General features: G+C 44.0%; 5 protein-coding genes and 1 non-coding gene across 8 annotated transcripts; 2 read left to right on the top strand and 4 right to left on the bottom strand.

The window, feature by feature from the left end:
- The first annotated feature begins 3,558 nt into the window (after nt 1–3,558).
- On the top strand, nt 3,559–8,983 carry Creb3l4 (cAMP responsive element binding protein 3 like 4). 2 transcript variants are annotated; one of them, XM_051199193.1, is made up of 9 exons: nt 3,559–3,745; nt 4,052–4,286; nt 4,435–4,556; nt 7,490–7,582; nt 7,713–7,819; nt 7,938–8,006; nt 8,095–8,179; nt 8,352–8,448; nt 8,586–8,983. In XM_051199193.1, the coding sequence occupies exons 1-9, from the start codon at nt 3,650–3,652 to the stop codon at nt 8,774–8,776; spliced, it is 1,095 nt and encodes a 364-aa protein (XP_051055150.1). In that variant the 5' UTR covers nt 3,559–3,649; the 3' UTR covers nt 8,777–8,983. The 2 variants fall into 2 exon arrangements, with proteins under 2 accessions (XP_051055150.1, XP_051055149.1); XM_051199192.1 differs by lacking the exon at nt 7,713–7,819 and having other exon boundaries at nt 3,561–3,745; nt 7,882–8,006.
- A 1,510-nt stretch (nt 8,984–10,493) lies between these two features.
- Jtb (jumping translocation breakpoint) lies at nt 10,494–13,863 on the bottom strand. Its single transcript, XM_051198941.1, has 5 exons — nt 13,442–13,863; nt 13,245–13,282; nt 12,974–13,056; nt 11,922–12,001; nt 10,494–10,923 (listed from the first exon to the last, which is right to left on the bottom strand). Exons 1-5 carry the CDS (start codon nt 13,522–13,524, stop codon nt 10,767–10,769), a joined length of 441 nt encoding a protein of 146 aa, XP_051054898.1. The 5' UTR covers nt 13,525–13,863; the 3' UTR covers nt 10,494–10,766.
- Nucleotides 13,864–18,312: 4,449 nt separating this feature from the next.
- Nucleotides 18,313–26,114, bottom strand: Rab13 (RAB13, member RAS oncogene family). Of its 2 annotated transcripts, XM_051198912.1 has the most exons (8): nt 25,847–26,112; nt 24,675–24,735; nt 23,298–23,358; nt 23,001–23,078; nt 22,421–22,510; nt 22,234–22,299; nt 22,099–22,152; nt 18,313–18,790 (listed from the first exon to the last, which is right to left on the bottom strand). In XM_051198912.1, the coding sequence occupies exons 1-8, from the start codon at nt 25,968–25,970 to the stop codon at nt 18,713–18,715; spliced, it is 612 nt and encodes a 203-aa protein (XP_051054869.1). In that variant the 5' UTR covers nt 25,971–26,112; the 3' UTR covers nt 18,313–18,712. The 2 variants fall into 2 exon arrangements, with proteins under 2 accessions (XP_051054869.1, XP_051054870.1); XM_051198913.1 differs by lacking the exon at nt 22,421–22,510 and having other exon boundaries at nt 25,847–26,114.
- A 7,842-nt stretch (nt 26,115–33,956) lies between these two features.
- On the top strand, nt 33,957–35,262 carry Rps27 (ribosomal protein S27). The gene is made up of 4 exons (XM_051198924.1): nt 33,957–34,097; nt 34,409–34,517; nt 34,743–34,853; nt 35,180–35,262. The coding sequence occupies exons 1-4, from the start codon at nt 34,092–34,094 to the stop codon at nt 35,206–35,208; spliced, it is 255 nt and encodes an 84-aa protein (XP_051054881.1). The 5' UTR covers nt 33,957–34,091; the 3' UTR covers nt 35,209–35,262.
- A 673-nt stretch (nt 35,263–35,935) lies between these two features.
- On the bottom strand, nt 35,936–125,281 carry Nup210l (nucleoporin 210 like). Its single transcript, XM_051198925.1, has 40 exons — nt 125,052–125,281; nt 123,598–123,734; nt 115,788–115,919; nt 114,840–114,933; nt 113,541–113,691; nt 108,769–108,901; nt 106,899–107,057; nt 104,380–104,448; nt 102,142–102,248; nt 100,078–100,218; nt 98,016–98,153; nt 97,274–97,429; nt 93,491–93,689; nt 88,796–88,941; nt 86,175–86,396; nt 83,919–84,092; nt 81,661–81,853; nt 77,923–78,011; nt 77,264–77,368; nt 76,778–76,879; nt 74,695–74,823; nt 73,512–73,639; nt 71,978–72,110; nt 68,180–68,242; nt 67,103–67,282; nt 66,689–66,769; nt 65,752–65,883; nt 61,514–61,672; nt 59,952–60,043; nt 56,316–56,490; nt 54,851–55,026; nt 51,562–51,779; nt 48,883–49,019; nt 46,291–46,417; nt 44,528–44,677; nt 42,828–43,075; nt 39,147–39,345; nt 37,195–37,299; nt 36,132–36,206; nt 35,936–36,033 (listed from the first exon to the last, which is right to left on the bottom strand). Exons 1-40 carry the CDS (start codon nt 125,240–125,242, stop codon nt 35,936–35,938), a joined length of 5,643 nt encoding a protein of 1,880 aa, XP_051054882.1. The 5' UTR covers nt 125,243–125,281.
- Nucleotides 48,143–48,249, bottom strand: LOC127233153 (U6 spliceosomal RNA). The gene has a single exon (XR_007835456.1). It is a non-coding gene; the product is annotated as a U6 spliceosomal RNA (small nuclear RNA).
- Nucleotides 125,282–126,308: the final 1,027 nt, after the last annotated feature.

Below are 126,308 nucleotides of genomic sequence, written 5' to 3'. Positions count from 1 at the left end.
CTGACTTTTACATTCACACACAATTAAAACAATAAATCTTGGATTAGGGTATAGAGACACATGCCTTCAGTCCCAGTATTCTGGATTCAGAGGCAGATGGATTTCTGCACATTCAAGGCCAGCCTAGTCTACAATGTACATGCCAGGCCAGTCAGGACCCCACAGTGTGATCCTCTCAAAAACTACCTTTTTTTTTTTTTTTTTTTTTTTTAAGAATGCCAAGCCAGGGCCTGTCAGTAATGGTGCAGTCCTTTAACCCCAGCACTTGGGAGGCAGAGGAGCGTGGATCTCTGTGAGTTATGTGAGTTAGAGGCCATATTGGTCTACAGAGCAAGTTCCAGGACAGGCTTCAAAGCTACATAAAAACCATGTCTTAGAAACAAACAAAGAAACAAACAAAAAGAATGGCAAGCCTGTCATGGTGGCACATGCCTTTAATCCCAGCATTAGGAAATCAGACACAGGCAGACTTCTGCATGTTCAAGGCCAACTTGGCCTACAAAGTGAATCCCAGAACAGCCAAGCCTATTACATAGAGAAACTCTGTCTCAAAAAAAAAAAAAAAATGCCAATTTTGGTTAAAACATCAATATCTTCTTTCTTTTCTTTCTTTCTTTGCCTGAGACAAGATCTCTCTGCATAGCCCTTACTGTCCTAGAACTCCATATGTAGCTCAGGCTAGCCTGAAACTCACAGAAATACATCTGCCTCTGCTTCCTGAGTGCTAGCATTAAAGTACACCAGGTTGGAGTACTGAGTAATGTTAAAGAAGCTAACTTGTCTTCTCTGGGTTGCTATGAGACCAATATGAGAGATGTGGAAATGCTTATATATAATAGTTGTTCTAGCTGCTGATTTCTTCCAGCTCCTTTCCAGTTTGTAGCAATGGCTTAGTCAAATATCCATACGGAAAACTAGGACATTCTGGATGTACCTCCCAGATTTTTGTGCACTAAGAGGAAGGTTCACAAGATTCATAGTTCTGTTAGCATAGTTTCACAGGATTCACCTGTGTTAGCATAGTTTCGCTATTTTACTTGATGTGCACTCCTGGACCATCAGACACTAGATCAAGGCCAAACAAATCCTGAAATTTTGAAATTACTATTTTTTAGCCATGAGCATATGACTCCTTATCAGTCAAACTGGCAAAATATCATCTGCTCTGTGAGCCTGAAAGCTGTTGCCCATCACATGAAGAATACTGATGAAAATAAATTCTTCAGACAGGTGTCGAGACTCATTCCTTACATTCCATCACTTGGGAGTTTGAAGCAGGACCATTTCCAAAGTGAGGCTACCTTTGGTCATAGGTTAAGACCTTATCTCAAAGGAACCAAATAAACAGTAGAAAAAGATAGATAAATGTCAGGATAGTTAAGTGGGTAAAACCACCTAAACTGCCAGCCCCAAGACCCCCACGATCAGAAGTGAGAACTGCCTCCTGGTTGTTGTCCTCCTCCAGCCTCCACAGCTGGGCAGGGCATGTGAGCCATCTTCCTTCTAACCCTGTGATTGCCTGCCCTCACAGGAAGAGAAAGAAGGAAAGAAAATCACAAATATCTCACAAGTTCAGTGAGACCCTGCCTCAACAAGCCAGGGAGAAACAGAGAGACCCTTTCTCAAACAAACAAAATACAAACAAGATCTCACAATTTGTCAGGAGATGAACCATGTAACAAAGTCAACAAAGTTGAGTCAAAACCTCATACTTGAAGACTGGAGAGCAGGGACACATCCAATCGTTTCTGTAGCAAACTATGTGTACTGTACACACACTAGTGGTTCCCAGTAAATAATTTAATGTGTAACAAATATTTTTAAATTAAAGCCCACGCCTCACACCAGATCCCTCAATTCTCCTTTTATATTGTTCTACCATCTCATAGTTCCTGTTTCTAGGAAGTCAGCTTGAAGTGTGATTTGAAGACAAATAGAATTTATTGGACATGTCATTAGATACACTGTTTGTGCGTTTTGTTACAGTTTTTGTTGTATTGTTTTTTGTTGTTGTTGGCTTTGTTTTTGTTTTTTGAGCCAGGGTTTCTCTGTTTTGCTTTGGAGCTGTTTTGCTTTGGAGCCTGCCCTGGAACTAGCTCTGTAGACCAGGCTGAACTTGAACTTACAGAGACCCACCTGCCTCTGCCTCCCAAGTGCTGGGATTAAAGGCGTATGCCACCAACTCCTGTTTTTGTTTTTGAGACAGGATCTTATGTAGCCCAGGTTGGCCTTAACCTCAGGGACACTCCTGCATCAGCCTCTTAAGCACTGAGATTACAGGCATGAACTCCCACTCTCAAACAGCTTTCAAACTACACCCATACAGTATCTTTTCAAAACGCAAAAGTACTAATAACTGATAGTTATATGGAAATAATAAGACCTCAAACCAACAGCAAACGTTTAGCTAAAGCATGGCAGTTTTCCTGACCTGCGTCCCTGCGTGGGTTAGCAGGGCCCCTAGAGTGCCCCAAATGGTGTGGTTCTCAGATCCGCATAGCTGCGATTGTGCAACTGGCTGCCAGGAGGTGGAGGCTACAGGTTATTCACTGTCTGCGAAAGTAATAACTTGGAACCTCAGAATCACAAGATAAACAAACTGAAACCCAGTGGCTCCTACCCTCAGCTCGGAAGTTTTCACTCAACTTTCCTACAGTGGCTTCTCAATGGAACCCAGAGCCTCAGCCAAATTACTTCTGCGACCCCTCTCTGTCTATTGTTGCCAATCACGAGGGCGTGGGCCTCGATGTAGTCCACCATTGGCTGGAAGCCCTGCCCTAAGTCTTCAACGTCCAATTAGGATTCACGGGTGGAAGAATGCCACGCGGCTAGCGGGGTGGACCGGGCGGGGGCGCCTCCAAACCTTGGCTTGGTTGGTTTTTTTACCCTGAGATGGTTTCCCTCTTGTAAAGACTGTGGCTTCTAAATGGAACGCTCAGGTTTGTGCTGGTCACTGCCATCTCAGCTCTTTGCTGAGGAAACATCAAGCCCTCAGCAATATCTACTAGCACTGGGGAAACTGACGGAAAGGGGGCAGGAGGGGTACCTATAGTTTTATTTCAGTTTACATATGGGCAGCGCCTTAATCCTACTCCCAGAAGCAGGCCCAGACAGTGGCTCCTGGCCAGGTGCCCCATCCCCCCAAACTCCGTGGACGGCATAGGCGGGGCTTGGCTGGGCAGGACCAGGATACAAGATCCTGGAGGAAAGAAAAGGTATAGTGTTTTGGCCTCCAGCGAGCTAGGTTGCTTTGGCAAGGCAAAGCTCTCCGAAGAAAAGAACAGGTAATACCCAAGGGGGCTATTTGTGTGAACCCAAAAGACAAGGCCTGAAGTGAATTTTCTTGCAAGGGGCTGCTGCATGTAAGCAGAGGGAAGGAATAACCTATCAGGGAATGCAGGAAGCCAGAAGCTGTGAGGCCTGGGGCAGCTGCCTCCTACCTTCTTTCTGTTGTTGTTTCTTGTTTTGTTTTGTTTTGTTTGTTTGCTTTTAGAGTGAGGAGGGTAATACTGGATGCCCAAGTTTATCCGTCAACGTTCTTAAGTACCCCAACCAAAAGGGGAGCATGGCAAAAAGACTTCTTTATCATGTATAAGGAACAAATGGCCTCCTACCTTCTCTGACTACCCCACTACCTTCCTGCAGAAGCATGGAACCCGGGTGCCCTGAGTTGCTGGAGCCCCCAGAAGATATCTTCTCAACAGGATCCTTCCTGGAGCTGGGACTCAACTGTCCTCCATCAAAGGTTCTGATGGCTAGACGTCAAGAACAGGACTGTGAGACTGGGAGATGAGTGGGGGCTGAGGCTGAGTGAGTTTGTTGAGTGGAAGTGGGAATGAGGGTCAGACAACTCTGACTAGAAGCCTAAGAGACTTCAGTTCCCTCAAGGAAAGAGGTCCGGTAACAGAGCCCACAAAAGAGACATGAACTGTAACAATTTCCAGGTCCAAGAAGGAAAGGCATCAAAATTGAAGCATAAAGGATGTATGAGTAGCCTCAGGTAGGACTTCCAAAGTTCTCCAGACACTCATTCATACCTCTCCTTATATAGGGCCTTCAGAAGAGTGAACCTGATGACTTCCTGAACCTCTTTATTGATCCCAATATGATATACTGCTCAGAAACATCTCCTGGTAGCAACAGTGGTGTCTTTGAAGACCCTAGCTCCCCTGCCCAACAGGAACCCAGTTCCCCTGCCCTCTATGAGGTTGTTTATGAGGCAGGGGCCTTGCAGCGCACGCAGCGGGAAACAGGGCCAACCTTTGGACTCATCTCCATCCAGATAGGTCGGTGTACTTTTTGGAAAGACGACAAAGCCTTTTCAGTCCTTGCCCTGGACATGTGGCTTAGGGGAGAAAGTTCTACTGTATCACTTCACAGTCCCTGCTGCCATCACTGTCTTCTGGTTCCTTCACCCCAGTCTATCTTCTTCAGATCAGTGGAGTCCTGCATTTATGGTGCCTGGTACCTGCACAGTCAGTGGGCTGCCCTCAGATGCTCATAGACACATTCTGCCAAGAACCAGCACCACAGCCCCAGCACCTCCTGCTGCCCTGGTAAGTCTTGAGACCAGCTAGAACTGCTGTCCCCCCCCCCCAAACATATCCTTATGTAAATGGGAGTGCAGGGGAAAGGGGAGGGGAAACTAATGAGGAACTAGCTTGCCCCAGTTTTTGGTGGTGGTTTGAAGGTCCAGGAGAAGCAAGCTATTCTAAAAGCAGGAAAGCATGGGGGGAGAGAGCTCTTGGGGGCTAGGGTAGTAAGGACTTACTTAAGTAGCAGGTGGGATGAGGGAACCTGCAGTCGAAGCCCTAGAGAAACCCAGACCTAGTGTGCATTTACATTCAGTTAGAGCTACTCTCTCAGCCTTGGGTCAGGAAAGGGAATTGGGACAGGACACCTGGGAATCCACCTGGCTAATGAGGACAGGGTGATAGAGAAACAGTAGCAAGTGTTTGCACTAGAACAATTGCCCCGTGGCTGATGCTGCAGTGGAGTGCCCTACTGTGTACCTTCCAGAGGTGGGCTAGACCCTCCTACTCTGCAGACCAATACAGGTCAAGCTTAGACCATCTTCCTCTCTATCCTAGGATGTATGCCTTGGCTTGAGTTCAAAGGCAGAAAACAGGTCCTAGCTGTTCTCTAAAACTGTGCTTGATGGTGAGACCAGAAGCCATGCTAGGGGTTTGCATATCAGCACAGAATTTGTGCTTGTTTTGCTTTTAGATAAAGCCCTCTGTGTTCCATTCTCAGAGATGTTGGTTAGAGAGATCGGGAGAAACGCCAACTAAAAAAGGAGACATCAGGAAGGAGATAGGAAATAATTTGGCCAAGAGCCAGAGGCCATCAAAAAGCAAAAGCCAGAGGCTTCGAGATGGGTCAGTAAGAAGCACTTGCTATGTGAGCACGAGGACCTGAGCTGGGATCCCCAGCACCCACATAAACAGCTATGTCTTCCCTCAAGGCCCATGCTCTGAGGGCTTAAAACAAAGGCTCACTGGGGCTTGCTGATCATCAGTCTCGCTCCAGAAACTCAATCTCAGAGGAATAAGGTGGAGAGTGATGGAGCAGAGCCCCTGTATTACCCCTTTGGTCTCTAGTCACATGCACTATACCGGGACACACATGTGCAATTACATCTCTTTCTCACACATACACAGACACAAGCACACACAATAAAACACCAAATTAAGTTATTCTCTTCAAAGTTATTTATTATTGTGTATAAATGTGAGGGAGAAGGTCAGTGCATGTATACCATGGCATATATATAGAAGTCAGAAGCCAACTTTGTGGCGTCAGGTCTCTCTTCCACCTTTACATGTGTTCCAGAGATTAAGCTCAGACTGTCAGTCTTGTGTGGCCACTGCTTTAACTGTTAAACCATCTTATCAGTTACAAACTTACTCTTTGTCTGCATATCTGCCTGCAGGCCAGAAGAGGGCATCAGACCTCATGATAGATGGTTGTGAGCCACCATGTGGTTGCTGGGAATTGAACTCAGGACCTCTGGAAGAGTAGACAGTGCTCTTAACCTCTGAGCCATCTCTCCAGCCAAAATAAGTTATTCTTAAATTACAAAGTGAAGCGTAAGCTGAGTATGGTGGCACACACTTAAAATCTCTGCACATAGGAGGCAGAGGCAGAAAGAGTTTACCATAAATTCAAGGCCAGCCTGGCCTACATAGTATTATATCATCTCAAAAATACAATCCAGGGCCTGGAGAGATGGCTCAGTGTTAGTTAAGAGTACTGGCTGCCTTGACATGAGACCCAAATTCAAGTCCCAGCTCACACTTGTGTGTAACTCCAGTTCCAAGGTAACCAACATGTTCTTCTGGCCTCTGTGGGCACCAAGCATGCAAGCAAACACACACACATTTAAAAAAAAAAAAAAATAACGGCAAAACACTAAAACACTTTTTTAAAATGCCATGTATGGAGACACATCTCTTACTTGGGAGGCAGAGGCAGCCTGGTCTACAGAGCAAGTTCCAGGACAGTAAAGACTACACAGAAGGAACCTGTCTTCAAAACCAACCCCTCAAAAAAAATTCAAAGTGTAAATCTCTCAAAAAGAAATACTAGGACCAACAAGATGACTTATTAGATAAAGGCACCAGCTGCCGCCTCAGTCTAACCCCCACTTTCATGGTGGAAGAAAACTCAGTCCTGAAAATTATCTTCTGACCTCCACACATGCACTGTGACACAAGCATGCCTACACAGACCCACACAATAAATAAATGGAATGCCAGTGAGAAGGAAGGGTTCTTAGCTGATGGGCTCAGCTTAACCAGACACCATCTACCCTTACCACACATTTCACCTGAGAAGACAGCCTAGATGTTCTTAGAAACTCCTTGTCTAGTCAGGCAGTGGTGGCGCACACCTTGCCTTTGATCCCAGCTCTTGGGAGGCAGAGGTAGGTGGATCTCTGTGAGTCTGAGGCCAGCCTGATCTATAGAGCGAGTTCCAGGACAGGCTTCAAAGCTGCAGAGAAAGCCTGTCTCAAAACAAACAAACAAATAAATGAAATTCCTTGTCTCAGAGTGGGCTTGATCTGACAGGTGGAGCTTAGAACCTGGGGATGATGAATCAAATGTCCCTGTGATTGATAGACAACTAATATTTTACCAAATGGAAGTTAATGGCCAAATTGTTTACCTGACAAGGAAATTCAACAAAGCCCACCATAGTGATCATACAAGTTCTCTTCTGAGTTCCCTGAGAGCTAAGAGAAAGACCAGAGCAGGCCCTTTCTAATTTAGTCATAATGCCAAGGTTTTATGTGTAGACAATACACCTTACTCTCCCTCCTCAGGTTCAGGAAGGCCATTTGGCTTGCCACAGAGCCTGTCTCAATGAACTTTCTGCCCCTGACCTCACCTCACCACTCAGTGCAAGCACACGGGTGGGTGGGTGGGGATGGGCAGCTTAAGTGCTGGAAGCAGGTGATGATCCTGCTTACCTTCTGCCACTCCTCCAGCTGTCCTGCCAACGCCTGTTCCTGACAGATGAAGAGAAGCATCTGCTGGGGCAAGAAGGGGTTTGTCTGCCCTCTCACCTACCCCTCACTAAGGTAACAATTGCCCCCAAAGGGTGTTCCATCACAGGAACTCCATTCAACTTCTAAAGGGCCTGGGTTGCAGGGGACAGTTGGGGAGTTGTGGGAGGCTAAGGGCCCAGTACTGAAGCCCCTGGGCCTCCAGGCAGAAGAGCGAGTACTCAAGAAGATCAGGAGGAAAATCCGCAACAAGCAGTCAGCTCAGGACAGCCGGCGGCGGAAGAAGGAATACATAGACGGGCTGGAGAGCAGGCATGTTTGGGCTCACCTTTCTGCATCCTTCTGACCCTGTCTGGGCCCCCTTCCTCACATAGGCAAGCATGTTAAGGGACCACCTGCTAAGCCTGCTCTGTTTCTCCACACTCCCTAGAGTGGCAGCTTGTTCTTCACAGAATCAAGAACTACAGAGAAAAGTACAGGAGCTCGAGAGGCAGAACACGTGAGTGGACGCAGTGTCCGGAGGGAGGAGAGGGAGGGTGCAGCCACAGGCAAATTCTTCTTGAGCTGACTCCTTATTCTTCTCCTAGCTCCTTGATTGCACAGGTTCTCCAGTTACAGAAGCTCACTGCTCAGACCTCCAGCAGAGCTGCCCAGACCAGTACCTGTATTCTGGTACCAGCTATGCTTCCCGTCTCCCCCTACCTCTGCCATCCTCCACACTTCCACTTAATACCCGCACTACCCAGCTCTGTTTTCCAAAGCCTGAAACAGTAAAGACTCTCTGTTGATGCTGCCTTCCTCCTCTGCTGTCCCCAAAGCCCAAGTGTCTTCTTGCTCCTTTCAGATTCTCCTTTTTTCACTGACTCTCATCATCCTGCCCAGCTTCAGCCCCTTTCAGAATCAACCAGAAGCTAGGCCTAAGGGTTATCAGCCTCATGGAGGTAAGAGGCAAGGGCACAGAAGACATCCCCTACCCCCATGAACCAGAAAACTATTCTCTAAAACAATCAAACAGTAAGAATGTTCTTGGCCAGTCTCCTACCCAAGCAAATGCTATACCACTACACTTTCTTCTCAGTGATTTCCAGAAATATCCTGACTCATACGGACATGACAGAAAGGTCAGAGATCCCAGCGGTAAAGTCCAAACTGGAGGTGCTACCTGAAGTCCCGACTGCAAATGGCTCAACAAAGACACAGTTAAAGCTGGGAACAAAGGCTAGACCCACTGGGCAGAGCAGGGGAACTTTGCATGCAGATGAAATGTAAGCTGACCATTTTCCAGTCACACAAGAATACACACAAGCTTCCGTCACTGTTTCATCTGAATTCCCATTAGGTGTCCACACCCCTGGAGTTCTAACTCCAAATACTCAAATACTTCAGTCCTGAATTTGTGATTTTACTTGTTCTTTGGGGATAGGATCAAAGGGAAGCAAGTTTTAACTCAGAAATAAACTTTCTAGCTAAAATTCTTCCCAGAAAATTTTGTTGCTTCAGACAAATTCTTACTATGGAGCCTAAGCTGGCCTCAAACTCCTGATTCCTCTACCAAGTGCTAGGATTACAAGTATGCCATACCACATTTAGCTTTGAAATTGTGTGCCATTGTGTGTATAACTCACATGGAGGTCACGAGCAACTATTAGCTTCTCTCCTTTCACTATGCATTCCAGGGATCAAACTCAGGTGGTAATGCCTATGAAACAAACACTTCTTAAACTTGTTTCGAGACAGGGTTTCTCTGTGTAGCCCTGTCTGTTTTGGAACTTGCTCTGTAGACTATGCTGGCCTCAAACTCACAGAGATCCGACTGCCTCTATTTCCCGAGTGCTGGAACTAAAGGCATGGGCCACCATCGTTTATGTGTGTGCCTGGGCCCATAGAGGGCAATGGATTCTGGGAGCTGGCAGTTGTGAGCTCTGCCAAGCACAGGTACTAGAATCCAACACAAATCCTCTGGAAAAGCAGCAAGCTCTCTTAACTGCAGAGCCATCTCTCCAGCCACTTCACCAAGCACTTTAATACCTGAGCTACTCTGCCAGCCCAGAAATTTTAAATAAGAATAAAAGTTGGGGGACTGGAGGAATGGCTCAGTGGTTAAGGACATTTGTTGCTCATGCAGAAGACCGGAGTTTGATCCCTAGCACTTTCATGGCAACTCACAACCATCTCAAACTCCAATTCTAGGGGATCTGACACTCTCTGCTGACCTGAGAGTACCAGGCATGCACGTGATGCTTGTACACACAGGTAAACCACTCACACACATAAAAGATAAATAACTCTAAAAAGAAACATTTTAAGAGTAAAAGAAGGGATAATTGTTACTTGTTAAATCACCATTCCCTTTCCCTCATTGCCCCCATGACTTCTATTTTATATCAAATTACTTTAAAAAAAAAAAAGGCTTGTTCATCATTTGGGGGCTGAAGAAGGGTTCAGTGGGTAAGAGCACTTGTTGGACCAGTATTCAGGTCCCGCACCAAGTGACAGCACAGTACCTGGCACCCTTTCTGGCCTCCAGGGACACACATGGCACACAGACACACATGCAGGCTTATGTTCACTTATACACAAGGGGAAATTTTTAAAAAGAAATATTTTTATTCATTTTCCTGTGTTTATATTTCTTTACACGAGTTTATGCGCACCACTTGCAGGCACGTGTCAGAGGCCAGAAGGCAACAGAGCTCCTGATACTAGAATCACCACCTCATGTGGGTGCTGGGAATCAAACCCAGACCCTCTAGTAGGAGCAAGCAAGTGCTCTTAATTAATGAACCAACTCGCCGGTCTCTTATAATTTAATCGATTTTCTTGAGATGGAGTTTCACTATGTATCCATGGCTGACCTGGAGCTCGATATATGGAAACAATGGCTTTGAGCTCACAGATCGGTCTCTCTGTCATCCATGTTTGGGATTCAAGACATGTGCAACCTCACCCAGTCCTCCCCAAAGCCAATTTATTATAGAAAAGGAAATTGTTTTACTCCTTTATTACTTTTTTCTTTTTAAAGACAGTCTTGCCTATAAATTTACCAAGGAGCCTCCTACCTCACTCTCACAAGTGCTGGGATTATAAGTGTGTGCCACCATGCCCAGCTCTATTTCACGTTTTATTGTGCTCATTAATGGTCTGGAAGAGTAAGTCAGGAAAAGGTGCTACTACCAGACTTAGAGTGCAAATTAGCTCACTGAACCTTCTCCACCTGAGATACAGTCTGCAAGACCCAGCATAATACAGTGGGATTCAGCTATATGGACTCAATTTGCTTCCGGACTTTTTCAAGAGCCTTTCTATCCAGTTGTCGCTGACGAATGATGACAAGGCAAGCGAAGACTAAAGCCACACCCACCATGGTGCCTTCAAACTTCCAGAATAAGTGTTGTTCCATCAGAGCTGAACGGCAGCTGAGGGCAGAAAAGGAGAGTCATTCATAGGAAAGGTCAGTCTCTCTTAACTAGTGTTCTGTATTTCAGTCTGTCCAAAATACTACCCCAAAACAAGAGAAACTGGAGTTAATCATGTCTTCAGTCCCTGGTGAGATAAACAGAGTAGCATTAACCAATTTGAATTTTTTTTTTAAGACCTTATGTAGTTCAAGTTGGCCTCGAACTCCTGACTCTCCTGCCTCTGCTTAAGTGCTAGGGTTATAAGCATGTACTACTAAGCTCAACTCTTTTCCTTAAAAAAAGTGGTGCATGCCTATAATCCCAGAAGTCAGGAAGCAGAGGCAGATGGATCTCTGAGTTGAGACCAGCCTGGTCTACAAGAGCTAGTTCCAGAACAGCCTCCAAAGCCAGAGAAACCCTGTCTTGAAAAATAAATAAATAAAAAGCTGGGTGTGGTGGTACATGCCTTTAATCCCAGCACTGCAGATCTCTGAGTTCAAGGTCAACCTGGCCTAAAGAGTGAGTTCCAGGACAGCCAAACCAGCAACTTCTTTTTTCATTTTTTAAAGATTTATTTATTATGTACACACTGTTCTACCTGCATGTCAGAAGAGGGCATCAGGTCTCATTATAAATGGCTATGAGCCATCACATGGTTGCTGGGAATTGAACTTAGGTTATCCGGAAGATCAGTCAGTGATCTTAACCTCTGAGCCATCTGTCCAGCTCCCTAAACTGGCAACTTATTTTCTTTCTAAACAATGCTGGGGATTAGAATCCTGGCCTCCTACACAATAGGCAAGTACTTCAATGAGTTACATTCCACACTTCTAACCAATGTATTTTATCAGAAAACATTGCTAATAACATAGCACTGATGATTAGGATTAGGAATTAAGGGTTATTTGGCTCAAATCCCCTCCTTTTTCCAGTATGCCAAACTATATTAAGACCAGGAGATAGCTACACAGCAACCGATCAGAGAGGGCACTTCAAAGTAGAGAAGCCGCCCTTACCTTTTGAATTCATTCCTTTTAGATGAGCTGCATGTGATTTTCTCCACATACCCTGTAGAACCACACTCAGGCGTTGTTTTCTACCAAAAGAAAGGTTCAAACGAGTATGTTAGGAAGGAGGAGCAGAAGAAACAGAGACCTGCTGTTCAGAAAGGACCAGGGCTGGTGGGCAATGGGCAGCTAATGAAGAGTCCCAACGTGGAAGGTGAGGGTGAGGAAGGCAACAATCTAGGAGGTGAGGGAAAATTCCAGAGCCTGATGTATTAAAGTATGAACAGGGCATGATTATGAGCTGGATACTATCATTAATGTGGAAAGGACATATTTTCAAAGGGAATTTAAGTTCAAATTTGAGGGCTGTTAAGATGCCTCTGTGGGTAAAGACGTATGTAGCCAAGCTTAATACATTGCATCTATGTGGTGGAAAAAAGAGAAACAATTTCCTCAAGTTGTCCTCTGACTTCTTTGGTACTTGATCCACACACACACACAAAAAAAACATAATGTTCAAGACCAGGCTGGTTACATGGTGAGTTCTAGGCCAGACAGAGTCACTAATGAGATACTGTCTCAAAAACAAACTAACTAAATAAATAAATAAATACATAAATAAATAAATACAGCCTGGTGGTTAAGCCCGCTGGTTGCTCTTCCAGAGTACAGGGTTCCATTCCCAGCACCCTCATAGTGGCTCATAAGACAGATCTGATGACCTCTTCTGGATTCTTAGGGCACTACACACAAAAGGTACACATACATGCATACAAAACACTCATACATAAAATAAAACAAAATAAATAAAATATAATGTAATTAAGTTCAGATCTGAACATATCCTAAGACTCCGAGAAGAAGCAATGGCACGCTTTAAAAAAACCCCAAATACTTGGGAACTGGAGAGATGGCCCAGTGGCTAAGAGCACTGGCTGCACTTCTGGAGGACCAGGGTTCAATTCCCAGCACCCACTGGCTGTAACACCAGTTCCAGGGGATCTGACACCGTCATACTGACATACATGCAGGCAAAAACCAATGCACATAAACAAACTCACAATCTGGAAGTTAGAACATGGAGTACACTCTTCGGTCACTACGAACTCTTCCACCAGCCAACATGGCGAAGTTGAAGTGCTCACTAAAAGGAGAGAGAAAAATGGCCAGCCGAAGACTATTCAAAAACATTTCTCACAAAGGCTCTACCCATATAGCAACCCTTTCACATGTGGCACCTCCTTTTTCTATCTGTGTGCTTGGTACACTAAGAAGAGACATTAATAACAAAAACAAACTATAGAGGTACGGGATTCCCGGGCAATCACACACCTGACAACTTCTCCTCGAGCACCGGAGCCTCTGCTTCGCTGCAAATCGGGGAAAAAAAGGGTAAGAACAACGGTGAGAACGCAGAAAGCAGGGCACACCCACTTCGGACGTCAGTGGGTGCGAAGTCCGGGTTCCTGGGGGCGAGGAGCATCGGGTCCGCCTGCGCGCCCCTTTTTCCTCCCTCAGTACCCACTTACCAGAGGTTTAAGGTGAAAGCACACAGCAACCAACAGAGGTGGCCGCCCCGGGGGAGGCCAAGCCTCCCCGCGCCCGCGAGCATGGAGCAGTCAGTGTCGCACCTGTTGCAGCAGACCTCCCAGAGGTTCCAGCTCAGAGCAGCGAAATGCCCGAGTTCTCTCCCTGGGCCAATTAAGGCTCTACGGGAACGGCCTCGCGACCACAGCGAGAATAATCCATGTGGATTTGTTGGCTAGAAGCGCGAGGCTTTGTGGGGGCGCAAGCGGCTGGAGGAAGGGCGCGCGGTCCGGACTTAGTGCCCTCGCCCCTTGGCCTCCGTCTCGGGAGCGGCCATCTTGCTCGCGGAGGCTCCTGGTCCCGGCACTAGCGACGCCGACTCATCCGTCCCGGGTGCTCTCGTCTGTCTCCTGCTGGGGCTTGTAGTCGTTCCGGACTCTGGCCACAGGATCTCACTGCGTTTGCGCAGAAACGCGCGACTGCCGCTGGCGCCGCGCGGCAGTGTGGTCCTTGTAGTGTTTGCAAGCCGGCTGGAATGGCGATAGAAGAGGTTTTGTTTGTTCTGGGTTCGCTTCTCCCTGGAGTCGCCTGTTTGTCCATTGTAACTAGGTGAGCAGGAAGACATAAAAAGGGCAATACGCCGCTCTGTCTGGACTTTTGGTATTCATCAAAACTGTGGGCTCATCGTTTGATATCCTCTCCATCCCTTGCTAACCACCCTGGACGGCCTTGAGAAGTTGGGTCTCGGCAATCTACTGATGGAGGCGGGACTGCATCGAAGTTGAAACTCGCTCTTGTCCCTGGACTCGCATCGTGTCTACACAGATGAACCGTGTCCGTTTTTCCTCATGTTAGTGTGAAACTGCTTGATAGAGCAGTTCCTTTGAACAAACTTAACGTGTTCTAGTCTCTCCCCTGCTCCTACAAATAAGGAAATGATCTCAAGAGCTCGAAGATTTTTATTTGTCTGTTCGGTTTTTGTTGTTTCTTTGTTTGTTTTTTGTCTGTTCGTTTTTGAGACTGGGTTGTGTGTGTGTGTGTGTGTGTACCCCTGGCTGTACTGGAACTCATTGTCTAGAACAGGCCGGTGTGTGTGTGTGTGTGTGTGTACCCCTGGCTGTACTGGAACTCATTGTCTAGAACAGGCCGGTGTGTGTGTGTGTGTGTGTGTGCGCGCGCGCACGCGCGCGTGCCCCTGGCTGTACTGGAACTCATTGTCTAGAACAGGCCGGTCTCGGACTCATATCTACCTGTCTCTGCCAAGGGCTGGGGTCAAAAGGCAGGTGTCATCACACCCGTCTAGAGCACGGAAGAGATCTTTAATTGAAAGCAATGTTGGAACTAGATCCATGTGCTTTTTAGCGGCACGACTTTAGAACAATAACTGGCCCAACACGGTGGCTCAAGCCTTTAGTTCCAGCAGAGGGGGCGGGGGGGGGGGGGGGATGTGAGTTTGAAAGCAGCCTGTACATAGCGAGTTCCAGGCCAGCCAGAATAACACGATGAGAGACTCTGCCTCAAAAATAAGAGAAAGAAAGAAAATATCTTCCCTGCTGGAGAGACAGTTCAGTAGTTAAAACCACTGCTGTTCTTCCAGAGGACAAAGGTTGATTCTCAGCACCCACAATCGACTTAGAACTGTGTTTAACTCTCTCTCACACACTCTTTTGGCCATCACAGGCACTGGGCATGCAAAGTATGCACAGTGACACACACAGACACATAAAATACATTTTAATAAGAAAATCTTGTACAGAATGTGATTAAGATATTAGTTTTCTTGGGAAGTCATTGTCTTTGTGTTAGGGTCTTGGTACATAGCTCTGGCTGCCGTTCAGTTTGCCTCTGCCTCCTGAATGCCATTTCCAGAGTACATGACACCCTATCTCAAAAACTAATAAATAAATGAAAAGAAACAAAGAATTCCAGATTTGGTATAGACCAAAGTGTGCCATTAAAAATTTAGAGCCGGGCAGCAGTGGTGAATGCCTTGGTCCCAGCCCTTGGGAAGCAGAGGCAGATGGATTTCTGAGTTCAAAGACAGCCTGATCTACATGAGTTTCAAGACAGCCAGAATTGTTACACAGAGAAATTCTGTCTCTGAAAAAAGAACTAAAGAAACTTTATCCAGGCAGTAACTTACAGAGCCACAACTAGAAAAGTGTAACTATGCCTTTTCTTCTATCTTCGTTCTAAGCAGGAATTTCCTAACACTTTGGGCTTCTTACTTTTCCCTAAAGTTCCTCTGCTCACTATGTGGCAGCTTGTCATATTACTACACCTAATTGTTGATCCCCAGCCCCAAGGAGAAAGAGATTTGTGAGTTTTTGAAGTTTCTTTTCTTTTTTAAGAATTTATGTAATTTTAGAGCTGGGTATGGTGGGGCATATCTTTAAGGCAGTGGCAGACAGATATACATAGTGAGACCCTTGTCTCCAAAATATACGTACATTTTTATGTTGTATGGATTCACACCACATAAGTGTGTATGTGAGTGCTTTTGTGCCATGGTGTGTTTGTGGAGGGTTCAAGGATAATTTTCTAGAAGGTCCTTTTTAATTTTTTTTGTTTTGTTTTTGAGACAGGTATACCCCTGGCTGTCTTGAAACTCATTCTGTAGACCAGGCTGGCTGCAAACTCTGAGATCCTCATGCCTCTGCCTCCCCAGTGCTGGGATTAAAGGCATGTGCCACTACTGGCCAGCTAGGCAGGATCTTTTGCTACTGCTGTGATCTGTACTCCAGGTTAGCTGGCCCCTGGGCTTCCTGACAATTCTCCTATCTCCACCTCTCATCTCATTTAGGAGTGCTGTGATTAGAGATGTGACACCACATCTGGCATTTTATAGAGGTTCTGGAGATTGAACTTACTGTGTCATGCTTCATAGCTGATACCCTGTCTAAAAAAAAAAAGATTGCATCCAACTATATGGTCCAGGTTAAGATCCATAGCTGAGACAGGGGATTCCCATGAATATGAGACAGACTAGGGTATGCCAGGAGACTGTGTGAAATATAGATAGGAACAGTGTATCTAGCCTGAATTTTGTGATTATATTTTTGGTGTCAATAGTTTTAACTCCTTTATTTTTCAGGAGTTAAGTGTTGTTTATGTCACAGTATTGGAGAGGTATGAGAACCACCACAAGTTCAAAGCCAGACTGCCTAGTTAGTCTACATTGTGAGACCCAGTGTGTGGTCTGAACGAGAATGGCCCCCATATATCCATATATTTGGAGCTGTTGGAACTGTTCAGTAAGGATGAGGAAGTGTGGCCTTGATGGAGGAGGTGTGTCACTAGGGTTGGCTTTGAGGTTTCAAAAGCCCACAGCATTTCCAGCTAGCTCTCTCTGCCTTGTGCTTCTGGATCATCACATAAACTCTCAGCTACTGCTCTAGAGCCATGCCTGCCTGCTTCCATGATGGTTATAGACTCTAGCCTTCTGGAACTGCAAGCAAGCCTCTCATAAACTCCTCTTTAATTTGCTTTGGTCATGGTGTCCCTTCACAGCAATGGAAAAGTAGCAAAGACACCAAGGTACATGAAATGAAAAGATGACAGGTTAGCCTGCTCATCCAGTAAGTCTTGGCCATGCAAGTCTGATGAGTCCAGTTCTTGGGACCTATGGCGGGAGGACCAAGCTGACCCCCGAGAGTAGTCCTCCACATGTATGCATACAGCCATACATGTAACACAATAATAAAAATAAGATGTTTATTTTTAGACAGGTCTCACTATTGTAATCCTGGCTGGTGTGGAACTCACAGAGATCCACCTGCCTACTGAGTGTTGGGATTAAAAGCAGAGACTATTATGCCAGGCAAAACACAAACAAACAAACAAAATTTAAAAACGAAACCCAAAGTGTTTTTCTTTTCAAACTTTGTCTATTCCTCTGCTTACACACCACCGAAAAGCTGTTTAGTGATTATTGTCTGTCACAGATCAGATGCTCAGAAAATACTAATAAGTGAATCTCTCCTGTGTCTCTTCCTCCAAATTGTGAGAAAAGTTGTTTTTTGTCTTTCTATCAAAAGATGGCTAGCCTACAAATATTTTATATCCCCCTACACATACATACCCTATAAAACTACTATAGCAAAGGAATCATATCTCTTTATTCACCTTGTAAAACTTGGTTTATAAAAAGCCTGCTGTGGTCAGGCAGTGGGGGCTCACACCTTTATCCCACCACTAGGGAAACAGAGGCAGATGAATCTCTGTGAGATCAAAACCAGCCTGGTCTACAGAGGGAGTTCCAGGATGTCTAGGACTGTTTCACAGAGAAACCCTGTCTTGAAAAACAAAAACAAACAATAACAAAACCTTGCTGCATTCACAGCATTTGATGGCCTGCAGTAGCTGCTGACTGCTTCCCCTTTTCCCTCATTTCATTTTGGAGGAATCTTTTAAAACTAACCGATCTCAAAAAGTGTGAAGCTGAGCTCCCACCAGTAGGGTAAGGCAGAGTCCATCACTACTTGCATTAGAACAAAAACTAGCGAACCTCCAGTTTGGGACGTGGCACATCCTTTTTTAATAAGAAATTGACTTGCCAGGTTACTTTTTTGGTTTTGTTTTCAAGACAGGGTCTCTCTGTGTAACCCTGGCTTTCCTGGAACTCACTTTGTAGACCAGGTTGGCCTTGAACTCACAGAGATCTACCTACCCCTACCTCGAAAGTGCTGGGATTAAAGCTGGGCCACCACTGCCAAGATTCTCCTTGCTGTTTTTAATCACCAATCACGGGTTGGGATAGAGCGCAAGGACAGAGAATACAACCAGGTTCAGGTGAACCAGCATCTTGGAGTGACAAAAATTGGATCTGAGGTGAGAGCAGTCCGACAGTAATAAAAGTAATGCACATGAAACATTCATGCAAAAGAGTGGCCTTTAATACTAACAAAGACCGTGTAGTGAGCAACCTTCAGGGTAGTGCTAAGCCAGCCTCTCAGGACCCTAACCTGAACCAGACGGAGAAATCAGCAAATTCCCATAATGTCTGACCTTAATTAAACCCAAGATCAGTCCAAGACCTGACACCATTATTCTTCCTTTCATCTTCTCAAACCCTTTTCAACTTTCACATCCTTGATTCCTTCCCCCCTCCTTGCCCCTGTTCCTTCTTCCTTCCTTCCTTCCTCCTCATTCTCCTTATCAGCCATTCATCTACCTTTCTAGGTCCCACCAGTTTCTCCCCTGTGCAATCCTCAGCCTAACTCCCTCAGGTCTAGCCTCCAGGTTCAGGGTGAGGAGAAGGCCAGGAATGTCCATCAGCCCAAGGAGCACTTGTTGGTATTCTTCTTGTCAGATGGTTTCAGCTCAGTGCTGGAGGGCTTGCTGTGATTCCCCTAGAGCCAGGAAGGTAAAAGGATCAAGTATGTGAAGGGTTGGCTGGAGTATGAGCCTATAAACTCAAGAAAACCCCAGCCCCCTTAATGAGGAATGTTGGCATAGTTTCTCTTCCTCAATTGGCTTTGTTTTTTGTTTGTTTGTTTTTGGTTTTGAGACAGGGTTTCTCTGTGTAGTACTGACTATCTACTGGAACTCCCTCTTGTAGACCAGGTTAGTCTCAAACGCAAAAGATCCACCTGCTTTTGCCTCCTGAGTGATGGGATTAAAGGTGGCTGCCACCCTCATCCCCTGCTGTGGGATAATCCTTCTGTACACTGTGAATAAGTATTACTTTCATTGGCTAATAAAAAAAGCTGATTGGCCTATAGCAAGGCAGAATAAGTCTAGGTGGGAAAGCCAAACTAAAAATGCCAGGAGAAAGAAGGGCAGGATGAGACGGAGATGCTAGCCAGCTCTTGGGGAAGCAAGATGCTAGAGGATAGCTAAAGCCATGAGCCACATGGTAATAAATAGATTAATAGATATGGATTAATTTAAATGTAAGAGCTAGTTAATGATAAGCCCGAACTATAGGCTGAACATTTGTAATTAATAAAAGCCTCTGAATAGTTATTTAGGAACTGGCAAGCAGGAGAGAAACATCTGTTACATATAGTGCCCAACAAGGGGCAAGTACATCCACTTAAAGCCTGAGAAAGCTTTAAAAAATAAATGGTTTCTAGACATACAAAAACAGACATGGCTTCTTGCCAGCTTCATTTTCTTAGGTGGGATCTGTTTTCAGGTGGTGAACTGAGGCATGGCTCCTTTAAGAGACAGCTCAGTACTAGAGACAAAATAAGGGGAGGAGCCAGCTGCTGGCAAATTAGCCATGATTTAAGTTACATAGCAGTTTTTTTACTCAAGCAGACCAAAGAGGTTACAGATGCACAATGAGGACAGATTCAGATGAAAAAAGCTTCTAAATGGATCACAATGTATTGAAAAATGTACATAGGACTTGGGAGAGAGAAGAGAAAAAAAATATAGTCTTGGATTAAAAAAAATACAGTTTTCAAATAAAGTAAAATCCTTAAAAATGAGAGTAATAAAAAATATAAGTCACATAAGAATGAAAAATACACAGAGGGTCTGGATTCTGTATATTATTGGATTCTTTTTAAGTGTCTTGGCTGCTAAGAGACACTGGATTATGGAAACTGCTATATTAAACCAACCCATATATTTTAAAAGCATCTTGACTTCAAATTTAAGTCAAACGATATGTTACTTTGGGGGAGAAGTTATGTTTTTATTTCCACAGGAAATGAGAGGCTGTGGATTCATTCTAGGTTAATTGAGGAAGACCCCCCCTGAAACCCTGACTACAGAAATAGAAAAATAGGCCTAAAGGAACTATAAGATACATGCTCAAACACATAACAAAATATCCTCTTTGGCTAACTTGTGTACAATGAACAATCTATACTTACATTAATACAGATATGTATGTTACCTTTAAAAGTATATGTATTTCAAAGCAAGGGGACCAGACACCAATAAAAATGGCCCAGATGATCCAGTATCCAAAACAGCACAAGGCTGTTGACTGAAATAATCCAGCTTCAGAGAATACTCCAGCCAAGACTTCACAATTATCCTGATTTTCTCAGGGTCCCCCAAAGATTACCAGTGCCCCCCAATCAACGGGAAGTAGTTTAGAAAACTATGCCCACATTCCAAAAATACTGGTTATAAATGTTACTTTTCATTTCAGGAGGGTTGGTTACAAATTGTTATTGGTCACTGTCAAAAAAGACCAAACAAAAAATTAAACTCAGAGATCTCTTTGTAAAAGAAGGGGGATATAATATAGAAATGGAGGGGGGAGAGAGTGTAGCTTACTGAATCTACTTTAATCCAAAAAACAACAGTTAACCTCAAAATATGTTACATTGTTATAAACTTTAGTTTATTGATACAAATTTAAAGTTAATTTTGTTATACTGTATATTTCTATTCCTGTTTAAGGTATTGTGTTTATACAACTCAATTTAAAATGTAATATAATTATGAAATATAGTTTAATAGTTAACCATCTATAATAGTCAAATTTTAGTCATATTAGTTAGGTTTTCTAGGTATACAAAGATATATTTCAGATAGGTAATCTTCAAACCCACAGAATATGGCATTTAAAATGTTTTAATAACCTAGATTTTCATGAGAGTGAGACATGTCTGCTCCTGGCAACACCAATGCAATTCAGAAAAGATGATGGACATCAAAGAAACTCCATATGGAGTTTGTTTTCTTTATGGCAAAAGCTAGCCCTGTGCCCTTGCCTCAGCTGCAACAGTTACTGTCCAAACTGGACCAGCAGGACACAAAAAAGGCAACTGCCAAACTTTGCCAAGACAAGGTAGGAAAATCCTTCAGATTTCTCTGCTTTACAGGAAAGTCTGTCAGATATGCTAGGCCCATAGGCCAGAATTGGATGCCCCAATGTTATAGAAGAACTAAGGTGATTGTCCAGGTAGTGATTTGTCCCTGTCATTAGGTAACATTTCATCCTTCTGGGGTCTTTGATGGAGTTGAAGACTAGATAGTCACAGTTATAGTTTTTTTTCTTAGTTATTGTAAAAGATAAATTAGATATAAAACTTTAGACTCACCAAGGTAAAATAGATAATAGAGTCTTTTCTCTAATTCTGCTTCCCAAATGCTGGGACTAAAGGCGAGTGCTACCAATGCCCAGCTGTAACTATAATTCTTAATAACTATTTTTGTTGTATATAATCTTACTATGTTAAAGTTTAAACCTTCTTTTTTAATTATACAAAAGGGAGAACTGCTGTGGGATAATCCTTCTGTATGCTATGAATAAGTATTACTCTCATTGGCTAATAAAAAAGCTGTTTGGTCTAGGTGAGAAAGCCAAACTCAAAATGCTGGGGGAAAAGGGCAGACTGAGAGGGAGATGCCAGCCAGCCCCTGGGGAAGCAAGATGCTAAAGGACTGGTAAAGCCATGAGCCGTGTGGTAATACATAGAGTTAGCCTGAGCTATCAGCTGAACATTTGTAATTAATAAAAATCAGTGAATGGTGATTTGGGAACTGGCAGGCAGGAGACAATGTCTGCTTATACCCTCCCACACACAGTGTTTTTTTTTTATTTAGCTAGAATAGCTGAGGAAGACCTTGAACTCCCGATGCTCTTGCCACCACCTCCCAGTGCTGGGATCCAGGTTCTGCATCACCACTCTACTCCAGTGCTTGCAGACACACCCAGTGGTACCTAGCCAACCAAGTAGAACCAACTCACCGATCTCCGGCCTCCTGATTTGAGCAAGATGTCACGGGCCAGGGAATTGAAAGCCTAAAGGGGAAACTGGTTAGAACAGATTGGAGGAGAAGACAAATCTATCTGAATTTTCATCTCTTGGAGGGTGGATCTCACCTCATCCACATTCATACTGGATTTGGCACTTGTCTCAAAAAATCGGATTCCATGCTCTCGAGCCAACTGTAGGGGTTGAGGAGGGAAAGAGAGAACTGGATAAGGGGCAGAAGCAAAGCATTCAGCAATCCCTCCTCATGCTGGTTCTCCCAGCCCTGAGACAAGCAGCCCAGCCCCCATCCCTCACCTTATCAGCCTGCTCTTTCTGCACCTTCCTCTTGGCCTCCATGTCACACTTGTTCCCCAGCAGAAGGCGCTCCACCCCAGCAGAGGCATTCTGAAGACAAAAGTAAAACCCGGGTCTTTTGTGTGGCTCACCCCTGTAATTTCTGCACTTGAAAAGTTGAGGCAGGAGGATTGCTGTGAGTTCAAAACATAGCAAGTTTGAGATATACAGTGAGGTTCACAACAGCTGGGGCTACAGAGAAAGACCTTGTCTCAAGAAGAGGGGGGGGAAGAGGAGGGGTTGGGGCTGGAGAGACAAACAGCTCAGCAATTAAGAGCACTGACTTTTCTTCCAGAGGACCTGAGTTCAATTCCCAGTACCCACTTGGTAGCTTACAACCACGCATCACTAAAGTCCCAGGGGTCTGCCACACTCTTCTCACCTCTGAGGGCACTTGGTTCACAGATACACATATGCAGGCAAATCGCCCATATACATAAACTTAAATACATAAATTAGTTAAAGTTGAATCTTACCCATTCTCACACCCCACCCTCCTCCAGGAGCACTTTGTCTCCCATTGCTTTTGGAGGTGTCTCACCTCTTTGATGCTTTTCATCCAGTTCTGAATATTCTCAAACGATTTCTCATCTGTGATGTCGTATACTAGGATAATGCCCTAAGGGATGGAAAAGTTTACCTTGGACCATATTCCCATTAGGTTTCTATTGCCCTCTAAGTGACCCTCCAAGTCCCATCTATGGGTCTAAACACAAGCTACATGAGGTTCACTGCAACACACACCTTACCCTCCTTCTTTATCCCCTACCCCATTTTCATAATCCTCTGTACTCATGAAGCTATGACTTTAGCCCATGTCTGGACCCACACCTCATACCATTGCTCCACGATAATAGGCGGTAGTTATTGTCTTGAATCGTTCTTGGCCAGCTGTGTCCCTGAAGCAGAAGTTTTCACAAAGTGAAATAGAAGCAAGGAGTCTCCAAGAGGAAAGTCCTTTCCTAAGAACTTAGCTTTTGCAACACTGAGAGTGGGGGGCTGAAAGGAAAAGAGTCAGGAAACAGTAAAGGGGAAAGGGACAAGGACACTTGGGTTGCTCTTCAAGGCTGCAGCCTGGGAAACAGGATGTCTCTTGTTTACTCATAGATGCCAAGCACTGTGCTGAGTATCACTTTATGTGTGTGTGTCATCCTATCTAACCCTCACTGTATCATTTTGAGGCATCTCATTGTCCCCATTTACAAATGAAACAATTGTAGGGAGGCTGGATAACTAATGAAGGTCAAGCAGATCCCATCAGTTTATCTGTCATATCACAGAGCTTCAGCTAAAACCTCTGAGTCTCCACCTCCTTAAGACAGTCAGGCCACACCTCTGTGTGTGACCTCCCGCACTCTCTAAATGCTGTTGTTGTTATTATTATTAGAGTCTCTTTACATAGTCCTGACTATTCTGGAGCTCACCATGTAGACCAGGCTGACAGACTCGAAGAGATCCACCTGCCTCTGCTTCCCGAGTGCTGGGATAAAGGTTACTCTCTAAAATTTAGAGAGAGCAATAGACTGGGAGCCAAATTTGTAATTTGCAACTTGTCTTTGAAGCACTCAGAACCTGCTTCTACATCACCACCCGAAAGACATTTATTTTCAAGTTCAGAGAATGCTCTAGGTGAGGAGAAAACACAAACAAACAGAAAGAGGCACACCAGGGACAGAAATGGAAGGACAAGGATGGCTGAGTGAGCAAGATAGATAAATTAGGAGATGTACTGGACACAATAAGAAGGGAAAGAAATAACACAAAATAGAAAGACCAGCATGGTGCCACATGCCTGCAATCCCAGGACATAGGAGATAGAAGCAGCAGGACCAGAAGCTAAAGGTCATTATCAGCACCATAGTGAGTTTCAGGACAGCCTGGGCTACATGAGACTCTGTCTCAAAAAACAAAAAATAAAACTGAAAAGAGGAACCAGGTGGTGGTGGTGCACGCCTTTGATCCCAGCACTCAGGAGGCAGAGGTAGATGGACCTCTGTGAGTTCGAGGCCAGCCTGGTCTACAGAATGAGTTCCAGGACAGACTCCAAAGCTATACCAGAGAAACCCTGCCTTGAAAAACAAACAAACAAAAAAAGACTAATAATAAGAAAAACTGAGAAGAGAAAAAGGAAGGAAGAAGAAATGAAGGGCGGGGATGGGGGTGCCTGGGAGGTTCACACCACAGCCTAGACTGGTGAGCTGGGCAGCTTCCTTACCAGACTTGCAGTTTGATCCTCTTCCCCTCTATTTCCACAGTTCGGATCTTGAAATCGATTCCTGGAGTAAAAGGTGTGAAGCCAGGTGGGTATGTGTGCATGTGTGAAAAGCATGGTGAGGGAAAGGGCAGAGGCTGTGCCAGGAACTGTGCTGGGCAGGCACCTTGTTGCATGTGTAAACGGGGGACTTTTCCAAAGTTTTATTCCTATAGTAAGCATACTATTTTTTTTCCTTAGAATTTATGACGTTTTAGACAGAAGTGATAAAACCCATTCCCAGGCTTAAAAGCATGCCAGCTGACAACTTTCTCTTCCATCTCCATCATATTTTCCCAATCTTCCTTCCTCCTCCCCCAACAACAACCCTACTAGCCCTTCGGGGTAAATAGAAACAGGAGATGCAGCTCATTCATGTCTCTATGGATTAACTAGTGGGCCAGGCTTGTACTGACACAGACTGGCTCCATAAGATTTCTCCGGGAATCTATTCATTGAGAGAAGCGGTTTCTTTCCCCTTTATCACCAGACTTAAGAGTCAAGAGTCTATGGAGAAAGAACAGGGAGGGGAAAGGACACTCTTTTTACTGGAAGTCTGGGCACATCTCCCAGGCCTCTTGCGGGCCCAAGAGAGAAGGATGAGTCAGGAAGCTTACTCAGAGACCCTTTCCCTTCCATCTTCCTCACCCGATACATCCAGCCACTCTGTGCAGGACGGTGTTGAAGGAGGAGGACTAGAAAGATGACCTGAAGGTGGATGAGGATGCAGGGGAAGTCTGAAGCCCAGTGGGTCAGAAAGAGGCCGACAGAATTGGGAAGCAGGGGAAGAGAGAAATTGTGAAGAATGAATGTAGAGAGTTTGGGCGGGTGCGGTGAAGAAGGAAGCAGCAGAAATGACAAGAGCCTATGTGGATTTGGGGACACTAGGGAGCTATACCAAGAAAGGGAGGGAGAGCAATTGGAGTCCCCTGGAAGCCTCGGAAAGGTTTGAAGTTTTGAGTGTTATTCAGGGACATTATGGGGGATGGGTCTGGAACAGGGGTTGAGAAACGAAGTTAGTGTTTTACTCTAAGGGGATTAAAAAGTAGGGTCCCTAGTCATTCAGGAGCCTGTGAATGAGGGTGGGCGGGGGCAAAGGGTGGGTCTGGGGTCTCGGATACAGTCAGTGGGCTCACCGATGGTGGAGATGTAAGTGTTGTTGAAGTTGTCCTCCGCAAAGCGAATGATCAGACAGGTCTTGCCCACCCCCGAGTCCCCGATCAGCAGCAACTTGAAGAGGTGGTCGTAGGCTTTGGCCATGGCGGAGACTGGGGGCGCCGGGGGAGGGGTCGGGAAGAACCAACACTGGTAGGCGGGATCGGAGGGCTGGCAGGCAGAAACCGCCAGAGTCCTAGCCAGGAAGTTTTCCTCCCTCTCCTCTCCGCCCAGGCCCCGGGAAAGAAGAGAGGCGGCCCTGCTCGCGGCTCCACCCCTCTTCGCCAGTGGAGAGGCCAGTCCAGCTCTTACGGTCCCGCGGCTGCTAACCCAGTCTCGGCGGGCCAGCCTCCCTACGCCTTCCCATTGTCTTTGGCTAGCTGCCTCCTCTGTTTAGACCGAAATGGAAAGAGGGATTTTAAAAAGATTAGAGGACGAGGGAAAGAATTTGTCAATAAGGATGGAGATGGGGGTTGCACTGGAAATAGATAAAAAGCTGAGGCTGTATTCAAAGACTTTTTGAGATTGCGATAAGGTCTAGAAACTTAGTGTCAGCATTGCGCGTCCTAAGTCTATGTATCTCAGTTCCCTTTAAAAAGAAGCGGGTTGGGAGGTTAATATGCTAGGTCCACCTGCCCCCTGGTGGAGCACAGTAGAAAAATTAAAATGATAAAAATAAGCCTCCGCAACTAAACTCAAAACACACACAACATATTCACATTCTAGAGACTAGCCTGGAATTCAGTAGCACAGCCGGACCTCAGTCTCTCTCAAGTATGAAGAAAACAGGTGTGCACTACTCTGACCAGTTTTCCATCTTTCTTTCGTTTTCTTTTGTTCTATTCGAGACAGGGTTTCTCTGTGTGTAACATTGGCTGTCTTGGAACTTGCTCTGTAGACCAGGCTGGCCTCGAACTCAACAGTAATCCATCCACCTGCGTCTGCCTCCCCAGTGCTAGGATTAAAGGTGTGCACCACCCCTACTCGGCCCATCTTTATTTCTTTATTCACTTTATTTATAGTGAGTGTTTTGCCTGCATGTGTCTGTTACTACATTGAGTACAGTGCCTGCAGAAACTACAAGAGCCCAATAACCCCCTGAAACTTGAATTAGGGCCTGTCAAGAATGTACTGCCATACCAGTGCTGGGAATTGAAGCCAGGTCCATTGCAAGAGCACCCAACTCTTAACCATCTTTTCAGTGCCATCAAAAAGTGTGAGTTTGGGAGGCTACTTTTCTAATAGATGAGTATTGGCTGTGAGAAAGTGTCTTTGTTACTTTATTTTTACCATATTCTATGTTTACATGTGTCCTTTCTCAAACACAATGTATCCGTTACCTTTTTCTTGGCTGCAACAAAATACTTAACAAAAACAATTTATGAGAGACAGGGCTTGTTTTGGCTCACAGGAGGTGTAGTCAGTCCTTCATGACAGCAGGAGCCTGAGGCGTCTGCTCACTTTACATCCAAAATCAGGAAGTAGAGATGAATGTTAGTGCTTAGCTCATTTTCACCTTCTTATTCAAAAGACTAAATTGTGCCACTCATGTTAATAGGGTTTTCCCACTTCAATTAACCAATCTAGAAATGCCCTTTTAGACCTGCCCAGAGATTGGACTCCTAGGTGATTCTAGAGCCTGCCAAATTGACAATCCATATTGGCACACACACCTATTTGGTTTATTTTGTTAATTTTTTTTTAGATTTATTTTTTATGTGTATTGGTGTTTGGCCTGCATGTGTGTCTGTGTGAGGGTGTTGGATCCCCTGGAACTAGAGTAACAGACAGTTGAGAGCTGCCATGTGGATGCTGGCAATTAAACCTGGGTCCTCTGGAAGAGCAGGAGCCAGTGTTCTTAACTGATGAACCATCTCTCCAGCCCCTTATTATTGTATTTATTGATTTATTACACTTATATTTGTGTAGGCACACACATGCCATGGTGAAAATGTAGAGGTCAGAGGACACACTGCAAGATGTTTCACCACACTACCTCAGAGTCATTACCAACCCAATTTATTTGTTTGAGGCAAGGTCTCTCTGTATTGCCCAGGCCAGTCTCAAATTTGTAGAATCATGTGATTATCTGGACTCAGGCTCCTGAATAACTAGAACTACAGTCATGCACATGTACCTCTGTGCCTAGTTCAATGCCCCACTCCCATTTATTTTAAAATTATTTATTTTATGTGCATTGGAGTTTTGCCTCATTGTATGTCTGCGTGAGTGTAAAATCTTGGAGTCACAGACAGTTGTGAGCTGCCATGTGGGTGCTGAGTATTGAACCAGGGTCCTTTGGAAGGGCAGCCAGTGCTCTTAACCACTGAGCCCCTCCTATCTTTGTTGTTGTTGTTTTTGTTATGACGCTGGGGATTGATCAAATCCAGAGCCTTATACATGCTAGGCAAAGCATTCTGCTACTGAGCTATAGTATAGGCTTCAATTCCCTTCTACCTATTCTCTCACAGTTCATTGCATTTCAGGCTGTAGCATAGACCTTGAGCCTTTCCTGGGTTTCCTCACTGACCAATCCTGTCCTTTTTATCACTCTAAAGTCCAGATGTAGTGGCATAGACTACACCTCCTGTGAGCCAAAAGCAAGATGATCACTGAAAATCTGAGGTTAGTCTACTCTTGGTAGAATTCCAGGCCAGCCAAGACTACGAGATCTTGGTTGCCAGCTTGACACACCTGGAATGAGCAAACTTTAATTGAGGAAAATGCCTCCATCAGATTGGTCTGTGGGCATATCTGTGGGGACATTTTCTTTTTTAGATAGGGTCTCCCTAAGTTTACAAAAATTTGTTTATCTTTTAAAAAAATTTTTTTTGAGACAGGGTTTCTCTGTAGCTTTGGAGCCTGTCCTGGAACTTGCTCCCTCTGTACAATAGACTAGCCTTGAACTCACAGAGCTCTGCCTGTCTCTGCCTCCCTAGTGCTGGGATTAAAGGCATGTGCCGCCACTGCCCAGCAACATTTATTTATCTTTATGTGTGTGGATATTTTGTCCTTGTTTTTGTGTACACCATAGCATGCCAGGTGCCCTTGGAGGTCAGAAGGTGGTGTTGGATCTTCTGAAACTGGAGTTGCAAACAGCTGTGAGCCTCCATGGTTGTTTGCCACCATGTAGATGCTGGGGATCAAACCCCTGGTTCTCTGAAAGAGTAGCCAGTGCTCTCAACCTCAGAGCCATTTCTATTCAGCCCCAAGCATTTTTCTGGTTGCTAATTGAAGTCAGAGGGCCCAGTTCTGTGAGGGAGGTACCATTCCTGGACAGGTGAGGCTGCTGTATGAGAAAGAGAGCTTCATGTGAGCCCAGGAGTAAGGCAGTGATCTTTCTTGGTTTCTGCTTCAACCTTCTGTCTGTAGTTCCCTGTGAGCCAAATAAACACATTCCTTCACCAAGTTGCTTTTGACCAGAATGCTTATACAGAAAGCAAACTAGCACAGTGAAGATGGGGTGCAGAATAGTGCTTACCTTGAAGCCCAGTGTATAAACTGATGATATGACCAATCCATGGTATAATTAAAGGGAAGGCTTTTGTTAGTTTCTTTGTTTGAGACAGGGTTTCTCTGTGTCGTCCTGGCTGTCCTAGAATTCACTCTGAAGACCAGGCTGGCCTTGACCTCACAGAGATCCACCTGTCTCTACCTCCTGAGTGCCCTGCTAAGGGTAAGGTTTTTATTGTGAAAGAGATAACAGCCAGGGGTATCTGGAAGAGTCAGAGCAAGGAAAGATGCAAGCTGACTATGGCCAGTGCTATCCTCTAGAAAAGGGAAAAATAGCAGGAGATAGTGAATAGAGAAAACATAGTAAGAGAACCGTAAGCAGGAAGAACATGAGACTATCCCGGTTAGAAGGATGAGGAAGAGGAAGAGGAGTCCTGAGCTGGAGAGTTTAGGGTAGATGGGGAGGTGAGAAGGGATAGGATGCTAGCATGAACTCTGAAATGTGTAACAGTACTTGTTACATTGAAGGAGCCTGGAGGCCAGCATGAGCTGATAAATCCATAAGGCACAACCAGTAGCCTTAAGTCCCTTCTGCCACAGGTAAGGGAAATGACTGGTAGACAGGAACCAGTTTTACAAGTTTATGAGGCACACAGGCTTTTGTTTAACCATCAGAAATCCTTCTATAGTCCAGGTTGAGCTCATTTCTGGATATTTGACCTACCTTTTGCTGCTTGGGGAATTGGAGTTTCTTTTGTACTTGACACCCAGGACTCCAGAAGCAAGAGGCAGAAGGATCTCTTTGGGTTCAAGGCCAACCTGGCCTACATAACAAGTTCCAGCCAACCAAGGCTACATAGTGAGAGCCTATTTCAAATATGTAAATAAGAATAAGTAACAGCCCTGGACCTGAAAGCAATCAGTCATAGCTGGAGGTCAGGTAAGCCCAGAGAGGAGGGCGGGCCCCTAGGAAGACATTGGCAGCTCATGGCTCCTAGGGAGATAAAATGTCACTGTCTTTAGTGGTGCAGCCACTGAGAGTTACCTGACCCAGGGGACAATCATGCCCCTGGTGGCAGCTCTGGTTAAACTTTCATCACAAAACAAAACCCAGCCAGGGGTGGGGTGGGGTAGGGTGGGGTGCTGCACTGGGGAGGCAGAGGCAGGTAGATCTCTGTGAGTTCCAGGCCAGCCTGGTCTAAAGAGTGAGTTCCAGGACAGACTCCAAAGATGCACAGAGAAACTGTCTCAAAAATCAAACCAAACCCCCCACAACAAAGACATGCCAGTAGGAAGGGAATTGGTTGTAAGAACAGCTTCTGGAGAGAAGGTGGGCAAGTGTAACCACAATGTATTATGAACAGATATGAAAACAATTTTTAAAAAGAGAAGCTTGTGCTGGGCAGATGGTGTACGCCTTTAATTCCAGCATTTGGGAGGCAGAGGCAGGCAGATCTCTGTGAGTTTTAGACCAGCCTGGTTTACAAAGGGAATCTAGGACAGCCAGGACTGTTTCACAGAGAAAGCCTGTCTTAAACAAAAATTCATGGATTCTTTTTTTTCCTTTTCCTCTCATTTTTTTTTCCTTGTATCTGGGTTTTTAATTCCAAGCAATGTGTTCTCTTTGCTCACTTCTCTGATATGTTAGCTGGCATATTTCACTGCAACTTCTTCTCAACACATCCTCTGCTTAGCTCTCAAAGCTTCAGCAAGAATGACTTTTATCCCCTTAGTCATGTGGACTCTTCTCTTTTTAACTTAGCTTATTTTATCCATCATTTATTTATTTATTAAAGATTTTGGAATTATGTATATAGTGTTTTGCCTGCACACCAGAAGAGGACACCATATTTCATGATAGATGGTTGTGAGCCACCATGTGGTTGATAGGAATTGAACTCAGAACCTCTGGAAGAGCAGCCAGTGCTCTTAACTTCTGAGCCATCTCTCCAGCCCTATTATTTATTTATTTATTTATGTTCAGTACTAGGACTAACCCATGGCCTCACACATTAGGGAAGACTTCTACCAGCTCTTGACTTTTGAAGATTTTTCCTCTTTGCAGCACTGCTACTCAGAGGATGAAGGAAGGAAAGATGAAGATCAAAGCATGTTCCCCCACCAAATGAGTAAAGGATTAGAATGTCTCCTTGTTGGGGCTGGAGAGATGGATCAGCAGCTAAGGGCTGAGATTGTTCCTGTAGAGGACCTGAGTTCAGTTCCCAGCACCAATGTTGGGAATTTACAAGCAGCTATAACTCAGCTCCAGGGAAATCAGATGCTCCTGGTCTCTTCCAACATCTACACGAATGTGTCCCATGTGGACACATATAATTTTTTTTAAAGTAACAAAAATAAGAATCTTTACAATGTCTACTTGCTGTAATAGAGGAACAAAGATGAACAAATGGCTTGTTGATTCTGATGGAAAAGGATGAAGTGAGGTACCTGAATTCCCATTAGGAGTGTGCTAATAGAGGCTGACAACCAGATCTCCAAAGAAAAGCCCCGTTTGTAGTTCTTGTTAACTTCAGTGATGTGCATAGTCTCACCATGACTGATACTAAAGTAGTATTGCTGAATATGACTTTGGCAAAAATCTACAGTCTTGGGAATCAGTGAGAACCAGTTTCAGTATATTATTCCCCAGAACAGAGTGATTTCAGAGGGAATGAAATTTAGGCTGAAATCTGAAAAACAATGTGCAAACATTTAGTAGAGAAAACTTCTTGGCTGAATGAAAATATTGTGAATGCAAAATGGAAGACTAAAGACTGAGGATGCAGCTTAGTGTAGAACAGAGGTTCTCAACCTGTGGGACACAACCCTACTGGGGGTGGAAGGACCCTTTCACAGGGGGTGCCTGAGACCATTGGAAAACACAGACATTTACATTACAATTCACAACAGTAGCAAAATTACAGTTATGAAGTAGCAATGAAGTAACTTTAGGTTGGGGGACATGAGGAACTGTATTAAAGGGTTGAAGCATTAGGCAGGTTGAGAACCAATGGCTTAGATTGTTTTCTACAAATGATAAGACCCTGGATTAGATTACTTAACACTGCACCCTCCCCACAGCACACACTAGATACCACAACATGCCTGCAACTTGAGCACTTTCAGGGTGGGGGTCAGCTTGGAACTAGAGACTGTCTTTTTTTCTTGTTTTTCTTTTCCTTCCTTCCTTCCTTCCTTTTCTTTCTTTTTTTTTTTTTTTTTTTTTTTTTTTTTTTTTTTTTTAAGACAGGGTTTCTCTGTGTAGTTTTGGAGCCTGTCCTGGAATTCCCTCTGTAGATAACGCTGTCCTGGAACTCACAGAGATCCACCTGCCTTTGCCTTCCGAGTTCTGGGATTAAAGGCATGTGCCACCACCACCCAGCTTCATTTGTTTTCTTGGCACAGGTTTCTTGGTGTAGCTCTGGCTGTCCTGTAACTATCTCTGTAGACCAAGATGGCTTCAAACTCAGAGATTGTTTTCCTTTGTTTCCCAAGTATTGGGATTAAATGTATAAGCCACCATTGCCTGGCTGAGACATTGGAATTCACAATTCACCTGCCTCTGCCTCCCCAGCGCTGGTATTCAAGGTGACATGCCTGGATTGGACAATTTAACTTCTCTGAGCAGCAACACAGGGATCTGTACAATGCAATAATAGTAACAGTAGCTTCATAGTTAATTAGCATACTTGTTATTTTTTGATTTGGATTTTAGAGACAAAGTATCTAGTTCTGGCTGTGCTGGAACTCCCTAGGTAAGGCTAGCTAGAATACACAGATCCCTCCAGTCTCTGCCTGCCAGAGTGCAGCAATAAAAATCGTGACCAACCACAAGTGGCTTTTAATTAGCATGTTAAAAACAATGCACGAGTCAAGAGCTACATAGATATTTGATTTTATTCTTCTTCAAAGGGAAAGGATTAGGAGAATACAAAATCGGGTTCTATCCTAAGCACTGGAAAAAAAAAACAAAAAACAAAAAACAAAAAACCGGCAACAACAAAATAGCAATGGTAAACATTAGGGTTACTTGCAGAGGAGCAAGTATGAACTGGCTTTTTTTTTTTTTTTTTTTTTTTTTCCCCCAGACAGGTCTCCTGTAGTTCACACTTGACCTCAAATTTGCTATGGAGCCCAGGATGATTTTAAATTATCCTCCACCTTCAAAGTGCTGGGATTACAGCCTTGAGCCACTGACACCATCACTATGCCCTGCCCTGCTCTACACTGGACGGTTTACAAAATGCTGGGGATTAAATCCAGGGCTTTGTGCACGCTAAGAAAGCAGTCCATTAACGCGGTACACCCACAACTCCGAGTGAATATTTTATTTAAAATGTATTACATCTAGAATTGTTTATTAATCAGGGTAAGTTAAACCAATTGCAAAATGACAAAGAATATCAGTAAAGGAAAAAGCCCTGGATAAAGCCCCTCGCTGGTGTTCACCTCTGCTGTTCCCATTACACTCCAGCTGTCAAAGTGTAGTAGGGAAATTTTAAACTATTCGTTTTTCTTTTGACAGCAGCAAAATCCTAAACTAAAAATAGAAGCTATCTCTCTCACCATGGTTATGCACCGGCAACTCGAGGAGCCTTTACCGACCTTCTAAAAATGGCAGCCCACGGCCTAACACTGGCATTCGAACGTCAAGCCCGACCTTCCCAAGATGGCGGAACAAAACGGCTCGTCACTTCCTGTACTTTACCGAATATAAGGAACAGGATTTCCGCTTTCGCTCCTTTCCGGCGGTGACGACCTCCCTACGAGAACATGCCTGTGAGTTCCTTGGTCCAGGTTTCGGCAGAGAACTTGCTCTTGTGTCTGCACTCCCTTCTCGCGCTAATTGCAGATCGTAGAGGGTCCACATTTACGCTCCGCGTACCTTAGGACAGCAGTTCCAGGACCGCGGCGGCCCACGGGCCGCCCGCGTAGATGGGAGCGGAGAGGAGATAAGATGGCGGCCCAGCTACGCAGACACCAGGGGCGGCGAGGGGCGAGTTCTCCTCGGTGTGCGACAGCGGGGACTGTGTGTCATCATCTCTTTTCACCGTTACCTTCTAAACCTCTGCATTTCTGCCCCTTCATAGCTCGCAAAGGATCTCCTTCATCCCTCTCCAGAAGAGGAAAAGAGGAAACACAAGAAAAAGCGCCTGGTGCAGAGCCCCAATTCCTACTTTATGGATGTGAAATGCCCAGGTGAGGAGGTGGTTTGCTGGGGCGGGGGAAAGAACCGATCTTAAGTAGTCCGGGATTTTCTGAGAATTCAAAAAGTGAGACATGGATCTACAGCTTAGAAGGAGTGCTTGGATTAGTGACAGAGACGACGGCTGTTTTTGTTAGGAAACAGTAAAGGGATGGTAACTTGGAGAAAAGTGGAAGAAGCTAACCATTTTTTGTTGTTGTTGTTGATTTCTCTTCCAGGATGCTATAAAATCACCACGGTCTTTAGCCATGCACAAACGGTAGTCTTGTGTGTTGGCTGCTCCACTGTCCTCTGTCAGCCCACAGGCGGAAAAGCGCGGCTGACAGAAGGTAAGTAAGTGGTCTTAATGTTGGCGTTTGTCCTTTGGATCTTGACAGATTGTGTAGCATGCAAACCTCCAGGCTAGTATAGCGAGCTGCAGTCTTGTTTAAAGTAGGTATTACTAATCGTTGTATTGATCTCAAAGCACTATTGCTTAAAGCTGGGGTGGGCTGGTTTTGTTAAAAGGGTTTCATTTGGTTCCAGATAATAGGAACTGGTAAAGGATATGTGTATAATTGGGAAGTAGATAATGGGATTGAGAACAGATGTAGCGTTCTGCAGATGAAGCAGGGGCAGTCGCAGGCTGATGTAACACTGGACCTTTTTCTTCCAGGATGCTCCTTCAGGAGGAAGCAGCACTGAACAGCACCTGATTCAAGCTGAGTGGGAACCATCCCAATAAACACATTTTGGATATATAGTGTCTGTCTTGTTTAACTGGTAGGAAGTTGTGCCTCAAGTATTCAAGGGCAACCAGAAGAGTGGTCCTTTTGGGTCAAGTAAGTGGCCAAGAGTTCATTTCAGGCATTTGTATCTGGGTTCATCTGGTGAATCCTAGACCATAGTTTAAAGCTGGTGATACTGTATAATCACTTGGGCTCTGTGTTCTCTAATGTCTTTTGGTATTCAGTGTTCTAGGGGAAGCACTGGTTCTTGATGGGAAGTACTGTGTCATACAAAGGTGTGTGATGGTTACTATTCAGGGGTTGGTGCCACACACGACTTGAAGCAGAAGTGGGCAAGTTCAGATAGCCAGATTTACTGTGCGCGTGCATGCGTGTGTGTTGTTTAATTTAGACACACTTAACATGGTTTCGAGTCTCTGTAGCAAGTGATACTTTCCAAGTGATGGCATTGTAGGTGTGTACCACCATACCAGTTTACGTGGTGTTGGGAACAGAAACCCAGGATGTCCCCAGAAACTTAATTTTTACAACACATGGTTTGGAATTAAACCACGTAAGATCCTTTATTTATGGTTAATAGGAAACTTGATTTGGAGCCTAGTGTAGAGTTTGCTACTAGGCTTCTGCAGGATTAGGTACCTCCTCCATTTTTATATAATAAAAGAGGATGTACCCATATTATGTTAGTGCTTTATACTCCATAACCAGTGTTGCAGCCGACTCTGTACTAGAGGTGGCTGTGGGCTCAGGAAGTGAGGGGGAGAACATGTTGTATAAGAACCTGGAAGAAAGGGTGATAATGAAGACAAGTGAACATATATATATATATATGTATATATACATCTGAACTTGTGAAAGACAAGGGCAGTGGTTCTTTACCTGGCTGAGGTGTGCCTACAGTTGGTACATAAACAACTGGAACAGTCTGTATTTTGTTGAGGAAGGCGTTGTACCCTGAAAAAAGGAAATGCCATAAAAAAAAGGTTTATGTGATTTTGATTGCAGGAAGGCCTTGAAGATTAAAGTCCATTCAAAAATGAGAATTAAGGCCATCAAGATGATTCAGCCAGCAGAGATACTTGACAAGCTTGTCTTAAATCCCCAGAACCTCCGCGGTGGAAGGAGAGAGCAGACACCCTCAAGTTGTCTCTGACTTCCATCCCTGAGTCAGGGCATGTTTGTGCTCTCTTCCTAACTCAAGCAAATAATTGTAAGAAATAAAGTGATATTTAAGTATTAGTATAAAAGTCATTTTCCAGTTAGTCTGCCTTCAAAAAGCACTGCCCTGTGTACTAATACTTGTAATTTCCTAGCCAGTACAGTACAACTATTAGTGTATTTGTAGTATATGCTGTAGATTTTATAAGTAACCTAGATGATCTAAGCTGTATGAACAGATGTGTAGTAGAAGTGCTTGAGTGCTTGAAGCTTTGATAATTGTGTGGGTCTTGGTTACTGGAGGAGACAGATGCATGTTAGAGGTGTTTTTCTTTCCACTTTTGTCTAAAAATGTATGTAGGCAATAGTGATTTCCATTTTTTAGTTTGGTTTTTTGAAACAGGGTTTCTCTAACTCAGCCCTGGCTGAACTGGAACTTGCTATATAGACTGCATGCCTTTGCCTCCCAAATACTAGTATTAAAGGTATGGGCCACCATTCCCAGCAAGTTGACCTTTTTTTTTTTTTAAGCAGTTCCACCAAAGGGGCCATTTGCTCCACAGAGAATTTAAGGCCTCCCCTAGAAGTCTTGAGTCTTTACCATCTTCTAGTTGAGGCATCCCCACACCGTTGTTTCTAGGCTAGGCAAGGCATCTCTCCATATAGAATGGGCTCCACTAAAGCTGACCTTTAATCTACTAGACTCGCTCATTTTCAACTATTGATAAGCAGCTGATTTCCTCCTTTGGTTTGTGAGAGTCAAGTCTACCATCAGTCTCCTTACCTAGGAAGATGAAAGCAGTTGATGTCAGCACAACAAAGAGGGTAAACAGGAGGATCTGGTAGGAACCAACAAGATTCTTGAAGACACCTGACTCTTCACAGTGATCTGCATTGCCATAGTAGGACGAGATAGTTATATTAATAATAACATCCAGGGTAGATGGTGACAGTTCTGTCACAGAAGCAGCTGGGTCTTTGACAAAGTTCAAGGCTACATACTCTCAAAACCAGAGTCCCAGTAGTACTGATATTCCCCACCTGGGAAGATCAAGTTAGAAGAGTGTTTACAGTGATACACGTATCCCCTGGTGCCCTGCAAACCCAGTCTGTGCTGGTACAGGCAGGTGTATCAGAGGACTTTACCATCTTGCCAGCCTGCTGATGGAGTTTCTGACCATTATCTCTTTCCTGTGCTCAGCATGCCTTCTCTAGAGAACATTCTGGTTTGTGTTTCAACTATTCATAATAAAACTTGTTTGGGTTTGCCCTTAAACACATGTCCTAGATTGGCATGTTGTGAATGACAATCTTGATGTCTTGATCCTTTCACCTCCACCTTTAGTGTTGGGATTATAGTCAGACCATTATGTCTGACTATGTTGTTTCTTTGGGGTGCTAGGCACTGAACCCAGGACTTCACACATACTGTGCAGGTACCACCTGAATGACACACTTAGCGAAAATTTGTTTTTTTATTTCTCTTTGGTTTTTTGAAGACAGGGCTTCTCTGTAACAGCCCTGGCTATCCTGGTCTTGAACTCAGAGCTGCTTGCCTCTTCCTCCTGAGTACTGGGATTAAAAGAATACCAGCATGCTTGCCCCCCTTGTTTTTAAATACATTTGGTCCCTACATTTGATTATTTCAGAGGTCCACAGCATCCTCTTATGATTTTACTCATGCTTTGTTTTTTTTTTTGGGGGGGGGGGGACTTGGTTTTTCGAGATGGTTTCTCTGTAATCCTTTGGAGTCTGTTCTGTAACTGTTCTGTAGACCAGGCTGGCCTTGAACTCACAGAGATCCTCCTGCCTTGCTTCCCCAGTGCTGGGATTAAAGGCGGGTACCACCACTGCCCTGTGGTGGTATTTTTTAATGCATGGTATCTCCTAAGTTGTTGAAGGTTCTATGAAGTGGGGATTTAGCTGGGGTGGGTTTTAGTGGGGTGGTGTGTAGTCCAGCATGAGGAACAGGGTTTCTCTGCCTCTGCTTCAGGGGTGTGCCACCACCACCCAGCTGCTGAGTTTTGTACACACTTGATTCCTGTTATATTATAATCCACACCTGCTTGTGATCCTGCAGCTGGGAAGACAGGCAAGCTGCCTGGCCAGCCATCCTAGCCTATTCATCCCCAGGCTAGTTAGAACAGGTTGATGGTTCTTGGGAATGGCATACTTAGTGTATATACCCTCACATGAACAACAGCAAGAAACACAGTTATCTCTGATCATATATGTTATGTAAATGTTTTTCAGGTCAGGGTTTAAGATTGAAAACTGGACAGAATATTATAGCATTTTCCTATGCCCATGTGACCTAACATTTGATTTCTGCAGGGTTTCTCCCCCCCCCCCCCTTCTTAAGACAGGGTTTTTCTGTATCCCTATCTGAACTCTGTAGAACAGGCTAACCTTAAACTCAGGAGTTAGACCTCCCTCTCCTTCCCAAGTGCTGGGAAGGTATGGTGGTGCATCAGGTGGGGAGATCAGAAGTTAAAGGTCATCCTACCTTCCTACATAGGGAGTTCAAGGCTGGCCAGGGATACCTGTACTGAAAAAGTGACTGGGTATAAACAAGGGAGGCAGAGGCATGAGGGTTAGTAAGTTCCAGGCCAGCCTGGTCTACATAGCAAGAGCCAGGTGGCCAAAACTTAGACAAAAAGAAAAATGGTTCATTGTGACTAATAAATTCCTTGTAGATTAAGTCCCATGTAGATTAAAATAGTCCCTAGTGCTCACCGGAACCAGATACATCATTTGCTCTGACTAGCACAGCCTCGTGTTGACTGGTGAGTGCACAGGAAACATTAATGAAAACTGGTGATGACATCTGGAAGGCAGTGAAGTTGACGACTCTTACTAGGTAGATAGCCAGGCTTGTCGTGAGAATGGAGTGCCTATGGCCAGAGATGGCTAGAAATGGGGAGCTGGAAAAGACCTTGGAGAAAAGATAAAATACCACTTGTCAGAAAGAAGAGATAGCAGTATTTCAATTAGTATAAGAGTTTTCCAGCTAGCCAGCTTTTTCACCACTTTGGATCAGAAAGAAGGGACAGGAGCAGAGTCCTTGCTTTGCAAGTATGTTTGATTTCTAGTACTCATTTAAAAAGCTATGTGGACTAGAGAGATGATGGCTCAGTGTTCAAGAACGTTGCTGTTCTTTTAGAGGACTCAGGTGCAACTCCCAGCATCCACAAGGCAGCTTACAACTGTCTGTGACTCCTGTTCCAGGGGACCTGATGCCTCATAATGACATACATGCAAATGAAGCTAGATGTGAGCTGGTCATAGTGGTGCATGCCTTTAATCCCAGCAGAGGCAGGCGGATCTATAGCCAGCCTGGTCAGCACAACCAGGGCTATGCAGAAAAGCCCTGCCTTGAAATAAAAGCTTGCTATGTGTGCCTGTATTCCAGCTCTTGAGGGTGCACAGATGGGATCTTTGAGGCAGGCTCTAGGATTCAGTGAGGCCATCTCAAAAAAGCAAGGTGGCTGGGTGCTTTAGTGCATTGCATGTTTAATCCCAACACTCAGGAGGCAGAGGGGTGTCTTGATTTTGAGGCCAGACTGATCTACATAACAAGCTCCAGGACTACTTAGATCCTGTCTCAAAGAGATACTACCCTCAACAACACCCCCCCCAAAAGAAAAAGGGGGCGGGAGAGAAGGCTCCAGTGGTTAAGAGTCTTGTAGGATCACGAGGACTGGAGCTTAGGTCCCAGCACCTAACAGTCCCATGTCTATCAGCAACCCCAGCTCCAAGGGATGCAGGTTTTCTGGGGCTTGTGCATTCTAGCCTAGATGTGAAAATGTCAGTTTCAGGAAAAGACCAGGCTTCAAAGAATTGTGGTAGACCTATGAGATGGCTCAGGTAAAGTTGCTTGTTGCCAAACCCAGTGAGTTAGGGACTCACATGACAAAAAAGAGAAAAATGACCCCTACAAGTTCTCTGATCTCCATACGTGCTGTGTGGCATGGGTACATCTACATACAAAATAAAGATGTGATTTCAAATGTTCAATAAAAAGATATCTGAGGAATAATAGAGAAGAACATCCACAGTCCTCTTCTGGTCTCCACACATGCTTGTGCACTCACACAAAGACATAAAACCTTAAAAAATAGCTGGGTGGTGGTGGCACACACCTTAAATCCCAGCACTGGGGAGGCAGAGGCAGGCAGATAGATCTGTCTGCTTGGTCTACAGAGTGAGTTCCAGGTCAGGCTCCAAAGTTACATGGAGAAACCTTGTCTTGAGAAACCAAACAACAAAATAAACCTTAAATAAGGTGGAAGTAGGCATGGTGCACACTTCATTACCCATACGCAGGAGTAGAGGGAGGTAGGTGCATGTGTGAGTTCCAGGCCATCGAGGGCTGCATATTGGTTTCTAGAAATGGGAGAACACACCTTTAATCCAGGCAGGGGTAACTCTGAGTTGGAGGCCACCCTGGTCTAGAGTGAGTTCCAGGACAGTCAGGGCTATAGAGAGGAACCCTGTCTCTAGAAACTAAAACCAAAACAAAACAAAAAAGGTGGTGATCAAGTGAGGAAGACCTTACCTCCACACTTGCATGTACACAAGAGAGTAAAAGGCTAGAGCATTTTCAAGTCTTAAAGGCTGGCTTTGAATTTACTTTGAAGCCAGGGGTGACTCTGGACTTCTGATTCTTCTGCCTCTACTTCTGAGCACTAGGATTAGAAGTGGGTGATAATAGGTAGAGTGTTAGGCAAATGCTACATAAGGGAGAATAGTTTTTGGAGTTGGTCTCATTGTGTGTGTAAGGACTCAGGCATTATGCTTGCCTGCCCCTGTCACCTGGCAGAATATACTTAGGCAGTATCCTGGTCAGCCCAGGGTTCCATGATTGTGTAGTCTGCACGCAGGTACAAAGGACACCTTTAAAAGACAGACCAGCTCTCTTCCTGCTCTCTGTCATGGCTGTTCCCCCGGGGCTGACAGGACGTTTTCTCTCTCCCTCTTCTCTTCAGCCCTCTCTGTACCTCTTTTCCCGTTCCTCCTCCCTGCTTCCACTTTCTAATAAATCTTCTCACTTAAGCTAAGCTCTGTCTGCCTGGCATGTTTGTCATTAACTCTCCCCCTCTCCCCCCAACCGTCAACCTTCTAGCTTTATCATAACACTGTAGCCCAGGCTGGACTGGAACTCCTTGCAGTCCTGCTTTACCCTCTTGAGTGCTGGGATTATGGGCTCATGACACTATACCTGCCTTTAGACTGAAAGTCTAAAGATTGTTTTTAAAAGTAGCAGTTATGGGGCTGGAGAGATAGTTTAGCAGTTTATAGCCCTGGCTGCTTTTACAGAGGACCCAGGTTCAATTTCCAGCATCCAGATGGCAGGTCACACCTATCTAAAACTCCAGTTCCAGGGGATCTGACACCCTCATACAGACAGACATACATGCAGGCAAAACACTAATGAACATTAAAAAAAAATTACAAAAGTGTTAAAAAATCAATAAAAGTAACAATGATCGGCAAACTTGTACCCAGTCTTGTGAAGAGGAGTTCACCGTTTACTATAAGACTCCAGTGGTTGGCTGGAGAACTGACTTAAGAGGTTAAGAGCACATGCACCCCCCCCCCCCACACACACAGGTAGAGACATACACATGATTAAAAAACAAAAATTTATCTCAAAGTATTTTCCAGTGGTAATTTTAAAAGTCTGTATGCATGCATGTACACGCATGTACACACATGCAGGTGCCCACAGATGCCAGAAGAAGGCATCAGGTTCCCTGGAGTTGGTGTTACAAGAGATTGTGAGCCCTTTGATGTGGGTTCTAGAAACCAAGCTCCAAACTGCTCCTAACTGCTGAGCCATCTCTCCAACCCCCCATAGTAACTTTAATTAGGATACTTAGTAACATTTTTACCCTTGTGATGAGAATGCAAAAACATTTTGCCAATCCCTGTCTCAGTCATGCATAACAGTGCAGGTCCAATAATCCCCAAGATTGGAAGGTGAGGTCCAGAATTCAAGGTGGTACACAGTTTGGAGGTAGTCTGGGTTACACTTTGTCATAAAAGCAAAACAATCTGAGGACTAGAGATGTTCAGTTGGTAGAATATTTGCTACATGCACATGGCTCAGGGTTCCCCATCACAGCATAAGCCCAGTATATTGGCACACTTTTTTATTTTTTGTTTTTCTCTGTGTAGCTCTGACTGTTCTAGAACTCACTCTGTAGAACAGGTTGGCCTTGACCTCAAAGAGACCCACCTAGGGCTCACTTCTTATTTGCAATGCTTGGAAGGTAAAGAGGCAGGAGGACCAGAAATCTTGACTATGTAAGGAGTTCACTGCCAGCCTATTGAGAGTCTTTTGGATAAAGAAGCACCAAAACCTAAATCCCTGTCCCCAGTACTGCTGTCTGTGCCTCAGACATTAACTCGTACCTCCAGGTTCTCAAGAACTCTTTCCACTCCCAGGACTCTGAGATCTCCAGTGTCTTTGTGACTAAGAACCAATTCTGACTGGTTCATGTAAAAGGCAGGGATGAAAGGAATGAGGATTCTTTGCATTCCATTCTTGCTTCGTTCACTGACCAGAGTTGCCCACCCATAGACTGAGGTGTCTGCCACACTGAGGATCTGACGCAACTCCTCTGACTTCTGACGAACTTTGATTAGGCAGACATAGACCCCTGGGGGGAGAAAAAAAAAAAAAAAAGGAAAGACAGGAGGAAGACCCAGAGACTGTATTGAGATAATCAAGTTAGGATGGGAAGAAAAACTGTGAATCCAATTTGAGCATTTAGTAAAGGTACACTAATTATTGACCATTATGGAAAAAATACCAAAGAAAAGGAAAATTGTCCTGGGGGTTAAGCCACAGCTGGACTCAACAGTGCTGTTCTTCCCAGAGAGTCAACATTCAGTGGCTATTAAACGATATGGCCCAAGCAGGTAAGAACTGAGGAGGCAGAATGAATACAAAACCTTTCTGAGTATGGTTCTGATACCCACTATGGAATACATCTTCCCCTAGGCTCCCCTTGGTTGCTGGTGCCCTGCCTTAGAGTGAAAGTGCCATTCCATGTGCGTCTTGTTCTGGAACTTTTGAAAGGGCTATTCAGTGGCATTCAACAGTGTTCTGACTGAACCTTCATTATACCCATGCCATTCAAGCCAAGAGGCCTTGTGTCAAAAGCTCAAATGGTGTAGCACTATCCTGCTTATGCCTCCCCCCCCAAATTTTGTTTGCAAGATTTGAACTAGAGCCTACCCCATGCCAGGTGATCTGATCACTCTACCACTGAGCATCTGTAGCTCTCTTTTTACTTTTGATTTTGAACACAGTCTCACTAGATTTCCCAGATCAACTTGAATGCACTTTGTAGACCAGACAGGCCTTGACTTTGTGATCCTCCTGCCTTAGGCTTCCAAGTAGTAGGATTACAGGTTTATGCTACAAGGCCTAGCAGAATTCTCTCATTGTAGGTTTGTTCATTTATATCAAACCATCGGAATGCTGTACTATTTCTTGTTAATGACATTTTTTGGAATATTCAAACACTGTACTATGTGTTGGAGATAAAAGAATAATCCTGAGCATGATTGCACATACCCTCAATCCCAGCACTCAGGTAGCAAAGGCAGGTGAATCTTTTGAGTTTGAGGCCAGCCTGGTCTACATAGTGATTTCTAGGGCATTAGGGCTACAAAGTGAGACCCTGCCTCAAAAAAAAAAAAAAAAAAAAAAAAAAGACACAATCTAACCTTTCATAGCAAAAAAGGTAAATTATAGGAAAACAGCATGTTCTAGGGGACGTGTTAGAAGTTTGTTGATAAGGGATACAGCTCAGTTGTTACGGAGTTTGCTTAACATGTACAAAGCTCCTAGAGTGATCCCCAGCAGTGCATAAACTGGATATGGTGCAGCTTGCAATCCTAGCCCTCTGGAGGTGGAGGCATCAATTCAAGCTCATTCTTGTTTGAGGCCAGCCAGAGATACATGATACCCCAAAACAAAAACACACAACCCTTTGTTGAACTAGTTGAGAAAGGCTCCAGAAGTAGAGAAAACACAAAGTTCACCAGGAGGGTAACAGTTGCAGAAAAGGGCAAAAGGAAGTTCTTGAGCTGCTGGATAGTACCTCTCTCCATGCTGAACTCTGAGCGAATGTGGAAGACTTTGCTTGCTGGGATGTCTAGTAAAGTATTACTGAACTGCACGTGGCACAGCAGGAGCGTCTCAGGAAGAAGAACTTCTGCAATAGCAGAAGCCTGATTAGGGGTGCAGGACCCTAAGAAGAGAAGTGTTGACAGTTACCGACATGGGTTTGTAAAAAGAAAAATTATGGGGCCTGGAGGGATGGATGACACAGTGCTTAAGAGCTCTTGTTCTTACAGAGAACTGCTGTGCAGTAATTTCATTGTGTGCTGTGAAGATTGTCACTCAGACTGGTTTAATAAAAAGCTGAACAGCCAATAGCTAGGCAGGATTTTCTGAGCAGAGGGAATGCTGGGAAGAAGAAGGGCAGAGACTCAGGGGAAGCATAACATGTAGGAGATGAGGTATAACAAGCCATGAGCTAGTTGGCAGCATGTAAATTGATAAAAATGGATTAATTAAGTTAAAAGAGCTAGCTAAAAGCAAGCCTAAGGTATCAGCCAAACTTTCATAGTTATTAAATCTCCATATCGTGATTTGGGAGCTGGCTGGGAGGTCAGAGAAAGACTAGCTATAGAGGACCTGACTGAGGGACCCAGTGCCCAGTGCCCAGCCTGGGCAGCTCACAACCACACACACATGAATACAAATCTTTTAAAGAAACCTAACATGTCTTTAATCTCAGCGTTCTGGAGGCAGAAGCCAAAGTTCAAGGCCAGACTGGTTTACATTGACAACCACCTGTCAGCTTGGGTTACATAATAAGACTCTCAAAAACAAGCAAAAATTAAAAAATCCCTGAAATCCATTCATTGAGGCTAGGAGTGTGCCTCCACAGTGTGATAGCAGGCACAGGGCCCAGTCTTTGATCTCCAGCACCACAACTAAAGAAAAAAATCCAAACTTTGGTTTGTTTTTCAAGACAGGGTTTCTCTGTAAAAGAGCCCTGGCAGTCCTGGAATTAGCTCTTGTAGACCAGGCTGTCCTTAAACTCACAGAGATCTGCCTGCCTCTGCCTCTTGAGTGCAGGTACCATTGCCACCCAGCTATAAAAATCCAAACTTTAATAATTTTTGAGATCTCATTGATTTCAGTTTATGTGTCAAGATGGAGTTAAGGACTAGAGCAGTGTTTCTTAATCTTCCTAATGCTGTAACCCATTAATACAGTTCCCCATGTTGTGCTGACCCCAACCATAAAGTTATTTTTTTGTTGCTACTTTATAACTGTAATTTTGCTGTTATGTATAGTAATGTAAGACATCTGCATTTTCTGATGGTCTTAGGTAACCCTGTGAAAGAGCTTTTCAATCCCCAAAGGGGCCACAACCCACAAATTGAGAACCACTGGGCTAGAGAGATAGCTTAACATAAGCTCTTCTAGAGGACCAAGTTCAGTTCCCAGCAACCATCTTAAGTGTCTGGCCCCCAAGGGCACCTATATGCATGTTCACATATCCACATATCTACTCATAATTAAAAATAATAAAATGCCTTTATAAAAACTGGAGTCAATTATGATGCAAAATAAAATTTTTTTTGTTTCAGTTTTCTGAGATAAGATCTTGCTGTGTAGCCCAGGGTGTTCTTGAACATGCTGCAATGCTTGTGTCTTAGCTTTTCACATACTAGCATTACAGGTATGTGCTATTATGCAGGCCAACAAAAGGAGACATATTAATCCAAAGGAGTAAAATAATTGAGGGAAGAAAAGGAAGATGGTCATCTTCCTGAAGAAGTTCCTTACCCTTGAGGTTGACATCATTTCTGCCCGTGCTGATGAAGAGTCTGAACACAGTTGCATTGGGGGTATTGGTGAGGTAAGTCTTGAGGTCATAGCTGAGTGTTAATCTTGATGATGCATTGACTACCACCTGTCAGCAAACCGAAGGGAAATCTGTTCCTCTCCATCTTTACCTCTTATAACTTATTTCAACCAGAAGTATCTATTTCATACAGCTACATACTGTCACTCTGATTATTTGAGAAACAAACAAACAAAAATCTGTGTAGGCAAACTTTTCTTTTTCATCTACCAGTTCCCAAATAACTGACATGGAGACAATATTAATTATAACTGTTTGGCTGATAGCTCAGGCTTATTACTAACTAGCTCTTACAACTTAAATTAACCCATTTCTATTAATCTATGTGCTGTCATGTAGCTCATGGCTTGTTACCTCATTTTGTACATGTCCTACTTCCTTTCTGTCTAGTTGGTGTCTCCATCCTTCTTCCCAGTGTCCTTCTAGTCTGGCTCTCCTGCCCAATTTCTTACTGCTTAGTTATAGGCCAGTCAGCTCTTTATTCAATGAGAGTAATACATATTTATAGTATACAAAGATTGTCCACAACATTTCCCCCCTTTTTGTCTAACTAAAAGGGTTTTAGCTTTAACATAGTAAAATTACATACAACAAAAACAGTTATCAATTAGGCAAAAGTGGGTAATGTGGAATTTTCCTTTACCCTATATGAATGTATGCCATCGTGATTAGTTTAATAAAGAAGCTGACTGGGCAATGGCTGAGCAGGATAAGTTTAGACAGGAGAGAAAAACTGAGAATGCTGTGAGAGAGAAGGGTGGCGTCAGAGGCATCTGGAGCAGATGCAGAGAGAGAAGCAAGATGGGCACGCTGTACTGAGAAAAGGTACCAAGCCACGTGGCAGAGCATAGATAAGAAATATGGGTTCATTTAAAAGTAAGAGTTAGCTAGTAACAAGCCTGAGCTATTGGCTGAGCATTTCTAATTGATATTAAATCTTTTGGGAACAGCTTGGGGACTTCTGAAATGATTTTTAAAAATTTTGAAACAGGGTCTCTCTCATGTATCCCCAGCTGGCCTGAATCTCCCTTTATAGCCTAAAATGACTTTGAATTTCTGATATTACAGCCTCCACTTCCACATCCCCAGTGTTGGGATTAAAGACATACCTGGTTTATGTGGTGGTTTATGAACCTGGTTTATGTACCCAGGAATTCATGTTAGTACTCTATCAACTGAGCTACATCCCCAGCCCAGAAGAAGCACTGTTATTGTGAGATAAGGTCTCCCACTGTAGCCCAGGCTGGCCTGAGCCTCACTGTGTAGCTGATGTCCTTGGATTCCACTTTCATCAATCCTGCCTCAACTCCCTGCATGCTGGGATTACAGGCATGTAGCACCATGCTCACAATGATCCATTTAGGATTTAGCTTGTGTGTGAGTGTGGGCACATGCATGCCATGCCACGTGGAGGTTAGAGGACAACTTTCCCAGAGGCAGCTCACTCCTTCCACCTTGTTTTGAGGCAGGATCTCTTGCTTCTGCTGTTAAGAGCATCTGGCAGATTCCTGTCTCACCATTGGAGTGCTGGAACTACACATCAGTCACCACATCTGGCTATTTTCATCAGTTCTGGGTTACCTACTAAGCCATCTCCCTGTTTTCATAGTAGTCTCTCTCTGTCTTTTTTCTTTTGGTTTGAAGGAACCAGTGAATTTCTGAAGGCATTTCCTTACAGTGGTGGCACCTGGCTCAGGACAGCCTGAGGCAGTCTGGCCCTCCCCATGTTGCCTAGATCTCTCAGGATGGGAGTAGAAACAGAAATTTAATCATAAAAATATGGGCTGCGTCCTGAGTTTGTGTGTCACCCTTGTGCAGGGGCCATGCCAGTACTTCCGGTATGGCTCCAGTTTCAGTATATGCACTGCTGCGTGGGGCACACAGTGGCCTCTTAAGATGAAGTCAGATTAGTCAGTCATTCTTCTGCTAAGAATTCTAACTACTTTTCATCAAAAGTACTTTTTTGAAGCTAGGCATGGTGGCTCACTCTTTTAATCGCAGCACTCAGGAGGCAGAGGCAGGCGGATCTCTTGAGTTTGAGGCCAGCCTGGTCTAGACGAGACAGCCAGAGCTACACAAAGAAACCCTGTCTCAAAAAACCAAAATAAATAAATAAATAAATAAATATATATAAATACAATTTAAAAAATGAACTAATGGGTTAATATTTAAGACAGAGCTAGCCAATAAGGAACACAAGTAACAGGCCAACAACTTTACATCTAATATAGCATCTCTGTGTGTTATTTGGGGCTGACGGGGCTCTGGGGCCAGGCTGACGGGAAAACTAATCAAAATAAACTAGCTTTTCTGTTTTGTTTTGTTTTGTTTGGAGTTGCTTGAGGCTGAAGTTAGGTCTTTGTATGCTGGCAAGTGCTCTGTCACTGAAATGTTCCCAAGCCCACTCTTTTAAGGTCTGTTACCAAGTGCACTTCCCTCCTAGGGTGTTTCTGCACGTATAGCCTATGAATGCAGTCACTCTACTCTGTCCAGCTGTGGCCAGTTGGCTGTACCTCTCGAAACGTCTTCACAACTCCAGGGATGTCGTGAAAAATTGTTGCAGTTCCTGGGTTCCTAGCCACTCCTACTCCAGTGACAGTGTCTGTCTGTATAATATTGTTGGTAGAAATTATCCATACCCCAGGCTCACCTAAGACAAGACAAGAGAAAGCACCTGGCTGAAATTTTCAATATAAATTAATGAATTACCTCATTCAAAGTCTCAGTCAGTAGGTGCTCAAGACCACTCTTTTATAAACGTAGATAGCTTTTCTGAACATCTGTTTCTCCTACAGCCACTGATCCTGATCAGTAGCCTTTCCACTTCCTCATCTTTGCTAGTGTGCACTTGGTTGTATCTCAAAATTCCAGATTGCAAAACTAAAGGGTGATCCTGGCACAAGCCCAGCTAAAGAGCCTTCCTTCTGTGGCCAGAGAGATTTACAATTGTGGAACTGTAACTTTCATTACTGACTTTGAAGCAAGCTTGGCTCACAGGCCTTGGAGTATACATTGGTGATTTGCCCTTGGCTGATTAGAACTACCTTTGTAACAAGTCCAGTGTTCTCAGTTAACTCAGCATATCCATAGTTCTCAGAAAAGAGACCAAAACCAAAGTCCTACACCACCCAGCCAGTTAGAGGTGGATGTTTGCAGGAACTCTTCCCTGGGAAGACATAAACTCTTCACCCCCTCCTTATAGGGCACCATTGACAAAATCAAAATCCAACTTGGGAAACTAATATATTTATTGGGCTTACTTCCAGAGCATGGTTAAGAGGTTACAAACAGGAGTACAGGTGACCCCAAAGCTGTCACACTACTGGGGAAATCTTACTCCAGCATAGATGACAACTCATGGACGGAGTCCCTCCTTCAGTTAGCCTTCGGCACCATGTATGTGCTCTAGCACCTTCCAAGACTGGGGGGGGGGGTTGCATGCAATTAGAGCAGCACCACACACAACTAAGTGGGAGTGGCCTTCTCCCCCTTCCCTTCTATGAGGCAACATCAGCAATGAACAGTTCTGATCTCAGGGTCTACTAGAAGCAGTCCTTTGCTCTGACGCAAATGATGGCTGTATGCTTAGAGAACAGTACTCCGTAACAGATGACGTGTCTGTAAAGCCAAAGAATTCACATTTCCTTGTCAAGGAAAAATTTACTTTTATTTTTCAGTGCTAGTGTTTGAACCCAAGGACCGATTTTCTATCATCTTTATTGAACTTAATAGAATCTCTTCCAAGACAAATGTTTTGCTGAACAAAATAGTTTCCAGCTAGCAAGATGGCTTGGCTCAGATGATACAAGCACTTGCTGTGCTAGCCTGATGACCTGAGTTTGATTCCCTGATTCCCCAGGGGAAGGAAAGAACCAACTCCATAAAGCTGTCCTCTGACCTTCATATTTGTGTTGTGGTACACACACACACACACACACACACACACACACACACACACACACTCACCATACAAACTTGCCATAGTAATCTACTGGACATTAAATTAGGTTGTGACTGTTACTGCCTCATAGAATAGCATATAGATATTTGTTTCCCAGAACTAAAGTTTCATTGTCTCTTTTCTTTCTTGTATTTTATCTATTATTATAATTTTAAATATTTTTAGATTTTTAAACTTTGTGTATGAATGTTCTGCCTATATGCATGCATATATATATATATATATATATATATATATATATATATATATATGTACCACATGTGTGCCTGTTGCCCGTGGAAGTCAGAAGAGGGAGTATACAGATGGCTGTGAGCCACCATGTGTGTACTGGGCATTGAACCCAGGTCCTATCAAAAATAAGAAGTGCCCTTCACCACGGAGCCTTCTCTCTACTCCAGCTTTTATTTATTTATTTATTTATTTATTTATTTATTTATTTTTGGTTTTTTGAGACAGGGTTTCTCTGTATAGGTTTGGAGCCTGACCTGGAACTAGAGCTCTGTAGACCAGGCTGGTCTGGAACTCAGAGAGATCCACTGAGTGCTGGGACTAAAGGCATGCGCCACCAACACCCGGCAAGCTTTTATCATTATCATTATTATTATTTTTATTATTGTTATTATTTTGGTTTTTCTAGACAGGATTTCTCTGTGGCTTTAGGAACTGTCCTGGAACTAGCTCTGTACACTAGGCTGGTCTCAAACGCAGCTTTTATTATTCTTAACCTAATAGTTACCTTCCTTCAAAATCTGAGATGAAGACACAGTGCCCTAGATTATCTACTTTACATAATATAAAATTGTGTCCAGTAGCCAGTTGGTAATGCTATTAGTCGACTTCTAATTGGCCATTGAGGAAAAATGGTCACATGGCTGAGAATTATCAACTAATATGACAAACCATCAAACACTATGGGCCATCAAGAAGGCTCAGCAGGTAAGGGCTCCTGCCTAATGACCTGAGTTCAGTTCTTGGGGCACGAATGGTAAAAGATGAGAACTAACTCACCCAAGTTGTTCTTGTCCTCATACTCAAGTAAATAAAATGTCATAAGAAATAAAAATAAATAAATACTTTGGAGAGGTGGGGGGAAGGGTCTTACTATGTAGCCCTGGTTGTTCTGGAACTCATGGAGCTCTGCCTTCCTTTCCTAGTGCTGGGATTAAAGGCATGCACTACCACCACACCTGACAAAACCGTCTTTTGTCTGGTTAAGTAGAAGTGTACCTACCATGCTGATTGACGAGGTGGGTGCTGAAGCAGATGACATCTCCAACAAAGGTAAGCTTGGTATCTGGCTCAATGGCATGTTCTACAGCAACAGGAATATAATCTGCCATGCCAGGATGCCTTTGGTCCCAAAGTCCCACAACTGTCACCCCTCTATTCACAGCTTGGGCCATATATGTATAGTTTCTGTTTCCTGGTCCAATAAGCAGCAAATCATCTCTGAAATGAGACGCAAAAGGAAGGAATGTCTAAAAAGTACATCTAAGCATGTAATTCAGTGGGAGGGTGGAAGGGTGTTTAGCCAGCATGCAGAAGGCCCCAGTTGCCAGTGAAAATCAGTAAGAAACAGAGTCTCAGAAGCTGGGTGTGGTGGCACACTCTTGTGCGCCCAGCGTCCACAACACCCAGTTCAAACCAGCTTGGGCTACATACAGTAAGTACCAGGCTGGCCAGAGCTAAAAGAAAGACCCTGTCACAAACAAACAGAAACAAACAGACAATTTTTTGTTGTTGTCGTTTTGTTTTTGTTTTTTAAGTCAGGGTTTCTCTGTGGTTTTGGAGCCTGTCCTGGAACTAGCTCTTATAGACCAGGCTGGTCTTGAACTCACAGAGATCTGCCTGTCTCTGCCTGTCGAGTGCTGGGACTAAAGGCGAGCACCACCACCATCCAGCGAGACAAACAATTTTTGTAAAGAGAAAAAACTGAGGGAAGAGATGTTAACACAGGTTTGTTTTAAAGTTCTTATTGTCTTAAAGTTCTTCATTTTCTTTTTTTTTTTTTTAACGTTTTATTTATTAATTGTGCATACAGTGTTCTGTCTGCATGTATGCCTGCAGGCCGGAAGAGGGCACCAGATCTCATTACAGATGGTTGTGAGCTACCATGTGGTTGCTGGGAATTGAACTCAGGACCTTTGGAAGAACAGCCAGTGCTCTTAACCTCTGAGCCATCTCTCCAGCCCCAAGCTCTTCATTTTCTTTTAAAGTTTTTATCATGTGTGATGGGCCCATGTATGCCACAACACATGTGTGGTAGTCAGAGGACAATTTTTGGGAGTCAGTTCTGTCCTTCCATGATTTGGGACCTAGAAATTGAACTTGGGTCATCAGACTTGGCATCCAGGGCCTGCTTGAGCCACCTCATTGGCCCTGTTAGTTTGTCAACAGATGGTCTTATGTAACCCTGGCTCTCCTTGGCCCTGAATGCAGCTCAGCACAGCCCTCAATTTCTGATCCTCTTGCCTCCACCTCTCAAATGCTAGGACCATGGGTAAGGACTACCATGCTTAGCTATTCATGTTGTTTTGTTTTTCTTGATTTATTATTCTACCCAGTCTGGCCTCAATCCTTCTGCTTAATCTCCTAAATGATGAACAGACACACTTAGTTCTTCCTAACAACAAGTTTTTTGTATGTTTGTACAGCTTTATTTATTTATATTATGTATACAGTTTTCTGCCTGCATGCCAGACGAAGGCACCAGATCTCATTACAGAAGACTGTGAGCCACCATGCAGTTGCTGGGAATTGAACCCAGGACCTCTGAAAGAACAGCAAGTGTTGTTAACCTCTGAGCCATCTCTCCAATCCTGTTTGTTTTTTTGTTATTGTTTTTTCTTTAAAGACAGTGTCCCCTGTGCTCTAGGGGACTTGTCCATTCCCCCTTCTGTGAGGGACTTTATATGAATCTCTTAGAACACACCTTGTATCCTAGTTCCTCTGGTGGTGTGAATTATAGGCTGGTGATCCTTTGCCTTAACGTAGAGACAGGAGAGAAGTCCTAGTTCCTACTTCAAATGACCTGACAGATCTACATGACCCCACCTGGATAGCATTGCCCTATATGTGGAATTGGGGTGGAGGGGATGGGAGGGGAGGGTGTGAGGGGGTAGAGAGGGTAAAAGGAAGGGAGGGAGGGAGGAAGGGAGAGGGAACTGGGATCGACATGTGAAATAATAAATTAAATAAAAAATTAAATAAATAAATAAAAAAAGACAGAGCTAGCCAATAAGAAATGCTAGTAACAGGCTAACAGCTTTATATGTTTAAAAAAAAAAAAAAAAAAAAAAAAAAAAAGACAGTGTCCCACTCTGTAGCTCTAGCTGTCCTGAAACTCACAGAGATCCACCTGCCCCTCTCTGGAGTGCTGGAATTAAAGGTTTTGCCACCACACCTGGTCACCATAAAGCTTTTTTGTGTTGTTGTTTGAGACAGTTTCATGTAGTGTAGGCCAGCCCAGTCTCAAACTCCTATGTAGTTGAGGATGCCACTGAATTCTTGACCCCTGCTTCCGTTTCCCAATAGCTGTGCTGGGATTATAGGAGTGTGTCATAACATCTGGTTTGAATCAAGCTATTTTATTTTTTAAACAAAGTGAAAGAAGATTTATTAGGAAAAACAATAAATAATTCCCAAGAGGCAGAGGCAAGTGGGTTTCTGCAAGTTCAAGTCCAGTCTGGTCTACAGAATGAGTTCCAGGATAACCAGGGCCACACGGATAAACCTTGTCTTGAAAAACAAACAAACAAATCTTTTATTTTGCTTTATTTATGTATGTATGCTCTCAGAGGCCAAAGAAGGCATTGGAGCTTCTGGAACTGGAGTCACATGTGGTTGTGACTTTTCCAGTGTGGATGCTGGGAACTGAATTCAGTTCTCTGCGAGCGCTTATAGCTGAGCCAATTCTCAAGCCTGTTTTGATTTTTGGAGAGAGTTTCAGTTTGTTGTTCAAGCTGGCCTGGAACTTCCTTGATCTCATGGCAATCCTCCTGTGTCAGTTTTGTAAGTACTGTGATTACAGGCACCAAGTCCAGCTGACAATCTCTCTCTCTCTCTCTCTCTCTCTCTCTCTCTCTCTCTCTCTCTCTCTCTGTGTGTGTGTGTGTGTGTGTGTGTGTAACTGAGGATTAAACCAAATGCTTTGCATATTTGTAAATGTTAGGAGTGTTCTATCTCTTAGCTATATCCCTAATCATCCCTCAGCCCCCTCTGCCTCAAAACAGGGTCATACTCTGCAGCCCACCTTGTAGGTCACTCTGTAGCCCACATTGGCCTGGAACTCATTGCTATGCATTGAGCTCAGGCTGTCTTTGAGACTGAGATATTTTTCCCATTTTACTTATTACAGGGATGTGCCACCACACATGGCCCCTTTTAATTTTGAGAAAAGAAATATAGATCAGATTACAAGTTCCAAGTGTAAGAGGGATCTGCTGAACCTGCTGTAGAACATGGACTTGACTTGTAAGGTTTCTACCACGGTGCCAACAACACCCCTTTGCCTTCCATACCTGTTCAGAGCCATATAAAGTCGAGTATTGTGGGTGTGGAATTTCTCTCCAATGTTATTATAAAACTCAACAATAAAGGTGAGAGACATGCCCAAGGGAAAGGCTGATAGGGTCCTTCCTTGGGCTGTGTATAGCTTGGGGTAGCTGCTCATTCGAAGGTATGTCACTGGTGCTACCTGTGGGAGACAAAACCCACTGGTACAGGGACTGTAGCACTGAAGAAGAGCTGTTGTCACACTCTACAGTCTGTAGTCAAGGCCACAAGCGAGTGTGTGTGCGCGTGCGTGTGGGGACCAGAGGACAGCGCTCTGCTGTTGAACCCTGCCTTCCGATCTTGACCAGGCCTCCCCACTGCTGTGTAAGTCAGGCTAGCTGACACCTGAGCATCTGCCTCCCATTTTTTTGTAGGCCACTGGGATCACACACACTTGCATGGCTCTTCTGTGGGTTATGGAGATTGAACTCAGGCTTGCACCCATACTCTTATCCACTGAGCCACTTTCCCAGCCCCAGGATTCCATCGTAGAAAAGAGCTTTTCACTTGACATGCTTGTAGCAAAAGGAATACGACTGTACAGGCAATGGCTAACTCATTACCCAAGCTGCTAGGTGAAGAGAAGCTGAGTGTAGTTAGTCTGCTCTCTTCAGAGTGTTGGGATCTATCACTAAGTGACTGGTTATGAGGAACACAGTAGATTTCCCCCATGGTATGAAGGCTACTCTACATAAGGGAAATACCACCTGATGCCAGTTTATCGCTTCATAGCTTTATGTAGCTTCCTTCTCAGTTACATGCACCCCACACAGTTCTTATAGTAGTGAAAAGAGGTGATGCGCACAGCAGGACTAGTATGTGGGCTGGGATACAGTTTATCTCCAATGCCTACAAGATTCTTGTTAGATTATCATGCCTTGCAGGCCTTTTCTACGTTTGACCTTAGGCTGAAGACCAAGAAGCATTCTGAGGCCCCTTTCCACTCTAAAATGTTTATTTTATATCACAGATATTTTTTTATTCTGGAGATTCAGTTTCACTCTGCAGCCCATGCTGGCCTTGCAGTAATCCTCCTGCCTCAGCTTCCAGAGAGCTGGGGCTGAAGTCATGAACCACCACACTCAGCTTCAAAGACAGGTTCTGATAGAAGCAGTTTTACAGGTGGCTCTCTTGCCCCTCTTGGCGAGGCTGGTGGGAAGACAGTCACACCAATGTGAGGCTAATCCCTCTCCGCAGAGCAGCTCCCTGTGCTGCTCTGAAGCCGTGTCAGGGTCTGCTCTTACAGAGTCACTGTCTTCTAGACAAGCTCCTGGTTCCCAGGAGGACATTGCCTTTCAGGGCCAGGGCCTTCCATCTACTTAGTTATATTTATTTATTTATTTATGTATTTGTAGGGTTTTGAGGTGCTTTTGCATTGCTAGGCAAGCGCTCTACTACTCCAATATTTTATCAATTTAGTCCCTGACTTACCTGAACTCCAGTTATGGTTGTTTGATTGACTCCAAAAGGTTCTATAGACGTGACTTCTAATACTGCAGAGCCTGCAATGGATCCAGACCTTAGGAGCCCTTGGCCATCTTCTTCAATGACAGAGGAGTTAGGGAAACACTTGAGAACGCGTGAACTTACAAAGGCTGCGCCTTCTCTAGGAGATAAACAGAACAAGTAGGGGCCCTCTTGGGAGCCCTGTCTGATCAGAGGGAAAGATGTGAAGGCTGACAAGACTAAGATGAGTGTGTTGGCTCACCTGTACTTCTGGCATTGACGGCAGAGGCAAGAGAATTGCCATGAGTTTGAAATCAGCCCAATCCATAGAGTGAACTCCAGGCTAGCTTGGGCTATTCAGGGAAATCCTGTCTTAGAAAACTAAAAACTTAAAAAACAGTTTTGAGAACCACTGTTGGAATCTGTGCTCTGGGATTGATTGTATTCTCCACATTGTATGTTCCTCAGGCAGAGCCAGCCTGATGGTGTAGGCTTTTCAACTTTTCCCCTTCCTCCCCCAATTCCACACCCTGTCTTCCCTCCTTCCCTTTCTCCTTTTCTTCCTGTTTGTACTCTTAAAATTTTTACATTTTAAACCTTATTATAAAAGTTGAGGAGCTGGGTGAGGTAGTACACATCTTTAATCCCATCACGGGAAGATAAAGACAGGTTGATCTCCAGGAGTTCACGGTCAGCCTGGTCTACTTTGTGAGTTCCAAGACAGCCAGAACTACATACTGAGACTTTGTCTCAAAAACAACAACAATGGAGACTGGAGAGATGGCTCAGGGTTTAAGATTACTGGTTGCTCTTCCAGAGGACCCAGATTCAATTCTTAGCACCCACATGACAGCTCACAACTGTCTGTAACTCAAGTTCCAGGGGATTGGATACCCTCTCCTGTTTCACAGAATCCTGCATGCATGAAGGGCACAAAAGCGTATACAACTATATACATGTATATATAAAAATAAAGATAAACAAACAATAAAAAAAAAGCTGGGTGGTGGTGCATACCTTTAATCCTAACACTCAGGAGGCAAAAGCAGGTGAATCTCTATAAATCTGAGGCCAGCCTGGTCTACATAATGAGCTCTAGGAAACATAGAGAGATCTTGTCTCAAAAACCTAAAACCAAACCAAAAAACTAATGCCCTCCTCCCAAAAAGATGCAAATTAAAAAAAAAAACATACACCAAAAGTAACTAGACCCAAAGATTTTAAGGCAAGGTCTCATGTAGCCCAGGCTGGCTCACTGTGTAGCCCAATATTAACTTGAACACCTGATTATCCCTCCACCTTCCCAGTGCTGAGATATGCAGGTATGAGCCACCATGCCCAACCCCACTGCCTCCCATAGTCTCATGTATTCCAGGATGACCTTAAACTTCTCATCTAACCAAGGATGACCTTGGAAAATTCCTGATCTTCATGTCTTATCTTAGATTTCTACTGCTGTGGGGAAACACCATGACCAAAAGCAACTTAGGGAGGAAAATGTTCATTTGGCTCACACTTCCAGTGACCGTCCATCACTGAGGGAAGCCAGGGAAGGAACTCAAACAGGGCAGGAACCTGGAGGCATGAGCTGATGCAGAGGCCGTGGAGGGTGCTGCTTACTGGCTTGCTCCTCATGGCTTGCTCAACTCTCTTTTCTATAGAACCCAGGACCACCAGCCCAGGGATAGCACCACCCACAATGGGCTTGGCCCTCCTACATTAATCATTAAGTAAGAAAATTCCCCACAGGTTTGCCTACAGCCACACATGGAGGCATTTTCTCAACTGAGGTTCCCTCCTCTCAGATGACTCTAGTTTGTGTCAAGTTTACATAAAATTAGCCAGCACATGTCTCCTATCATGCATGCTGGGACTACGGACATATACCACAAACTGCAGGCCTATACTTTTCTCTTTAAAAATCAAGTCATGGTGCATATTAGAAAATTATTTGGACAAAATAACTGAAAATATTGGGCTGGAGATATGGCTCAGGGGTTAAGAGCACTGGCTGCTCTTCCAGGGGACACGTTCAATTCCCAGCAACCACATGACAGCTCATAAGTGCCTGTACCTCCAGTTTCAAGAGATCTGACACCTTCACACAGACAAAACAAGAACATGCATGAAATAAAAATAAGTATTAAAAAATGAAAACATATTTAAACAAATACCCATATGAGTGGTATCCGTAGCATCACTGCTCACAGCTGTCATTACAACACTTAGGGAGCTGGGGAGGAGGGTCAAAATGTTGAGTTCCCTCCAAACACACATGGGAAGTCAGGCATGGTGGTATTCCTGGCACTGAGGAGGGAGATGTAGGAACATCAGGGGTCCTTGGTCACCTCAGTTACATGAGGGTTAGTGTGGGCTCTGTGAGCCCTTAGTTAAATACATAAATAAAAGAAAGAAAGAAAGGGAGAAAGAAAAAAGGTTATTTTTGGGATAGTGAAATAACTAATTTGGGTAAAAGTGTTTGACACAAGAGCCCAACTTGTGTTTGAGCCTAGGATCCCATCAGGGGAGGAGAGAATTGACTGCTAAAGGTTGAACGCTGTCCTCCACATGCTCACTGTGGCTTGTGCTTGGACATGGACACACACACTCACTCACACACATGCTCATACATACACACACACACTCATACATACACACACATGCTCATACATACACACACACTCACACACATACATACACACACATTCATTCACACACATATACACTCATACACACATATATATACATACACTCATACATACACATACATACACACACACACACACACACATACACACACTCTTACCCACAGTCACATGGTCATAAACTCACACACATACACACATATACATACACTATCATACACTCCCACACTCACAAACTCACACACATATACATGCAATAATAAGTAAGCCTTTTGGTTATTTATTTATTTTGGTTTTTTGAGACAGGGTTTCTCTGTGGCTTTGGAGGCTGTCCTGGAACTAGCTCTGTAGACCAGGCTGGGAACTTACTTTGTAGACCAGGCTGGTCTTGAACTCACAGAGATTCACCTGCCTCTGCCTCCCAAGGAGTGGGATTAAAGTCGAGTGCCACCATACCTGGTCCTTTTGGCTATTTCTATGTTATACGAATTATTTCATCTCTGAAAAATTGTCAGGTTAAAAAGATCAGTTACTAGTAAATGGTAGCTCTTTCCACATGCAATTGAAGACATTTGAAATGTGTTTAAAATTATCACTAACATGTCACCTTGTTGAGATGGGGTCTCTTGCTTTTTGTTTTTGCTGCTGCACTTCCTCCTTTGAGCCACGTTTGCTTTTCACTTGGTTCTGGGGTTGAACTCAGGCCACCAGGCTTGTGCCCTCAGCACTGTAATGAACTGAATGTCTCGCCATCTTGCCAGCCCTTCAAGTTCATTTATACACACACACTCTTGAATGGACGGACAGGCTGACAGAGGGGGCCAGAGGACAATTTTGTACTTTGAGTTCCAGTGGCTTTCAGGGCAGGGTCCAGCAGACCCAGCTGCTGAGCTTGCCTCTCCAGCACCCCGTTCACACGTGTGACATCTTACCAAGGTTCCCTCAAGTCAGAGCCTGCTTCCTGCCTCTCCCTTACCGGTTGGTGTGGAGCTTGAGCTGAGAATTCATAGGCATCAGAATCTGCTCGGGTTGGCAGCCTGAGTAGAAAAGTTGGAGTTTCTCAAACACCTATAGACAGAAAATAATTGTCCCTCATTTCAGGAAAAGACAAGTCATTTCAGGACAATCCAATGGGGACTGAGTGTTGAACATGCGATAACTACAAGACAACAGTCTGCCCGATTTCTAATTAGTCTAAACATTGCACCATACTCCTCCCTAAAACAAGCCAGGTACTTGCTGCTACATACAGGTCAGTTTAGAGTTTACATCTAAAGCTGGGCTAGTGGCACACACCTGTAATCCCAGCACTCAACTGGCAGAGACGGTAGCAGAGTCTGTGATGAGGCCAGCCTGGTCTATATAGAGAGTTCCAGAACAGACAGGACTACATAGAGAGACCCTGTCTCATTCATTCTCTCATATATATGAATTTAATTTTATATATAATTAAAATTAACATTAATATACATTATGTATTATTAAAACAATATGTTATTTAAAAATATTTTTTCACAGCTCTATTCCTGAAGTACTGGCCATGTTGCAAATCCATTGCTACAGCCTCTGTGGTAGATTTAAAGTCACCTTGAGACCCAGTGACCCAGTTTTAATCTGCTCACTGAACTGAGGTCTGGAGCAGACTCTTCTACTGAGTCAGCAGAGGTGCACTCTGCTCTTCTGTTCCCCATTTAAGTGTCCTCTCCATGTATTACACTGAATCAAGGGGCCAGGAACAAAACAAAGGGAAGATTGTTTAGTTTTGATTTATTTACTTATTAACTGATTGAACATGGTTTTTGTTTTTGTTTTCCAGACAGGGCTTTTCTTAGAATTTGCTTTGTAGACCAGAAATTAAAGGCATGTGCCACCACCTCCCAGTGAACTTTTTTCTTTGTTTTTTGACACAGGGTTTCTCTGTGTAGCTTTGGAGGCTGTCTTGGAACTCACTCTGTAGATCAGGCTGGACTTGAACTTACAGAGATCCACCTGCCTCTGCCTCCTCAGTCCTGAGTCCTGGGATTAAAGGCATGCACCACCAACGCCCTGCTGAACTTTTTTTTTACTTTCAGTTTTTAGGTTTTTGGTTTTTTTTTTTTTAACACTGTGTGTGTGTGTGTGTGTGTGTGTGTGTTCCACATATGAGCAAATGCATGTGTCTGCCACTGTGTTTGTGTAGAGGTCAGAGGACACTTTCTTCAGTTTAAGTGACAGGACACCTTTTTAGAGTTGGTTCTCTACTCCAGCTGTGTTGAGGCAGTATTTCTCTTGTTCCTGTCTTGCCACTGTTAGTGCCAGCCCAGAGCCTTATCCTTATGCGGCCCTAGGATTCCGGATGTGTAGCACCATACCTGCCTTTCTACATAGGTTCTAGGAATCAAATTCTGCTTCTCAGGCTTCTGCAGCAAGCACTTTGCCTTCTGAGCATCTCTGCAGCCCCCATTCAGTTAGAGCTTAGTGACAGTGGCAGAATGGAGCTGTGCCCACAACACAGCTTCTGGGTTTACAGAAATGGGAGTTAGGTGGTCGGTTGCTTACCAGGATCTGAATCTCATCAGACAGTTCCAGCACACTCCCCTCAAAATGCCCGAAGGAGCTGTTCTCACTGCGGACAGTGACCTTGATCGTGGTTCTGCCCGCTGCTTTTGTATGAACGATCATGGCAAAGTTGTTCTCAGCTGGAAGTTGCAGAAACACCTAGACAGTGAAGGGTTGAAAAGCAGTCATGGGGGCTGGGCTGCAGGCTCTGTGCTCGCTTCTCATGGAGGGAGCCCTGGGTTCCATCCCAGGCACCACATACAGGGGAGTGAGTGCTCAGCAGGTCTATAATCTTGGTACTCAAAGCTGCGAAGGAGGAGGATCAAGAGTTGAAGGTAGAGCCCAGTGATGGTGGCACACACCTTTGATACCAGCACTTGGGAGGCAGAGGCAGCTGCATCTCTGAGTTAGAGGCTAGCCTGGTCTACAGAGTGAGTTCCAGGACAGCCAGGGCTATACACAAGAGATCCTGTCTCAGAGAGAGAGAGAGAGAAACAGAGAGAGAGAGAGAGAGAGAGAGAGAGAGAGAGAGAGAGAGAGAGAGAGAATAAAAACAGTAAACCACAAAAAACAAAACAAAACAAAACAAAAAAACAAAAAACAGTAAACCACCCACTGAAAGAGTAGCATCTCCCAGTCTGCTGCTTTCTTACACTTCAGGGAAGGTGATCAAATCCTCCCAGCTGCAGAGCATCTGTATCCACCTCAGGAAAGACAGCAAGGAGCAAAGAAAGCAAAGAGCAAAAGAGAATAAGTGGGCAGGGTCTGTCTTTTAAAGGGGTCCTTGGCACCTGGGTGCAGACTATGGAACCTTGGGCTGACCAGAGTACCGCCTGCGTGCATTCTGCCAGGTGACAGAGGCAGGCCAGAATAATGCCTGAACCCTTACAGTATGGATGGGAAAGGTATGGTTAGGCTGGGATATAGGTAGATTTACATGATTTCTAGTGTACTACCTTTTGCAACTTTTAGCTATAGGTAACTTAAATTGCTAGATCCTTGATAACTTACATTGTTAGATCCTTGTATGTTGACTGTTTTGGGTCTTCTTTCTGTTTACAATGTTTTGCACACAAACATAAAACTATCTTGGTGTATATATATTTTGTATATTGATACAACTTATGATGTTTTATCATATTGCACTTTAAATTTCTACCTCTAGTCAGGACATTTTAGCTCTATCTCTGTTAGTGAGAAATATATATGTATGTATATAGTTACATTTTTTTTGAAGTCTTTGTCCTTGCTAAATTATTCTGGGAAGCTTCAGCCATTGTACAACTAGGTCCCTGAGAATTAGAGCTATTTTCACCCACATTTCTTAAACGTAGGAGATTAGTCAGACATAGATTTTGATCATTAAACACTTCATAGGCCTGCAGAATATGGCATTTAAATGTTTTAATATTAGTACTCTGTTGACATGAGACACAATTGCTCCCGACAGCACCAAGCTATTCCCAATTATATGTTGGGCACTGATGTCGCTCCTTCTGCAGTCCATTCTCTCCTTGGCTAATGGCTTCTTGGTCAAAGAACTGCCCCCAATTTGACTGCTGACTTTGGACATGCTGTTCTACTATGCTTGCAGGAGACAAACTTAGAACATTGCTAAACCTTGCCAAGTCAGGGTAAGACAGCCTTTCTACCTCCCTGCTTCTGTGTTGGTCAGTCAGATACTCTAGGCCTTAGCCAAAGATGCTGCTGTGAGACTTTGGGTGACTGTCCAGGTAGCCTGCTGTTTCTGTCTTTGCTGTACCATTTGGAAGCCGTTCACCTGCACTACTTCTCTACCCTAGTATCGTTATCTTTCTTCTCGGGTCTTTGATGATGAGGTTGAAGACTGTCACAATTATTATTCTCTCTTCCCAGTTAGAAATATTAGGTGTAAGACTTAAGCTTTCCAGAATAGGACAACTCTATTGTAATCTCTGTTATGCCTTCACCCTAGGATTGGATGTGTAGTTCTTGCCATTTGCTCTTGTTGCTTCACTGGCAATAGATCTTAAGTGTGTATGTTCTTACATTTCCTTCTCCTAGAGCATACTTGATATTTTCTATCTTTGTATATAGTTTTGTATCAAGCCTAAATCCTTTCTTTAGACTAAAAGGGGAATTGTATTGAGATATCCATCTATGTAGCCCTGGCTATCCTGGAACTCACTCTGTAGACCAGGCTGGACTCTGCCTCCTGAGTGCTGGGATCAAAATTGTAAGCCACCACGCCCAACTGCATGTCTCCTCTGTCTTTTTCAGGCTTCAGTGTGAGGTCTGATGGGATGGACATGAAAACCATTTTCAAAACCATGAAAATCTTTTTCTTGTTATTAATTAATTTTGAGACTGTATCACTGTATAGCCCTGGCAGGTCTGAGATTGGCTAGATAGACCAGGCTAGACTAGAACTCAGAGTCCTACATGCCTCTACTCCACAAAGAGTTTTGGGGTCAAAGATGAGCATCATTATGCCTGATTTAAAGAGTCTTTTTTTAAAGATTTAATTTTATTACCGGAAGGTGGTAACTCACACCTTTGATCCCAAAACCCTTTGAGAGGCAGAGGCAGGCAGATCTCTGTGAGTTCAAGGCCAGTCTGGTCTACAGAGCTAGTTCTAGGACAGCCAAGTATTGTGGTAAATAAGGATCAGGATAAACAAATGGGCCGAATAGATGTTTATTTAGGGAGAAATAACTTACAACCTAGACAGATGAACACCAGGAAATTCAACCCGATCCTCTCCTGTCCAAGTCACACCAGAAAGAGAGAGCGCCTTCCTGGCCCCCTCCGACCTCCTTCCTCAGGTCCTCTCCGCCCATCGCTCCACCCCCCAATGGGCGTGGTCAGTGCTACAGAAGGACTACCTCACTACAATTCCCCTTTTAGTCTAAAGAAAAGATTTAGGCTTAATACAAAACTATATACAAAACAGTGAATAACAAGTGTGCTCTAAGAAAAGGAAAATTGAGAACAAAATGACCTACATATCTAGTCCTAGGGTGAGGGCATAAAGGAGTTTACAATAGAGTTGTCCTAAGCTGGAAAACGTAAGTCTAGTACCTAATATATCTAACTAGGAAGAGAGAATAATAGTTGTGATAGTTTAATCTTCAACCTCATCAAGACCTGAGAAGGAAATTAACAATACTAGAGTAGACAGGAAATGCGGATGGACAACTTCCAAAAGGTGCAGCAAGGACAGAAACAGCAAGCCACCTGAACAGTCACCCTAGGTCTCACAGCGACGTTGGTACACCCAGATTTGGCTAAGGCCAAGAGAACTTGACAGACCACAACAACAGCAGGGAAATAGAATGGCTGTCTTACCCTGACTTGGCAAGGTCAAGCAGTCTTTTATATTTGTCTCCTGTAAGCACATAGGACTGCATGTCCAAATCAGTGGTCAAGGTGGGGGCAATTCTATGCCCAACAGGCCATTAGCTGAGGCGAGATTGAACTCCAGCAGGAGCAACAACAGTGTCCAACATATTTTTGGGGAAAGTGCACGGTGCTGTCAGGAGCAACAGTGTCTCATGTCAATGGAGTACTAATATTAAAACATTTAAATGCCATGTTCTGCATGTCTATGAAGTGATTGAAGATTAAGCATCTATATCTGACTAATCTCATAGGTACAGGAAATGTGAGTGAAGATAATCTGTAATACTCGGGAACTTAGCTAAAAAGACTGATTAAAACTTTCCTGAGTAAAGCAGGAACAAATACTTAAACAATATAACTATTTACATATACCTACATGTAAATCCCTAAAATAGAGGTAGAGTATAAGTGTCAAGACAAGAGGTAGAACTATAAAGGGCAGCAAGAGAAATATCCCAAATTGTATCAATATACAAAATGTCTTGAATACAGGAAAAGTATACATATATAGAATATGGTAAAAAATAATGTGCATAAAATATTATAAGTGGAAACATTTAACACAATATAACAAAATATAAACTTAATTTTACATAGCTTACCACATAGGAATACATAACAATGTAAGCTGTAAAATACTATTTCATTCATACTCAAATTCTCAAGGAAATAGGCTAATCTACTTATATCCCATCTAAACCATACCTTTACCAACCATTCCCTATTCCTGTCTAAAAGATAAACCCGAGTGTTACACAGAGAAACCTTGTCTTGTAAAAACAAACAAACAAAAATAAAATAAATAAAAATAAATCTTAAAATTTCCAGGGCACTATAATAAACATACAAATTCATACCTCTGAATGCCTGGGTACCAGATCCAGCACATCCCTCTTGCTCATGGACCAGTGGAAAGTGAGTGTGGGGTTGGCATTGCTGAAGGAGAAAGGAGTCTGGGTACTCGTCACCCCCATGACATAAACTGGCATCTGAAAGGAAAGTGTGGCATTGTGTTATATACCCTGCTTACCTAGCATTATCAGAAGAGTGAGCCTAGAACATGGCTCTCACACCATCCTCAGAGTTGGGCATAGCAGCACACACCTGGAATGCCAGAATGTTGGAGGCTGAAGCACAAGGATTTTCTTGGGTTTCAGGCCAGCAAGGGTTACATAGCAAGACTCTGTTTTAAGAAAACTAAAGAAATGCTTAGCCATTAAGAGCACCAGGTTCTCTTTAAAAGGACCCAGGACTTACATGGTGGCTTACAATTGTCTATAAGTCCAGTTCCAGGTGACCCAGTGACTTCTTTTGATCTCCACGGGCATCAGGCATGCATGTACTACATAGACACACATGTAGGAGAACATCCATATATATAAAATAAAAATAAATAAATCCCTTGGTTTTTTGTTTGTTTGTTTTTTGTTTCAGATTTATTTATTTGTGTATTCACTGCTCTACCTCCATGAAGAGGTCAGCCACAAGAGGATACCAGATCTCATTACAGATGATTGTCAGCCTCCATATCTCTCCAGCCACAGCCCTCTTTTTTTTCTGAGGCAGGGTTTTTTGATGTAACAACCCTGGCTGTCCTTGAACTTACTCTGTAGACCAGGCTGTCCTTGAACTCACAGAGATGCACCTGTCTCTGTCTCCTGAGTGCTGAGATTAAAGGCATGAGCTACCATGCCTGGCAATAATAAATCTTAGAAAACAAAATAAAACCAGACTTGGGGAGGGAAAGAGGAAAGGAAAGAGAGCCCATATGCGCATTTGCTTTGTACAACTGACCTCAGTGGCTGTGACAAGTCGGGTTGCAGCTGCCAGGATCCTAACAGCCCGTAGCTGCACAACTTCAATCTGGACTTCATCCTGCTCCACATGTGGGAGAGCAAGCTTAGGTAAGGGGGTGTCTGGTGGCTAACACAGATGTTTACAGCTAGCTGGTTACACTGTTTCTGATGCACAAAACAACAAAAAGCCCTACCACATATGTTTGGCTTTGTCCTTTAGAAACGTTCTGTAAGGATAGGGACCACATCTTACACAGTGCCAAAACTCCATGGCTTCTCCACTAAAACCCATGCCTCTTCTATACCAGATGAGGGGAGCTGGAGGGGCATTCCTGGTCTGCTGACATCCTCATTGTCACCTGTACCCATCACCCCAATATTTGAGAGCAGAGCAGAGCACAGCAAGGAATACCTGGGAAAACACAATGACTTTGCCAGTGTCTTCATTCACTGTCTGGATGGTGCCATGGACGACAGCTGTGCCAACCACTTTCCCTGTAACTTGCCCCCTCCTGTTAACAGCAGCTACGGTCTGATTGCTGATAGAGAAGTGAATGATAGACTGGGGCTGAGGGCCACCTTCAGACATAATCTGGAATTTAAACACACTAGTCAATGCTTGGAATGTGTTAAGTCACAGCTCTTTCCTCAACATTTTTTTTCTTCAAGCAACTTAACTTCTTCCTCCATTTCCTGGTCAGCACAACCATGTCATCTGAAATGTGTGTAGAGGAAATGTGTGCTGCCAAGGACCCCACAGGACTCCAGGAGTGTTGATGCCACATGCATTATGGACCACATGCATTATGTTCTTTTTCATTAGCCCCAGCTGTTCTGAGTGTACAGGAGACGACAGGTGGTATGTGTGCATGGAAAATAGAAACGGCAAATTATGTTTTATGCTTTAAAAGTCCCCATACTGGGGTCTGAAGAGATAGTTCAGTTGTTAAGAGCACTGGCTCCCTTTCTGGAGGACCAGGTTCATTCAGTTCCCAGAATGCACATGGCTGGCAACTCCAGTTCCAATGGACCTGATGCCCCCTTCTGGCATCCTTGAGTATTGCATGTGGGTGCACATACAGGACACAGGCAAAACACTCATACACATAAAATAAACTAAATCTCAGCCATATGGTGGTAGTGTTTGCCTTTAATGCCAGAACTCGGGAGGCAGAGGCAGGGGGATGTCTGTGAGTTTGAAGCCAGCCTGGTCTACAGAAATAGTTCTAAGACAGCCAGGGCTATACAAAGAAACCCTGTCTCAAAAAACAAAAACAGAAACAAACAAACAAATCTCAACATTTAAAAAAAAAATAATCTCTGTCATTATATAGATTGACATAGATTACAAGCATACACTTGTAATCCTAGGACCTGGAAGACTGAGGCTGGAGGGTTGTCGGGATTTCAAGGCTAGCCTGGGCGACAAAGCAAGGCCCTGTCTCAAAACCCAAAACTAAAACCACAAACAAACTGTAAGAAAGGTCACCTGCATCATGTTAGTCGTAATCAGTGTCATTTTCTCAGGAACAAGTCTGAATGGAGGGAATACCTGGAGGAGAAACAAAAGGGCAGCAACAGCCATTGTCAGGGCCCGGTGCCATAACCATATTGTGATGAAAACTGCTCACTGTGCCCAAGCAAGGAGCACAGGCAATTCAATAGCGCTTAGGAAACGTACTCTGCCTACTCACTGAGATTACACTTGTAAGGGAAGGCAGGCACTCACCACGAAGCCTGACAGCCTGAGTTTGGTTCTTTTGACTTCCATACATGGGTGTGGCATTAGTGCCCCTCCCACACACAAAATAAATAAAATAAATGTAAAAAGTTAAGATTATACTTATCGTTTCTTTTTTGAACATAAACCAGAGGGAAAATATAGCTCATTTTCAGGCATATATCGCCCAGCTTCAAAAATGTAAAGATATGGGGCCTGGAGAGATAGCTCAGCAGTTAAGACGAACTGGGTTCAGTTCCCAGCATCCCCATGACAGCTCACAACTGTCTGTAGCTCCAGGGGACTCTCATTCTTACAAAAAATGTACCTACAGACAAAACATAATCAATGTTCATGAAATAAAAATAAAGAAATAAATCATTAAAAATGTAAAGGTATGTCTGAAAAACCTTCTTTTTTTTTTTTTTCATGTTGGGTATAGGACCTAGGGTCTTACAAATGCTACGCAACTACTAAGCTACAACTTTAGCCCCTATCTTTTGATTATCTATCCATGTCTTTTTTTTAAAGATCTATTTATTTATTATATATACAGTGTTCTGCCTGCAAGTATGCCTGCAGGCCAGAAGAAGGCTATGTGGTTTCTGGGAATTGAACTCAGGACTTCTGGAAGTGCAGCCAGTGCTCTTAAACTCTGAGCCTTCCCTCCAGCCCCTATTCATGGCTTTTTTTTTTTTTTTTTTTTTTTTTTTTTTTTTGATAGGATTTCTTTGCAAGTGGCTTTGACTGTCCTGGAACTACCTGGGTAGAACAGGCTTGTCTCCAACTCACAGAGATCTACCTGTCTCTCCTTCCCCAGTGATTAAAGGGGTATACCACCACTGTCCGGATTTATCTTGCTTTTTGCAGATGATGTCACAATGTAGTTCTGGTTTGCCAGAATATGCAGACCAGGCTGGCTTTGAACTTGCAACAGTTCTCCTGCCTTTATCTCACAATCATCTTTTAAAAACTTGAAAAAAATTCTATGCTATATGGTGGGTGTTGTGCTTGCACGGATGTTGGAGCCCCATGCGCATACTTACGGAGGTCAGGAGAAGGCAACAGAGCCCCTGAAACTGGACTTACAGTTGGTTGTGAGCTGCCTACCATTGCGTGCTGGGAACTGTACCCAGATCCTCTGCAAGAGCAACAAGTGCTCTTAATCACTGAGCCATCTCTCTAGCCCCATAACAATCTTTTAATGATGTAAATGCCAGGCGGTGGTGGCACATGTGTGCCTTTAGCCCCTGCACTCAGGAGGCAGAGGAAGGTAGATCTCCGTGAGTTTGAGGCCAGCCTGGTCTACAGAGAGAGTTCCAGGATAGCAAGGGCTACACAGAGAAACCCTGTCCCAAAAAACAGCAACAACAGAAAATGAAAAGCAAGAAATTACTTTGCACAAACATTCACTGGAATGTTTACATTACAGATAATGTCTTCATATTTGTATGTGTGCATGTGTGCATGCTTGTGGAGGTCATAAGTCAACTTTGAGTCCATTCTTGAATCATTCTTCACCTTATTTTTTGAGGCAGAGTCTCTCACTGAACCTGAAGCTCAATAATTGAGCTAGACTGGCTGGCCAGCAGGCTCCAAGGACATGCCTGTTTCTGCTTCCCTGGCATTGGTAGTAAGTGTGCAGGTTATCCCTGGGTTTTTATGTGGGTCCAGGGGATTATACTTGGGTCCCCATGCATGTGCTGCAATCATTTTACTGACAGCCTTCTTCACAGCCCTGAGAAGTAACTTTTTATATAAGACTAAGATGAAAAGCCTGGATAGGGCCAGGGCTGCAGCTCAGTTGCTAGAGTGCTTGGCTAGCATGCAGGAAGCCCTGGATCCAGTTCCTGCATCATGTGAAATGGGATTTGGGTAACATATGGTTGTAATCTCAGCACTCAAGATAATGAGTTCAACACCAGCCTGGAATACATGAGACACTATCGCAAAAACAAACAAGAAGATAAAAAGGTAATATTACTTATTTATGTTAAAATATTCAAAGAGGCCAGGCATAGTGATGCATGTCTTTAATCCTAGGACTTGGAAGGCTGAAGTAGGTAGATCTCTCCGGGTTTAAGGTCAACCTAGTCAATATACTGAGTTCCAGGCCAGTTTGGGCTACCGAGTGAGATCCTATCATAACAGAGAAACAAAGTATCCATCTTCAAAGAACTGGGAATATTGTTACCCACCTACACTTGTGTACTCAAAAGACAGAGGCAGGAGAGTCACTAAGGAATTTGATGCCAAGAGATAGATGGAGTGGGAAAAACTGGAGAGATAGTGGTTAAAAGCATTGTCTACAATTGCCATCATAGAGGCTTCCTCTGGCAGCTGATGGGAGCAGATGCAGAGATCCACAGCCAAACAAGGGGAGAGAGCCCAAACTGGAGATCTCCATCAGGTCCCCTACTCATGGAGCTTGGGGAACCCCACAGAAGGTGAGGAAGAAGAATTGTAGGAGCCAGAGGGATAAATGACACCTGGAGAACACGGTCCACAGAATAAACTGGGCAGGGATCACAGGGCTGACAGAGACTGAATTGGCAGTCATGGAGCCTGCATGAGTCTGTGCTATGTCATTTGCATATATGTTAATATGTTATGATTGTTTAGCTTGGTCTTTTTGTGGGATTCCTAACAGTGGGGTGGGGTGTCTCTGACTCTTTTGCCTACTCTTGGGACCCTTTTACTCCTACAAGACTGTCCAGTCTTGAAATGAGGGTAGAAATCCACTAGTTTTATTGTATCTTGTTAGGTCATGTTGGTCAGTATCCCTTGGAGGCCTGTTCTTTTCTAAAGGGAAACGGGGGGGGGGGGGTTTGGCAGGTGCAGAGGGATGGGAAACTGCAGTCGGGATGTACTGTATAAGAGAATAAGAGAAAAATAAATAAGTAAGTAAATAAATAAAGAAGCACTGGCTGCTCTTCCAGAGGAGCTTGGTTGGAGAAGGGCACTCACATGGTGGCTTACAACTGTGCATAACTCTAGTCCCTGAGGATCTGACACCCTCTTCTGGCCTACCATGTGTACTTTCTACATGGTGCACAGACATATATACAGGCAAAACACTTACACACATAGAATTTTCATAAAAAAAAAAAAAAAGTTGAGAGGAAGTCAATAGAAAAAAAAAAGGGAAGAAAATATTCTTTTAAGGAAAAACTTTAAAACTTATGTTATATAAATGGTACTCTCTCTATATGCACACCTGCAGGCCAGAAGAGAGCACCATCTCTCCATCTCGTCAGTCCTTAGTTTTGGGTTTTCAAGGCAGCTCTGGCTGCCCTGGAGCTCATGCTGTAAACCAGGCTGGCCTCAGACTCACAGAGACCCAACTGCCTCTGCCTCCTAAGTGCTGGGACTAAAGACGTGTGCCACCACCTCCCAGTGATATTTCTAAATCCTTAACATTTTTTGTGCTTTCTAAATTTTCTACAAGAACTGTATCCCATATATTTATTTAATCTTGGGAGGAAGAAAAAAAAACATATTGTGTAAACAGAAAGGGATAAACAATGCTAACTGAGGAAGGGCATTCGGATGACTGCATTTACTTACCTCGATGTGCCGAGGTGTGGATGTGAATTTTCTTCCCATCCTGTCTGTGGCGATGGCTACTAGTGTGGTTTGCCCAACAGTGACAGCACGGAGCATGTAGTTTTCAGAGTACTCATCCTGATCCTCCATTAATCTGCAAAGATCCAAGTGGCATTGGGGAGGAAGATCTGGTAGTGTTGTCTGTCTGTTTGGCTTGGTTTGTTTTGTTTTTCAAGATAGGGTCTCTCTATAGCCCAGGCTGTCCTGGAACTCTCTATGTGGAGCAGGCTGGCCTCCACCTCACAGAGATCTGCCTATCTTTGCCTCCCAATGCTGGGGTTAAGTCATGTATCACTAAGTCCTGCTAAGATCTGGTTTTGAGAAGGGCCAGTAATTCATCTTTCTAAGATGTTTACTACAATCTAATTCTGGCTTGAGGGATATTCTAGAAAATGAATCTGCAGAGTCAAGACTAAGTTCCTGAAATGACCAGATACTTCTGGGGAGCAAAGCCTTCTTTTTAAGATTAAAAAGGAGTAAATGTGATAAAAAAAACAGTGGCAGAATTGTGAACATCAAATTCCCTAGATTTTTTTTTCTTTGTATTTTAAGACAGACTCTCACATAACCTGGGCTGGCCCTGAACTCCCAAGTGGTCTTTACCTCCCAAGTGCTGGGATGACAGGTATAAGCTACTGTGCCAGGGAATTTATTTTTTTAAAGATTTATTTATTATGTATACAGTATCTCTCCAGGCCAGAAGGGTGCACCAGATATCATTATATATGGTTGTGAGCCATCATGTGGTTGCTGGGAATTGATCTCAGAACCTCTGGAAGAGCAGCCAGTGCTCTTAAGCTCTAAGCCATCTCTCCAGCCCACCAGGGAATTCTTGTGTGTCTTCTTTTTCAAAGCAGAGTACCAAGAATGTTTGTTGGCTAATATAATTTTGAAGGTCTCCCAGGCAGAAAAACTCCCAAAAGATAACATCCCAAGAGAGTTTTAAGGAAAAAAAAGACATATTTTAGTACTCAAACATTTAAGGCTCTTGACTTTTTAAATTTTAATATTTGATCTTATTATTTTATTTTATGTATATGGGTTTTTTGCTTACATGCATGTCTATGTACCACTTGTGTGTCTGGCACCCAAGGAGGCCAGTAAAAGGTGTTGGATCCCCTGGAACTGGACATACAGATGGTTTGTGAGCCACCAGTATGTAGATGCTGGGAATCAAACCCAGGTCCTCTGAAAGAGCAGCCGGTGCTATTAACCTTAACCTCTGAGCCATCTCTCCAGCCCCTGTTTTTATTTTTTGAGGGAGTTGTATATAGCATAGGCTGGCCTCAAACCTGTGATCTTTGTGTCTCAGCCTCCTGAATGTTGGGGTTGCAGGTGTGGAGCACAACACTCAGCTTGGATGACTATGGCACAGGCAGTGGGAAGAGAATATGGACTGAGGGAACGACAAAAGGCCAGGAGGAAATCTGGGCTAATGTGAGAGAAACCGGCCAGGCCACCAGCAGGGGGGAGCGAGGTACTGAGCGGAACTTACCTCAGGGTGACAATGGCAGATGCCAGCTGCAGCCTGACACCCATGTTTCTGAAGTACTTGTTCCGGAAAGGGTGTTTCGAAGAGCCAAGAACCCTCACAACCACTAACACAGTTTTGCCGATCTCAATCTAGCAGTTGAGAAAAGGCAGCATGTAACATCCACTGAGCAAGGATGGGCTGAGTTTCTGATGGGCAGACATTTCCGTGCACTCAGGTAGGCCCCTGATCAATGATCCTGAAGCTGTGTGTGTGATTTGTAGACCTCTCCCTTCTTCCCTTCTTCCCTCCTTCCCCTCCCCCCTTCCTCCCTCCCCTTCCCCCTTCCTACCCACCTTCCTTCCTTTCTTTCTTTCAAATTACCTGTGTGTGTGTGTGTGTGTGTGTGTGTGTGTGTGTGTACTAGGGAGGGCAGAGGACGACCTGCAGGACTTAATCCTCTCCTTCTACCATGTGGGTCCTGGGTTGAGTCAGGCACTAGGCACTCTATCAAGTTGTCTATCTCCATCTCCTCTTCTCCACTCCCCACTATGTGGTCTAGGCTGACCTGAAGATCATTACACAGAACAGGTCGGCTTTGGACTCACAGAGATCTGCCTGACCCTGCCTCTTGAGTTCTGGGATTACTACTGGGGGGGGGGTGTCAGGAGGATTATTCCTTTTTTTTTTTTAAGTCAGCTGGGCAGTGGTGGCTCATGCCACCCAGTGCTCAGGAGGCAGAGACCTTGGGAGGTGGATCTCTGTGAGCTCGAGGCTAGCCTGGGCTACAGAGTGAGACTTTGTCTCAACAAACAGTAAACAATCCAACCTCCTAAAAAATCATCATACATAGGTATCTGACTGTAAGAGCAGACTCTTGAGAAGTGAGAGTAGACAGCCAAAGGGACCATTGAGAATCGGGCTCTTTGCTTTTTCATTTGTTGTTTGGTTTTGTTTTTTGAGACGGGGTTTCTCTATGTAACCCTGACTGTCCTGGAACTTGCTCAGCAGACCAGGCTGACCTTGAACTCAAAGAGATCTTCCTGGCTCTGTATTGGGAATAAAGGTGTGCACCACCACTGCTTGGCAAGGGCGATGCTCTTGCATTAGACTAAGGCCCTTTAGGAACTGTAGTTGAGGAGAGACTTAAATATGCTAGGTGGGTTGAATCAAGCTTGCATTATTCCTGATATAAAACAGCTCTCACCTTATCAATCAGATCAAGCTCCACCTCCTGTATGTCTGACACCCTGAGCCGGGCCATTGCTGGACCCAAGAAAGCCAAGCACAGGTCGTACACTTCCAAGGTTAGAAATCCAGGATGTACTGGAACTACCTAGAAGGAAGATGATGTTTTTGAGGCAAAATCACAGATCTAAGCAGAGGTTAAGGTACTTGAACTATGCAGACTCCAACACACATCTCCAGCTCCTTAGTGCCCAGCAGGGAATGGATTTCATGGAAAAAATTCATTATGTGTGTGCTCTGATTGCAGTTGTGGTGGGAATGGTTGGACACTTGGCTTCTGTCTTTGTACCAAAGCTACTGTGCAGCCACGTGCTGTGATCGTCCTGTGTCTGCACCCAGTGTCTGTCTTCACTTTTATTTTTTCGAGACAGGGTTTCTCTGTGTGGCCCTAGCTGTCCTGGGACTTTGTAGACCAGGCTGGCCTCGAACTCACTGAGATCTGCCTGCCTCTGTCTCCTGAGTGCTGGCATTAAAGGTGGGCACCATCACTGCCCAGCTCAGTCTTCACTTTTAAAAACAAACAGGGGCTGTAGAGGTGGCTCAGTGGTTAAGAGCACATAACATCCTTCCAGAGGATCCCAGTTCAATTCCCAGCACCCACACTGAACTGTTCACCGTTGCTATAACTCCAGCTCCAGGGGACCAGATGCTTTTTTCTGGTCCTGGTTGCCACATGCACCCATGTGCATAAACCCACATACTGACACACATGTATACACACAATTTAAATGTAGTAAAATAACAATGTTATTAAAAAACAAATAAACAAAAACAAATAAGGTTGGGCAGGTGAATCTCTGTGAGTTCAAGGCCAGCCTGGGTTACTGAGTGAGTTCCAGGACAGGCAGACTACAATAGAGAAACCCTGTTTCAAAACAAAACAAAACAAAACGATAAATAAATAAAAAATAAAAACGAACACTGTAGGCAGGCATGGTGGCACATGCCTCTAATTCCAGTACTTGTGAGATAGAGGCAAAGATAATACAGACCTTGAACTCTAGGAACAGCCTGGTCTACATGAGTACCAGGTTACCCAGGGCAACCAGTGAGATGCTGTTTTAAAAGCTATCTTGAAAATACAAAAACTTTGCAAACCAAACTTAAGAACATAGCAAGTTGGGAGTGGTAACCTATGCCTTTAATACCTGTACTAGGAATGCAGAGGCAGGCAAGTTTCTGAGTATGAGGGTAGCCAGGTCTACATAGTGAGTTCCAGGATAGCCATGACTATATAGAGAGACCCTGTCTCAGAAAAACAAAAATAAAAAAAAATAATATAAAAAGATTGTTCCCTAGAATCAAACTGGCATCATTCAGAGATGCAGACGTGTCTCCATGTACACACATTAAGAAGTATGTATCATAAATAATCTACATGGACTCAGGACAGAGTCACACGATTATTTCAGTAGATGCAGAAAACACATTTGACAAAACCCAACATTCCTTTGTAATAATAGTTGTGATGTAAATTATATCAATAAATCTTCATGTGATATGTAAACTTCAGAGGCCAGAGGATCCCTGGAAATAAAGTTACAGATAGTTATGAGTCAACATGTGGATGTTGGGACTCGAACCTAGGTCCTCTGGAAGAGCAGCTAGTGCTCTTAACCACTGAGCTCGCTCTCTCTTGTGGAACATCAGTTTAACTATGTAAAGATGTGTTGCTTTTGTTTATGTTGCATTTGTAAAGATGTATAAGAAGTTAAGATATGTAAAGACATGTTGCTGTTTCACCTTGTCTGCCCTAGGAACCTGATTAGTCCAATAAAAAGCTGAATGGCCAATAGCTACTAAGTAGGACCAAAAATACATAAGAGTGCTTGTTGCCAAGGCCGATGGTCTGAGACTGACTTCTACAAGTTGTCCTCTAATCCCCACACAAGGCACTGTAGAACATTCACCACACATAGACACACACACATAAACCAGACACACACACACAATGAATAATGTGATAAGAAAACAAAACAAAACAAAACAAAAAATGTGAAACAAAACCAAAGACCTTTAGTCTGGACACCTCATCAACCCACCTTGACGGAGCTTTCTGCTTCCATGTACGTGATGGTGACCATATCTTGCTCACTGCTGTTGACTAGAAAGTAGCCAGACCCTTCCACAAGGTGAAATATTTCCTATAGAAAATTCAGACAAACAATGTTCCATTCCTCCTGGTTTATAGCCCAAAGGGGATGACTTCTAGCTAACGGAAGAGCAGTGTACAGCAAGAAGACATGCCTGCCACAGACTGCCTCTAAGGATAGGATACAGCAGCTCATCCTCCTTGTCATGTGTGTGTTTGATTTCAGAAAAGGGCATTGTATTCCAGGGGCTAAAGTTATAGACGGTTGGGAAAAGCCATGTGGGTGCTGTGAATTGAACTCAAGACCTCTGGAAGAGCAGCCAGTGCCCTTAACCACTGAGCCATCTCTCCAGCCCAGTATGTATGTCTGATTTTCAACAGCAGGTGAAGTATCTTGCTGCCTTACCACGGAGTCTGTTTGGCCTGTGGACCTCACCTTCACGTCGGGATGGTTGTAGATGGTGGCATTCTCGGGTTGTACTGTGACGTCTTCTACCAGGAGCAACTCCACCACCGCAGATCTTGGTGAGTTGGAAATTTCCTAACCAGGAAGTGAACACAGAGGACAGCAGAAACCAATCAGTGGGGAAAACTCCAGCTAATGACTTCTAGAGAGGAGTTAATTTCTATTTCTTCCCCTTTCTCCCTTTCTTTCTATTATTATTATTACTATCATCATCATCATCATCATCATTATTATTTGTTGTTGTTGCTGTCATTATTTTTGAGGATTTCTCTGTGTAACAACAGCTCTGGCTGTCCTGGAACTCACTCTGTAGATTAGGCTGGCCTCGAACTCGTGGAGATCCACATGCCTCTGCCTCTTAAGTGCTGGGATTAAAGGTGTGTGCCACCACGGCCTTTATTTTTATTAGTTCTTTGAGAATTTCATATAATATATTTTGATTATATCCACTCCTCCTCCAACTCTTCCTAGACCCCCTCTCACTGCCCACTCAACTTTGAGGTCTCTGTCTCTTTTTAAACCATTGAGTTTGGGGATAGGATCTCACTAAGTAGCCTGGGCTAGGAGTGCAGGCAGGTGCTACCGTGCCAGGCCTAATCTAGATTCCTTTAATCATAATTTTCACTCACCTCTGGGCTTTTCTTCCCCGAACAGCCCACAAAGTTGACTGCAATGAGCACAGTCCCCTTCATCTGATGCACTTTAAGGGTCTGATGGCCTAAAGCAGAAAAACACTTTAAGAGACAGTAATGCCCTTGGCAAAGCCGTCTCCAGGAAGCGAAAGTTTGTCTCAACGTTTTCCAAATGATATTTTATTGTGGAGAGAAAAATGCTAAAAGGGGGAAGTGCGCACACACACACACACACACACACACACACACACACACACACAAATAGAACATTGGGTTTGTACTGACCTTGTTGTATCACTTCTAGCAAAAAAAAAAAAAGAAATTGACCTCTTAGGTCTTCTATTAAATGAGAAATTGGGCCAGGAAAGCCTAAAATGCTTCCTGTAATGATCTCTAATTCAAAAAAATGGGCAGAAAACAAATGCATAGGGACAATTCTGTATATAAAATTTCAATTTATAAGTAGCAGTACCAGGGAGTCAGTCTTTTGGGGCCTTTCCTTAGCTTCACTTATCTTTATATACATGACAATCAGTCACTCAAAAAATGTAAATGGTGCATTATTATTATTTTTAACTTTGTGTGTGTGTGTGTGTGTGTGTGTGTGTGTGTGTGTGTGTGTGTGGTGACGGGGTATGTGTGTACTAGTGCATGTGTCGGGGTCAGTTATCTCCTTCCAGCCCATTGGTCTTGGGGACTGAACTCAGATCATAATCAGGGACCTTTACCTGTGGAGCCAATTTACTGTGCCTCTTTGTCTTTCTTTCTTTCCTTCATTTCTTTTTGAGACAGAGTCTCATTGCATAACCCTGGCTGACCTCACACTCACAGAGATCCACCTGCTTCTGCCTCCTGCGTGCTGGGTTAAAGCCTGCGCCACCATGGCCGGCCTCTTTCTTTCCTTTCCTCCTTTTGAAACAGTCTCAGGCCCTCCCGGCAGGAACTGACTTGGCTATGGCACAGGCTATCCCGGGGCTTGGGTTGCTCCTGCCTCTGCATCCTGTCACTGAGATTACAGCCTATGCTACCACCAGAGGAGACAGATAATGTTTACTTCAGACTGGGAGCAGAGAAAGGCAGGAAATTCCCAGACGACCCACAGACAGTGTATATAGTTCAGGGGTGAGGACAATCTAAAAGAACATGGTGTGTACATAAAGCCAGGGGCAGGAGAGATCCTGCCATGTCTACTATGTGAGTTCCTGGGAGCCATGGGGGCAGCTCAGTGTGGAAGTGCTTACATCACATGTGAGGCACGTGCTGGACCACTGCGCTCTGTCCACAGCTCCCTCACATTAATTCTCTATTTTATTGCATAGGGTTTTTGTTTTTGTTTTGCTTTTGTTTTTGTTCTTTGCTGTTGTTTGTAGTCCTGGAACTCCATTTCCTTCCTTCCTTCCTCCCTCCCTTCCTCCCTCCCTTCCTTCCTTTTTTTCAAGGGTTTTTCTGGTAGCTTTGGAACCTGTCCTGGCAGTCTGGAACTTGCTCTATAGACCAGGCTGGCCTTGAACTCAAAGAGCTCTGCCTGCCTCTGCCTCCTGAGTGCTGGGCCACCACTGCCCGGCTCACTTTCTGTCTGACTGAAAGATGGCTTGTTTCTCCTCCCTTGAAACATTCGGTCCTGCAGTTTCACTTCCTTTTTCTTTTCCATATCCATCATTCCACTCTTCTTTTTTCCTTTCTCCTTTCCCCCCTCCTTCCCTCTGTCCCTCCGTCCTTCCCTCTTTTGGTTTTTGTTTAACCTTGATGACCTCAAAACTAATGGTATAGCTGAAGATGACCTCAATGCCTTCATTTTTAACTTATGTATGTGTGTTTGAAGTCGGGGGAATGCCATGGTGCAGGGTGGACCTCAGAAGACATTTTCTCCCAAGTTCACTTTCCTTTGATGACTCCCATCTCCCTAAAGCGTAAGTGCAGAGCTAGATGATAAGATGGCAAGAGGTGTTCACTTGAAGAGCTTGCCTTGCTTGACAGGAAACGTACTCTGGGACTGGGCTCTAGGACTCTTTGCTGCCAAGATCGAGTTTCTAGCTCATCCAGATTTGAAGTCCAATCTGGACTCTAGAAAGACAAGCTCCTGACTTGGAAGCCCCACACTCCAGAAAGGGAGTTGTCCTTGTCGGTGCCAAGAGGAACATACTGGAAAGAATCTAGTCGCTGGAGCATTCCAGCAATGAGGCTGCAACTCATGGAGAGCTCTTCAGGGAGGCAGGGTTCAGAGCACCACAGGGACCAGCCATCCTCATCAAAGGGCTCCCCCACTGAGAAGGCATCTTCCCCCACTCTTACATCCACCCGACACAGAGGCATTCTTTTTTGGGCAGGTGAACTCCTCAGGAGCTGAGCAGCTGCTTGCTTCTTTTCCTCTTTGCAGGCTGAGTAGCCTGGGGCTCATGGTTCTCTGTCCATCCTTTAACGTATCCTTTTTTAGGCTGGCTATCTGCAAGCGTCTTAGCATCACTTTGGGCCATCCTCTCATCTTTGCATGTACAGTGGTCTGTCCATTGTGGTGTATGATGCCCAAGGCTGGTAGAACAGTGTCACTATCAGCAAAGCTTAACCACGACATCACTCAGCTGTGACCTCTGAGGTATTTCTGAATCTACTTATTTCTTACATAAGTGATGACATTGCTCAAAAACGCAGAGACTTCCTTGTCACTCTCAAACCACGCCAGCAGGAAATTTGTGAAGACACTTGGCCAAAGTGAAGTGGGTGGTGCCAAGGGTATACTAACCTGAACCTAGCCTAGGGCTTTGGAGGCCTCCAGTTTTCAGGATATGTACGTATAGCCTTAGCACCACAGTGATTCTGCAGGGAAGGTGGGGCCGCAGGTCCAGAGAGCAACTTTGTGGAGTAGCTCTTTCCTTCCACCTTTCAGTGGGCTCTGTGGACCCAACTCAGGTCCCCAAGCTTGAGTGGCAAGCACCTTTAACTATTGCCGCATCTCACTGGGCCAAGCCAGTGACCCTTCTGTCTCTACCTCCAAAGTTCTGAGATTACAGATATGAGAGCCACCATGCGGTTTATGCAGTGCTAAAGACGGAGTCCAGGGCTTCCTAGTCAGAACACTACCAAATGGACGATATTCCCAGATATTCCTGCTTCCCTTTCTCCCATTTCTATCAACCCCCTTTGGACTTCCAGCACTGAGGATAGATCTCAGGGTCTCACACAAGCTATATACATGGTCTATTACTGAATGGCACTGCCAATCCTAATTTTACACACACACACACACACACACACACACACACACACACACACACACACATCCATAAATAACTGGGTAGTGGTGGCATATACCTTTAATCCTATCCCTTAGGAAGCAGAGGCAGGTGGATCTCTGAGTTTGAGGCCAGCCTGGTCTACAGAGTGAGTTCCAGGACAGCCAGGACTACACAGAGAAACTCTGTCTCAAAAAACAAAACAAAAAAATGCACAAATGCTGGGCGGTGGTGGCTCATGTCTTTAGTCCCAGCACTCAGGAGGCAGAGGCAGGCAGATCTCTGTGAGTTTGAGACAAGCCAGGTCTACAAGAGATAGTTCCAGGACAGCCTCTAAAACCACAGAGAAACCCTATCTTGAAAAACCAAAAAAAAAAAAAAAAAAAAAAAAGCACAAATATCAAACATTATAGACAATATGATAAAATGTAGAATGAAACAATTGCTCATAAGGAAGCAATGTGAACACAAGCACACTGTGACATTTGCAAGCTTTTTACAGTACCGTGCACCTGGGTCTGTCCACTGCCATCATCTTTGGCTACCATTTCCATTGACTTAGAATCTTCAAAGTGAGCCAGTGTCTCATTCGAAGATTTCCATTCTAGCATTAATGAACTAAAATTATCAAACTTCCTCCCGTGTTGATCAAATACTGCCAGTTCCAGGACTGAGTCCCTCAAGCTGGACACAGGAATCTGCATGAAAAGGAAAGGTCATAAAGGAACTTTTGTAGAAATTTGGGGCCATCAGATCAGCTCAGGGGGTAAAGCCCCTTACCATAAAACCCTGGAATGGATCCCATTCCTGGTGGAAAGAGAAAATCAACTTCACAAAGTTGTCTTCTGACTTCCACACACAAACCATGGCAAGCTTGTGCACATACATACACAACATGTGAACACATACAATAATTCAGTTTTTAAAAATTCAATAGCCTTAGGGGCGGCAAGCTATTCCTGAAGACAGGCATTAAGTCTCATCTTCCTACTTTGACAGTGTTGAAACTTCCCCTGGCCCAGCGGTTGTTAACATATAATGTGTGTGATCTCTTTTTCTCTTTCCTTTATTCTTCACCTTCAAGGGGGTGGGGGCAGGTTTTTGTTTGCGGAATTTTGTTTTCTGAGTGATGTAACTATCATGGCATTTTACCCCATCCCAAATATTTCATTATGTATTTCCTAAGAAAGAGAATATTTCCACAAAACACTAATACTATACTTGAGAAAAATATTTCCAATTTTTAGTTTTGGCTATGTGTCTATGTGTGTCCATGCACATGTATGTATGCATTCAGGTACCCGATGAGATTAGAAGGAGTCGTTGGATCTTCTGGAGCTGGAGTTACAGATGGTTATGAGCTGCTTGATGTGGGTGCTGGGAACTGAACTCAGGTCCTCTGAAAGAGCAGCGAGAACTCTTAGTCACCTATCCATCTCTGAACCTCCCCCACCCCACCCTGGCCTTAAGAATGTCGGCACACACTCTGGGGAGATGGCTCAGTGGGTTTTAGAGTGCTTGTGCTGCAATCACAAGGACCCAAGTTCAGACCCCCGGAACCCATCAAACCTGGTACAGTGTGTGTCTGTAATTGTAGCTCTTACAGTGAGATGGGAGATGGACACAGGAGACTTGCTGGGCAGCTAGCTTAGTGTATGCAATGGTGAAGAAGAAAAGACCCTGTTTCAAACATGACGGAAGGCAAGGGCTGATCCCCACGGTTGCTCTCTGACCTCCACTTGTGTGTCACAGACCAAGCACACACACACACACACACAAAAGAAAAAAAAAGCATTAACAATTAACATCAATGTAGTGTCATTAAATACAGAGTCAATATCTCAGTTTCCCTCCTGTATGCCACCAAGTATCTTTTATATCTTTTTAGGGTTTTTATTGATTTATTTTAAAAAGGATTTCATCTTTATTTATGTGTGTTCATGTATACCTAAATGTGTATGAGAGCCATGTATGTGCAGGTGCCCAGGGAGGCCAGAAGAGGGTGTTGGATCTCTGGAGCTGTGGTTACAGGAGTGAACCTGCTGACATGGTTGCTGGGAATTGAACTCAGGTCCTCTGGAAGAGCAGCAAGTGCTCTTAATTGCTGAGCCACCTGCCTAACCCTGATTTGATTGGGTGTAAAGACACTTAGTCTCTCGGCTGGCTAGTTCTATGTCAACTTGACACAAACTATAGTCATTTGGGAGGAGGGACTCTTGAATGTGAGAAGATGCCTGACTAAAACTTACAGGGTTCCGGGTCACCCTCAGCTACATAGAGGATATGAAAAAGAAGAGGTGGGTGGAGGAAACTATGGTAGCACACGTCTGTGACCCCAGCCCTTAGGAGTGAGGTAGGAGGACTACACGTTTCTGGCCAGCATAGATCACCTAGACAGAAATTTCACCTCTGTGTTTCTGAGCACGACTTTGTTTACCATGGATCTTTATTGTACATTTGTAGTAATCTCTCTTACTTACTTATAATGCTAACAAAAGGCTTGATAGGGGAGGTGTTAGCAAAACAATTTAGACACTATTCAGGGGTTTGCTGGTCTTCAGGCACAATTTCCTTGTACAGAAAACAGTCATATTACCAAACGTTCAAAATTGTAACTTAGTTACTCCTTAGCCATTTGAAAGCAAGTGACAAACACAAACATGCCTCCCACTTTGATAGACAGAAGCTATATTTCAGATCTCTTATCTCGAAGACATTCGAGACCAAAGTGCCATAAGCATTAGGAGGGCGCTTTGCACTTACCAGTTGCTTGTTGTACTGTGGCAGAGGACATGGCTGGGTGCCAGCTCGTACCTTGTACACTGGTGTCACCAACATACTGGCAGGGTGGGCACAGATGAAGCGCACCTGCACTGTCTCCACAGAGGGACTAGGGTTCAGGACACCTGGGTGATTCCCAATCCGCAAAGTGAGAACCTTTAAGGAAATGTCAGAGAATTACTTATGTGTAGACCCTTGATGTCTGCTGGCCTCAAACACACAGAGACCTGCCTGCCTCGGCCTCTGAGTGCTGGGATTACAAGTGTGCACCACCACTGCCCAGCATAAATAATAATTTTTCTTTAAGAAAGGAAATTCTGGCTTGGTACAATATGGATGAAATTTGACAGCATTATGCTAACTAAAATATGCCAGCCATCAAAGAAAAATAGCATATGATTTCACAAAAATAGACAGAAAGATGGTGAGTGCCAGGGTCAAAGGTAACATGGCTGTAGGGAGATGTTTTTTGTTTTTGTTCTTTTGGGTTTTTTTTGTTTGTTTGTTTGTTTGTTGCTTTGGTTTTTGTTTTTTTGAGACAGGGTTTCTTGTGTAGTTTTGTAGACCAAGCTGTAGAACTAACAGATCTACCTGCCTCTGCCTCCTAAATTCTGGAATTAAAGGTGTGTGCCACCACTACCTGGCTGGAGAGATTAAAAAAAAAAAAAATGTATTTATTATGTATACAGTGTTTTGTATGCCTGCAGGCCAGAAGAGGGCACCAGATCTCATTACAGATGGTTGTGAGCCACCATGTGGTTGCTGGGGATTGAACTCCAGACCTTTGGAGATGGTTTTTAATGGGTCTGAAGTTTCAGTTCTGTAAGATGAGAGGTTGTGGAGCTGTTCCCGCTGGGCTGTTCTGTCTCTGTGGCAGTGACAAAAAACCCTGATAAAAGCAAATTACAGGAGAAAAGCTTGTTTGGTTCATGGTTCCAGGTAACTGCCCATCACTGCAAGAGACTTAGAGTGGCATAAACCTGAGGCAGTCTTATTACATCCACAGTCATGAGCAAACCATCAAACCCGTGCATGCAATGCTAGTGCTCAGCCTGCTCCCTCACTCACCCCTGTCTGGGTCAGAGGACCCGAGTTTGGTTCCCAGCACTCATGTCAGGTGACTCACAACCACCTGTAAACGTCAGCTTCGGGGATCTGAAGCCTTTGACCTCCACTAGGCATTCGCACTCACATCACACATATCCACACCCACACAACTACTCACCCCACATTCCTTCCTAGAGGAAGGTTCACAAGGCTCTGTGAACTCAACAAAACTTACCATTGGGGCTGAGGGGATAGCTCAGTGGGACATAGCACTTGCTGTGCAAATGTAGTGGGCTGGAGTTCAGCTCTCTAGAGCCTCCTTAGAATCCAAAAAGGTATGGCAGCCATGTTTAATCTGAGGACCAGAGATGGCATCTGGGAGCAAGCTGGCTAGCTAGACTAGCAAGATCCAGGCTCAGCAGGAGACCTTGTCTCAATAAATAAAGTGGAGAGTGATTAAGGAAAACAAACACCCAGTGTCAATTTTGGGGTACACAGGCACCTGCACATGCGTGAATACACATTTACACATGGCACACGGGACACACATGAAGAAGAAAATCAGGTTCAGAAAACTTGTGAAACCCACAAGAAAGGTGTAAGAGCCTGGTTTGGTGGCACACACCTTCAATTGCAAAACTAGGGAGCAGTGGCAGATAGGTATCTGTCAGTCAGGCCAGCCTGCTCTTCATAGCAAGTTCCAGGATAGCCAGGGCTGAATCGAGAGACTGTCTCAAAACAAACAAACAAACAAACAAACAAAACAAAATATAAATAAGTAAGTATCCAAAAGTAAAAAAAAAAAAAAAAAACCTGAAGACAGGGGCTGGGGAGATAGCGCAGTGGTTAAGAGCATGGTGCACACACAGACAGTCATGAAGGCAACTACAAGTATACACAAATAAAAACGAATTAAAAAATTAAACTATAAGTTGCAACATCATACTAATGTCAGAAAGAGGCTATTTAAAGACAGGCGGTGGTGGCACAGACCTTTAATCCCAGCACTTGGGAAGCAGAGGCAGTTGGATCTCTGAGTTTGAGGACAGCCTGGTCTATAGGACAGCCAGGGCTACACAGAGAAACCCTGTCTCAAAAACAAACAAACAAACAAAGGAAAGAAAGGAAAGGAAAGGAAGGAAGGAAGGAAGGAAAAAAGCAAGCAAGAAAGAAAAACACTATTTTTCTTACTTGTTCCCCTAAATTCAGGCACAGGACTCGGTAGACATACTGGTTCTGTTTCCTCTTAGCTGGCAGCCTGGCTTCTGTTACCCTAACGTTCTCTGGCTTCTCCATGCTCAGCTCCAAAAAAAATCGGGAAGGTTCCAAGATCCATGGATGAGGGCCCCCTTCAAATACCATTTCCTTCACAGACTGCCATGTCACCAAGGCAACTTCCACGGGGTCCAGAGCCTGAAGCAAATCCATCCAATATAGTTAGGGAATATTAAATTATTTATCTGTTTAGACAGAGTCCTCCCATACTGCTTGACCTGATCCTCTTGCCTCCAGCTCTCCAGTGCCTGGATTAAATCAACCAATCAATCTATCAATCATCTATCCATCTATCTATCTATCTATCCATCCATCTATCTATCTATCTTCCCTCTTCCCCGTCCTCAAAGCTCCCCTAGTGTTCCCCTTACGCTCTTTCAAATTCTCCACCTCTTTTTCTCTGATTGCTATCACCTACATATTTTTTTCGCCAATAACATTTCTTGAGACAGGGCCTCTTCTTTCTTACACTGTTATTTTATGTGTATTGGTGTTTTGATTATATGTATGTCTGTGTGAGTGCATAGGGTCACCCAGAACTGGGATAACACAGCTGTGGGTTGTCATGTGGGTGCTGGGAATTGAACTCTGGGTCCCGTGGAAGAGCAGCCAGGGTTCTCACCCACTAAGCCATCTCTCCAGCCTCTGTAATTTTTGTTTTGAGATAATAATCTTTCAGTTTTATTTTTACTGTCTATTCATTTTGAAACAGGGTCTCATTATGTAGCCTTGGTAGTCCTGGAGTTTGCTCTGTAGATCATGCTGGCCTCGAACTTGAGACCCACCTGCCTCAGTTTCCTTAGTGCTGGGATTAAATGCATGTGCCACCATGCCTGGCTGAGGTTATAAAACAATTACATCATTTTCTCCTTCCCTCTCCTCCTTGGAATCCCTCTCATGTACTCTCTCAAATTCATGGCTTCTTTCTCACTGTTGGTGTGTGTGTGTGTGTGTGTGTGTGTGTGTGTGTGTGTGTGTGTGTGTATTCTCAAGTACATAAGTACAACCTGTTCAGTCTGTATAATGAATGTTTTCAGGACTGACCATTTGGCATTGGATAACTGTGCTGGATAGTTTTATGTCAACCTGACATAAACTAAAGTCATTTGAGAGGAAGGAACCTCAATGAAGAAAATGCATCCTAAGATAAGGCTGTAAGTCATTTTCTGAATTAGTGATTGATGGGGGAGGCCTCAGTCCATTGTGGGTGCTGTCATCCCTGGGCTGGTCCCGCGGTCTGTAAGAAAGCAGGCTGAAAAAACCATGATCATGGTGTTGCATCACAGCAGCAGAAAGCCTAACTAACACAATAACCAATTGCTGTGTTCTTCCATGGAGAAGCCTTTCTCCTGCTCTCAGCATCCTGGAGTTGCCTACAGTTCTTTGTGTGGGTTGAGGCCCTGTGAGCCTTTCCTTTCTCCACTTTAGCACATGTCCTGGTTGCTAAAATTTAGGTCACTTTTGGGCAGTTCTAAGGTGCCACATGGTACTGGAAACTGAACCCAGGTCCTCTGCAAGGACAGTAAGTACTCTTACCTGCTGAACCATCTATCTAGCCCCTTGATTTTACTTTTTTTTTTTTTTTTTTTTTTTTTTTGAGATAGGGTTTCTCTGTGTAACATCCCCTGGCTGTCCTGGAAATCACTCTGCAGACCAGGCTGGCCTCAAATTCACAGAGATCCACCAGTCTCTGCCTACCCAATGCTGGGACTAAAGGCATGGGCCACCACCGCCCAGCCTTAATTTTTGATGGAATTAAGCAAGTGGGTAGTCTCTCCCTGAATTTATTTTGAACCACACTGTCATCATATTTAATATTTAATGGACTAACTTATGACCCCAAATAATGACTGCTGTTCTGAAAATATATAAACACATAACAGTAATATGGCTGGCTCATCTTCTATAAGACAGGAGGTTTCAAGGAGATAGCTTTCTTCAAACAAGACCATGCTAACAGCCTGTGTGACTGGTGCTACAGAGATATATACATATGTTAAAATTCAGATATTATCTTAAAATTAGTGTTTTATGTATCAAAGAAGAAAGTTACGAACCTAAAATTTGCTAATGCAAGACAAAGTCATTGCTAATGTCAGGTGAGGATGTGGTTCAGTTGGAGGGTGGGGGTTATTTGTTTATTGGTTGGTTGGTTGTTTGGAAGCTTACTTAGCATGCATAAGGCCCTGTGTTCCATCCCACAGAGCATGAACTGAATGTGACTGAGTACTATTGTAATGCCACACTTGTGATGCAGAAACAGGAGGATCAGAAGTTCAAGGCCAGCCTTGAATGTCTTGAACTGGCATGGCTAATTGAATGCCAGCCTGGAGACAACAGTGAGTGAAGAGGTCACAAACCTTCTTATTTTATATACTGACCCCAGTTCCCTCTCCCTCATGTCCTCCCATGCTCCCCACTGACCCCCCCACCCCCACCCCACTCCCAATTCACTCCCCAGGGAGGGTGAGGCCTCCCCTGTGGGATCATCAAAGTCTGTCATATCTTTTGGGGCAGGGCCTAGGCCCTCCACTCACCTTCAGAGGCTCATAAGCAGCAAATGTGGCACCACTCCCGACGTGTTCTTCATGCCCGGTCACACTGACTGTCACCACAGTATGGCCTGGAGATGCGGCTGCGATATGTACACTGGAACAGTGCGTTGGTCCGGGTTTTTTAATACCTTTCAATCAAAAGACACGATTTCAAACAGGCATGGTGACACAGGCCTACACTCTCAGCACTTGGGATGTGGCTCTAGAGGAATCCAGAGTTCAAAGCCAGCCTCAACTACAAATCGACTTTAAGGCAAGCCTGACATAAAAGAAACTCTGTCCCAATATGAAACACCCACCCCAAAGCTTACCATAACTCAGTAGAGTAATAATCAGTCTGGTTTTTTTTTTAAAGAAATTTGGATACAGAATAATTTTAACACATTAGAAGCATAACCTGGGGCTAGAGAAATGCCTCAGTACTTAAGAGCACTGACTGCTCTTTCAGAGAACCCAAGTTCAGTTCCCAGCACCTACATGGTAGCTCACAACCACTTCTAACTACAGCTCCATAGGATTCAGCACTGTTGGCTTCTGTGGGCACCATCACTCATGTGCCCATATCCACATGCTGACATTTACACAATAAAAAGTAGTACAAATAGATTTGGCTGGGCATGATGGCACATTTAATCTCATCACTTCGGAGGTTCAAGGCCAGCCTGGTCTACATAGTGAGTTGCAGGCCAGCCAAAGACTATATAGTGAGGCCCTGTCTCAACAAAACAAAACAAAACTTATCTTAAGATCTATTTATTTATGTATTTTATGTATTTCAGTGTTCTGTTTTCTGCACATCAGAAGAGGGTATCAGATCCCATTATAGATGGTTGTGAGCCACCATGTGGGTGCTAGGAATTGAACTCAGGACCTCTGAAAGTGCAGCCAGTGCTGAGCCATCTCTCCAGCACCCCCCCCCCAATCTTAAAAATATAACTGTATCTGGGCATGGTGGCATGTGCCTGTCATTTTAGCACTTGGCTTAGGCAGGAGGAGTCTTACAAGATGCAGTCTAGCTTAGGATACAGAGCAACATCCTGCCTCAAACAAAACAAAACAAGAAATGCTACCTTCATACACCCATTTCTGTCAAGTAGGTATATACTTCCTTCTGTAGCTCAGCATTTGGAGCACTCCTCTATCCTGTACAAGACCCTGAGTTCAATTGCCAGCAAGGCCAAAAACAAACAGTGAAGTTTTTCTTCTGGTGATGGACATTAATCATGTAAGACACAGTTAGTTCTACATGCAGTGTGAACATAAGCTTGGGCAAAAGGCCCAGACACCAAGGGATGAGTAACACAGAAAGAGAGAGAAATGGCATATATAAAATGCATATAGATCATTTAAAATAGTAACAGAAAGCTAGAAATAGTCCAGAGGTATGGGAAACAGGAAGATGGGTTGTAGCTAGGGAAAAGAAGCCTCATTTGTTTGGAGACAGATCTTGCTTTGTAGACCAGAAACCTTGAATTACCTGAAGGGGTTGCCCATCTGTATATATGCTTCTTGTATTGGTTAATGAATAAAACATCGTTTGGCCAATGAGGCAAGAAGATAGGTGGGATGAGAAGACAAGGAGAATTCTGGGAAAGGTAGGCAGAATGAGCAATATATAGATTGATAGAAATGGATTAATAATTAAGACAGAGCTAGCCAATAAAAAGACCTAGTCATTGGCCAACAGTTTAATAATTAATACAGCATCTGTGTGTTTATTTGGGGCTCAGAGGCCACAGGACCAGCCAGGACAAAGAACCTCACATTACAACTATCCTCCTGCTCTGTCCTGCCTAGTGCCTAGACTACAGGAAGCGTTAGGGAAAGAACAAGACACCCAATGAAACATAAAGGAGATATCAATAAACAGGTGATAAAGGAAAAACTTGAATAGTTGGTTTTGTTAGAGCCTCCTGATGCCAAAAGAATAAAGAGATGAAAAGTGGATTGAGTTACCTCTGTTAGGCATGGGTACTGAGGAAAAAGGATTTAAGCTCTATTCTGTAAGTAAAGAGAACCCTCTTTTTGGGGGGGCAAATAAAAGTATTACTATTACTAAACTGGGTTTGAGCCAGGCAGTGGTGGTGCCCACCTTTGATCCAGCACTCAGGAGGAAGAGTTAGGTGGATCTTTGAGTTCAAGGCTAGTCTGGTCTACAGAGTGAGTTCCAGGACAGCCAGAGCTGTTACACAAAGAAACCCTGTCTTGAAAAACGACAATAAAATAATAATAATCTGGATTTGATGGCTTACATCTAAAATTCCAGCAGTTTAGAAACTGAGACAGGAGGGTTATTGCAAGTTCATGGCCAGCTGGGGCTTTGTAGTAGTATGTTCTATTCTAGCCTTGAATACAGAATGAAACTCTTTCTTTGAAAACAAAACAAAACAAAAAACAAGGAGGGCTGGAACAATGGCTCAGTGGTCAAGAGTGCTGGTTCCCCTTCCAGAGGACCCAGGTTCTATTCCCAGCACCCTTTTAATGTATTGCAACCATCCATAACTCTAGTTCCAAGGGATCTGATATCCCCTTCTGGCCTCCACAGGCATTGCACACAAGTGGTACACAGAGATGTGTGTGGCAGAACACACACATAAAGTGATAAAATATAACTTAAAAAACAAGGGGCTTGTCAGATGGCTCCTTGAGTAAAGGCACCTGCTGCCAAGCCTAACAAATTACATCCAATCTTCAGGACCTACATGATGGAAAAAGTTGTCCTCTGAACTCCACACACTTAATATGGTGTACACATGTATATATACAAATAAATACATAGGTAAAAATACAAACAAACAAAAATAACATTGAGGTTCAGCTTAGCAAGGATAAGAATTTAGAATGATACTATCTTTCCCCACATGAGAGAATCGGGCTTAGAAGTTAGAGCTAAGAACAGAGGAAGCAGAGAGGTGAGGGATGCTAATGTTGATGAGTAGGGCTTGAAAGAAGTCTGCTCTGATGCCACTCCTGCTACAGATACACAGGAGTTAAATGAACTGAGATGGGAAAGCACTCACAACAGAGACTGGCAAACCCCAAACCCAAATGCTAAGACATGTTCCATGCTACCACTGCTTTACATCCATGAACATCAGTGGGACTCAAAAGCCTACATGAACTTCAACAGCAACAAGGATGCATGTCCTCCATTTCACTAGAAAAACATACTGCCCGGGCTAAGTGTATGGCTGAGTGGGAAGAGTGCTTACAGAGCATGCTCAGTCCCCAGCACAAGAAATCAGGTTGATGCTGTAGGCATGTCATCTCGGCACTCGAGGCAGCAGGATCAGAAATTCAAGGTCAACCTTGGTTACATAGGAAGTTGAAAGCCAGTCTGGGTAACATGAGGCTCTGACTCAAAAAAGAAAATAGAAGATGAATATATTGTCTCCTTTTTAATATAGTATAGAGTCATTAAATGATACTATATTCCTCTTTAAAGAAATGTGTCAATTCTCACTTCTGAAAACGAGAAGACATGTATGTGTATGTGTGTGTGCGTGTGTATTTGTATTTAAGATTTGTTATTTATTATGTACACAGTGTTCTGCCTGCATGTATGCCTGCACATCAGAAGACGGCACCAGAACTCATTATGGATGTAGTTGTTGGAAACTGAACTCAGGACCCCAGTGCTCTTAACTGATGGGAGATGTCATTCTGTAAATATGTTTCTCTCATTGGTTAATGAATAAAGCACTGTTGGCCAATAGGAAAGCAAGATAGGCGGGATTAGGAGACAAGGAGTATCCAGGGAGAGGTAGGAGATTCAACAAGTAGGACCGAGGGAGCATAACTCCAGGCCCTCTCTGGTAAGCCAAGACTACGTGGAAAGACTTAGATTAATAGAAATGGGTTAATATTTAAGACAGAGCTAGCCAATAAGAAACATTAGTAACTTGCCAACAGCTTTATATTTAATACAGCGTCTCTGTGTGTTATTTGGGGCTGGTGCGGCTGTGGGACTAGGCCAGCAGGAAAACATGCTCATAACACTTAACCACTGAGTCATCTCCAGCCCAAAAGACATAATGTTTAAGATATATATTAAAGAAAGAAAAGAAACAGGATGGAGAGATGGCTCAGAAGCTACAGGATTTCCCTCAAAGTGTGAGGAGTAGAGTTCAGATCCCCCAGACCGATGAAAGGGACAGGCAGGTGTGGTGGCCACCTGGAATTCCAGCACTTGGGAAGCAGGCAGGACCCCAAAACAAACTGACTGGCTAGACTAGCTAGAATGGTGAGTTCTGGATTCAATGAGAGACCCTGCTTTGACAGAGTGGAGTGTGGTCAAGGAAGACATCCAATATCAGCTCCAAATCCAGGCCTGCATTTATATGTGTATATGTGTGTTCACATACATGTAAACAGGTGTGTATATATGCACACCTCACACAAAGACACATTTTTCTCCTGTGTTTTTTGTTTCTACATTCATAAAAAGGAGTAGAGGAAGCTTAAGTCCCAGTGCTGCTCAGGAGGCTAAGACTGGAAGATTATGAGTTCAAGGGCAGCCTATCCTACAAAGCAGGATCTCGTGTGTGTGTGTGTGTGTGTGTGTGTGTGTGTGTGTGTGAAGAAAGAGAGGGAGGGGAACTGTATGACTTAAGCTACAGTGGTGATTGGCCCCATAATTCAAGAATGAAGTAGAAAATAAGTAGAGCTTAGCCTTGCCTTCTTTAACAAGAGTGAAGACTCCTTGCTTATCCGAGTTTAGATCCAGGGGTAGGTGAGAGCAGTCAGTGAATGCGATGGCCTCTTTGGTCTCTGTATTTACATGATACATTGCAATGGGGACTTCAATAATGTGGCCAATTTCCACATCAGCTTGAAATGGTAACAGTTCCATTTTGTTCAGCTTCATGACATATATCTTGAGGAAAAGCAATTAACCTTTAGGAAAGTCTTAGAAGAGATATTTAAACACATACACCATGATTTGCTGTATGCATATGCATATGTAAGACACACATAAGTATGTACATTTTGGTGTGGTTGCCCATGTCCCACTATGCCTTAGGAGGCTGAGGCCAGACAATAGAGTCAAGTGCAGCCTGGGCTTTATAGTGAGACCCTGTCTCAACAACCATATGTAGATGCTCTCTATATGTTGTTACTTACATATTTTACTTTTAGTTCCCCTATTCTTTTTTTTTTTAATGGTGGTGCTAGGGGTTGAATTTAGATCCCTTTGCATGCTAGAAAAGAACACTACCACCAAGCTAGGCCTCCAGTTAAAAATATACATGTAATTATGTAGATACTATATAAAATTACATAATTTTCATATATATATATATATATATATATATTGAGATAGGGTTTCTCTGTGTAGCCCTGGTTGTCCTTGAACTCACTATATAGTCCAGGCTGGCCTTAAACTCAGAGATCTACCTGCTTCTGTCTCCTGAGTACTGGGATTAAAGGCCTGCACCACCATGCTCAGCTTTCAGTTAATATATATTTTAATATAAAACAATACACGTGCCTTAGGGTTTCTATTGCTGTAAAAACACCATGACTGAAAGTCACTGAGGAGAAAAGCCCATCATACACACAAGTCAGGGCAGGAACCTGGATACATGAGTTGAAGCAGGGGCCATGGATGAAAACAGGTTACTGATTTGCTTGCTGTGATTTCTCAGCCTGATTTCTTACAGCACCAAAGAAAATTTCAACTACAAGACCCTCTCAATGTGTCCACTTTTTCTGTTGTTTTAAGACAGGGTCTCGATGGGCAGTGGTGATGCTCAAGAGGCAGCGCAATTTTAATCCCAGCACTCAGGAGGAAGAGGCGGGTAGATCTCTGTGAATTCAAGGCCAGCCTGCTCTTCAGCACTAGTTCAAGGACATCCAGGGCTACACAAAGAAACCCTGTCTCTAAAAACAAACAAACAAAAGACAGAATTTCACTAGGTAGTTCTGGCTAGCCTGGAATTTACTATGTAATCCAGGCTGGCCTTGAGGTCTCAGAAATCCACCTGTCTCTGCCTTCCCAATACCGGAATTAAAGGTATTCACCACCATATCCAGGCAATTTGCTCATTTTTTTTTCAGGTCTTGACATCATTTCAGTAATTTAGAATTGTTCTGGACAGTTTTTGTGAACTTGACACAAACTGGAGACATCCGGGAAGAAATGATCTCAGGAAAGTCTGTGGGGACAGTTTCTTCATTCATGACTCATGTGGGATGTCCCAGCTGGCTGTGGACAGTGCCATCCTAGGGCAGGTAGTCTTGGGTTGTATAAGAAAACAGAACGTGGGAACTGTGAGAAGCAAGTTGGTAGGTAATGTTCCTCCATGGCCTCTGATGCAGTATCTGCCTTGAGTTCCTACTCCTACTCCTGTCCATGATTGGCTATAAAGTGTAAACTGAAGTAACCCTTTCCTCCACAGACGCTTCTGGTCATAGTGTTTATCACTGCAACAGAAACTTAACTAGGACAAGGCTTGACTGGTATCTTAGTCTCAGTCCATCATTGTCTAATCGCCTACAACAGTAGCTTTCATTTTTTAAAATAATTATTATCACGATTACTGAATATAAAATACGTATATTTCTAAACACAAGCCTTACCACATTAATAACCTGTTTTAGAAAAGCTACATTGATTCCCCATTTTCTATACCAGGAGCTACCAAATGCTAACTGTAAAGCCAGAGGGAAAGTGTTGCTGTCTGTAAGTTTTCTGCACTTCCTAACCATGCAGCTGTGTCTTAAAAGCAGCAGAAATCCTGTTAAACTCTATTTATCCAAAGAGGGAGTGTCCTGCTGTGGCTCTCTAGCTTTTGTTTGCCTTCCAAAATCGTTCCTAATGGTCTCTAATTAATCCCACCTACAAGGATCATTCTATCTGCCAGGAGTAGTTCCTTAAACTCCCAGAGATCCACCTGCCTCTGCCTCCCAAGTGCTGGGTTAAAAGGCATACACCACCACGCCCAGCTCAAGAGTAGTTCTTAAAATTAATTAACTAATTAATTTTATTGATTGATTTTTTTGAGACAGGGGTCTCTCCATTATGAATCTCTGGATGTCCTAGAACTCATTATGTATACCAAGGTGGCATCAAACTCACTGAGAGAGTTCTGTGATTAAAGATGTACACCACCATGCCCAGCTCCGTTGTTGCTGTTGTTGTTGTTATTATTATTATTATCAGCATCATCATATTGTTACTAAGTGTGTGTGTATGAGATGGCCATGCAACAGGCTTAAATTTAATTCCTGGTACCTCGTAAAGATGGTGGAGAGAAGTTATTCCACAAAGTTGTATTCTGACTTCTATATGTACCCCTCTCTATGTACACTTCATATGCATACACAATAATAAACATTTAAAAGATTACATGTACAAAATAAATTTTGCGAAGGATAGGTGAGTGTTCTCTGCCACTGCGTTACATCCCCAGCTCAAGACCCCCAATTCTACGAATGAAAAAGCAAACACAGATGTCAAACACATGGCTCTTTTTTTGTTTGTTTGTTTGTGTTGTTGTTTTTCAAGAAAGGGTTTCTCTGTGTAGTTTTGGAGCCTGTCCTGGAACTAGCTTTGTAGACCAGGCTGGCCTCGAACTCACAGGGATTCTCCTGCTTCTGCCTCCTGAGTGCTGGGATTAAGGGCATGCGCCACCACCACCTGACTAAATATATGGCTCTTAAATCAAACAGGAGTCAATCCATATTTAAGGAATGTGTACTTCCAGGTTGAATTTTATAACATTTTAATTTAATTTAGTTCTATTTATTGAGAGAGGGTTTCATGAAGTTGAAGATGGTGCTGAATTTCTAGTGTCCAGGCTCCCCCTCCTATGTGCTGGATTACAAACATGGCCTCCATGCCCAGTTTCATGGATGCTAAGGACTGAACCTGGGTTTTGTGCACAACAATCCCTCTACCAGCTGAGCCGCTGTCCTCAGTCCTTGAGTAAAATATTGGATTATATGCGATTTCAAACATGTCCTGAACTTAAATTTAGAAATTGTAGCCTGGCAGTGGTGGTGCACGCCTTTAGTCTTAATACTCAGCCTGGTCTACAAAAGAGTTTCAGGACAGCCAGGGCTACAAAGAGAAACCCTGTCTCAAAAAACCAAAATAACAACAACAAAAAAACAAAAAGAAAGGAAGGAAAAAAAAAAAACCCAAACAAACAAGCAAATTAGAAATCATGGGGCTAGAGAAATGGCTCAGCAGTTAAGAGTTCTTGCTGCTCTTGCAGAGGCAGAGGTTAAAGTCTCAGAACACACATGGCAATTCACATCTGTCTACAGCTACAGCTCCAGGGGACCCAATGCCTTCTTAAGACTTCCATGGATACTAGGCACAAAAGTGGTGCAGAAATACATGGAGGCAAAACACTCATATGTGTAATTTATTTACAAAAAAATAAAAATAAAATAAAAAACCAATGTAGGCAGTGGTACCCCAGAGATGATCAGTTTGTAAGAGACACTTACCTTAATTTCTCCATATCGAAAAGGATTTTGTACATCCCGTGCCAAAATGGTGCTGTTCCCTCTCACCTGCCCTGCGGCTACTACTCCTTTGGTGGTGACCATGGCCACTGTTTCATTAGAAGAGGTCCAGGTAAAGTTGCCACTGCCTCCCTCTACCTGTGAAAAACCACAACCCATGTTGAACTCTTCTGGGAGGAAAGAAGAATTTAAGTGAAAATGAAAACAATAAAATTATGTCATAAATTTTCTCTGTATGTGTCAAGAAACTGAACCTTGCAGTGAAGCAGGAAAATGAGCAAGAGGCATCTTAAAGGGAGGCTAAGTTATTGTCTTGCCACAGAAGGTCATAGGGGCATCAGGACACCAGGGAATATGACAAAGCATCATAAAATGACAGGTGGCAAAGACAGAAAGCACACCAAGTCTTCAATTTGGTGGCTAGCAAACAGTGAGTTACACTATGAAGTTGGTGGTAAGGTAAAAGTTAACAATAAGTTTAGGACTAAGAACATAGCTCAGCCAGTAGAGTGAAGCTCTTGGTTTGATCCCTGCACTGTATAAACCTCGTCTGACACTGCGAGACTGTAACCCCGACACTCAAGAGGCACAGGCAGGAGAATCAGGGGTTGCACAGTGAGTTCAAGGCCAGCCTGAGCTACATGTCAAAACTTTTTCAATGAAGCAACTTATTAGAGAAACAGATTTATTTCTGTGGGAATTCCATTATTAAAGGATGCCGTACCTGAACTTTGTAACGATTTAATATTCCCAGAGGATGATGGGGAAATGCCAGAAAGCTAGGTTTAAGCTGAATAGGAAAATAGATTTTCACTTCTTGTTGGTGGTTGATTTCACACTTTTTAGGCTGAGTACTGCTGCTCTGCAGGAAAAAAAGAAAAAAGAAAAAAAAAAGAAGAAGAGAAAGAATCAAAATAGATTTCCTGAGGCTCATTTATTTATTTATTTATTTATTTATTTATTTAGGTTTCTCTGTGTAGCTCTGGCTGTCCTGGAACTTGCTTTGTAGACCAGGCTGGCCTTGAACTCACAAAGATCCATCTGCCTCTGCCTCCTAAGTGCTGGGAGGCACTGCTTCAGAGACATTTTCATTGCCACTAAATACACGAGCAAAAGGGTATGCTCATGACTTATACAACTATCTTCTACCCATAAAAGAAAGAAGCTGGGGGGTGGTGGCACAAATTTGTAAACCTGGCACTTAGATGGTTAACACAAGAGGATCGGGAGTTCAAGGCCACCTGAGGTTACCAGACAGCCTATCTTTAAAGGGGAAAAAAGACCAGAAAGATAGAAGGAAGCATGCAGAGTTGGTCTACTTTGCTTTCTGTTGCAGTGATAAACACTATGACCAAAGGCAACAGGGAGAGGGTTAGGGTTTGCTTCACTTCACAGCTCAGTCTTTCATCAAGTGACGTCTGGGCAGGCTCTCAAAGCAGGAACCTAGAGGAAGACCTGAAGCTGAACCCAGGGCTTTGTTGCTGTTTGGCTTGCTCTCCGTGCCTTGCTCAGCTTGCTTTCTTAGACAACCCAGGATGGTGCCACCCACAGATGATGGGAGATATCATCCTGTAAATATGTTTCTCTTATTGGTTAATGAATAAAGCACTGTTGGCCAATAGAAAAGCAAGATTGGCGGGACTAGGAGACAAGGAGGATTCCAGGAAGTAGTAGGGAGGAGTCACCATGTAGAGATTGGAGAGAGCAGACAACGGCCCCACTCTCCGATAAGATGAAACCACGCGGAAATACTTAGATTAATAGAAATGGGTTAATACTTAAGACAGAGCTAGCCGATAAGAAACAAGGAACTGGCCAACAGCATTATATCAAATGCAGAGTCTCTGTGTGTTAATTGGGGCTGGCGTGGTGGTGGGACCAGACCGGCAGAGAAAAACCTACTCATAACACACAGACTTGTCAATCATTCCAGTGTATGCTATGCACATACAAACAATAAATAAAACTTCCAGCAAAGACTCAGTTCTTGCCACTGTGCGCCAGCGCCAGTGGCCACAGGCAAGACTAACTCTAGTGTCCCAGTCACACCTCTACACAGAGGCCCCATTTCTTGTATGGAAGTCATCAAAAGGAAACAAATCTGTAAAGACAGTGCTATCCATTTCCAGCAGTAAACAAACAAACAAACAGCTAAAGTACTGGAAGTCCGGTGGGGACATGGCTGTGAGCTCAGCAATCAGGAAGAGTCTCAGGCAGGAGGATTTTGAGTTTAAGGCTAGCCTGGGGTGCATGAAGAGACTGTGAGTTAGGAAAAAACAACAGAAAACCTGGAAATAAGGTAAAAGTTCAATGTCAGGGGCAGAGATAAATGAATCAGCATGTTAACCACTTGGAATTTTAAAATAAAAAAAATCTGTTATGTGGGGCCGGAGGACAGGCTCAATGGTTGAGTTTGTACTGCTCTTGTAGAGAACCTAAGTTTGATTCCTTGTACCCCATCAGAAGACTCACACTGCCTGTAGCTCTAGCTTTAGAGGATCCAATGTATTCTTCTGGCTTCAGAGATCACCTGCATACAGGTGCACCCCCCCACACACACACACATACCATACAATTTTAAAAATAAGAAATCTTTTTCTTTAAGCTCCTTATATGTACTTGATGACATAGAGAAGTACATGTATGGAAAAGTTTCTTAAAGGAACTGTGTGTTATGCAATACCATGCGCAGTGTCAGAGGAAGATGGCTTATCACAGCTGCTTTAAATCATAGCAGCCCTCCCTGCCAGGGCTCCTAGGAAACAGAAGGCTGTTGAGACACCTACCTCCTGAAGGCTGGAAGTCAGGGTTGCGTTTACCACCACAACTCCATCTCTCAGGGCTTTTACAACATGGTAAGATCCATTTGAAGTACTTAGCTGCTCTTCAAAGTATTCCTTCAGAAACTGGAATGTGATCTTGAGATTCTGGAATCAGTCCAATGGCAACACAAATCTTAAGATGTATTTTGCTCCTAAAACCATTTTAATGCCAAACCATAGATAAGACTGTGGTTATATACATTAAGGGATAATGACATAAGACTAGGAGTGAGGGTGTGCACTGGAGAGATCGCTCAGTGATTAAGAGCAGCTGTTGCTCTTGTAGAAGATGCGATTCGATTCTCAGCATCCACTGGGCAGCTCACAACCACCTATGAGACTAGCTGCAGGGGATCCAACACATCTGGTCTCTGAGGACACCTGCACTCACAAACACATAATAAAAAGCAAACAGGACCTGGGCCATGGCAGCACACATCTCTAGTCCTGGAGACAGAGGTGGGGGATAGCTGAGTTTGAAGCCAGCCTGGTCTACAGAGTGAGTTGAAAGACAGAGTTACACAGAGAAACCATGTTTCAAATTAAATAAACAAACAAACTGAAGCTGGAGATTTGGCTCAGTCCTCTGCTCTTCCTGATGACCCCAGAATCAGTTTCCAACACCCATCAGGCAGCTTACAACCACTCTACAACAACAATAACTCTAGTTCCAGAGAATCCCACACCCTTGTTTGGCCTCTGTTTCCTATCAGGAATACAAAAAACCCAAGATAGCCAAACAACCCTGTACAATATAAGGAATTTCAGGAGGCATCACCATCCTTACTTCAAGCTCTACTATAGAGCTATAGTAATGAAAACAGCTTGATATTGGCACAAAAACAGATGGGTAGACCAGTAGAATCGAAGACTGCTATTAATCCACACACCTATGAACACCTGATTTTTGACAAAGCAGCTAAAATTATACAATGGAAAAAAAGAAAGCATAACCGGATGCTGATATGTAGAAGATTGCAGATAGATCCATATCAGGAACACATATATGCAGGAAAACCACTTATACACATAAAATCTAAAAATATTTTAATCTTTTAAATTAATTAATTTATTCATTATTATTATTATTATTATTATTATTATTATTATTTTGGAGACAGGTTTTCTCTGCATACATCTGGCTGTCCTGAAACTTTTTTTGTAAACCACGCTGACTTCAAACACAGATCTGTCTTCCTCTGCCTCCTGAGATCTGGGATTACAGGAGTGCATCACCACACTGAGCTATAATTAATTGACTCAAAAAAGAAGAAAGAACAAAAGTTTTGCTTTCCTTCATGGGAAGTCTAAGTTGGACAAGGTGTGATTTTAAAATGGTATTCATTTTTTATAAAGATTCATCCATATCAGCAGCAGAAACAGTTGAGACATAAATTTAGGACAGCCCATGTCATTCCATTAATGGATAAGTTCCTAATCCTGACCCCTGACAGTCCTGGGCAGCTGGGCAGCTGATGTCCACATGTCACTCCCACCACTACAGAACTTTGGTGAGTTTCTCTTTCTTAGACGGTGGTGTGCAGAGAGAGGCTTGTTTGTCCCCAGATGTTACTGGGCTTGGCAACTCCTTCTGTAATTCGGATCACATTATGACTTCTGGTTTAGCATTCCTCAAGGATAGCACTAATTAATGCTACTAATAATCAAAACAAAGAACTTGTATTTACAAAGGTAAAGGTCAACAGCAAAGAAAGAAAGAAGGCTTCCTGCCACGCAGATGGCCCACTCCAGGAGCTATCCACCAAGGACCTGGGAAAATAAGAGATTGGGCTGAGGTGTGGTTCAGGGGCACAGTGCTTATCTTGCACACTTGAGGCCCTGGATTCTACATAAACCCAGACATGATACGTGCACCTGTAATCCCAGAACTTTCCCGAATGCAGGAAGATCAGGAGTTCAAAGCCATTGTCTTCTAGATAGTTAGATAAAAGTCTGGTGTGGGCTACCTGAGATCCTGTCTCAAACACTGAGTGAGAGAAAATAGAACAGAACAAAGGTGAGACTCACATCCGAAATATGGACCCTAGTGCTGGTTTTATCAAACACGTCAACTGTGATGACATACACCTGGCCCACCTCGAGACTCCATCGGCCGCCAGGATGAATGGTGAAACCTGTACACAAAGTAAGAAACGTGAGACCCTAAGAGACTCACGGTCTCCTGCCATGAGCGAACTACAAACTTTAAAAGCTACTGAAAGGGCCCACTTGCTGATGGATGGAGATGGCTCTCAAATCAGATTTCTCCCTCAAACTGTGTGGTAATTTAGGATCCCAAATATATATTAAGTGAAAGGAACACCAGCATCTATGTAAACAAGAACAAAGTATGTTTGGCTCACTCCCAGTGTGCCAATTAGACTTGTTGCTTCATATTGTCTAAAGAGCAATGTCTCTTTTTTCAAAGATTGTATTATATAGATTATGGTATTGTTTCATAACCTAGATTTGTTTTTGTCTACAGATTTTGAGACAAGGTCTTACTGACTCAGGTTTAAGCATGGTTGTTTGTTTGTCTTAAACCTATTTTTAAAAATGTGTTCTTTCAGGCCAGGTGTGATGGTGTGAATAGGAATAGGCTCACATCTTTGAATGCTTGGTCACTGGGAAGTGTCCTTACTTGACAGGGATTAGGTGGTGTGGCCTCAAGGCAGTAGGTATGGTCTTGGTGGAGGTAGTGTGTCACTTGGGGGTTTCAAATGCTAGAGGCATTACAGCCTGTATTGACCTCTAACCAGCTCTGGGGTTCTAACACCCTCTTATGGCCTCCAAAGACACCAGGCACACACGTGGTGCACAAACAAAGAAACACACATACTACAAAGTAAAATAAATATTTTTAAGGGTTAAAAAAAATAATTAAGATTGCTTGCATGAGCATGGGCACAGGGCTCCTCATCAGCGCAAGGGCAGCCTAGTAGGGTTAGGGCACCGAGGGATGTGACCAAAACCATTAGCTGGCTGTGGCTCCTCTGGGAGGACTGGGGTCTTGTGTGAACCTTCCCCTCCCCCAATGTAATATTGATGAAGACTGCCATTTCGGGGATTTGGAATTCACAAAGTGGTCCAGGCGGAACTCACATTGTTAATTATCCTGCCTCAGTCTTCCAAGTACTGGGATAATAGGTGTGTACCACCATGCTCAACTCCACAATCTATTTTAAGGTGTTTCACTTTTTTGAGACAGGGTTTCTCTGTGTAGCCCTGGCCATCCTGAAACTTAGTCTGTAGACCAGGCTGGTCAGGAACTCAGAGATCCACCCGCTTCTGCTTCCCAAGTGCTGGGATTAAAAGCATGTGCCATCACTTCCTGGCTATGTTTCACTCTTATAAAGAACATTCAGTCAAGGCACATCATGTAGCCAGGCAGTGGCGGCACCCGCCTTTAATTCCAGCACTTAGGAGGCAAAGGCAGGAGGACCTCTGTCAGTTTGAGGCCAGCCTGGTCTACAGAGTGAGTTCCAGGACAGCCAGAGCTGTTAAACAGAGAAAAAAGAAAAAAAAGAAACAAAACACACATTATGTGTCTTGTTACTTTCCTACTGTTGTGATAGACACGGTGACCAAGTGTAGTGGTTTGAATGAGATGCCCCCTCAATGACTTCAAAGCATTTCTTGGTTCCATCACTGGCTGCTTGGGAAGGACTACTAGGTGTGTAGCCTCACTTGGAGGAAGTGTGTTGCTGTGGGCCGGCTTAAGGTTTCCAAAGCCCCCACCTTCTCCAGTTTGCTCTGTTTCCTGCCTGTGGGTACAGATGTGAGTGCTCAGCGGCTGCTCCGCACCTGCCAGGTGCCATGCTCCCTGCCATGAACAAGACTGAGTTCTCTCCCTCTGCAATGTAAGCCCCAAATAAACCCTTCCTTCTGTAAGCTGCCTTGGTCCTGGTGTCTTATCACAACAACAGAGAAGTAATACATCAAAGCCAGGTGTGGTGGTGATCGACTTTAATCCCAGCACGGCAGGCAGACCTCTGTGAGTTCGAGGCCAACCTGGTCTACAGAGTGAGTTCCAGGACAGCCAGGGCTACACAGAGAGATCTTGTCTTGAAAAACAAAACAAAACAAAAATGAAAGAAGGAAAGAAAAAAAGCGAATCCAAGTCAGCTTGGATGCAAAGTCTCAAGATGAAGTCTGAGACTGTGGCAGGCATTTTATGTTTAATGTATTCATTTTAGCGAATTCACTTACGTTTAATGCATTTATTTAAATTATTCAACTCTGTGTAAACCATTATCTAAAAATTACCTAAATATCCAGGCTCTACGACATATATGGTGGAGTTTGGGAGTCCAGACACAGAGCGCATATGGACATCTTCATTTTTGCTTAAGGAAGTTATCTGTCCCAGTGTTGGCTACAAAAAGGAAGATGAACCACTGAAGAAAAAAATTAATGTACATACACACAAGCTTGTCTTTCATTTTCTTTGGAAAGCCAAAACCTAAATATGAGCACTTCTGAGAAGACCCTGAGGAAGGCCCAACCAGACAGCGCTACCAGTACCATGTAGTTGCTGCCAAGTCTGAAGACCTAAGTTTGATCCCCAGGATCCACATGGTAGGAGGAGAAAACTGATTCCCACAGGTTGTCACCTGATTCCACACATGCATACACACACATAAATAAACAGAATATGTAAAATCAATAACATGAGAAGTAAAAACTATAAAGGACTGATTCAACTTAGTTGTCGGGTGCTCACACAGACCCTGCACTGTGTTCTCTACACTGAGGAAAGAGTCTGTCTTTTAGGTATATTTACATTGGTTTAGTGACAGGCCTGTAATTCCAGCATTCAGGGGTGAAGGCAAGAGGATCTTAAGCTCTTGGCCAGCCTGGACTACTCAGTGAGTTCTAGGCCAGCTCTGGCTACACAGCAAGGCACTGTTTCAAAACAAACAAACAAAAGACTATTAAGCAAACAAAAATCAAAAAGGAAATCACTTATGTACCCACCCAAGTGATATACAAATACACATATTATCTATGTATACATACATGTATATATGTGTTTGGCATACTAATTGGTAATTATTTTTACCTTTTCACTTTAGCAAATCTAAAGACTGCATAAACAACTGTCCAGTCTTGGCTGGTTTTGATCTGTACTTGAATATAATAGTCATAAAACATAAGCATTAAAGTGAAACGCAGGAATATAACTTTCCCTGCATTTTACAGGTGATGAAACATCAGACTGCCTTCCACACGAAGTCCTCCTTCCTGTTGCAAAAATAACCTACAGAGCCATCTCCTCCACTTATTTCCTATCAGCAAATTTGCTACTCTCTGTTCCCCTACTGTTCTAACTTCCTCCTTTTTAACTTACAGTCATTTGCAAGTTTCTCTTATCTTAAGTTCTCTTGGGCTGCAGATGTAGAACAGCTGTTGAACAGCTTACCCAGCTAGATGAATCTCTGGGGTCCATTCCCAGGACCACATAAACCGGAAGGGGTGGAACACACCTGCAGCCGCATCACCTGGGAGATGAGAGGCTCAAAAGCTTCTGGTTATCATCTGCTACACCACGAGTTTGAGGCCAGCCTGGGCTACATGAGACCTGTCTCTTCCTGTCTTTTTGTAATTTCTACCTATTTTCTTTCCTTCTTTTCAAAACTGAGCTATTTACTGAAAATGTGATCCAGACTTCCTGCTACTACTATCTTTTAGATTTCTTTTCTTTTTTTAACATTATTTTAATTTGATGTGTATGGCTGCCTTCATGTACAGTATGTGTGTGCATGCCTGAGGAGGCTGGAAGAGATTGTCAGATCCCCTGAAACTGAAGTTACAGCCACCATGTGGATACTGGAGTCAAACCTGGGCCCTCTGGAAAAGCAGCCAGTGCTCTTAACCACTGAGGCACCCCTCTAGTTCCAGGTTTTGTTTGTTTATTTATTTACTTGGCAGTCTTGCTATATAGTAGCCCAGGCTGGCTGAATGAATACCAGTCTTGCTGTCTTGGCTTCAAAGATGCCAGGATTACAGATGTTTAGCACCACACCCCACTCAGTCTTTCAAGCCTTTCTGGATTGGCATACAAAAAAACAAAACAAAACAAAACAAAAACATCTTATAATTCTGCTAGGGAACCAGGGACACACCTGCTGCGCAGATGGTGCCCAGTAAGTAAACATTCAGGGACTTCTGTAGGTCTGACATCCTAGACACCTTACAATGACTACAAGCTGGGTGTGGTGACATATAAATATAATTCTAATATTAGCAATATTAGAAAGTGAAACCACCTCTCAAAAAAGGAAATTGTCTGTGTGTATGTGTGAAAGAGAGAGAGATGAGCGAGAGAGTGTGTGAGTATGTGTGCAGGTATCCTCAGAGACTAGAAGAGGGCATGTGCCCTGGAGGTGGAGTTATAGGTGTTTGTGAGCCACCTGATATGGGTGCTAAACTCAGGTCCTCTGCAGGAGCAGCAAGTGCTATTAGCTGCTAAGCCATCTCTCCAGCTCTATAACCATATTTATTTATTTACTGGATGTGCTTTGGTGTTTTGCCTGCATGCATGTCTGTGTAAGGGTGTTGGATTCCCTGGAATTGGAGTCACAGACAGTTGTCAGCTGTCACATGGGTGCTGGAATTGAACCCAGGTCTTCTGAAAAGGCAGCAAGAGCTCTTAACTGCTCATCCATCTCTCCAGTAACCCTCCCCTCCCCATAATCGCTCTCAATAAGGTATCTTACCAAGAGCCATGCCTAGTATGCTCAGAGAGGTTTAGATTGGCCACTAAGACTTGAAAAAAAGGATACTTTTGTGGACAAAGGCGAGGCTGGTTTGGCCCAGTTGGAGAGCAGTCACCGTGGCAGTTTCCTCATCCAGCAGAGCCACTTTCTCAGGAGGAAGCCCATTATTTGCACTTCTGTGGTCTTGCAACTCCAATGTGTAATGTTCCAGGGGAAATTTCACCTCTGTGAGACACATCAGACAAGTACATGTAACAGTCCAGGACAGTGGTGTCCCAGTGTGAGGAAGGCGGGGCACTGACCTCAAAGCAACAGTAGGATATGCTTCCAATCCCTTTCCCACAGTGAATCTGCACAGCCACTGGAGGAAGGGATGCTGTGATCTAACTACTGACTCACACACTTGAATACTAGTGGGTCACTGAATGTGCTGCCCCACCCCTGTAATCCCAGCACCTAGAAGGCAGAGGCAGGAAGGTCGGGAGTCCCAGGCCAGCCTCAGTTACCTGGGGAGTTTGAGGTCAGCCTGAGTTTAGCTGAGATACTGCCTCAAACAATAACAACAGCTGGGCATGGTGATGCACGCCTTTTATCCAACTATACAGAAGGCAGAGGCAGGCAGATCTCTGTGAGTTCAGGACCAGTCTGGTCTTCATAGTGAGTTCTAGGACAGCCAGAGTTGTGTAAAGAGACTCTACCTCAAAAAGGGACACAAATAATGCAACATTGGGGCTGAAGAAATGGCTCAGTGGTTCAAGTGTGCACTCTTTTTCCAGAGGATGAGGGTTCAGTGCACAGCATCCACCAGGTGGCTCACAACCACCTGTAACTCCAGCTCCAGGGGACCTATTGCTCTCTCCCTTCAGGACTCGGCATGCACCTGCACTCACACAGACACTTAACCACGCACAGATACACATAAATGAGATTGAAATAAATCTTCGTAACAATAGCAACAGCAAAACAAACTAACCTGGTGAACTGGGAAGATCACCACTAAGCATGGAGTTCACATAACTACTAATTCAATGGACTGAGCTTATGGAGAAACAACCCTTGCAGAACACCACAATAGCCATTCAAACTCCTTACCCCTATCAGCTGGTAGTTCTGGGCTCTTATCTTAACAGTGGATGCAAATGCAGAAGCTAAGTTGTGGTAATGTATTGGTTATGATCTAATAAAGCAACTGGAGATCAAAATGCAAAGCCAGCCACAGCCATACAGCCAGGCAGTGGTGACACACACCTTTAATCCCAGCAGCCACACTAGCTAGCCATAGAGGCCAGGCAGTGATGGTACACACCCTTTATCCTAGGACTGCAGAGACAGAGGCAGACAGCCTCTATTCAAGGCCACACTGAGCTACACGAAATTGATCCAGTCTAAAAGAGAAACAGCTCACACAAAGGTGATCTCGGCACATGTGATCACATGCCTTGGACCCCAGCACTAGGGAAGTGGAGGCAGGAGTGATATGGCTGGGCGGAGAGAGGAACATAAGGCAGGAGGAGGCAGGAGCTCAGGAGTGCAGTCAGAGGCTTGATGGAAAGCTGTGCAGTTTGCATTTGCCTCTGAGGGTTCACAGCAACAGGATCGGATCGCCCCTTCAGTCTGAGAGTCCCGTACAGGTAAAGGTCTCTCCAGTGTCTGGCTGCTCTGCTTCTCTTCTCTGATCTCTCAGCTTTCACTCCCTAATATCTGACTCTGGGTTTTTACTATAAAGACCAATTAGCACTGGGCTTCACTGTGACATCAACTAAGCTAAATAGGTCAATAAGATCTTCAAAACACACAAGCTTCAGGTACTTAGAAGTATTTTATCACAAAATCTGACACACAAAGAAGTGGGTTTGTTGTGGTGTGTGTACTGCCCCCTTCAGTCCCACCAGAAAGGGAGAGGCCTGAGTCCTAGGAAAAAACGTTGCCGCCTTACCTGTCATTCTTCCCTGAGCCATTTTTGCAACCTGGTATTTAATATAGGCTCCTACTAAGAGATATGTATCATGGGATGGTATAAGAAATATGTTCTCCAGAACGAGCAGACGGATCAAGGCTGCCGGCACTTTCTAAAAGAAGGAAAAAAATTCCCATAGGCAAAAGTCATTGAAGCCCCCATCCTTGTTCAAAGCTTTATTTTCAATGAGCTGGAAAAGTAGTGTTTCCATTTGTTTCTTTGATCTTGTGCGTGTGGGAATGTGGCTGTCACAGGGCATGAATGGAGGTCAGAGGCAGAATCCAGTTCTTTCTCCTTCTGCCACGTGGGTCCCCGGGATCAAACCCAGGTTGTTAGGCTTGGCAGCCAAGTGCCCTTACCCACTGAGAAACCTCATCAGCCCATTTTTTTATATATATATAAGTTTAAAAGATAGGGCTGGAGAGATGGCTCAAAGGTTGAGAGCACTGGCTGCCTCTCCAGAGGTCCTGAGTTCAATTCCCAGCAACCACATGGTGGCTCACAACCACCTGTCATGAGATCTGGTGCCCTCTTCTGGCCTGCAGGAATACTTGAAGGCAGAGTGTTATATACATAATAAATAAATCTTTTAAAAATATATTTAAAGAGCAAAAAAAAAATCCTAATAATCACAAATCATTTAAGGTTAACCTGAAAATGGCCATGAAATCAACTAACTGAGATGCAGTGTTAATCAAGAGCTCCCCAGCTGCCCCTATCTGTCTCCAGGTCTCTCCCCCCCCCCTCCTTCCCATCTCTCCCTGTAGCTGATAGGCTCTGTTGTGCAGGTTAGAGCAAAAGGGTGGCAGGTGCTAAAGCAAGTGCAACATTCCCCACCCCCTTTCTTAAAGAGTTTAAGATTTATTTCAGTCAAACAGTGGTACACACACTTGTAATCCCAGCACTCAAGGGTCAGAGGCAGGTGGATCTTTGAGTTCAAGGCTAGCCTGATCTACAGAAAGAGCTCCAGGGCAGCCAGGGCTTCACAGAGAAAAACCGTCTGGAGGGGAGTAATATTTTAATTGTGCATGGTTATTTTACCTGTGTGTCTGTCTGTGAACCATGTGTGCCTGGTACCTTTGGAGGCCAAATGAGAGGATGTTGGATCCCCTGAGAATGAGATTGCAGACAGTTGTGAACTGCCATGTAAGCACTGGGAATTGAACCTGGGTCCTTTGGAAGAGCAGCTACTGCTCTGAACTGCTGAGCCATCTCAGCCCCTATTCTTATTAAAACTAATCCAGCATCAGTTTATTGGGATGTTTTATAGGATGACCACGCAGCTGTTCTTTGGTCATGTAAATTAAATGGTTATCAAAGTTAAATGTATCAAATAGATTCCTCAATGCATTATGTTAGTTATAATTTATAAGTGCATTACAACAGGAAGCTGGGTATAATGCTACAAGTCTGTAATTCAACCATTTAAAAGGCTGAGACAGGAGGATCAGAAGTTTGAGGCCAGCTTGGGCTACAAAGAGGGACCCTACCTTTAAAAAAAACAAAATAGAACCAGAGCTGGGGAGATGGCTGAGTCAGTACAGTCCTTGCAGAAAAGCATGAGGGACTGAAGGCATGGTACTGAATTTGTAATGCCAGCTCAAGGGAGTGAAGACAGGTGGATCCCCAGTACAACCTAATCAGTGAGCCTCAGGACCCACTGAGAGATTCTGACTCAAACAAGGAGAGTGGTTCCTGAAGGGCATCCAAGGTTGACCTCTGGTCTTCACAAACACAGGGCAAACACATCAAAGGGAAACTTCCACTAAATAATAAACAAATTAAATAAACAGAGTTGAGGGTAAATAGCTTAGTAGTAGAGTACATGCATGCAATCCCAGTACTAGAGTGTGACCGAGCCAGAAGGATCACTGTAAATCTGAGACCAGTCTGGGCTACAAAGCAAATTCCAGGCTAGTCCGGACTACAAAGTAAGATCCTGTTTCTAAAACCTAAGGACATGGTGGCACATGCCTTAATCCCTGTATTTGTGAGGCAGAGGCATGAGAATCTCTGTGAGTTCAAGGCCAGTCTGGTCTACACAGTGAGTCCAGGACGGCCAGAGCTACAGTGAGAGACTCTGTCTCAAACAAAACAAAACAAAACTACCCTAAAAACGGGGGGTGGGGAAGTGGTGGGGGGTGGCTAGTTGATAGCTCAGTTGTTCCCTGCTTGTTATGCAAACAGGAGGATCTGAGTTCAATCCCCAGTACCCATGTGAAAGAGCTGGACACAGAGGAATGAACTGTGAGTGAGTTGGGGAGGTAGAGATGGGAAAATTTCTGGGCCTTGTTGGGCCTAGCCAGTCTAGCCAACTCAGTGAGCTCTAGTCTCAGTGGGAGAGACCCTGTCTCAAAAAATAAGGTGGAGAAATGATTGAGGAAAGATACCCTAACATCGACCTCTGTCAACACACACACACACACATCAAATCAATCCATCAATATTTGGCCAAATATAAGTACACTGCAACAAAACTGTGGATACAGATGTGGTTTGCTGAAGCCATCAGCTGGCCCAGTGAGTAAAGGCTCCTGAATCAAGCCTGGGGACCTAAGTTTGATCCCTTCAACCCACATAAGGTGGACAGAGGAGGCAGACTCCAAAACACTGACCTCTGACCCTCACACAAATGCTACCAATAAACACCTTTTAAAACTTTTAAAATCTTTAAAACTCAGACAGTGGTGGTGCATGCCTTTAGTCCCAGCACTCGGGAGGCAGAGGTAGGTGGATTGATGTGAGATCCAGGCCAGGCTGGTCTACAGATGGAGTTCCAGGAAAGCTGAGGCCACACAGAGAAACCCTGGTGGGGGTGGAGAGTAAAATGCTTAAACAGAAATTTAACAGAAAACAAAGTTAAAGGCAAGTCACTAATTAGTGCCAGCAAATCAAAAGCAGACAAGACAGGCCAGGACTGGGCTCTTGAAAATTGTGCACGCCGAGGGTGGTGCAAGCCCTGCTCACACTTCCACATCTCACTTCACCAAAAAAGATAAAGTTCTGCACGGCAATTTATGCAAGACAGAGCATCTAGGTTTCTTTTGTGGTTTTTGTTTTGGATGGGCTCTCATATGTAATCCAGCCTTCAAACTCACTAGATTTCTAACTCATCTGGATTTCTAAGATGGACCCAAGGTTAACCATGGTCAGAGGAGATGGCTTGGTCAGTGAAGGGCTGCTACATGTACAAGCATGAGGACCTAAATTTGACCCCCAGCATCTACAGTGGCATGTTCCTGTAATCCCAGCACGGGGGAGGTGGAGAGGAGACAGGAGAGTCCCTGGAACTCACCAGCTAGCGTAAATGCTAAACAGGGAGCCCCAGGTTCAGTGAGAGACTCTGTCTCAAAGCATAAGGTGGAGTGCTGTTTTACTGTCTCCCTCTCAGCCATGAGTAAGCAGCTTTGTCTAGTTGAGGAGTATTAGCTTAAAATGTGTTACAATGATTTATGTTGTAGAATATCTATTTAATGGTATTCTACATTATAATGTTGCATTTGTTTAACTCTGTAAAGCTGGTTACTTGGTCTGTCTAAGCACCTGATTAGTCTAATAAAGAGCTGACCAGCCATTAGTAAGGCAGGAGAAAGGATGGGGGGACTGGCATGCAGAGAGAATAAATAGTAGGAAAAATCTAGGTTCAAAAGAAGAACAGGAACCACTGGATAAGAAGGGAAGAAAGAGATATAAAGAAAGGTAAAAAGCCCACAGGCAAAAGGTAGATGGGATAATCTAATAAAAGCTGGCTAGAAATAAGCCAAGCTAAAGCTGGGGGTTCATAAGGAAGAATAAGTCTCCATGTATTTATTAGGGAGCTGGGTGGCAGGCCCCAAAGTGTAAAAACAAAAACAACTACATTCTCCAATGCTGCATTCTCCCTGTGTTATGGTGTCCTGCCTCATCACAGGCTACAGAAATGAAGTCAGCTGACTGGAGATTGAAACCAATTAAACAGTGCTCAAAAATAAATGTTTCCTCAACTAAAAATAAAAGGTGGCTGGGTTGATGTCCAGGGTTGAAGAGAACTAGTTGTTCATGCAGGGGACCTGGGTTCAATTCCCAGAATCCACTGTACTCCAGTTCCTGGGCATCTGATGCCCTCTTCCAGCTCCCTCTTTCGCCTCCAAGAGCACCAGCACACGTGTGATGTACAACACACATTCGGACAAACACTCATACACCTACAATAATTGTTTTTAATTTAAATAAAAGCTTTGGAGTGCGCATGGTAGTACACACCTTTAATCCCAGTACTCAGGAGGCAAAAGCTGCAGGATCTCTGTAAGTTTGAGGCCAGCCTAGTGTACATAGTGAGCTTTAGGCCAGCCAAGACAACATAGAGAGACCCTATCTTAAAAAAAAAAAAAAAAAAAAAAAAAAAAAAAAGCATCTCGCCTTGAAATCACAAAAGAACTAGCTACTAAAATGCAGTTGGGTATTTTTCGGGGAGTGTCAGTTCATGGGCTAGCTCAATGGTGGAAGGCATGGGTTTGATTCTCAGCATCAGAAGTTCACTGTGTAGTCCAGGCTATCCTGGAACTCACTCTGTAGATCAGGCTGGCCTCAAACTCAGAGATCCCCCAGCCTCCCTCTCCTGAGTGCTGGGATTAAAGGAGTGTGACACCACCTCAGGCTTGAAATGGTTTTTTCAACTAAATGATCCACTATTTGCCCAGATAGAGGCTTCGACTGTATTCCCCATGGGCAAGACTTCAGAGAGCTGTTTCTAGCAAGACTGTTTTGTTTACCTTGTAGAACGGCTCATAGATTCGGACTTTTACAACAGCAGCTCCAGTTCTCATCCCAGACACCAAGATCACATCTCCTTGTAGCTCCTCTTTCTCCATCTCAGCTATATAGTCAGGAGGAGAGTACTCCGCCTCCGAGAATTTCAGGATCCTAGACACAAAGTAAGATTTGTCTCTAGCAGGAGTGACAGTCTCTCTAAAGCCTGTCTGGGAGAATGCTGTGAAATACCTTGGCTTGCTTGGGGGTTTTTTGAAACTGTATCTTATGTAACCCAGGCTGGCCCCTAACTTGAATTTCCTATGTAGCAGAAGCTCAACCTGAACTTTCTTTCTTTCTTTCTTTCTTTCTTTCTTTCTTTCTCTATGTAACCACCCTGGCTGTCCTAGAACTAGCTCTGTTGACCAGGCGGGCCTTGAACTCAGATATCCACCTGCCTCTGCTTCTGGGAGTACTGGGATTAAAGGTGTGTACACCACCCAGTTTACTCTGAACTTCTAATCCCCCTGCTTCAGCACTCCACCCCTAGTTCTGTGCCACTGGGTTTGAGAGTTTTTTTGTTTTTGTTTTTTATTGTTGTTTTGTTTTTCGAAGGGTTGCTCTGTATTGCATGCGCCCAGCTCTGGTTTGAGTTTTTTCACATCTGATTTCCAGAAGGGATAGCCTATGGCTCAGACTGCTATAGGACTCCAACTGAAGCTCTTGTGATCTGTCCTTTGGTACTGAAAACAGAATCCTTTGTTGTTAATTTTTTTCAAAGATGGGCCCACTGTCTAGCCCTGATTGGTCTGGAACTCACTATGTAAACCAAGTTAGTTTCAAACTCACAAAGATAAGCTTGCCTCTGACTCCTGAATGCTAGGATGAAAGGTGCTTGCCCAACATGCCTGGCTAATTATTGCACTCAATTTCAGCATGTGCAGATAGTCAGAGCTTCATGAAAGCTTGACTTTCATGAAGGTTCCCATACTTATCCCCTTTGTCTTTATACCAAAGATATTTGCCCTAGTGAATGTTATCTACTTACAGACAAGGGGCTGGAGAGATAGCTCACTGGTTAAGAGTACTGGCTGCTCTTCCAGAGGACCTGGGTTCAATTCCCAATACTCACATGGCAGCTAAGAACTGTCTATAACTCCAACATCTGACACCATCATACAGACATACATGTAGGCAAAACACCAACACACTTAAAAAAAAAACAAACAAAAGAAACACAGATGGCTGCTGCCCAGTGTGTCACACAGAGACACGGCTCCTGCAGACCTAGGTGGTTTATGTTGGGCTTCGTTCAGCGTTACCTAATTTTGCTCGTCAGTTCTTCTCTTGCCGACTCGTTATCCTGGGCAATGCTCCACTCAAACACCATGCCTGCCAAAGTACTAAATGTATTTCCTGTAGAGCAAGGCAAAAGCAGGAGAGACCTAATCACATATTCCAAAACATTCAAGTGTCTTCAATGAGAAAGAGACTAACTAGAAAATCCCTTAGGTTTTTTTTTTTTTTTTTTTTTTTCTGTAACAAAGCTTTTATTAGTCGATTGAAACACACACATGAGAAAGATCCTGACAAGACAATGTGAGTGCTGTTCCCAACAGGCTGTCCTTACATATTTATTTGCGTTTTTCAAGACAGGGTTTCTCTGTGCAGCCCTGGTTGTTCTGGAATTCACTCTGTAGATCAGGCTGGCCTTGCACTCACAGAGATCAGCCTGCCTCTGCCTCTCAAGTGCTGGGATCAAAGGTTGGTAGAAGGAAAGAAATGACTTCCACAAATTGTAGGATGACATAGACATGTACTGTAAGATACATAGGTGCTACCCCATATACTAATTTCTTTTTTTTAATTATTTCATGTGTATTGGTGTTTTTGCCTGCATGTATACCTACGTGAGGGTGCTGGAAGTCACAGACAGTTGTGAGCTGCCATGTGGAAGCTGGGAACTGAACCCAGGTCCTCGGGAAGAGCAGCAAGTGCTCTTAACCACTGAGCCATCTCCTCAGCCCCGACTAATTTCTTTTAAAGTCCAGAAATAACAAGAAATAACAGCAGTAGTATTTTGCAGGGAGGGAGCTAATACGCTGAACCACGTTCTGCACTGCCGCCCCTCCTGCATGTGAGGCCCACATGAGGCTCCCAGGGCATCCCCAATCTGCCGCCATCACACCGTTACTGTCTCTGAGTGCAACATGAAGGGGCGCTGCTCTGTGTTATGTGCACTTTCCCTCAGACTGTCTGTAGTCCCTTACCTTTAGCATCCAGGGCCCTCACCATCAGTTCCAGGGGTGCATCATCCACATACAGCTCCCGGGTTCGAGATACAATTTCAATGCTGTCTATCACATCGACCTTGACATCACAGCGCAGTTCATGGTCGGTCACTGCAAGGGAGCCAAATGCTGACTACTTAACTAACTTGTCACCAATCTATTAAATGTCTCAAATACTTAGAATTTAAAGGTTATAGAAAGGCCAGCAGCCAGAACTATGTAGAGAGACTCTCTCAAAAAGACAAAAAAGAAATCTGTTTCATGACAGGGCTCAGTGGGTAAATGTCCTGCCAAGCCTGAGGATGAGAGAACAGACTTTTTTAATTTTAAATTTTATTTTATGTGTGCAGGTGTTTGCCTGCATGTATGTCTATGTACTGTGTTCATGCAGTGCCCCAGGAGTCCAGAAGGCAGCAGTGGATCCCTGGAACTGCAGTTGCAGGTGAGCCACCATGTGGGTGCAGAGTTCTCTGGAAGAGCTGCCAGTGCACTTAACTTGTTTCTCAAGGTCAGAGCCGGGCATTGGTGGTGCCTGCCTTTAGTCCCAGCACTCGGGAGGCAGAGACAGGCAGATCCCTGTGAGTTCGAGGCCAGCCTGGTCTACAAGAGCTAGTTCCAGGACAGTCTCCAAAGCTACACAGAGAAACCCTGTCTCAAGCAGCTTTACGAGTTGGTTCCAGGTCTGGAGAGTTGCCCTGTCACTAAGAGCTGTGTGTCAGACCCATCCTCGATTCCTTGCAGAATTATATGCCAAGTTCCTAACAAATCCAAGAAGACCTGAAAGATACGCTGATTGCAGTGACAAACACTTATAACCCTGGCATCTTAGAGAATGAGGTAGGAAGACAACTACGGCTCGGTCAGCCAGCCTGGGCTGGTGTATAATAAGTTTCTGTCACAGAAAATAAAACCCAGAGCCGTGTGTCACCCCAGAGGGACTGCTTTATTCCTTGTCTTTTTAAGTGGCAATTTTTAAAAAAATCTTTTATAAAATGAAGATAATAGGTTTTTTTTAAAGTTGTTTATTTAGAAAAGTAAAATTGTGGTACTGTATTGAAACTGTATTAATGAGCCTCTAACCTGTATGTTGAGGTCAGAGGACAACATGAGAGAGTAAGTTCTTTCCATCCCACTTATGAATGCCAGAGATCGAACTCATGCTGTCAGGGTTAGTGAGTAGCAAGCACCTCTACCCACTCAGCCATCTGACTGGCCCTCTAGAGTTTTTGTTTGTTTGCCCCCCCCCAATCTCTGAACTCAGATTTTTGATCTGTTTTTAGTAGTTTCATTTTCTTAAGACAGGGTCTCACTGTACAGCCCTGGCTGGCTGGGAATTCAAAGACGTGTGTGTGTGTGTGTGTGTGTGTGTGTGTGTGTGTGTGTGTGTGTGTTGTTTAGGTTTTCAAGACAGACTTCACTATGGAGTCCAGGGTGGCTTCCATTTACAGTCTTCCTGCTTCCCCTCCTGGGTGCTGGGTTACAGGCCTGTTATGCCATGTCTGGTAACAGGTCTTTATTCCAGAAAACTCTATCCTTTTCACAAGAGACATTAAGAACTGAACACAACTGTAACTCTAGCACCCAGGGGACTAGAAGCAGCTGGACCTCAAGTTAGAGGACACCCTAAGTTAGACAAACACACTACATCCCAGGCCACCCTGGAAACAAAAAATAAGACCCCAGTGCAGAAAAACAAATTGAATTAATCACCTTGAAACTACTTTAAAATGTTTTATGTGTTTGGGTGTTTTTCCCTGTATACACACACGTCTGTGCACCATGTGTATGCAGTACCCTCAGAGGCCAGGAAGGGACAAAGATCCCCTGGGACTGGAGTTACAGAAGGTTTTGAACTGCCCCGTGGGAGCTATAAACTGAATCCTGGTCCTCTGAAAGAGCAGCCAGTGCTCTGGCCTCTGAATGGCTCTAGCCTCCATTCCAAGGCCCGAAACTCCTTTTTATGTATATTAGGGTTGAACAAGCAAGAGGATACATAAAAGATAATGAAGATCAGACTTTTTTTTAAAAAAAAAATTATTGCTCTCTGAGAGAGAAAGAGAGAGTATGTGTGTGTAAATGTGTGTGGACATGCGTGTCATAGCAGGCATGCGGATGTTTAAAATTTTGTGGCTTGATTCTCTCCTTCCACCTTTCCGTGGATTCCAGAGATCAAAGTTAGGTTACTAGGTGTGGTGACAAATGCCTTTACTTGCTGAGCTGTCTCACCATGATAGATCTGTCTTTCTGAGAGCAAAGTTACATATAAAGAAAGGAGAAAAGTCTAGAATGAGCTCAGATTAGAGTTAAATCTATCACTGAGTTCACATGTATTTTAATACATACACACACACACACACACACACACACACACGTGCAGCTAGGCACATACAGAAATAAATATAGAGATGTGCGTACACACAGGCTGACATGTGCTCATTTCTTTCTTAGCTCTGTCTGCTGAGAGAACATAGAAACTGGGACACTCCCTTAGCAACAAGCACACTAGCATCTAGATCTCGATGTCTAAATATAACTCTAGAGCTGAAAAGCAAGGAAGTACTGTGCTGGGGACATGCTTAGTTGGTAGAGCATTTGACTCCTGGGGCTTGATCCCCAGCACTGCATAAACACAGCATGAGGTGCACACTTGCAATCTGAGGGATGTGGAGGTGGGGGCAAAAAGATCAGAATATCAAGGTCATGCTTAGCTATGTGAATCAGGGGCCAGAAGTGGCTACGTGACCTTATCTTAAGAAAGAAGGGGGAGGGACTGTAGTAGGGACACATTCAAAGGATACAAGAGCCAACCTGCAGGATACCTCAAGTGGAAAATATGAGTTACCACAGTATTCTAGTTTCCTTTCTGTTTGACAAGCACCAAAGCCAAAAGCAATTCAAATGCAGAAAAGACTTCTTTGATTTTATAGACTGCAAACAATCATTGAGAGCCGTTCAAGTAGGAACTAAGTGGGAATTTGAACTTCATGAAAGCATGAAGGAACATTGATTGTCGGTCAACTTGCAGGCTCATATATACAGAGGCCAGGACCATTTGCCCAGAGAATGGGTCACCCTCATACATCCATTAACAACAAAGACAATCCCCCCCATAGACAGGACAGTCTAATCTAGGCAATTCTTCAATTGAGATTACCTTCTTAGGTGACTTGCTTGAGCTGTGTCAAGCTGACAATTAAAGCTAACTAGGACACACAGCATTGGATTATAACCTCTGTCCCCATATAGCTGAGCCCATACTGATATAAATTACTGAGTAAGGTATTCAATGGAAAGGCATCTTTCTTTCACAATACTAATTACTAAATATAGAAGAAATGAGGGTAAGGGGAAGAGGGTAACCATCTAAACATCATAGCAGTGTAAGACTCATGGAGGACAGGTGTGTGGTATACACCTCAAATCTCAGCATGTGGGAGGTAGAAGCAGAGGATTGCTACAAGTTCCAGGTTGGCCTGAGATATACAATTATATAACCTGTTTCAAAAACCAACCAAGGGGGCTGCAGGGGTGCCTCAGCACATAAGAACACTGGCTATTCTTCCAGAGGACGGAGGTTCAACTACAAGCACCCACATGGCAGCTCACAATATCTGTAACTCCAGTTCCAGGGTACCCGACACACACACACACACTCACACACACACACACACACACACACACACACACACACACACACGCAGACCACTAATGCACATAAATAAAAATTTTAAAAAACAATCAAACAAAAAGATCCATCTAGAGCAGTGATTCTCAACCTTCCTAGTGCTGCGACCCTTTAAATACAGTTCCCCAGGTTGTGGTGACCCCCCCCCAACCATAAAACCATTTTTGTCTACTACTTCATAACTGTAATTTTGCTACTGTCTGTTATGAACTGTGTTGTAAGTATTTGTGTTTTCTAATGGTCTTATGAAACTCCTATGAAAGGATCGTTACACTGCCCCCACAGGTTGAGAACTAGTGATCTAGAGAGATGTCTTAGCAATTAAGAGCAGATGCTGTTCTTGCAGAGGATCCAGGTCCAATTTCCAGGGCACACATGGTGGCTCACAGATGTAATTCCAGTTCTAGAGGATCCAATGCCCTCATCTAGCCTTCGTGGACACAAGGCATGAAGTGGTATACGTATATACATGTAGGCAAAACACACATACACATTAGTTATTTTTCTACTGCTATTATGACACCATGACCAAGACAACTTATAAAAGGAAATGTTCACTTGGGCTTACAGTTTCAGAGAGTTAGAGTCTACGATGGGGAGCAAAGGCCTATGGTGGCAGCAACAGCTGAGAGCTCACATCTTGATCCAAAAGTAGAAGGCAGAGAGTCACCTCCTCCAACAAGGCTACACCTCCTAGTCCTTCCCAAATGGTTCCAGCAGCTGGAGGCCAAGGATTCAAACATATGACCCCAGGGATGCCCTTCTCATTCAAAATAACACACATGTAAAAATAATAAAATCTTTCTTTTTAAAAATCCATTAATATGTGTTAACATTAGTGGGTGAAACCTTTAAGGAGGGACGGGATATATCAAAAGATCTCCCCCAAATATTTATTAGCTACTGTGGCACCTAATATATCACCACAGGCTCTTTGACAATTCTCCCTCCAAGGTGGAGTGTACATCTTTCTCCTTTGCCTGTGGCGCTGGACTCCGCGATCACTTTTCATGACTAGCATAAAGGAAGGGAGGAATGGGACCTTCACAGATGACACCATCTGAGACGAGTGTTACTATACTCACTGGCATCACATGCTCTGGTACACAATGCAGAGCAAAGGCTCTTCGCCTCCAAATCCCCCAAAAAACTACAACCCAAACTGTTCAGTTGGAAGCTTCAGCTCACTCCTGCATGGTCCTGGAAGCCCCATTCCTGTCTCTCCAAACCAAGGAAGGCACCAAAGTGCCCAGATCCACAGTCCTGGCACCTTCCTAGTGCAGCTTCCTCCCCTGAAGTTACCAGCCACCCAAGTTCCCACCTAAAGTGCTCCTCTTTTGACCAAACTTGGGCACAAACCCAGCTTGTGGCAGACATATCATCACCCCTAGCCTACAACCTATGTAATCTCCTGACTTTAGTTTGGGCATGTGGCTTCTCTGGCCTCAATCTCTAAGACTAGAGAACCTGCATGAGAGTTGCTTTGCTCAAATAAACCTGTTGTTATACATTTTCAATCTGGCTTGATATGTCTTAATGCATCAGTGGAGAAACCTATTATTGGGGAGCAAAAAACCTATTACAAACCATTAGACAACTCTAAGTTGAGTGACATGTGACCAACACTATTTACTTGTAGTACTAGGGACTGAACTCAGGGCCTTATACATGGTAGGCAAGCTATCTGCCACTAACCTACATTCCTAGCTTTCTCTCTTCCTCCCTCTCCTTCTCTCTCTGGTTTTCAGAGAAAAGATTTCTCTGTGTAGCTTTGGAGCCTGTCCTAGAACTTGCTCTGTAGACCTGGCTGTCCTTGAACTCACAAAAATCCGATGCCTCTGCCTCCTGGGTGCTGGGATTAATGGGTGTGCCACCAATGCCCAGTCCCTAGCTCTCAAGACTGAATAGCCAGTAGTGGCCTTGAATCCATGATCCTTCTAGCCTCCATCTCCAAATGGTTACAAGTCCACACCACTAAATCTTGGCTCCATAACACTTTAAAATGTCAAAAACTCCTGAGATTCTAATTGTGGTGGTGCACTGTTGTATCCTTAGCACCCAGAAAGTGGAGGCAAGAGGATCAGGAATTCAAGGCCAGCTTCAACTACATAGTGAGTTCCAGGACAGCCTGTGCTACATGAGGCCCTGTCTGGGAAGATGGCTTAGTGAGCAAAATGTTTGTTTCACAACCATGAAGACCTGAGTTTGGATTCCAAGAACATACATAAAAGCCATGCCTTTGTGTGTGTGACATACCTTTGCCACCCCAGGGCTAGGTGAGTGAAGACAGGCGATCTTGGGGGCTCATTGGCCAGCCAGCCTACCCAAATGATTGAGTTCCTGACTCAAGGATAGACCTTGCCTCAAGAGTAAGATGAAGAGCAACTGAGAAAGACCCTGGAAGCTGAGCTCTGACCTCCAAATAAACATCATACACACACACACACACACACACACACACACACACTGCCATCTGCAATCTTGGCACTTAAAAGCCTGGAGCAAGAGTATTACCAAGAGTTCAAGGCTATCCTAGACTAAGAGATCCTGTCTCAAAAATAAACAAACAAAACTGAAACAAACAAAAAGAAACCCAGGAGCCAGGAGGCGTTGGCATATACCTTGAATCCCAGCACTCAGGAGGCAGAGGCAGGCAGATCTCAATGAATTCAAGGCCGCCTGGTCTACAAGTGAGTTCTAGGAAAGAAAGGGATATACAGAGAACAAAGAAATAAACAAACCCAGGCAGTGGCATATCTTCAATCCTTGTACTTGAGAGGCAGAGGCAGGAAGATCTCTGGGAGTTTGAGGCCAGCCCGGTTTACATATCAAATTTCAAGCTAGCCAGGGCCACATAGGGCTAGGGTGGTGTCTCAAAACAAAAAACAAAACCATACACCCACAAAAACCACAACTAGGACCTGTGAGATGGCTTAGCAGGTAAAAGCCCTTGCTCCCAAACCTGACAATCTGAGCTCAATCCTGGGGGCCCACAAAACATAACAAATGTTTTTAGGGTTAAGTATAGCACATGTCTTTACTCAGCACCTGGAAGCCAGAGACAGGTGGATCTCTATGAGTTTGGGAGAAACTTGATCTTCATAAGTGAGACCATGTTTCAAAAACAATCAAACACTCAAAAACAAAACAAAAAATAAATAGGATGGCAAAATCACACCATTAAATTTTTAAATCATATTCATTTTGTGTGTGTATGGTGCACACATAACATACACAGGTACACATATCATGGTGCTTATGTGTAGATGTTAATTTCAGTCCCGTGCACCATGAGGAAGGAGAGAGACAAGACTTACGAGTCCCAAAGACTTTAATAAATCACCACATAAGCTGGTCGATGATGGATCATAGCAGCCCTGATCAATCAGCAGGACAAGGACTCGGGAGCCTTGTTCTCCTGACAGTCCCGAGCAGGGACAGAAATAGGGTTTATAAGCAGAAAAACCATAAACATTTGTTGCCAAGTTACAGTTACATTTTTCACCAATCAGGGGTTCAAGATGCGGGACTTTCCCTATGTGTTCCATCATTGTCAACCAACCCAGAATGTCCAACCAATCAGATCCATTTGTTCTTTCTGTTGTTAGAAACAGCCATAATGTTTTAGAGGACTAGGAGCATAATAGACTATTTCTATTGTCTAATGAGGAGGTTGGTCAGCCACTGGAACGTTCCCAGTTCCCCAGGGCTTGGGAATTTGAACTGTGGTTTACCCTACAGGCAAAACAGAGTCAAAATGGTAGTACTAAATCCCTTATATAAGACATCATCTTACTCGTCTTTGCTTCTAACATACCCTTTTCTTGCCAGGTATGGTAATGTACGTCTTTAATCTCAGCACACAGAAGGTGAGTTCAAGGCCAGCCTGGGTTACATAGTGTTTACCAGGGCCAGGCAAACACTGTCTCAGAACTCCAAATAAATGGCTGGACGTGGTAGTGCACACCTTCCATCCTAGCACTCAAGAGGCAGAGGCCAGCTTGCTCTGCATACTGAATTCCAGGTCAGCCAGGGCTATGTAGTGAGACCCTATCTCAAAGAACAACAGCCACAAAAACCAAACAAACAAATCCCATCACATACCTACTTCTCGAGCAAGAATAATGCTGCTGAGGCGGATTGGTTGGGTGGATTCAGCAACAAGAACAGCTCTTTGTGAACAAGAGGTGCCATTTTTATATAAAGGCTCAATGGTAACTGCATCGTGATGAGTGGAATGCCTTCCAAGACAAAATGGTTAAGAGCATGAAATGCTTGGGTCAAGGCAGCATAAGGAAGAAATGTCAGTACTTCTCCCATGTTACACACTACAAAGTATGCCTGATGACACTCCAGAAGAGCAGAACTGTCAGAGGACACAAGAATTAAAACAGAGCACTGATCAGAACCCTTCCCCAGTGATCTCTTGTGCAAAGATCTAAAATGTTATATTCTTCCCAGGATGTTTAAAAGATTACACTGGGCTGTGGTGCACATCTTCAATCTGAGCACTTAGGAGGCAGAGGCAGGCTGATCGCTGTGAGTTTGGGGCCAGCCTTGTCTGCAGAGTGAGTTCCTGGACACCTAGGGCTACACAGAGAAACCCTGTCTCAAAAAAGGAAACAAGACTCACATGGTGGGAAAATAATATCGGGGCTGTGTTTGCAACCCGATAAGGCTTCCTCTTACCTTGAGAAATAATTTCCTGTAAGCCTAGAAATTGCATAGCTATCTAAGATGGAAAAGTTGCCTACTTCCTGACACCCAACAAAAATACAAAACAATCATTTGTATCTTGGCTGGGTGGAAAGCTCTCTCTATAGTGGAACTATCCCTGAATGATGGCCATCACAATGGGTCCCCTCCAAGCCTATGTTCCTTATACTTCTTCATGAAATGGGACTTGAAATTCTTGTACTCTGGGATAAAAAAAACTCACTGCTTCTCACAGATGCAGGGAAGGGGTTAGGGATGTAGTTCCTTAGTAGAGAGCTTGCCTAGCATGCGCAAAGCCATAGTCAAACCCTCAGTTCTGCAAAGATACTGGAAGAGGAACCTGCTTTCATTTAAAACAAATGTTCTGGTATCACTTTAGTTAAGCTACCTTACAATTCAGGTAACCACATGGCCTGCCATTGGGTTCTCTTATAGTCAGAAGATCATTATCCCAGAATTGACTACTTTGTATCTTTACACGTCCATCATCGCATAGGCAGATCTCTAGGCATGATGAATCATGTCTTGTAACTCTATTTGTCGTTGCTGTCAGGGTCTTCTAATGTGGCTCTCACTTCACCTGCTCCTGTTTCCATCATAAATCCCTCAACTTGGGGAAAATGAATGCCGACAGTGTCTGACAGGGCTTGCCTGTACCAACAGTTGTTTGCACTGTCTGTCTCAAGAGGGAAGGCATGAGACTCCCATCCTAGTTAATTTCTTACTTAAAGAGCCTCACGATTTAGGGTATATCCCACCCAGGGATATAATGTTCAGGCACCTCCACACCACATTCCTGTAATCCTTTCCCTCTTTAAGGTGTGAGCTCTAGTGCCCCTCACCAGGTGTAGCAGCCCCGCTGCGCCTCCAGCAAGAAAGGCACCCGGCCTGGCTCGCGGCTGAACGGCAGTAACACTTGTGGCACATTGAGTTTGTTGGCTAAGGTCCCAACTAAAAACAGGAAGAGGTGGTGTGGAGTCAGAAAGAAAAAGAGCCTAAAGTTTTGGGGTCCAGGAACCCTGGAGCCAATCATGGCTACCGCCTTGGTCTCAGGTTCCCACTCAACTACCGGGCTCGCACCAACCCCGACCAATCCGCAGCCACAACGTCAGCGGATGCCTTTCTTGCTAGGAATTGTGGGTACTTTTTAAGTGCGACAAAAGCTAACATGTAAACTTCGGACACTGACCAAAAGACTATTTTACTAAATATTTGATTGGAAACTTTACTAGCAAAGATCCAGATAGAAAGGTTCAGATATCCAAGCAGTGCCTCCCATCTTAGCCTCGCATGTTATTGTTTGGTTCTATTTTAATATTTTTAATAAAACAGGCAAGTCTGGGGTGAAACTCATGACCTGCATGTCCAATGGTCTGGGTTCACTCCCTAATACGAAAGAAAAACAAAAACAAAAACCCAAGTCAGCATTAGTCTTGGGCCACAAATGGAAACAAGTCAGTCTCAAGCATGAAGGGCTGGCCTTAGTCAAGGTATGTTATTTTAACTAGAATCAGATTTATGTCCTGCTTCCAGACCACAGTGCAGGATAATGGACGCTGGCCTCAGATGCAGCTTTGAAAGCCATTTTCTCATGCAACCCGACTCATCAAAATACTGTCTAGGAGCAATTGTTTTCTAGTGAGGTGTGGCGTCACACATCCCAGTAATCAGGAGGCTGAGGCAGGGGGATCAAGAAGCCTACTCTACAAAGCAAACCTTCCCAAAGGAGCAGGGTGGTGGTGTGCTTGTCAAGTGAGCATGAGGACTGGAGTTCCTAGCACCCATATAGAAGCAGGGTACAGCAGGGTGATGGTGGTGGCTCATGCCTTTAATCCCAGCACTCAGGAGGCAGAGGCAAGCGGATTTCTGTGAGTTCAAGGCCAGAATGCTCCGTTACAGAGAAACTGCCTCAAAACACCCCCCCCCCATAAAAACAAAAAGCATGCCTCTCATCCCAGCACACTGGGGAGGTAAAGACAGAAGGGGCTTGAGTGCCAGCCAGTCTAGCTCAATCTGTGAACACTAGGTTCAGTGAGACCCTGCCTCAAGAAATAGTGACAGAGGAACTCATGTGGTATCAGCCCCTGTGGCCCCCATGA

The sequence above is a fragment of the Phodopus roborovskii genome, unplaced genomic scaffold (assembly GCF_943737965.1).
Source record: "Phodopus roborovskii unplaced genomic scaffold, PHOROB, whole genome shotgun sequence".
Lineage (NCBI taxonomy): Eukaryota > Metazoa > Chordata > Mammalia > Rodentia > Cricetidae > Phodopus > Phodopus roborovskii.
Note: the sequence above shows the minus strand (reverse complement) of the source record. Positions and strands in the feature narration are given on the sequence as shown.

Bases quoted from the DNA above. Each gene is read 5' to 3' on its own strand.
- Creb3l4 (XM_051199193.1), top strand. From the start codon at position 3,650: ATGGAACCCGGGTGCCCTGAGTTGCTGGAGCCCCCAGAAGATATCTTC. The intron at 4,557-7,489 runs GTAAGTCTTGAG...CCACTCCTCCAG, and splicing joins CAGCACCTCCTGCTGCCCTG to CTGTCCTGCCAACGCCTGTT. The intron at 8,180-8,351 runs GTACCAGCTATG...TGCTCCTTTCAG, and splicing joins AGACCAGTACCTGTATTCTG to ATTCTCCTTTTTTCACTGAC.
- Jtb (XM_051198941.1), bottom strand. From the start codon at position 13,524: ATGCTCGCGGGCGCGGGGAGGCTTGGCCTCCCCCGGGGCGGCCACCTC. The intron at 13,283-13,441 runs GTAAGTGGGTAC...CCCGATTTGCAG, and splicing joins GCTTTCACCTTAAACCTCTG to CGAAGCAGAGGCTCCGGTGC. The intron at 10,924-11,921 runs GTAAGGGCGGCT...TTCTGCCCTCAG, and splicing joins AAAAGGAATGAATTCAAAAG to CTGCCGTTCAGCTCTGATGG.
- Rab13 (XM_051198912.1), bottom strand. From the start codon at position 25,970: ATGGCCAAAGCCTACGACCACCTCTTCAAGTTGCTGCTGATCGGGGAC. The intron at 24,736-25,846 runs GTGAGCCCACTG...CTTTTACTCCAG, and splicing joins CACTTACATCTCCACCATCG to GAATCGATTTCAAGATCCGA. The intron at 23,079-23,297 runs GTATGAGGTGTG...TCCATCCCTTAG, and splicing joins CCTATTATCGTGGAGCAATG to GGCATTATCCTAGTATACGA.
- Rps27 (XM_051198924.1), top strand. The intron at 34,518-34,742 runs GTGAGGAGGTGG...TTTCTCTTCCAG, and splicing joins TATGGATGTGAAATGCCCAG to GATGCTATAAAATCACCACG. The intron at 34,854-35,179 runs GTAAGTAAGTGG...TTTTTCTTCCAG, and splicing joins AAAAGCGCGGCTGACAGAAG to GATGCTCCTTCAGGAGGAAG.
- Nup210l (XM_051198925.1), bottom strand. From the start codon at position 125,242: ATGATTGGCTCCAGGGTTCCTGGACCCCAAAACTTTAGGCTCTTTTTC. The intron at 97,430-98,015 runs GTACGGCATCCT...GGTTTTTCACAG, and splicing joins TAAATCGTTACAAAGTTCAG to GTAGAGGGAGGCAGTGGCAA. The intron at 88,942-93,490 runs GCAAGGCTAAGC...TTTGATTGAAAG, and splicing joins CTTCACTCTTGTTAAAGAAG to GTATTAAAAAACCCGGACCA.